Genomic DNA, 144,179 nt, shown 5'->3' with positions numbered 1-144,179 from the left:
GTCCTTCAGCTACAGATATAATTGTCCCCTGACAGGTAACCGATTGCTGCATATGCAGACTCTGCATGCAGAAATGAAGACCTCCGCTCTCTGGCTGACCCTCTTCCTTACTGTTCTGCCAAGCCACTACATCCTGACACTTTGGCATTGAGCAGCACTTTGGAGAACAGTGCTCACACCCTCCTGCTGCGTGGCCCAGGCTCCAACATTACGCTTGGTTAAAAGACAGATGCACGATCAGCAGCACATGTTCATCTTTCAGCATGTTTGCATGCTTCTCTAGTCTAATTCCTACAAGAATCGAGCTGCCCCTTGCTCAAGCAGTGGTTTGGCAAGCCCAATCCCACCTCTGAGCCTTCTCTCCTGGGCTACAGCCCTGGGCGGCATGCTGCCTGCAGCTCCTGGGCTGCTGGGACAAGTGGCCAGGATCACTGAACTCTCAGAGTGACAGGTGATCGATATGCCTAACAATTAGTATCAAATATACAGTAAATGATGCATAATATCATTGGTGAAAAATGTTCTATTTAGGCAGAATGTAGATTGATGTCAGAAAATGCTCTTTAGTGTGTGAAATAATCAAGTCAACTACTTGATGGATGTACTCTATAGTCTATTTACATAGCTCAGATTCAATACACTTACACGATATTTGCATCAGAAACATATCTATAGTCAACCAATGGGGAAGAATACATGATTTTACCAACATGCTTATACATTAATAATATTACTTGGCAATCTGATGTTTCAAGACCCAGGGTGAATTACTTATTAAAAACCCATATACAGCTATCTGTCTTTATCTTTCTTTCTGTGTGAGCCATAATGGCCCTGATTGTTTTCAAAATTACATTTGGTCAGGATATGACTGTTACATGAAACCTCTTAAACCAATATCATTTCCCTCACTGATAAAATACATTATACTGCTGGATGCATTGAGCCAAACCATTAACGAAAGAAGCTTAACCTAACCTTTGTGCTTTGTGACCAGCCGTTATGGCAAACTAACATTTCAGAAATTGTTTCAAAAGTGAAGTTGACATGATTATGAATATGTATATTAAGTTCACTTATAACTTGGAGCTTCTCCTATCATCCTCATTTTTAATGGTTTGAGTTTTGCAGGAGACTTAGTTACTCAGGAAGATAGAAGGAAATGTACTCCATTTAGCACTGTTTAGGAATGCAGGCCCATGATAAATTAGCTAGATAAGGTCAAATTAAGCAAGGTCGGCTTTAAAGCTTGAATTCAGGATGCATGGGAAAAATAAATACATGTCTTCAGTTAAAATTTAAAAAGAGATGTGGTGGAAGTCATAGAGCAATCTCAAGTCAAAGTGTTCATAACAGTTGCAGTATTTCAACAAAGCATCTCAAGCTCTGCTGTCTCTTAGAGAAAGGCAAGACTTTCAGACCTCCTGGCCGAGACAACAGTGTCTGACAGAAAGCAGGTGATGCAACATCAGTGAGAAATAGCGCTTTGACAAGGAAATAATGAAGGCAATTTTCTGAAGCTAACAATGAACTAGATGTTCTAAAATGATTCTGTGATTCTAGATCTTCATCTTGACTTCTCACAACAGAAAGAGGAGACTTCATCATTTTCATGCTCAACAAGATGATCCACAGAGCAAAATTAAAGCGCAAGACCCACCTGTAAGCAACAACAAGGCTTAGCTTTTTTTATGGTACCTTTTCTCTTTGAGTGTCTCATGACTTTACAGAGTATGGCAGGACCTGTAAGATTCTGGGGGCTGGCTCATGGTATGTCCCCATGGCCTGGACACAAAGACTGGCTCAGGATCACCAAAAGGAGAAGGCAAACCCAGGGATTCCAGAAGAAAAGCTGCATAATTCATTGTATTTGCAAGTTAAAGGTACCACAGAGTGTTGCTGTCTTGCACAGCAGTCTCAGCCCACCATTCTGAACAGTTTCCAGAGGAAAACCATTGCAGAGGCTTGCTTCTCTTTATTTTTGTCTTTTGCTTCTGCTATTCATGTAGTCTTTTGTCATTTATGAAAACATTAGAAGCACTGAGTACATTCCCGATGTAGGCAGACGAAACAAAGGGATGCACTGCTAATTGTAGGATACAAAAGGTACATAACAGCTTCTGTACTTGGCAGGACAGAACGGTGTGTAATTTTAGTCTACATGCAGTTTTATCGGTACAGATAACCAGTTTACAGCAAGTAAAGCATGGGGTTGACTTGTTTGTTTTATCAGCCCTCTGAAACTGTGCTCTTACAGCCTAGTTTGAACAGGTTAAAACATGTTACTGAATGTTCTGGAGGTGTGAGGGACACACTACATTTACAAGCATTTCAGTGGCTTGATGTCTGATAACATGAAGAGTTTTCTGGTGAAATTCAGTTCATCTCTAGGAAGGGCACTGAGGACTGGCAATCCACAGGAGATTATGGAGCTTTAGGCCATGTTGTGCTTTCCTGACCCTAACTCCTGGGAACATGCTCAGACTCCAAGCACCTGAGTATAACAAAGGTGGAGAGGAGTGCAACATTACAACATTACTCACTTGGAGGATGACCATGAGCCAGTATGAAAAACTAAATGTTGTTTCATCTGAGATGTTTCTGGTTTGAATGGAAGGTGGTAGCAGTAGAAGATGCTGGTAAGATTTGGTTTGAAACATCTAGTGACTGAGTACGAGAGCTTTAAGCAAATGATGTGCAGAAGCATAGTGCTGTTCCTGGGATTTATCAGGTCACTTCCTGGGATTTATCAGGTCACTTGTGATTTAGTGCAGGAGCTGAAGCCAAAGAGATGGACTTGATGAACCCAACACTGGGGAGGGACAGGGAGCAGGATGGCTCTGTATCAGGATGAGGAGAGGCAGAGAAATGAGCTAAAGGACAGCACTGTTGTAAAAACATGGATTTGACACAGTCATGGATGCTCAGTAAAAACTGTAGCAAAGGACACCTGACATCCTCTCCACTCATGTTCACCGTCTTCAAAGCAGCACCCACTTCCCTTTCTAACTTCTTCTCCCATCTGCAAATGATGCTCTGAACCCCAGTCTAGTGAGCTGCTGAAGCTGAAACGGAGGGATGCTCTTAGTGCTCTAGTTAGTGCTGTCAAGCAGTCTGAAATGGAAGCTAGCAGTTGTCTTTCCAAATGGCTATAGCTACATGTAGCTTAGAAGTGGTAAACTAAAAAATCTTTTTGTATTTGAACTCCTTCCAATTTCATTCAGCAGGATACTGGCAGACAACTTTCTGTGTTAATTATTTCTGTCCCTATTGCCTGACCATACAGAGCACTGGATCGACAATATCACACTTCACCATTTGTTAATACTTCCAGCTGAATACAGAAAGAAATTGAAATAAAGGAATTACACCCAGAGACAAACCTCTGAAAGATGGAGAAGGGGAGAGAAGATGCCACTGGAGTCAGAAGAAACACATATCTCACCGATCTGCAACAATCTCTCCCAGTTTTAGAAATCCTTAAGAGCAGAAGAATGACACATTGTATTAGTCACTGGAAAGCACTTAATGGGTCTGATCCTGGAATGAATTACGCTGGCTTAAATCTGGAGTGACTCCAACAAAGTCAGAGATTAATCAAGAACTTTTAATGCCTGATTAGGAAAGACTGCCTCTGTGTTGCTGGCAGGTATAAATGAGAAGACCCGGGCATAAAATTACCTCATTGCTCCCACAAATCAGTGAGCTAAATGGCTACATCTTGACATTCGCACCATCAGTAAATTATAGTGAGGCACAAAAATCTGGAAACAATTCAATGCGAGTGCAAAACAGAAGCTAAAAGCCAAAGTATATGAAGCCCACTAACACAAATATTACCTGCTAAAGCTCTGCATAGCACCAAGTCTCTGGGAGGGCACGAGGAAACACAAGAGACAATGTTATCCAAAAAACATGTCCTGGAAGTCCTTTTACAAGACCTTGCACCAGGACTTTCCCATGCTTTGTGGAGAGTCTGTTGTTGCACAGCACTGACATGCCCCGCTACTGGATGTACCAGCAGGCCACGGCAAATCTGGCAACCCACACATGCTGCATGCACTGTACTTCTAGCTGTTGAGACAGATGTCACCTGAGACCAGCAGATTTCTCACAGAAACGCACAAAATTAACTGAAATCGTTTCAACTCTGTAGCACATCCTGTAAAACAACAAGTACTGGTAAGAGAAAACTAAGCTCCCCTCGCACACACCAAATCTACATAATAATTAAATTACTTCAATTTTGGAAGCTAATCAGCAGCATTTGGAATTAAAACAACAACAACAACAGCAACAAACACACACACAAAAATAACACAAAAAAAGATGGGTTGTTTTCCGACAGGCAAAATCAGTGATTTTCTCAATAAATTTTAAAACTGCACTTGAAAGGTTCTGGTTAGAAAGATTGTTGTCCCTTCCAAAGAACAAGCTCCTTGTTTTGACAAGGTGTGGAACAAAGGGATGCAAAGAACTTGATGATATTTTAAAGCAACCTCATAGCCCTCACCGTTATTGCTCTGGAGTTCTGTGGGACATTTTCAAAAAACAGTTCAGAGGGCTGAAGGAGTCTTGTTCACACACAAGAAGAACACATCTTGGCCGAAGCCAATTTCTTTTGGAAATCCCAGTGAAAGCTTATCGCTGTGCTGTTGTGTCAGGGGGGCTGGCTTTCTCCACACAGCTACTGAACTGATGCTGCTACTGATACTCTGGTGAAAGTACTCTAGAAGTTATTTGGGAAAGATAAAAAAAAGTAAATAAATACTGGCATGGCAAAGCATCAGGAGCACCACAGTGCTGTGTTTTCTCACCCATAATGCCTGCATCACCCAGCCAGTATTGCTTTCCATCTTGAATCCTTCCTCAGGACTTTTCTCCTACTGCAGTAATTCAGCCAGGAAAGTTTATAGTAGTAATTACTTCTACTAATTTGTGACTTGATAAGCAGGTGCCACTAAGGAGTCAGGAACCGATTGCTGCCCTGCAAAGCCCCTTTTCTCAGCCCCAGCTCCCACTTTCTGCTGACTGCATCCATCCTAGTGCAGACCTCTGTGGTCCACACACGATGTCTGAATACAGGGTTGTGCTTAGTGAATAACAGAAAGAAGAGTAAAGCAGGCTTGGCAGCCCTAGAATTTACTGCCCCAGCACAGGTTTCCTTGCACCCAGCCTTGGACATCACAGGCACACCAATGTGTCACAACGACGTGTCATACTGATGCGCCACCCCACTACTTTCCAGAAGGCAACACCTCCCTGTGGCACACTGTGACAAACTGTGTGTGTAGGCATGTGAGGTGGAGATAAACTCGTTAATGACTGTGAGTTGCCCATTCACTGTACTGTAGGAATTTTGTGGATACTGAGGTTAGAATTTCATCTCTTCTGCTTTCATGGATTTAACTAAATCTCACCCAGGATTTTGAAACATGCCAGGATTAGAGAACAAACTCTTTAAACATAAGCCTATTTCTTACACTAAAATTCCTCCAGCTGGGATCAGCAATAAAAGGAACATTTTTGAGGTCTCCATCCTCACTGTGGCAGCCTGTAACAGGCACAGATTGGGCCTCGGCAGTCAGGGCTTTTACTGACCTTAAACTCTGGGCACTGGGTTCTCACTATGGGGAAAGCCAGCTCTTACCTCAGCTGAACCCTCTACCCCCACATACAAACTATTTGAAGATAAATACAATCAGCTGACTAGACTGTAAGCTCCCTTCCTCAGGAAATCATTTTGTCTCAGTGCTCATGAATTTGGATGGAGCACAGGTCAGCTGCAATCACCTAGCAAGCAGGATATGTGAGCAAAGAGTAGGTCCTTGTGGAAAACCCGTGGAGCCAAAATCATCCTTGAAAAATGCATCCAGAGTTGTAGACTGCCTACTCAATTTATGGTAGGAAACACAACTCAACTTTCAGCTGCAATGAAAACCAAGTGTGAAACCTTGCTCACAGACAAGAAGGCTGCTCCATAGGTTGGAAGAGGCAGCTTATACAGGTCACTTTGTGAACCTGTTCTTTTGTCCCTGTGGCATCCAGCTGCATAGAAGCCCAGTCCCACCAGACCTCCTTGCCAATACTGGTTCATTTTCACAAGACAGTTAAGCCCTATGTCTTAGTGTGCCCAGTAGCCCCAGCTGCACCCAGAGAAGTGCCCAGATATTCAAGGGAAAGAGTGCTCAGTAGGCAGGGTTTCTTCTCTCAGAAGTGATGCCTCAACTACCTTGGACATACACACAGCCACGCACCTATAAAGGAAGGAGCCACAAGACTTATGGCACAGTCCTTGTGGTGCTGCCAAGGCTTTCCCTACTGCCAGCTCATTGTAGAGCTGGGTGGGGGTTGCTATGAGCTCTCACCTCATGGCAGATGTCAAGCTCAGTCTCTCAGCATAAAGTCTTCTCTGCCCACTGTCCCGTACCCTCATTCTGCCTTCCCTGGGGCTCGGGGAGAAAGCACCACAGCCTGACAGCTCTGTGTGGGAGGTCTGCGCTGCAGCCCTGGAGAACAGGAGTGGGGAGTGCAGTGTGCGCAGAGGCACTGAAGTCTGGTTCAAACATACTTCAAAGCTCGTGGAAGCCAACAGGGGTCTTACACGCCGCTACTGATATTCACATCAATCCAGAGCACTTTGTCCAAGTCCACACAGTGGGATCTCTACAGAGTTATAAATAGACCCCAACTCTCACGACTCCCCCTGCCATGCTCAGTCCTGTTCTTATCGCTCCCTGGCTACACATGGCACTTGTGGATATTGTGTCTCATTTTTCCATTGACTACAATTCATTTCTCATCTTTCTAACAAAAAAAGGTAAGACCCACAGCTTTGCTGGGACACTTGTTCATCTTTCCATCATGCTGATCTTTATTGCAAAAAAACTAATTGGGTAGACAGACGGTGAAAGAGAGAATCTCACCAGAACATGATGAAATCTCAGTATCTCTGAAATCTCAGTAAAAAATGTTCATAGAATTTTACCAGCTGACTTTGCTAAATACTGATACGCTTGTGTCCAGCATTTCTGGTTACTACAGGTAGATTTTGTGTCAGATTCATGCTGTCTGAAGACCAACTCCATACATGGCCAAACCAGGTGTCTGCTGGATAGTCCGAGTACACCTGGGGCTGGATACCTCTGGTATGCAGCTACATTACTCTTGTTTTCAGTGAGACAAGGACAAAGCACTGTGTGTTCATTGTACTTAAAGCTAAGCATAACGTCTAGCAACAGAAACAGAGAAAATATACAGTGCAGTCATTTTTATCCAAATTGTTGCAAGCTTTTATAGAACTATAAAGATCTGCAAAATGGTCTTTGTGTAAAACACTGCAACTCCAAACATAATAAAACTAAAATCAATGAACATTCTTTAAAATGAGTGAATACACCCACATAGTTCTAATTTCATTGTGTTTAGACATGCAGTAGATGTTCTGATACATCAGCTCTGATTTTGTGTTCCCCTCCTCTCAGATATTCTTTTTATCAGGTTTCCTGTATGAAATACATTGAACCTGGGGGGCTGGGGGAAAGGAGTATTTGGTCTTAAGCATTCATTAAACATCTGTAGGAGTTAATACAAAGGAAGAATCTTTGAATAAATCTGAAAAATTAGGAAATTGTACTTCTGATCTTGACTTCATCCTCACGCATCAACTAACACATTTCAGTTTTGTTCATCTTTATTGTGTTTAAACCAAACACTGAAAACAACAACCCTCATCCAACTGTTATATATAATTTCTAATGACAGGGTAGCTTTTGTTCTAAATGCACATGTAAAAGACTTTCACTTTAATATTCTAATTCTCAGCTCTTTAACTTAAAATAGTGCTTTACAAGTGATCTCTACTGATAATGACATACATTTACATTAGAATTCCAACTCGATTTTCTACCTTTCATAATCTACATATATCTTTTATTTTGTTTCAGATTCTTTTTCCTGCAGGTTATGTAGATTTGACTGCAGTAGATTTTCCCCCCAAAGAATATCCAAAAATACATGTCTGCATATTACAGAGTTGGAAGAACTGTTTGTCACAGTCTGCTTGACAAAACAGGTCCTTTTTCTGTGTGCAAATTATTCAGAAGGCATCCAAGTAGTACAAATGCATTCATTATTAGAAATTATTCCATGAATTTCATAATTTGACGCCAAAAAGGGACTATTAGTTCATCTACAGTTTGACCTCTTGGACCAGATGGGCCACTACTTTCCTCCCACACACTAAACTCAAATACTTCATTAGACTAAAGTATTTCACTGTGCTTCACTGGTTGAGAACAAGACAAAGCTGCCAGCAATATTGAAACCCCCTGCAATAGCAAAGAACTATTGAGACATGTCCAGATCATCCCGGTAGGTGAGACATAATTTTAATGAGCAGTAGGACATAGATATCTGAAGAAGATCATAGGCTGCGCTATAGCAGTCATCTACTCTTGCCTCAAGGCAATTAAGGAAGGCTGTGGGTCTCTAAGCATAAATGTCTAGTGCTACTTGACACTTCATTTGAGGTATCCTGGTTTGTCTGAATGCAGGACAGGCAGCACAGCAGCAGCACAAACCTGCACACCGGGGAGGAGGCTGAAGACTAGATGTGCAAGGCAGCAACAAGTGGTGGCAGACCCTCTACTTCACAGCTGCTATGAGTCCCTGCGCTAAGACTCACAAGTCCAGGTTCTCCATATGCGGCGCCATGGAGACTTAGGCAATATATCAGAGTAGCCCAGAAAGCTGTTCAGCCCACCCAGATGTAGGTACCAAAGCTTAGCGCGCAGCCTGACAGACTCTCTTCTCTTCTCATTAGCTCTCTGCCATTCAAATCACCCTGAACTTCTCTAAGGCTTCAGAAGAACATGAGGAAACAGCGTCCAGGCACCTCCAGGCAGAAATGCATGCAAAAACTGCATTCCCAGACCAAGAAGGTGCCTGGACAAAGCCCTGAAGCATGAGGTTTTGTTAGACACAGCGTCTGAACCGAGGAAATGGAAACGTAAAGATAAGGCCAGTGGCAATGCTGCCAATCCCACCAAGCCCATTGCAGGACAAACCAAAACTCACTAGATCAGCTGAGCACACCTAAGCCATGCAAGCAAGTGGCATTCCTGTGACCTGCTGCCTGAACAATGCATGGCTTACTAGTACCCTGCCTACTGTGGATTTCACTTGCAAAGTCTTCCCCTCACTGAGACAAGTGAGAATCTCAAATACTGCCAGTCTTGTGACAATATATCCTTATCCTTTACACCTCAGGCACATTACAACTGGCTTTAACAGTTTGGTCCCTGCCTCTTGTAGGCTTTGATATTTATGTTCCCTCTTTCTCACTACCCTGCTGTTGTGGGTTTGCAGATTAGGCCTGGGAGAAAACAAGAGTGTGCCCATCTCTATGTACAAAATACTGTTTCTCCATGGCAAACAGTCAAATTTCACAGTCTGTGAAATCCAGGAGACGTGAAAATAGTGCAGTTGTGCACAGCTCTCCTCTCAGAAGTGCTAAGCAGAAAGCAGCTCTCCATAGACCCCACGGCTACATATTTCCATAAAAGACAAGAATCGAGACCTTACCAAGCATTACAGTTCTTTAAATCATAGGTAAAACTAATCTGTATTCCAATTTGAAGAAAGTCTCTGAAAGGACAAAACATGCATGTTGATGGCAGAGAGAAAAATCATATGTCTGTTCATTGGGAAAAAAAATTCAAGAATATTTAATGTGTGAAAATAGGACTCCAGTTATGCTGTTAAGAATAATGAAATCTAGGGTGCTAAGTACTCTATGTGTTGCTGTACAAGCTAAGCTGCCTGAGGCAGTTTTAATTTCTCTAGCCAATTTTTCTTAAATTCTCTTTAATTTACGCATTGACGTGTCCATCACAGGCAGAGGAGTGGCTGGACAGAGTGCACCCTGAGGCACTTCCTACCCCAGCCAGAGCTGAGCAAAGAGAGATGGAGCCAGGGTACCCCAGGAGTAGCCTCTCTACATATGTATGGGGCTTGATACACGCCCTGGCAATAATAAACCTAATTTCTTTGCAGGTTTGGGCAGGTATGGTGTGACAGAGAAGAGGTGAGAGGGCAGAGCAAAGCAGCAGGAGGAGCAAACACAATCCTTGCCAAGCTGTGGAACCAGCAGCCCCATCCACTGCCTCGTCCTGCTGCTCAGCTTGCTTGGGTAGGGCTGCAGAAGTGCAGCCATTGCACTGAAGACCAAGGAAGGAAATACTTAGACGATTCTCATACTGCTCATTTAGGAATTTTTATTAATATTTTGCCTTTTTTCTGGTCTTTTGGTTTAGCCTCTAGGCACCACCACACAAATTGGCTGCTCCAGGGCCCCCTGCCATTTCTCACCAGCATAGATGTTACGCATCTTTTTTCGGGCAAAAAAGATGCACTTTGATATTAACATTTTCAGTAGTCTTAGAATGCAAGTAGCTTGCCATACAATATCATGCTATTACCTTGTCGGAGCATTTCACTTCTCTTTTTTTTTTTTTATTTAGTTTATTCCTCATAGCTATTTTCCTTGTCAGGAACAGGCTGAAATTAACTTGTCAAAATTATTAAATTTGAGAGGCAAACATAATTCAAAATTGGATAGACACAAACAAGTGACAGCAGCAGGAGTGTGCACTTTGGGGCACACACGAGGCATATTTGCTTCTTACTCGTGAAATATGTATTTATCTCTACAAATCACTGTGGAGCTTGCTGGGGTTTCACTTTACAAGAGTCATTGAGTTTAAGTCACATACCGACTGTTTGCAGCTTTGTGGGTCTGCCCAAATGCCATCAACAACCTCTGCAGCTGGGATTTCTTCTGGCATGCACCTGAAAGAACAAAAATGGTGATTGTGAGATGGTGGAGACCATCCCTTTCTCTCTCCTGTGTGCAGTCAATCTTTAATGAAATAGCCCCTAAATATGTGGTTTGCCCATAGACTGCCAGGAAAACAATACTTCAGATTTGCACGATTTTCACTGTTTGTGCTCTACCAGGCAGAGCTGCTGTGCTTGCAGCAGCACACAGATTAAAGAGGAACAGCTGTGGAAGGACCAGAGTGTGTTCTGGGGGAATCGAAGGGCACACCTGGAGAAGCAAGGGCTCATGGTGACTTCCTTATGGGGTGCTCCATGAGGGAGTCAGAGCCCTCCTGGGCAGCAGAAATGAGGGATAGGTAAGTATGCATGGCTTTGCAAGGAGGCATGCACAGTGCTGGCATGCAGGCATAGCAACCATGCTGCCCTGAGGCTACATGTGCCCACTGTGCACAACACCAGCAGAAGCAGCAATGCTGAGCAGCATGTTAACACACCCCTGGGCCTGAGCAGTTCTCCCACTCACAGCAAGCACGGAGGGAGATGCAGGGATAGAGATGCACAGTATGGTCAGATCAACACAGTTCTTCCCATTAGCAGCCAAATCTGAAAGCACCCAATACCATTTTAGACAGCTCTCCATATTCAGCAACTGAAAATCAACAAACTATTGGCACTGCAACTGCAAAGAAGGACCTACTCAACATTCTTCATTTTCCAGAGATGAAAACCTGAGTGAAATGGGTTATGGATGTTTTTCTCTGTTTCAGTGCAAGATCTCCCTCTTCTTCCCCACTCCTATCAGCAACCAGAAAACGTCCTCAAAACTTGATAGAAAGACAAGACACGTGAGATAGTATGTTATTCTCAATGGAGTTTTTGGAGCAGCTGAAGTTTTGAGCTCATCTACTGCTCTCTCTCTGATTCAGAATCGCATTTCTCCAAAATTTCAACCGTGATGAACTTTCCCAAAACAGAAGCAGCAAGCTGCTTCCCACCATCACATACTTGGCCTGTATCCCGTCTATCCATATGCAGCAGATGTAAATATAATTTACTGGCACAAGCAGCTTTCTGCACATGGCAACATTCTAAGTCTTCTTTAGCATCCATGTGAAGAAATAAACCATTCTACTGGTACACTCGAATGCCCCAATAATGCTCTATAATGACCTGTGAATTGTGATCTTTCTTAATATGCATAGATCAATTACTCACATAATTATGTCTCACATCATTTTGCTGAATTGTTAATAATTCTCACCAAAGCAACAATGGTTTCTTACAGACAACGTAAGTCTGCACTTTGCTGGCTTCCATATATGGTAGGCCTGTGCACAAATAGACTCAGTGCCAACACCAGTTGCATCAGTTCATTTTGGGCATGACCTCTTCCAGCTGTGCCCAATTACTGCAGGTAAAGCTTGAAAATTCTCCCAGCACAATAAGGATGTTCAGAGATGCTTTGGTGAGCAAATTGGAGCAAATGCAGATGATCTATCTTTCTACCCTATAGAAATTAAATGGCCAGAATGATGGTGCCTTAATCAGGGAGAAGAAGACTATAAAGTCAGAATGAAGTGTTCTGGATGGAGACAACCTGTCTGGTGGCGATGGGAAATCCTGCGCATCAGCACATTCCTTCTTGGCTTTGTCCCCACTCACTGGATGTGACTCAAAGGAAATGCTGGGCTTCAGTTTCTTCATCAGCAAAATGGGGATAATATTTCCACTTATGCAAGTCACTTTAAGTGGAAAGCGCTGCATTCATGCAAGATAGCATTATCGTGCCAGTACACCACAGAGTTTTTCACTTTCTGCCTGGAACATTTCATACAAATCCCTCCACATATGGAACAGAATGAGGATTGCAGACTGCAGAAAATGTGATTTTTCGGGAGCTGACAGTGCCACTTACATTTGTGTGTTTTTGCATTTCAAACAGTCAGCCTTGGCAATGACATTCGCATCATCTGGTGGCTGTTCTGAACTGAGCTGACCGCAGTGTGCTCCTGGCAGGGCTGGGCAGCACAGGGCTGGAACATGCCATGCAGCGCCCACATCTTGGAGCAGGGGGATCAATGCTTTGAGTCCTCTTACCTCACGGGCACTGCCATAATGCCTGGCTGTTGCCCCATGTCTTCTGAGCCTGCCTGGCCCCATTGGGGCTACTCATGAAGCTCAGTGAAGCTCTGTGAGCTCAGGACTAGACTGAGGACATGCATCATATGTCATGTGGCCATCAAAGAAAGAGGAATTATATTTTAATTACTGTATTTATCTCAGAGAACACAACGGTTAGTTTTTCTAATGAAAATAAATGCAATAAAGGCTAACAGACTTGTGGTAGTAGAGCCATTAAATGTTCCATCTAAATAGGGTGTAGATATCTGGGGTACAATTAGACTCCCGTGCTGAGTGCTTCTCAGCGTAAGTGTGCGAATGCACTCTAACCTGAATCTAATTCTGCACAGAGGCCAAAGCAGAGGATCTCTATTTGTGTTGTAATAATTTAGTAGAAATGGGCAACATTACATTTCAGCTCCCTTTTGGTCAATGAGCATGTTAGGACTTTCAGTGCACACTACTCAAGACCTAATTGCTTTTAGCAACTCCTGCACACAGAAGATGCATCATCACAGTAAATTCAGTGCCTTGTGTGAAGCAGAGACAGAGAGAAGCAGCAGCCACCAGCAGCACACAGCACACAGTACTGGAGCTAGCTCCAGTCGCAGGTATCCCACCACCGCTTGTAAAAACAGAACTGAGCAAATAATTCAAAATGAATAATCTATTTGATTAATTTTGCCTCTCTTTGATCAGAGAATACACACATACGTATATATATGCATATATATGCATATATATAAAAGTCAATCACACCATCTTGGATTTATTTGTTATTCAAATATATTCGGCAACATTCTTTTTCACTATATATTTTGTTTAACTTTATGTATTAATCATTAAAAATGCACTGTCTTGCTGTGATTGGCCAGATGTGCCACATGACATGTTTTCTTCTGTGAGCAGCTGAGGATGCCAGCACTTCTGGAGTAATCCTTATGGATGCAAAATTAAAAATTCAGTTTTGACAAATATTTGCATGTGCATCTTTAGAATTCATTTGCTGCCAAGAAAACTGTCAGTAAAATTCAGCACTTCTTAAATTTGTAAAATGTGAGAACTAAAACATGCATGTTAACATTTGCATTTAACTTAATTAATTTTTTCCCCTAGTTTTATCTGGAACTTTTAGAAGAATGTATCTCCCCTTAAAGGCTGCAGCACTGCCCACTCTGACAGAGTTACATCTCCAAGCCACTGCTTCTGCTATCGCACAGCTCTCCAGCTATCAGCTTTCCTAAAAGATGGCCTTTTTCTAAATGGGCAAATACTTCATGAATTGTATGGAGGCTTTCAAAAGTCAGGTGATTTGCCCTGATGGATGATACGTGTGTTGTTTCTGCATTAAATATTCCCTCAATTATTGAACGGTTCCTGTTGCATTGTGGATTTGAGAACAACTCACTGAATGCATCCATGATGATTTAAGTATCAGATGTGACTTAAGGGATAAAGCCAATCCACCAGAGAAAGTTCTCCTCTTGACTTCTTGCTTTACTGAAGCAGCTGCAGGAGCAGCACTCACTGCCTTGCTCAGGAGCCCCCTGCACTGGCTCCAGCCCCCATGGCTGTGGGCATCCACCAGCCTGGCCATGTTCCCAAAGGCTCCCAAAGCAGCGATCACACGGCTGTACAATAAGCACAGTGCCTGCATGTGTGCGTTTGCCAAAGAACTGGTACATCTAACTTCTGGATTTGTATGTTAATAGGTTTATCCCTAAAGCAGCCTCCTGATGTGCACGTGCAAGGACATGCATTACAAAAATTAAGGTCTGTCTGCTCTTCAGTTACACCTGACCCACTTCTGGCTCAGGGCAGGGTTGGAGCAGAATGTCCCTAACTGCACCCAGCAGAGCAATAACTCTGTATTTGTTAAGATCCTATGGGATCCATGGCATGTCTTGGCTCAGCCTCTACTGCCCTGGATATGCACAATGAGCACTGCCTGAGGCCCCATGCACTCTGCAGGAAAGAGAAGGGCACTGCCAGCGTGGCGGAGCAGCTGGAACACGGCAGGGCTCTCTGACATAGCAACAGCCAACAGCTGGCCCAGGCGCATGAGGGTGTCCCATCAAAGAATCATTCAGTTTTGAGAAGACCACTAAGATCATCCAGCCCAACCTCAACCCATCCCACCATGTCCACTAACCATGTTCCTCAGTGTCACATCTACACAGTTCTTGAACATCTGCAGGGATGGTGACACCACCACCTCTTTGAGCAGCCTATGCCAGGCACCTCACCACTTCTTCTGAGAAGAAACTTTTCTTGATACCTAACCTCAAGGATCAGCTACAAACCCACGGTGGGGCATTAACTCATTCAGCAAACAAATCTGGTGCTTCAGTTGCCAAGCAGGACGATTTAAGTGCCTTAATTTACACATCACAGCAAGCTTTTCCTACCGCAAATCAATACACTTGCATAGGATCTTAAAATAATCAGCACCATGCTCCTGCATATATTTCTTAAATAGGCACAAATTCCTTAATGAAAGCCAGAATCCCATTGCCAACCTCATTTTCAGCTCACCTGCAAGCTGCGCTTACAGTGAAACACAGCTGCACCAAGGCCCTGGCAACACAGCATCCCGGGCCATGTACAGGTGCAGAGGGTCTCCTCATACCATCTGCAGGAGGGGAAACAGCAGTGGGGCTGTGCCCAGAGCACCCCTGCTGGGGGGCATGCAAAGCAAAGGAAGGATGGACAAAGCACTGTTCCCCCTTGGAAAGAAACCACCCTGATGCTTGCCAAAACCCAAACTGAAGCCTCTACCCATGGTCAGCTCACTTTCAGTGTCTTGTTTGATTTCTTGCTCTTCCACATAGGAACGGTGCAAAGAATCACTGATGTGGGAAAGAGGTCCCTGTGGTGGCCATTTCCTAGCAAGGTACAGTCCTGCTGTCCCTCATCTCTTTGCATTTCTTGTGCTTAATTTGGTTTTCACTGAATCGTTGTTGTTTTTTTTAATATTTATTACTCATGGTTGAAGCATGTCAAACTTGACAAAACTTTAAGCAGAGGGAAATGATAGAAAGTGTGCTGAAAATCCTATTTGCCCCTTAATAATTTAATTCTGCAGAAAGGGAAATCAAAGCATCACAAATTGATTGCTATGAAACAAATTACAATTATTTCCACACATCCAAATAAATCTACTAATTTTAGGCATCTGACTTCAGGCATTAGATGGAATATGCAAATGCACATGTTGAAACGATGGCCATGTCTCTAGAGCTCCTTTCTGATCCCTCTGTTCTTACTGGATGCCTGATCATTCTAGACTGCTATTGAGACATGCAGTAAATTAGCTGCTTTATGCTTTGCCTGTTAAAAATGTTAAAAAGCGTGGCTGCAAAGCTCCACTGACAGCTTTAGGCACCCAGCACTGGCTCCTCTTTTCTGGAATGCAGACGCCAGTGTCCATGGCTGCTCTTCCCAGCCGTGCTTCCAATTAGGCCATTCTGCTGCTGCAGCAATTAGCCAGAGCCCTCTGCCCTGCTTTTAGTAAGAACAGCGTGCAATGAAATGTTCCTGAGAACACAACTTTTCCACATATATTTTAAGAAGTGCACTTGTTCCGCTGTCACACTTCTTCACGTAAGAGAAGTCACCTGATATTGTTAGTGACATACTAGTCTAGTGTGGCATTTAATATTAGGCTTCGTATAACTCACAGGGATGGCAGAGCAATCTCAGGTAATCAAAATAAATGAAGACAGCCTGAATAATGCATTTGTTAAATCTAAATAACACACAGTGGACACCTTTTTCCAGGAAAATGGGACTCAGGTGCTGTATTGATTGAGAAGATAAAGACAGGTGTTTTCAATTCCTGTATTGGGGAAGCAGAGAGGACTTTGATAATGTAACAATCATCTTTTGTTATTTTGCTGCAGCCCAATACAGCTAAAATCAATTTTTCATTGTACTCATTTACAGGAAAAGGGGATAATGGCAGGGACAACACGGCTTTAATAGAAAGAATAAGTCATGATTTAATTCAGATGTTGTACTACAGCTACAAGTTGGAAGATATATTTGGGTATACAGAAACAGTACAAAGGAGGCTGCACGTCTTCAAATAGAAGTCATGGCTCCACATTCCTATTTATTGATAGTTAGGTGGAATGATGCAGCATTATCCTGACAGACACAAGAAGCAAGAACCTTTTAAAGCAAAATATATATATATATATCTGTAGGATTACGAGCAACCTTTATAGGAAAATGAAATAAAAGGCAGCAATAAAGGGCACATTTAGGTCTTCATTAATATTTGTATTTAAGTAAAAATGACAAGCAGAAAAATCTGAAAAGAGGCCCAGTTCCCAATCAATGTGAGACTTCTCTGTGCAATTGATATCTTTCACAAATATCTCAGGCATTTTTTGATAAATTTTGTTCTCACGGAAAGTACTCAGGATGATGATAAAATAATGATTTTTTTTTCTTTTTTTCTGGCAAAATAGATTGCTTCATGACTTCTTGAATGAAACACAAATCTAAGAGCGATAGTGGTTGGGGCTGGATTAGTCCCCTGGGGTTACATCCAGTGTATGAAATTTCATAGCTTTTCCGGGGAGTTCAATAGTGCTCTTTTCTGTGGTGAGATGCTGTCAAACGACCCCTGAAAAACTGCCCCACAGGCTGAGCTTTGGAAATGCTATCACTGGAAACCACCAGGAGTTAGTTTAGCCCAGGTATAGCCCTGAAATCTTCCGCATGGCACATTTCTGGGCAGAGCTCATTAGGCCCATCTAAATCTGAGTTTCATTGCTGACTTTGGAGTAATTCAGGACCCAAAGTCATGCTTTAAAGCTGATTTCTACATCTCATAGATCTGCAACTGAATCTTAGCCGCTGCTTTTAACAAGCAACTTCTGCAGAAAAGCAGACAAAAGGAGTAAAATCCTTGCCTGGCATTTCAGGCTTTCCCTGAAGAGGAGCCTGGTCTAGCACTAGTGCTCTGTAAATCTGAGCTCATGTTTCTCTCTGAGGAGTAAGGGAAAATGAAAAGAGCAAAACATGAAAAATCAGAGAGCAGAATTAACCCCTTCTCCAGCAGCAGCATCTTCCTGCTGGAGGAGCTCCAGCTCTGAAATGGCCAACTCAGCGCTGTGTAGAAGGTGCAGTGTGGGACAGCTCAAGAGAGGTGCAGGTGTCCAACCAGGTGGATCTGCCCCAGCTCAGGGGCACCACGCTGCAAATACCAAAAATCTCAAATATAGCAAGGCAGAATTTAAATTATTTTGATTCTACACAAGCACAGCCTCACTGCCTGCTCCTGGCATAGGATCTCAATTCATATTGCAAGATAGAATAATATGGCATATCCACTTTTTCCTTACTATCTCCGTCCAGAGGTGGGTATCTGTCTCCCCATGGCATATGAGTAAGGACAGGCAGCTAGCCTCTCCCCTATGCCCTTTCCAAGGGCCTGAGGCAATTGAAGGAACAAGCTCTTGATCACTGCCTGTCCAGCAGCTACAATATTACCTGACAAAGACGTATGGCCTTTTACATATGTAATACATGCCTTTTAATAGAAGAAAAAACCCTCCCTTCACCATTAGAAGGGAAATTACAGCATTCTTCACTTCCTCATCCTTGAAGGCAGAGCTGTCTTGTTGGATAAACTTAATCTCTTCTTCACTCCCTTTCTCTCCTCCCCTTTATTTTTTCTATTCTGTCTCCTTTTTTCCTCCTCATTAAAGGTTTGTTGATATCAGTACATAATACTTAGCTTGGAATAACAAAGTCCAGGAGGGAATTCCCCACAAAAACAAGTTCTTGGGGAAGAATTGGCATTCAGAATAGTACCTGATCTCACAAGTCAGGAATTTCTCTTAATCCTTTCTTAACGTGGAAGTCTCTAACCAGCTCTGACCCCCTCCAGCACATGAACATGGTGAAAACTGTGCCCTTCCAAATATTGCTCAGAGCTCCCAAAAGACCCTTCATGCCCTGTGCAACTAAGTAGAGTTAATTTTAACAGGAAATTTCACGCTGCAACCAGAAGATAGGGTAAAATAATTAAAAATAAAATAAACTTTTCATAACTTGGTTCTGTGCCACTATCAGTGCCGTCAGTGATCTGAAGTGTGTTAACAGGCACACTTCTGAGCTAGAAGGAATCAAAGATTGACTTCCTCACACATACAGGTGTTCCAATTTCCAAGCAAGAAAGCAAAACTGATACAAAGCACACAAAGGACCACAATATCAGCAAGAATGTCACTAGCAGTGGAATGCATTAAAGATCATTGCGACAAATCAGGTTCCTAAGCGTGACTTTCCCTTTCATGCAGAGAATGGACTGATTCGTTCCCCAAACAATGGAAAATTTTGTGGAGGCTCTGGAACAGATAGCTCTGTTTGCTCCATTACTCACAGATCAGCTCGCCACACTGAGCAACAAAGGCGGGGGCCAAACTCATCTTATTTGTTGTCCTCAATTTATGAAAAAATAATCTAGCTCATAGGCAATAAGGTGCTTCAAAAACTTGCTGAAATGAAAGCATCTCTCCATCAGTATAGATTCAGCTTCAACATTACTCATATGATCTATGCACTACTATGTTACACTGTCTTGACCTGTCTAAGAGTAATTGAGAAGATTTTACAGGATTTCTTTTCTTTTCTTTTCTTTTTCCTGCTAGAAAAGAATACACTTAAACACTGTTGCCTGACTGTACTTAGACTGGAGTTACAGATCTCAGTAGGACATGGCCATCACATTTTTGGGGTATGGGTACGCCCACTGCACGATACACAGTCCAGTGACATGGTCCTGAGATATGTGGAGAAAGTATCACTTCCACGTGCAAGACATTTCTGTGCACCCACAGCATGCTCATTTGCTATACGTTTTGGCTACCACTGCTCATGATATGAATATGCAAAAGGAAAAATACAGACTTTTCACACCTAATTCATTCAACATTATTGGCTTCACACAGGAAGCCCTCAGCAGCCCACTGCCCGTAGAAGCTCCATGCCTGGGGGTTTCTTTCCATGATCACACACTCCCTATAACTGCCTCTCTTTGTGCCTTGTTTCAACAGCACTGGAGAGACTACTCAAGACCAGCCACAAGGCACAGCCGATTGCCCTTTCTCCAATTGAATTTAGTGAAACCTATTGCCTAGAAAAGACAATACATGAAAGGAGATCATTCTTCAATCTGCTTACAGATGGACATAGAAGAACTGGACGTTCACTTTGATCAAAAAAATAAATCTTTCAGAAACAAGTTCTGAGGCTCTTAAAAATATTGAAAAAGCACAATCCTAGGAAAAAATCCCACAGTTATCCACATTTTTATTCAGAACATTTTCATTGTTAATACATCAGATTTTGCTTTTATCTGGCTTATGCTCAGTTATACAACAGATAGTGTTTGCATACAGAGGAGTAAGAAAGGAGCACTACAGCCAGTGGAAGAAAGATGGAGGATGGCTCGTTGGATGTTCTCACTGGTAAATAGTGAAATTACATGAAATTGTAGAAGCATTCAGGTGCATCTTGTTTTGCTTCCATATAACTAAAAAGGACGCAACTGATTTGCAGCCTGGGATTTGAAATAGCTGATAAAAAGCCAGAAAATTATTGATGATCAAGTACTGCTGAGCAGCTGCAGCATCATGCTACAACCTATTGGGCCAGTGCCAGGCTACCTGCTTAATGTCTGGAGATGCAGAGCTGTTTGGAACCTGCTGAGTGACGGTCTGACAAGGTATGTACACTGCCTGGACCATAGACAGGCCTAGGGATAAGATTCTTCTAAAAAAATTGCAAGTTCTAATTTAATTTAAGACTGATCAGCAGTCTTCTGTGTTGCTCATTTGTTATTTTCAGACCTGAAGGCAATCTGAGTGCCTGTTGATAGCTTTCCTGAAAAGAAATCTGTTCTTTGTCTCCAATGAATTCCGGGCAAAGCCCTGTTTGAGATGCCCAGAGAAATCGGGGACACCCAGATCTACAATAATCCAATGTATCCCAGACACCTGATTCCCCCTTTTTCCTGCTCTACAGCATGCCTTGTGTTCAGTTCTTGTGTAGAACATACAAACATGCTCACTCTCTCCATCACAGTTCAGAGACCAGAAGCCTCCCTGCTCCCAAACCTGCCAGCCCTGCAGGCTCTTGCAGCACCAACCCAGACTGCTGCCCAGACAGATCTGTTCCATGTCACCCTTCCTGCCTCTTGTGTTGGCAGCAGCACTGTTCTGCCTTCTGCACAGGACACAGGTGATGGTAAGACCAATGGTGCTTCCAACAGATGCAGATGGGAGGAAAGGATGATCACAATGCTGTCAGACACTTAGCAGAAATGCTCTTTGGGGAGACTAACATGTAATGAGAAGGCATGTTCCTTACCTGCTTCAAACCGCATCTCTTGACTGACTCTACAAAGAGCCAAGGTAACTAAACTCCTATTTTAGGCTCTCTTCTCAGTAGGATGCTTGGCAAAATTGAGCACGACTGTGCACGGGAAGACAAACCTGCAGCTGCAGTAGTTGTGTTGTCTCAGCTCATAGCACAGGGGTGTTGCAGCCATCAGCTTGAACATCACTTGTGTCCCATACACAATGTGCAGTACCAGTGCCTGTGCTACCGGGCTGCTCCTTGCTCAACTGCAGGGAGGCTTACAGGCACTAGGCTAATCCAGGTGCTGCTGCACTCAATTTATTGTACAGACACAAGCCTGATGTTATTTCACAGGAGCCCTGTGCCTGCCCTGAAGAAAAATGTGTGTGGGAGACATTCTACATCTGCAGCTTCACCTCAGTGTCATTACTAAAACACAAAACAAAAAACAAAAAAACAAAAACCCAACATATCACAATGAAATAAAACAGATAGTTTTGAGATTTTTACATACATACAAGTGTATACTCACACATAGACAGGCTTGGGTGAAAATTTGTTTTGAAATGACTACCTGATATCTCAGCACCACTGGATTTTTCTTCTGGAGAACTCAAGCATTATTTCACTAAAGCAAGTAGTAAAGAAGCTGCTCAACGACTTTGCTGGCATTAACTCATGCTTTGCTTCACCTAACCTTTTTGTTTTCAGTATTTTCAAATAGTAGAGATGCAGAAAAAGATGGAGAATTCTAGCCTAAAAGCCAGTTTCCTCTGTAACAGAAAGATATCACTGAGGTCAAGGATTGCCTGAACCAACACTAATCTCAGTAGCCCCATTTGAACAGTGAGTCAGTTCACATAATCCAACCTCTTGTCAGCTAGAAAAGAATGGTTTTGGAAACACTTTACAGTCATCTGTGTTTCAGAATTTAGTCACAGTAAATTATTGGATATCAGTCCATTGTTGCAACCATATGTCTTTATGCAGTAGCAATTTTTCTTATATTTTTCTCATGCTCAACTGCTTATTGAGTATTTTTATATACCCCTTATTATTTTCAACTACTACTTAAAAATAGGTACTGGATTTTTTCCACCTACAAAAGACAAGTGGCTCAATCCAGCCACAGTTTGTAAGTATGTTCCAGAGGTAGTAAATGCGACAAAGCATTCAGCTGCCCCACTATTTCAGAACTCACAATGACTTAACCTAGCTGAATTCTGACTTCGGAAATGCCTTTGCCTCCCAAGCCAACTGCATGAGCCATTCAGTGCTGGCTGCTACAATACTGTCAGAACAATAAACATTGCTATGTACGCCATACAGCATGGACCATCTGAAGAGTTATTATTATTTTTTTAAACAGGGATTGTCTCAGCAATTTTATGTGAAATCAGAAATCAAACTAATACGTGCTTTTTTTCCTTAATAGTTGATTTTAAGGGAACATGAAACCTGATGGGAAACAATACAGAAGTAACTCCCTGCTGAAATGTGCCAGCAATAGAAGAGATAGTGACATGCTATTTCAGGCAGAAGGCTATCAAAACTGACACTAAATACAATGCAGAATTTGACTAATACAAGGTGAAACTTGACACAAACATCAAGCCAGGGGGATTTCCAAAGTTGTGTGAGCAATGCAAATTATGCTAGGAGTACTCAGTTCTTAGTGTGGATATTTGTAAGACTGTTATACCACAGCTGGGTTCTGGCAGCCATGCTTTCTGGCTCATTTTCAGCTTCTGTAAATCCCAGTGATCATGAGCTACTTGATAAAGCTACCTTCTTACTTCTCAATTGGCTGCTGTGGAAACAGATATTCCAAGTTAAATTTCACATTGCTTAAAAATCATCCTCTTTTTTGCTTGGGTTTAAGGTCAACAGACTTAAAAGAAGGCTTCAGACAACCAGAGTGAAGAAAAGCAAAGCCCCAAGCTGAGCTGTACAGCTTCAATGCCTCCTGCCCAGGCAGGTCCCTTGGCTCCAGTGGTTTATTGATGACACTATTACTGACTTCATAGGGATGGAAAAGGAGGCATGGCTGGACCTTGACAACTTTTCATAGCTCCTTTAGAGGGAGAATGGTTGTAATTTCCAGAACAGATGGAAAATCTCAATGTTGCAGTGAATTTCTGGAAAAATGAAGTGGTTTTTCAATGTATCCATTTAAAATGTACAAAAGCACATTCCTCCCCTCTCCCAGTAATGGGCATCAAAACTGGAGGGGACAGCCAAGGACTGGGGTTTGGCTGGCTGTGTTTGTGGGCTAGGGTTAGGCTCACTGTGTGGTTTGAGACCCTACTATTGCATTCTACTATTTCAGAGACTTTTCTCCCTTGAAAAACAAGACCAAAGTTGTAAATATATTCAGAGTAAAGAACCAGACCATTTCATATTATAATTTTATACTTGCATTTCTATGAGTGTATGTATATTTATACATTTGTTAGTATTTTATCTCGCTATCACTTAGAGAGTCTAAAGAAGAAACTCTCATGACTTTTTCCACAAGTATTTCTGTATGGAGCAGTGTAGTGAGATGTAGGACTTCAGTCAGAGAAAGAATGTTCTGCACTAATCACTGAATGCATACAAATGCATCTGTAAACAGGACGAGCTTCTTAGTTTTTGAATCAGATCTCCAAAGATTATTCCTGCTAAGAGCTCTTAGATGAAACTGCCCCATTGCTGCTTTATGTTTTCTGTCTGCTGCTTTAAATTAACACTTAGAAAAAAATATGCATTGCAGCTCCATCTCATTAATGTTTGAGTAACAGAACACAGTTTTTAAGCTGGCCTATGTACAGAATTTCAAGAACAAAAGAAATCACATGAAGAGTTGAAGAAATCAGCCATATGTGCTGAATTCCAGCTCTTCAGAAGGACAAGTGGTGATAAGAACATTGTCTTCTATTTAAAGCAACAAGACCTGATCCTCCACAACACCCTGGTAATTAAACAGGCTCTAACATCATCAGTAGAAACCTGAACAGAAAGAAGTGCCTGGTTCAAGGTTGCAACAGCAGGGCAAGGAATCGAGCCTCATGACTTTAGATTGCAAGCAAGGTATTTAGAGCGATAATTTCTTCTTTCCTCTCAGCTAAAAACATCCATGCACAATATGAAATCATAGCATCCTAAGTGGCAGGGCCATCTTTCTGCCTTTTACAGTGTGGAAAGCTCCTAACTTCCTTTTTTTGATTCCTAAGTCATGTATAAATATTGCGACCAAATTTTAAAATAGAAATATGAAGTTTTCTTTACAAAAGTAAATCTTTATTTTTCTTTTTAACTAGTTTTTATTCTCTACAAATTTGCCTTGTGAAGAATGGAAAGGGCATTAAAAACGATCATCACTTATTCTAAATCTCACACGATATAGATTATTTAACGAAATCACACTGCTTCTATCAATAACAAGAACTGTTCTGAAGAACGGTACAGTACAGAACAGCTCTCACGTTGTTAGTTGCAGATCACTGTGTCCCACCACTTCCCAGAAGATACCCATTGCTTTACCTCTGCACCACTCTGAGAAAAAGATGACAATCGTATGTTTGCTACTTGGGCATCTCGCACTATCTGCTTCTCCAGCAACACAAAACTGAAGGCAAGCACATTTTACATGTGAGCTTCATGCTCTACAAGGAATGAAAGGTCAAAGGGTAGCAGGCAAAAGCTATTTGCCACTCAGTTCTAATTTCCCTCATAAATTATTAAGCCATCCCTTATGCATTTCCATCTTTGATAGTCTTGTGGTATGAAGTGTAAGTCAATGGATAAGATAATTGCAATAAGCAGAAGTGATATTTAATGCACTGGACACTTTCAATAGCAAAGTAGTTCTAATTAGTGTTTCTAACTGATGTGACAGCAGTTTACAGAGCGCCAAAATAGTTCCTCATTTGTCAAGTGGGTCTGAAGCTTATGGCAGCTTTCTGATCATCTCCCTTGCCGCAGGACCTGAAAGCACCTTCAAAAAGCTCTCTCTCATTGATCTTTAGTCAGATGCTGACTGAAAGGCACACAGCTTTGCCAGAAAGAAGATAGATAGATGCTGCACCAGCATGAAAATGTCACTTGCTTAATGAAAAAGAGTATCTGCTCAGAACCTCTCTGTATGCATGTATATGCACACACATGCACATACACAAGCCCAACAAAGCTATGCAGAGGCAGTTTTATTAAGCAGATGAATATGCGAAGTGCTGAGTAAACCTGTTACATCAGTTCATATATGACAGCACGCACACATCTACATATACACTATGCATGCACAGAGATGACCATACAGCCCATGACTGAAATGCAGAGTTTTGAAAGGCACATTACGTTCTTCCCTCTAGACTTTTCATTGAACATTCGGGACACAGTGCAGGCAAACTTCACCATTAGTTTCAAAATGTCAAAACTTACTTTCCTTGTTTATGATTTTTCTTCTAACATCGATAGTCCAGCTATCCTGCTGTTCCCTAAGGGCTGAGGGAGTAAACGATGGCATGTCAGATAAAGAGCAAGTATTTGCCAAGTAGTGTCAAAAAAGTTCAGAACAGTTTTTCCTTTGTTATACTCATTTTATAGCCATCATTAATTAAATATTGCAATTCATTATGGGAAAAACTATGACAATTTCCTGTGCACTTTGGATAACACTCAATAGGTCCCTACAAGCATTTACAAGAGGGAAGAAAGAGGGACTTCCAAAAATTCTTCATAAATCTTCTGCAAAGTAGGTCTTTCAAGGCCACCCTTCTACTAAAATAGGTGCACCAGATGGTAGGAGCTGGGCTGATGCAGTACAACTAGAGTTGTTTTTGACAGCACAGTGAACAAACTTACTGGAGCTGAGTAGCTCTGATGCAAGCACAGTACAGAAGGAAAAGACTCTCCTGTCTGAAGAGGCCATTGCCTCTCTCAGTAGTGCCTACCCCTGCAAATATTCAGTAGGTTGTAAATACGTGCTTTGACCAGCTGTACTAGCACAACCATTTCAGATCAATTGTCAAGGCAGATGCAGATAATTCTTTCCTCTTGCAGGAGACCATAGCTCATAAAAACATGGAAGGCAACGTCACTTAGTGCAGCACAGGTAATTAGGAGCATGGAAGGGACTGGCTCAGAACACAAGTTAGGAATAATAGAGTGAGCACTAATTGGAGAAGTTTTTTATTAGTACTTGCGCATCAAATTAGTCAGATGGCTCAGGCACTCACAGAGCAGCAGCAAAGAGCCATGTGCATGGCACATCCTGCTGCCCCCTTCTCCTCATTCTTTCTCTGCAAGGTTCCCTTGCAGTTCCTGTCTGTGTCAGCCTAGTCACCTTTCAAAGCAGGTGATGAATCTGCCTAGCTAATGAAGGCCATAAGAGGGTGCTGGGTTTTTTTGTGTGTTTGTTTTTTTTTTTTTTTAAAGTTTTTTTTTTTTTTACTAAGGCACCAGCTGGAATTCAGTATCATGCCAAATCCGAATGTCTGAAGCCTGATAATTTCACAGTCCAGCTGTTCTTCAGTGTAAGGGAGGCAAGGCACATGCAGGGCCACAGGGTGGCATGACCTACCCCCAAGCTCTGCACACACCATGATGATAGGAGATAAAACCAGCAGCACCTGGATGAGGGATACCTGACAAAGTGATTATCTCCACTAATAAGCCACAAACCTGGTCTGAAAGTAGTAGGTGCATAAAGTTTTTAACCTCCATCACAACACAGGCGCTTCAGAGGCAGGAGAGCCTGTGGTTACTAAGCAAGGATTTGCATTTGCCCTGATTTTCTTTAATTTTAGGTGTTTTCATGTTGGCTTTCATGGGAGGCAGTAGGTAATTAGTGGCCTTTCCTTCCTTTGAAATTCTCATATTGATTCTATGAAGGATCCAGAACATCAAGCAGCATTGTTTAGATTAAAAACAAACTGCCAGGAAACTTGCTTTTGTAATACAAGTGTGCTTTCTGCTGCTGCTTCTAATATGTGTCTTTAAAAAGCAGACAGACAGCAAGCAGTGGAGGAGAAGCTGCTTCACAGAATCCTGTTCTTGTTTGTCATTTCCCAAAGAACATTATCACAGGACAGAAGCAGCCAAAGCATCATTGTTTTACCATGGTTTAGGATATTATTTTGGACAGAGACCCAAATGTCATGAAGGGACAAACAAGTTCTGCTGTATACGAAGTTGCATTTTCTATTATTTAAAAAGTTATCTTCCTGTTAATTCTCAGACCTCCGCTATTTCACTGTCATCATCCCAGTGCTTTCTGCCTTGTTTTCCCTATATTTTAGGAATTTGTTTTTTTACCATTTGATCCACTTATTGACTTTTCCTCTGATCCTATTTTATGTTGTCCCAATGAGCCTCCCTGCTCTTTTATCAGCTGAGGTCCTATATCTTCACGCTAATTTCTCACTAAACAATAGCTCTCCAATTTCTTTTGTAACTCTAGAACTGTTGTGAATATTAATAGCTTCTTTCAAGTTCTACATTTATGGGAGAGAGCACTAGTGTTTGATCTCTGGCTTTTCTTGAATACACTTGTACTTCTGCAGTGAGGGCTTGGCTCTCTTTTATGTTTTCCTACCAGATCCCTCGCTTCATTTCTATCTTTCTGTTTTATTGCAGAGATGGAAGCTGTGGTGGACCTTTAAGCATTTTTCCTTATTAAGCAAGCCTCCTCACACCAGCACAGTCTGTGGTGATTTCTGCCCTCATTGCGGACTATTTCTGTACACTCCCTAAAGGCATCAAGCCATTCAGGTGGTAGCATGTAATTTGTTTTGTACTGTGGAATTCCTGCCATGCCTATATGTATTTAGACCACAGGCAAACCAATAAAGTTGTCATAGAAACAAAGCATTTCATGAATAAATCAATTCATAATAAACTTGTAAACTTTGAAGAACCTGCTGTGCTTTAACAACACATCTATTATATACACGCTAATCACGTTTGTAATGAGCAATGTACATACACTACACATGTCCATTTGTTTTGTCCTGTTGAGCATCTTATAAATATTCTTTAACACTTTCCTGCGTTGTGCATGTCTCCACAGTAAAGAAGGATAGAATTGGATGCTTGCATAATAACATAGCAGCAGGAATTTTTCTATTTCTTTTTTGATGTGTGAGGTGGAGGTTCAGTAAACTGAAAGCTTTTTTTTTTTTTTTTTAAAACAAGGCAGTAAGGATTGAAAGTATCAGCACAGTAATTCTTTTTCTTGGCACAGACAACTTAGTAGGACTTCATCCCCTGTTCATGCAATTAGAAAGAAAGCCCAGAGACAACAGGAGCCTGATAAAAAGCAGCCCAGCCATGGAGGAGCTCAAAATCAGGCAGGATAGGGCCCTAGGCAGCCTGCTCTGCTGGGTGGCAACCAGCCCACGGCAGAGGCTTAGGGCTTGATGATCTTTAACGCCCCTTCCAACTCAAGCCATTCTGTGATTCTACGATACCCATTTCAGATCACAACATTACAGAAGTAACACTCACTATTAAAGAAAAATGTTAGCATTCAAGCTGGATAATTTCTAGCTAACAGGCACACATGATTAAGAGATCATCCAACACAAGGACAGCCTTATGTGTTTGGTCAACATGGGGGCCCAGGGGCCACCACATGTCCCTCTCTAGCACCATTCCTCCCATACCTGCACAGCAAGGGGCAAGCTGAAATATCTCATCATAAAGTGTTGTCTGCATCCCCCAAAGGGCAACACCGGTGGAAATACAGGAATAGCGGGCCAGTCCTAAGCATCTGTCCCATAAAATATGTCAAAAAAAATCAACTCATAACAGCTATACATTAAAGTATGGGGATCAACCAGATGTAAGGCAGTTTCAGTCTACTGATCCCAATAATTAAACACTAACTTATAGGTCAACATCCCTTTATAAGCCATTAATGTGGTTGCTCAAAGCTGGTATTTGTAGTCATCAGTATAGATCTGTCTATATACCACGTCAAGGTGCCATTCTGAAACAATAAGGAAACTGCCCATTCACAACAGGAACGCTACAGCAAAAAAGCAGCTCCCAGACCCCAGCTGCATGTTGGATTACTTCTGTAGAAAAGAGCTCCATCAGCACAGCTCAAGAACACGCTGTAGGGAGAAAAACTGGAAAGCAAAAGTCATCTGCCTTTGAATGCACAATGTCTTGTTTTAACTACATATTGTGCAGATATGTTACTTCTGTAGAACAATACATTATCCAGTAATTAGGTTCATTTATGGAATCAAATCAAGGCTGTCTACATTTCTGCTGGGTAATGTTCTTCACAAACAATCCTCTCTCCTGGCTCCTCTGATTATTTTATGATTCCTCTTGCTTCTTGTCAGTACAGATTAAAGGTAACACATACTGCTGGGAACAAACAATTTTCCAGTGGTAGCATTTTGTTTTCCTTAATAATTAACAAGTGCTGCTGACTAACCTTCCAGTATAAAATGTGTACCTTATTGAAAGGGAGCAGACACAGGTTAGGACAGCTCACTTGGGATATCAAAATAAGAAGTGTGATTAAAGCATTAAAGATTTAGAGGCTGACATTAAGGGATGAAAGGTGGAATTACTGTAAATATAAAACTGTTCAGCGTTAAATGGTATGTGTTGCACTTGAAACAGTCTTTCAAAGTGCTAACATTTCAGCATTAATTATTAATAGAAACTGGCAGCTCATTTTTAATTTGAGCCTAATGACAAGGTTCCTTAAAAGATAAATACAACACATGGGCCCAGAGGGTTTGTGAATCTTTTTGAAAGGCTCTAGGTTGTCTAGGCCTTCATCTACAAAATCATTATTTTATAACATGCTTTCCTTAGAAGTTAAAAATCCCACAAAAGCGAAAATCAACCAGCAGCCCATGCTGCAAGTCCAGCAGAGCCTGGAGAAGATCCCCAGGATACACCCCAGCCTCTGCTCTCCCTTCCACGAGTCAGGAACTCTAGAAAGCAGCTTCAGACAGCTTCCTTAATCAGAAGGCAAACACTGTTCATCCACTGCTAATCACCTCATATTTTTTTTTGAGGGCAAACAGCCATTTCCTTTTCCTATTTGTCACCTTTGCAAGTTGTCACCAAAACAATGAGTTATATGACCCAGTTCTGATCCCACCTCAGCTGCATCTTATAGGGGCAAAGTCACTACAACTAGGGACCCCAGAGAAGACATGCACTTCCAGTGCACTGCTTTAGGGTCAGGATGGCTGGAAGCACCTTTGCTAAAAACCACTGTTACTGTATTTCCTTCACTGCTCAAAAGGAATTTTGAAGTGTCAGTGATCAATAAACAAAGCATTTGTTGTTTCTTCTAATGAAACATTTATGCCTAAATTCTTCAACGCAAAAAAAAGACATGTAAGAAACAGAACAAAGTATATTAGATAACATTTGTATTATATAGAGTTATATTCCACTTTTTTTTTTAATAGGAACATTTGTAGTAAGATCTCAGATGCTTCTTGGGGACATTAGAAATCTGCTGAGAGTGTGAAGCTCTAAATAACCAGGCAGAATGAGGGTCAAGCTTATCTCATTAGCTTTGGCAGGTGTAAAGGCTCATGAGTGACAGTGTACTTTTCCTTCCAGTCATGCAAACGATTTGCAGCAGAGACTAAGTGAAGATCTATGGCCATTGCTTTCCTAGTGGGAAAGCAAAATGTAGGAAAGAAATTGGATGGGGCAAGGTAGGGGGAAACAAAATGTAGAAGAGCACCCTCTGTTGCAGGATATCATCAAGGAAAATGTTCAGAAGTAAGAAAACAGAACAAATGCAATGATGGTTTATCTGCTTTTACCAACACATCCAGAATCCCTCAGGGGGGCTGGAAAGAAATAAAGCAGTTTGCAAGCTGGGCTTTCACCATGCTCAGCCCTGTCATACAGCACTATGGGAATTAACCTGTGTCTATGAAAAAACAATACTTAGCACAAAAGGGCACTGAGGCCATGAGGCTGTTAAATTTAAGGGCATTCAGTGGAGAAAAGTACTTGTACACTGATTTAATTCAACCATCAGTATAAATGAAGAGGAAATGAGAATAATACAAGAAAGAAGCAAGAGAAAGTGTTTGAAAAACCACCAAGATTTCACCAGAAGGTCAGTTGATGTTACTCTTTCCGGGCTTGGCTTTTTGGTTTACTTAGTGCTTTTGCCCTGCATTAAAGGCATTTGTGCGGGAAGTGACACTTAAGGAGTGTCACTTAAAGAGTACCAGAGGCATAAGATGGCTTCTGGGAAAAACTTAAGGCTAAAATTAGCTAAAATACTTTAAACTTCACTTCTGGTATGCTTGGTATATGTGTTCACACAGTTCTTACTTGGCATGTGCAGCTCTTCAATAACTGATAGCCTGATGAATCAGATGCTTCTCCCCATTAGTGGAAACCTAATTCTACCTGCTCATGGTAGCACTTAGATACAGTGCGCCTGGAGTAATTTATGATTTGGGAAGTTAACATCAGAGGTTTTTACATGTCTTACATAACATGTTTCTGTAGATGATCTCACCCAACAAAGCACACTTACACTTAGCAAGAGCTAAGAAAATTATAGCAGGTTATATACAAAATAAAATTCCTAAATTCCCTTCAACAAAGTTTAAAGCAACTTATTTTTCCAGGCATTTCTTAGTACTGCTTGCAATTTAGGAGTTGTTAGACAAGTATGAAGTACGCCTGATGAAACATAGCTATACAAAAGTCAAGGGCTTTTTCAAAAAATACCATTGTACAATGAAAGATTAGCTTTTAGAAATATACATAGCAATATTTTTACAAAGTATATCAAGAAGTGAAAAGAAAACATGATAGCATGCTGTTTCATTGTACATTTCCTTGCAGTCTTGAAGAGACTCAGCACATCTTTTCTAGGAAAAAGGATTGTCCTCATTTGATTCAATTCCAGGGGTGACCAGGCAGTTCGCAATTTCAGAATGAACCACATGATTTTTACAAAAGGCAGAAACAACAGCTTCAAAGGGCCAGCTCATAAGCATGAAACACTTTTGAAAGTTTGTCTTTTAAACTCCCAAACAGCTGCTTGAATAAAGTGGTTTCGACACGCACCTCGCTTGCAACAAGATTTACACTGCAGGCTGCATAATTGTCCTGGCAGCATCTCATCTTGGCTTTGAGAACCTTCCAGGTTCCCATCACAGATTACATATAAGCCAAAACTAAAACGCAGCTTTTCAAAATCCTCAGAAGTACCTTCATATTTAATGGGAACATGCGTGTGCCATGTCATGTACTAGGGGCTACTCACACTTCAGCATGCAACTGCGTATTTACTTACTAAGGACAGGATTTACATCTGTTTTTTGGCCCCATAACAGATGCACACCACTATAGGGTCCTAATATACTGCCTACACAGCCTACTCCTGCAGAAAGAACAGACATCCCATTTTTATGACATTTTAAATAAGGGCAGCAAGTGTTGATTTTGCACATCTTACTACATCACAGCCCTGCAACATCCTCTTGAGGGCTTTTAAACTAGCAACTCATACTCTAAGTTATTTGCCTTGCATGCAAACTAGAAAACATCCCACATTTCTCACCCCTCCTGCCTTCACAACAATCTCAATCAAACTTCTATAGAGGAAAAAAGGTGACTTTGAACAAAAGAGAAGTGGCAAGTGACTGTCTCAAACATTAGCTGGAAGAGACTCGAGCTCTTTTCTCATTTATCCACTGTGCCAAACAGAAGTAGACCAGCAAGTCTCGCACAGTAACAGGGTAATGCCTCATGCTAGGATTTAGAAGGGGCCCTAAGTTCATGGACAAAAAACATTTTTGATAATAACATTTTCGATAACATCAATGAAATATGTAAAGTAGTTCTGTAAATACAAAGCATTATTGTGCACAGATTTCATATTGCAGCATTGCTTCCACATCAGCAGTGAGTTTCCATAAGAGGTGAAGTGGCCCCATTATCTACCTCTGCTTAGACTGCAGTCCTCACCGAAGGCCAAATCTTCAGCCTGCACAGACCGAGACTATATCACTTAATGCTACTGGAGATTTTCTGCTGTGCTGTAAACAGATTTAGCTCTTGCAGCTCTGGTGTACATGATAGCTGTTTTCAGTGCATGATGCTTTATGGAGACAACATAACGCAGACAACTCCCTGCTCTTTGAAAGGCAGACATCTCCCACCATCTGACTCTAAAAATTTATGTACCTTAGGGAACCCAACTGAAATGGCAGCAGAAACCTTTTTATTTCATTTTGTTAAGATTAGATTAGAAGGTATGCATTTTGAAGTGGAGCACAAAGGCTGTAGTAGTGGGAGTTTCAGAGGCTCTGCCAAGGAGGGAGAACAAACTGCATTTGAGGCACTCAGCAGTAGGTTATGTAAATCTCTAAGAAGTAGCGAGACATTGAGGGAGATGAAATCAAGCAGAAGACAGCTGTGAACCCTGAGGACAAGCAGAGAGCAGCGCAGGGAAACAACCTGGGAGAAAGACAAGAAACTGAGTACCAGTCCCTAGTGCTGAAGGGCAAGGAGATGTCAAGGCGGAGCTTTCTGGGAGACAGTTGATGCTGAAGATCTAAAGATTTGGTGTGGAATAAAGAACTGATTGACTTGAGAACTGTCAAATAGGGACAGCAGGTTAAATCACATACAAGAATTTAGTAGGGAAATAAATGGTCCTGCAAGCCACAGGAATCAATAAAATAGTTTAAAAAGAAAGATGCTACTTATGGCAATGCTGACAAATAAAGTTGGATGGGACAGTGAAAACCAAGACAGTTCAGCAAATAAATATAAAACCTAGTATATAGACCTAAATACAAGATGTGTATAAAGATCTAGTATGCATTTCCAAGAGACGGAAAGATGCAATCTTATTCAGCATAAATAGGCAGAACTCACTGAAAGAGAAGGATTCCCTTCTAGTCACTGAACCAGACACCTTCAGACATCACAAGGCTTGTGGTGCAGTTCCCAACACTCTGTTGCATGCATCACAAACACAAACATACAAGGCTAACAATGGTTCCCCCCCCAAACCTTAAGTGTCCATAAACAGCATGTGCAGTAGGTGGCAGAATAGGAGGAAAAACATTGGTATTGACCTTCATCCATTACTGATAGATGCTCCCATAAAGAGTAAAATGAGGCTTATTTTGTAATTGTCATCTAACACAATGATTTACTGAGCAATATAGCAAAGCTTACCACGTAACTTCATTTTTGTACTCCCTGATTTACTGTGAATACAGCAGAGCTTATCACGATGTAACTATTCTGTGGGAAAAAGTTGGCACCAGCTTGGGGTAGGGTTTCACAGACCATTAATGACTGACAGGTTCATTTCAAATGAGTTATAAAAGAGTTCACTGCACAAAATTATCATGCCTATGTGATATTCAGATATTTTTACTTTATGGCTGTGTAAACATTCCTTGCTATCAAGAAACTATCAAACAAGCACATATATTACAGGACTGAATTGGTTTACATTTCTCTTGTATTTTGTACATTATTTTTCATAATCAGCCTCCTGTTTTTACAGTCCATATGTGACAGTGGAAATATCTCCCCTTTCCTTCAAATTGGACTGGATACGTATAACACTCCAACCCTATTATGAAATGTTAAATGCTCTCAGCTTAAGTAAATATATTCACAAAAATCACACTTTTGCAATTCCGGAGGTTAAGATGTCTGTAACAGACAAAGTAGATGCCAGTTAAGAGTCCTAAGGCCCAGAAGAAAAGGTAGACACCACTTAACTGTTCACCTATTTTTCCTTTCCTCAGTTGATCTTAGCAGCATTGCACATCATATTTGGACCAGCATGATAAAGCTTTGGTCTCCACTGAACTCCTGTCCCTAAGGGGTCCTGCCAAGAGACTTGAAGCCAGGTACAGACAACTGCGGGTGAGAGGGGAGATCTGATCAGGTGTGAGAGGGTCTCTTTGGTGCTTTTTGTACAAAGCACAAGAAATGGACAGAGCAGAAGATAGTTTAAATTCAGTTGTGTTGAATGTTAAAAATGCAGAACTGAAAAGATTATCCAGCAGCTACTGTGAGTGCACCCCATTCACTGCCAGGCCTTGCCTGAAGAACCAGGAAAGAGGACAGCACTTGAAGTAGTCTGCAGGAGTCAACAGCTATTCAGTGTGCTTGTAAATACCAAATTCACTTTCCCTTCATTATCAGTAACAAAGGGCTTCACACAAGATAAGCTCTTCATCTAATACAGCCACACTACAAATTCTATATTCTGCAGAGGAAAATTTCACGTTGCTTTCACCTTGCTAAAGTGAGAAAACAAAATATCAGAAAGGTACCTGATGACCATTTTACTTTAAAACCTGTGCACAACATTTTACAGCATGATTATTGGGTGTCTATTGTTGTTCAGTTAGATAGATGACAAGATCTCTGTTCATTCTGGAAAGAAGTCAGACTGGTTACAGGCTCTAATATCCTGGGTGCACACGCACTGCTAGGATGCCCAGCTGGGACCCAGGAACCAGGACTGGCTTCCCTAGGGAGCAATGAGCAACCCACTGAACATGAACCAAACACTCTCAAGACAGGCCTGAGCCAACTGCACTCCAACACCCTGCTCAGTGCAGATACAAAAGGTTACTGGCCCTGCCCTGAGTTAATACCTAGTCCTCTTCCCACTACAGTGACACGCAACCTGGTCTGAGCCTGGCAGCAAAAGCTGTAGCTGAAACCAGCAGATTGTGCCCATCGTAGGACGTTAAGAAAAAGTTTATTCTCTGAAAGAGTGGTGGAGCATTGGCTCAGGCTGCCCAGGGAGATGGTGGAGTCACTGTCTCTGGAGGTGTTCAAGAACTGTGTAGATACGGTACACAGGGACATGATTAATGGGCACTGCTGGTAATAGGTGGGTTAGGTGATCTTGGAGATCTTTTCCAACCTTAGCGATTATATGATTTTATTTTATTTTTTTTTTTTTATCTCCAGCAATTTGTGCTTTGTCCTCAATTTAAGGCAGTCTCTTAAGTACCCACAGTGATTGGGCAGTGTGAAGAGAGCCGTGGTAAAAGAAACTGTCTGCGCAGAGGTTTTCACACAACCCCTAGACAATGGAAGCAAGTAGATTTGCTTTAAAAACAAGTTAAATCTGCTACAAAGGTGTTTCCAGACTAGTATGTGCCAGCAACACACATACTTCAGCTCAGGCATGTGACAAACTGCTCTACAAACCAGAAACAAGAGCACATCAATGCATGCTGCAGGTCCTTCCACAGACTATTGCCCTCCAGCTTCCTCATCTGCTGACATGATTCACTATTTTGCCACAGGACTGTCTGACCTATTAAAAATGTATCTGGACACACAGCTGTACCCTGTGATGTAGTTAACTCCAATCCATCAGATTGATTTAGGGAAAAGGAATATGCTTATCTAGGAAGCTAAGAACCACACAGTAGAGAAGAAACAGCTGGCAAGTCTTAAAGACAAAGAGAAGGCTCTCTTCAGACTTTTCTTGTATAATTTATGCTGTAGACATTTTACTCTGCCTAATTGCCCCATTTCAATTTAGGGTCAGTTAATCAATGACTTCTGCATAACAGAGATGAGCCCAGGATGCAGAACAAACGCATAAATTTGGTGTGCCTTTTTGCAGGCTCTACTTACACTGCTTTATCTTCTGCATTTGCTTTCTGGAGTTGAGATTTCTTCTCTTTTGACTCATCCCCAGCAAACACCCACACTCTCCCTCTTTTGAGTCACTGTTTCTGTATTTTTAAATCATGATTACACTTCTGTAAAATGTAGATTTCTGAAGTACCTCGCCATTGCTTTTTACTATGATTGTTTTATTATCCTGCTATTTTTGTTTTGAAAGTCTGCTTCTCAAGCCTACCCGGGTGGTAAGATCCCAGATGTATCATGAAACAAACGTTGACTTTTTGCCTACCTTCCAAAGTCTTGTTTTCATGCTTTTCTTTTCCTCACACAGTACATGCAGCAGAACTTTTAAAGTAAGAATATATTAACCCATGTGCTTGGAAGAACCCACAGATTTTCCAATTTGCTAGACTAATCTGTGTAGAGCAGCTGGAAGCAACAACATTCAAAGATTACGCCAATTAATCCCCACATGTAAAAGGTCTCACTTGGCAGGTACTCCAGGCAACAGCTTTGTAGGATGAGGCCTGTATTATTCCATTTTTACACTAACACTGCATTTGAACAATATCCAAACCCCCTTGTAGATGTCCTGATGGAAGAAGCTGCACTACCCCAGATGGACAGACTCCCCTGCCTCAGCTTTGCCCTATAAGAATCTGGTGAGATAGTTTTCTGTAGTTCAGGAAGTCAGAACTTTAGAGTAACAGTATTTGGAAAGTCTGACTGAAAAATAGTTTAAGTGACTGAACAGGGTCACTGAAATCAATAGGCAGTTTTCCCCCACCTTCCTCTAGAGGCTAGATTAAATTCAGGATTGGAGTTGTCCTAACAGAGACACCACAGAATATAGGAGGAAAGATGACATCATCAACCACATTTCTTCCACACATTGGAAAAGAACTCAATAAGGTTTTTTTTCCTCCCTTTTTTTATATGGTTTACAAATTCCAGTTGCTCCGCTTAGTGCCTGAAAGAGTGCCATAGATTGTGCAAAAGCTGATATTGAGAATAGGTATTTTAGGGACTCTTAGCCAATCCATTCTGCTAAAAATTACTGGAGTGACTCTCCTGAACTTCCTAGGGTTTAGATCAACTTATCACTGTGTACACAGTATTGAAAAGAGCAAACAACTGAAGCATAACAACCAGCTTTTTCTCAGCTCTCAAATAAACTTGCATCCTCATTTCTGATGTAGACTCCAAGGATTTGTCAGAAGTTTCTCATGACCGATTAGAAACCAATGATATATTTGGGCATTGGAGCAGAAGAGAAATGGCAGCTTCAGGGAAGGCACATAGTCAGATGGCATCTCCCATCCCCAAGAGGGGGAAAGGAGCTTAGGCTCACCAAAACTGTCTTTGGCATAGTAGACACCCTGAGATATTAAACTTAGCACCTATAAGCAGTCAGCACAAAATATAAAAATACAGACAGGGCAGGTTCTTTGCAGTTAAGAACATGTTTAACAGAGTAATTTACCTTAGCTAATCCATACCTTATCCCAGCAGGACAGAGAAGCAGGAACTGAGAGTACCACCAGGCAGATCCATCCCATAGTACCAAGCCAGGAGAGAAGTACAGCTCTGGGGATAAAGCCAGCTTCAACCACTAGCCCGTTACTAGAACAACTCACAGGATGGCACAGGTCTGAAGTCAAGATAGGCGGTCAACCCACTATGCAAGATCAGGATAAGAGATAATCCACAGACTGCCAGACATATCCATAGGGACAGGGCAGATCTGCAGCTCAGCCAGGAGACCCGTGAACAAGCCAGGGTCTGTAGGCAACTACAGCTGTAACTAAGCAGAGAACCCATGCTCCTACAGCATTATGAAAGAGAACAGGTGTGCCTGGGCTGAGGTTAAACAGAGCTCCTGGGCCCATTGTTAGGGAGTGGGAGGCTCCAGGTGAGGCTGGTCAGGGTCGTTGAAAGCATCTGCACACCTGACAGCTCATGAAATAATAAACATCTCTGCACATTTACAGCAAAGCAGTGGTTTAGACTGTATTATGCTATGTGCTAAAATAATAATAATACCCTAGATACCCTGTGAAAGTGTTGAAGGAGGTGTCTTAAAAACACCAACAGTGACATGGGGCCTCAGTCAGAATTTGAAGTTTTATTCAATATTTCTCAGCAGAATTCAGAACTGCTCAGGGAGATGCAGCACTGCACGATAAAAACATCTTCTTACTTACCACAACAGACTATCGTACTGCATCAAAATGCTTCTGGTACCAAAAATATTTAATATCAATTTTGCAATTGAAAATCACAGCTCCAAATTTTTGCATGTGTTTTATCAACACATATTATTATTATTCAACACACACTGAACCATTATGTTCCTTGTTCCAAAGTGGGCAAAATTTGCCATAAAAGGTCTGATCAAAATCCAACAAACTCAAGATTGCCCTTTTCTTTGGAGTGAGTAGAATAGGACTACCTGGGGAAATTTGTTTCTATTGCCAAAAGAGAGAATCAGACTGATGATGGTTTGGCTAATCAGGAATATGTATAATGTATTTCATCTTCAGTTTTTGAGAAAACCCTGTGTCAGAAACGTGTGCTGTAGGTGGAATAAATTCAACACTGTTTAAAATTAGAAAGCATTCTGAGATCACATGTAAAACAAACATGGTCAACAATAAGGTTGTTTTAAAAGCTATTGAATTTGCAGTAATATTCCTCTTTTGAATACACTGCAATTAGTATTTTATTGATCCAAAAGTTCTCAGTATTTCAAAGGCTCTGATTACAATTTTTTCAAAATATGAGAAAAGAAATATTGTGCCAATTATGTGAGCAATCTGAAGTCTATAGTGTGCATCTCCTTTACAGGACAAAACAGCAGCAAAAGGAAATAAAAGCCAGTGTCAATCTTTGATGAAATTAACACAATTTAAAGCTGCTCCAGGCAAAACAATGAAATCTGTAATTTATCAGCACTGGATAACATCACCAGGGGAATTATTTAATGATTAACTACAGTGGGCTGGAGCCTGGGGTGAGGCGTGGTGGCTTATGGCTGCACTCAAGTGTGTTGTGCCTCCAGAGCCGACACGGCTATCCATTTCCATGGGAGAACAGCCCTAGCATGTGCTAAACCTTGTACATCCATTCAATGGGCCAGGTGCAGGCTGAGGGCAGCAGGGAGGTGAGCTCTTGGCTTTGCAAGTGTATGAGGATGCTGGGCTTATGCTGAAAGCACGGATGTATTAGGACAGCTTTAAATGCAAAACCAATAAAACCACTCACCGTGCTGAGGGTAAAAGCAGCTCTGCCGTTGATGCAGATTTTATCATCGACTCTTGTAGAGTCGAGATTTTCACACCAAGTATTTTTTGCTATAAAGAATTGAAAAGGTGAAAGATCTACTTGCTACTATTTAATATTGTAAGTGTAAGTACTGGCAAATTACATTTCTGCGCTTCATGGAAGCAATCTGCTTCTGTGACTAACCAGATTTCTGTGGTGGAGCTTAATGACAGGGCTCAGGATGACCGAGAGGAACTGTGGGGAGATGTGTTGAGTGTTCCACCCTCCCGTGAGGTGCAGAGACACAGGCAGGGTTCAGAACTGGAGGCCAAGAACCTTTCTGCAGCCTCCGATATAAGGAAAGCTGGACTGATTATTAATCTACTGGAATTAAAGGCAGGCAGAACTTAATTAACCAAGGAGGAGTAGTGGCTCAGGAATCTTCTCCCAGCTGCAGTTGAGCTCCAAGACATGCTCCTTGTACTGTCATCAGGGTTTGTCCACAGAGCCACCTGTGCTTGTCCAACAGCTTGGGTGGCCCTCAGATGCTGATTTGGTCTTGGCATCTTCCCACCAGAGTGTTAGGGCCTGCATTCTGCGTGTGGGCATGTCGGAGCCTACCATGATGGAGCCACAAATCTTTGGAGCAAGTGCGCCTCTTCTCCCAGGAGCAGTGCTTCATGAAGCTGCACGACTTTCTACAGCAGATGAGCAAAGGAAACACTTAATTCCCTACATTATGTTTCTCAGCCTGAAAACAGTGGAAATGATGTGCCAGAAATATCCTCGATCAATTTATGCATCATGGTAATCAAATAGCACATGGGTTGTTGATTTAATAATACATCTTTGCTATAAAGATATTGCAAGTGTGGGAAATATATCAGTTTTTTAAGTATTATGGTCATTATGATCCATTGGGATGTTAGCTGCATTGTCTTGGCCATTTTGTGTCTGGGTTCTCTTGAAATTTGTCATTTTTATGCACCTCAGAAATGTCTTCAAACTGGCAGATGCTTTGTCATTATAACTATTGTGATGAACACCAAAAAAGTTCTTGTTGCTGCAATTAACAGAAGTAAGGCTGTGTCCCCAAAGTCTGTCTGAAATATTCTTTATAACACAGATTGTACTATTCCCCCTCTAAATCTTGCTGCTGATTAACAGGTTTGTTGGTTCATTCTGTCGTTTTTTGTTATTTTTCCTGAAGAATATGTTGTTTTCTAGTTTGCTACTAGTCTCCACAAGTAACACTGTGGTCTAGCTTTGTGTCTCCAAGCCTATAGTAAGTGAGAAACATTTTGTAGAATTTTCTTTTGCTTTTGAATTTTTCAACATGCACATGGGATGAGAATGTAACAAGGCTCCAATAGAATTGTATAATTGGATCAAAACACACTTCACCCACATATGAGCTGGATTGGTTGTGATAGATGTCAGGAGAAACTCTAAGGCAACACTAAAATTCTTTTATTCCATAACTGCCAAATAAAATAGTACTAGAAGCCTGTGAGCAAAAGCCTCCTGGTTTGTTTGGTGTAAGTAGGAAAAGAGCAATCAGATAGCTGATAGGGCATCAGTGAAATCGCATTATGGGAAGCCAAGTGACAGGACTGCCCCACCTTCCTCCCTTTTTCATTTCTATTTCAATTCTGAACACACTAATCATGGTTAAGTCATTTGCACCCTCAATCTAAACCAGGTATGTAGCAAAACCCCAACAAGGTGTGCATCAAGGGAAAGCTGAGACCTCTGCACCATGCTGCAGGGCAGCAGTTTGCAGAGTCCCCCAGGTTGCAGGTGCCTCAAGCTGGAACCTACAGATAATGTCCATTCCTACATGGCCCCTCCAAGCAGTGCCTCAGAGGAGGATGATGGAGTGTGGCAGTGAGGGGAGGAGGTGCGCAGCCAGGGCCCTGCATCAGCAGCTTTCCTCTGTGAGACGTCCAGGAGAACAAAGTGGGGAGGGCAGAGTACTCGCCAAGTCCTACCAGCACCCCGATGAAGCTTATGATTATTGCATGTGGTGCCTAGATTTTATGTCAGCGATGCCATACAATTAATTAGATTTAGGCTAGATGAGAATACATTAGACACAGTGAGACGCCACCTTCCTGCCTGTCCATCCTTGGAGGAGAGGGGCACTGTTTCTTTCCTTATGCATATTCCCTTAATAATATATTTGTCACAAAGATTCTTCCTACACCCATCTGGTATATAGATATTTTCCCAGATTTGTCATTTTTTATGTTCCAAAACCTATTTTACTTCACATGCTTTCATAATGAAGCAGCAAAAGCCTGCCATAACTTGATATATGGAGCAGAAATCACATCTGTGCCAGGCTTTTCTAATCAGATAAAGCACTGAATACCCGCAGTGCTTATTCTTCTGGCCTTTGACTAGATGTACCTGAGTGACTTCCAGTGCCAGTCTAGTCTTGTATTCACAATTAAACTACAAAATACCATTATATGCTTTAGCTTTTGGCTAATTTCAGTGCTTTTAAAGCAAAAGAAAAAAAAAGGAACCATCAGAAGTGTCTACCAGCAGCCCCCTGCATGACACAGACCACGGAAACCCATTCTGCAGTTCAGGCACCAGCCCAGCTAGCAATTCTTGAACTAGAGCATACCTTTCAGAGCGCATCTTCCCTCACCCTTCCTTGCACAGCGGACATGCACAGCACACCGTGCAGCACTCTGTGAGTCAGGACCTGCAGCGAGAGAGCTCTGCAAGTGGGTAGCAGGGCTGGGGGCTTCAATGACATTGAGCTTACTAATATGAGCCCTGAATAGAAGGATAACCAGTGTGGCAAGGAACTTTGTTTAACCCAGACAGTCACAGGGAGGTGCTGCCTTCCACCGAGCCTTCACCTGCCCTGCTGTGACCTGGCTCCCCGCCACTGCCTGGCTGCTTTGCGTGCACGTTGCTGTCAGCCAAGATGGATTCTGCAGGAGATAATTTCATCTGAAGCCACATTAGCTCCCCAGATGTGCTGTCTGCTCCTCATGGCACATCCCAGGAGAGGCCACTCTGGCATGGCAGAGACAGGAAGGATGATGGTTTGTGGCACTCCCCTACACCAAATCCCCAGAGAGAGTTCCTCCTACTTTGAATTTCCTCTGTTCATATAAAGCAAAAGGACAATCTGAGACATTGCTCTCAGTATAGTTCAAAACACAGTTTGAAGTGTGAATTTTTCAATATTTGAAGCATTGGCTTTTATGATTTATTTATTAATATTCCAGGACAAGCATTGCAGAGTGTAGCTGGTGCCTACTCCAGTTCCGACATCGACTGAATGAATAGCAATATTTTCACAGGCATTTTGTCCATTGCTATGCAGATAGACTGTGCCTCTGAATAATAACACAGGGATATCAGCAGGTAAGATCAAGCATTCTGGAGAATCAATTAAAAAAGGCTCTGAAACACAACAGCTCGTACTGTTTCATTTCTGCCGACAGCAGGTATGAGCAGGACCTGGCATTACCCCGGGTATGACTCAGGCGTGGGAGGTGTGCGGGGTTGGCTGTCTCTTATCCCTGGAGTCCACCTTGTAATATTGCCGGTATCCGTGTGTAACAGATAGTGTTGTGCACTGGGCTGGAAGATAATAAATAGATGTGAGCCGATGATTTACAAGAGGGTGCTTGGAACTCCTTGAACCACTGGGAAAGGCAAACTGCGCTGCTACAAGGTTGTGCTGTCAACCTCGCAATAGTTTTTCCTCTCTCCTGAGGGCAATTTCTCCAAGATGTAACTTGCTTCCTGCCTCATCATCTGGAAATTCACAAATCAGAGGAATTGTGGTTAATTACTAAAATGGCTGATCCATAGATCCTTAGCTGTCAGAGCCTGTCGGAGAGGAGGGGTTTAATTGTTGTTTTTCTCTGAAAAGGATTTCTCCTAAAGTGATGAAATAACTCACATTAATGAAGATTGCAAATAGAAGACATTTGTGATTATTTCTAGTTGTTGAAAGAATTGCTTATTTAAAATGCATTGCTTTCTTCCATGAAGAAACTTATATTTCTTCAAACTGCCAGAATAAATTTAGCCCAAAAACATTCATAACGAAGGATGAATGTGTATTCAGGCTAACACTGTATGTGATCTCTGATCATATAGTAGTTAAGTTATACAATCACAGTGATTTATGGTACTAAACTGTGGAGCCTCATATCTGCAGGGGTGTGGGTAAAGGGGTGGAACTCTCATCAATCAAAAGACTACACTTGTTTGGCACTGGGATAATTAAAGCAGACAGTAAAAAAGCAGGAAATAATATTTAAAAAATGAAATCTGAATTTCTATCTGCATAGTGTTATTAAGCAATACAGTACTGAGCCACCTCTTTAAACAGCCTGCCTAGAAATCCACTTATTACCTTGTAGCTCTTGATATATGTATTCTCCATATTCATGCTGAAGGTATGCGTAGAGCAGTTATATAATGCGCACACTGTCCTGGGCTTAAAAACCTGTGATTACAAATAATGGCCATCTTTCCAGTTTATGCCTAGACAGAGTCAAAATGAGAAAGAAAAGAAAATATATATAACCAATATTGAAGTGCAAATTTCCAAACTGTCCCTCATCTCACTATGTTTCTTCTGGTTCACCAATATCAGGTAGAAAGAGCTGGGCACAGCAAAGGGATAGCACAGAGGAACTGTATTAATCAACCAATGTTTTTAAAAAGTTTAATTAACTGCATATTTTGTAAAAGCCACATTTCATTACTGTTTGTTAGGAAGATGGAAGCATGCACTGGAAACACTAATTCTAATTATTACTTCAAGTGGGAGTTTTTGGCACAAGGTCAAGGAATAATAGAAGAATGTGTGAATCTGCGCTACAGCGTAGCAGCAAGACTAATCATTTGAATAAAGCCAGTTGCTTTTTCTTGGACTGTCTGTGTGCTGTTCAATGTTCTGGATGAATCTAACACAATCAGCCTGTTCTCTGGTGTATATCCACTTCCTGCTGACTCAGGGCAGCTTGCCTCTTCTGCCATTTATTAAAATGAAACATTCCCATTAAAACACCATTTTTCAGAGAGATGACCAAACAGATATTAGTAATGACATTATTAAAACTATTTTGTTTAAAATGAACTGTCACACTTGTGTGTTGCAAAGCAACACAAACAAATCTATTAAATTTAGTGAGAGATTGCTTTGAAGAGCTGGCTTGCTTGCTTTCTATTAGAAGGTATTGCAGAGGGGATGTGATGTGTGCTCCAGGAAAACGCCAGCTTTTATAGCCATTAAAAAAGAAGGAGTACTGTTCCTAGTACTCTCTATAGCAAATAATGTATAATTCATGGATTTCATTAATATGCAAATATGATCCATGGTCTCCTATGTTTATATCTCCTAATAATCTATTAATGGTTTTAAAAGTAAAGGGTAATAGAAACATTTTCTATGAGCAACATTTACTCAGGCTCTCTGCGCTTTTCTCTAGTTGTATCTCACAATCTCGTATAGAATTAGAACAGAAACAATGGAAATTAATTCACCTATGATTATTAAATAAATATTAATTGAACATAAGGCCACAGGCCGAGTATTCTGTGATTCTGTAATGAAAGACCTTATTATCATTAGATGTCAACGAGTCTTACAAAAACCCTGTGCTAGGGAGATGGAAAGGTACTTAAAATGACCCCTAGATCTGGAAATATAATTTGGATTTTGATTTCAACTCCCGCATCAAACACAGGCAGACATAAAAACGAAAATCAGATTTGTTCTGAAGACTCGGAGTTTTCCATTTTTTTCTTAGTAGGAGTGAGTTTCCAGTCTCATGCAATCTTGTCCAGCATGTTAGGATCAGCTACTCCTCACTTCCATACTCCAGTCAAAATGTTAGGGGTATCAATCTGAAAAAACACCAATACCCACTTTGTTATTATCAGTGTTGTTTCTAAAGCATTGGTGGGCAGACAGTTCCAGATGATGTCTGTTTCTGCCCTGGGCTCGTGCTGCTCGCCGGTTCACTCACTCTTCCTCCCTCCTTGCAGTGCCGTCTCCGTGCCATCACACAGCCCCAGCACTTCTCCCTGTGCTGCCACTGCACAGCCCCACCAGCGCTTTCCTTTCCTTCTGAGACATCGCTGAGAGATCTGCCAGGCAGTGACTTCACTCCTGCACTTATCAAAACAAAGAGAAACAGTGCAGGACATGGGCACATCTGCTCTTTGTAAAAAAAAAAAAAACCAAAAACACAACAAAACAACAAAAAAAAACACATATAAAGCAATCATGCTGTAGGCAATAATAAACCACTTTAATTAACTAATGGAAAGAAACATCCTGCCAAGGACAGCTTTGATGATTTTCATATTACATCCCATAAGCACTGGGCAATATTTTAGACCAGGGTCAAAGACCTTTTGTCCGAGCATAAGGAGAAAAGGCAGCTCAGAAAACATCTATGTGCTATGCATATTGACCTAGATGTATCCATAAAAACCTGATATGTTTAGTAGTGGCTACCTGTCAGTACAAACAAACACAATTGCATTCACAGGGAAAATACACCCATTTTACACAACAAGAAAGCCTGTTGGTACATACACTTCACAGTTCGTTACAGACTTTCCTAATTAAATGAATATAACAAGTTGATTAGACTTTAGAAGCTCCGAGAAAAGTCAGATCCACTTATACTGAAAAGTAGGACTCAGAAATAAATTATTCACAGTTGATTAGACTAAGACAAGCATTTCTCAAACATTTCTCAATACTTCAGAAAAAGCGACATATTGAACTCTATTTTACTGTGAGGCTCAAAATGGCAATTAACAGTCCTAAGCTGCATATAAAACCCACTATGAACCACATTTACAAGAACACTGTGCGTGAATCAAATTACGTTATCTTTGGTTTGAAGAACTTAGAAATAATTGCCAATAAGTATTCATGTATAGGACCAATTTTTTGAAACAAGTTATTTTAATTACTACTAGTGTCAGGAGTACATGTAGGCGATTTTATTAGATTTAATGTGTTTAGTGAAGCTCCCTGAACTGTAGCTGGTTTATTTCTCGAGAAGATCATATATTTAATATATCTTTATTATTCTTACTTTCTAATATTGTATTTATTTGTAAATGAAATCTCAATATCTTATGCTTACAATAATTTCATAGAAAATACCAGTGTGAAGCACGGTAATGTATCATCACCAAAGAAATCAGAATACCATGTAGATCTGGGTTTCTATACACCACACTGATAATATAAATATCCTTCAAACTGCATGTCTTTACAGCCATCTGCAATTGTGCCCACACTTGGATTCAGTGATGTACAGGAGCCTTTCCATGAAAGATATAACTGGAAAAAAGGGAGAGAAAGAAGGAGAAGGTCCATAAGAGGGGAATGTCTTGGTCTTGAAAAGCAACTGAAATCATTGCTGATTTTAGACCATCCAGATAGCAGCTTTATCACTTCTATTGTCCTCACTCTCAAAAATGGAATTCCTTGAACCCACCACTTTCACTTTATTTAAAAAAATATCGAATGATATCGGTATTGACTTTGTCAATAAACGATCCAAAAAGGAATGCCATTGCCAGATATTCATGCACACAAAAAGAGCAGTCTTAACAAATACCATGCAACCCTTCAAGTCATACTACTCATGGATATGATTTCCTTTTCTTGTCTTTCCTAATTGCTGAGAGCATACATCCAAACAATTTCAAACTGCAGTGACAGTCAAAAGGCATAGAGCAAACCACACAGACCAATCCATGCAAAAACGTTGTGCTGTGCAGCTGGAAGCTGGGCTAGGACACATCCTGCCTGGCATGCCAATATGCAGCACAAGACCACAGGCACAGTACTGCTACCTCCTTCCCCAGAGAGAGCAGACATTGCTGGCCCTAACAGAGCACAGCTCGAGGAACAGGGCAATAAAGATAAAGCAATGAAGCTCTTTGTGATAATCAATATTTTACATTCATCCAATTTCAAAGCTATGCCTATTTCTTAATATGCAATATCTTGAACACGTCAATCCCATGCGAAGGTTCTACAGACATCTGCACATATTCATACTTCAAGGACACAATACTTAAGCACTTTCCTGAAGTGGTATAAATAAATACAGACAGAAAGAATTGCTGGTATATACAACATTGAAGAGCCCGAAATAGACGTAGTGAACTGTGGTTATAAAAATAAATTTCTAAAAAGAAGAGAGAAGAGAAAAGGAGACGAATGTTCTAATCTTACCTTCATCATAATCTTATTAGCATTTCTCAGTGAGTAGTTCAAGTATCAGTCTATACTCTTATGAATCTGTCTCATAAATATGTCAAGTGCAAAGTATAGTTATTTTAATAGTCTGTGTTGGTGGGCCATCATGGATTTAATTAAGAGACAACTAGTGTATGAAATATGACACAAAAGCACCAGACTAAATGGAGAAATGTTTTACTGCAGACTTAAATCAGGTCCACAGAAGTAATGATGATCTGGCCTTAGAAATCCTACTTAAATTTAATTAATGCGGACCAGTACAGACCTGTTCATATAGGAACAAAAAACAGCAGCATTAAAAATAATGATTTAAGCTATACTGTGTTATTTATAAAGACATTTGCATTATCCCCAACTGCATTATGTTATTTATAAATGTGTGTTGGTCTGTGGCTCTTCAATTAATTTTAAGAGGCTGAAAAGGCAAGTCCAGAAAAAACTATTAAAATACTGTCAGCTGCTTTTTGTATTCTCTCCAAAATAAAACCTTCATTAAGGTCTTAAGTCTTATTTTGGAGGTTCTCTGGACACTCAAATCATGATGCTACAAAACTGTAGATACCCTTCTAAGTCTGCAATGAAAACTGTATTATTTTCCATCCAAATCTTCTCATCTCCTCTTTCTCCATCTTTCTTGTCCTGTCTTCTCAAAAAGCAGAAGCACAGTCAGCACTATAAGCAGGCAGGATGAGATCTTCCAGCACTGCACAATCCTTCCTGCTACCATTTTGGTGCAGTGTTTTGACTTCCTAGGAAATCTGGCAAGGTACAATGGTTTTCAGAACTAATGCAAGTGCAAATTCCCTACTACTTCTTTGAGTTTAATATGATTTTAGAAAGAATCCCCTAATTTCATTAAACTATTCCAGTAGCTCAATCCTAGCTTGCAAAATCATTGACAGACAACAACTTCGGTTGCACTGAAGTTGAAAGGAAGGCTTATTATTGATTTACATAGGCACAGAAGTAGATTCTAAACAGATGCAGTTATGCATATACCTGTCTGGCAGTAAGAATTGATACCTTGGTCAACTATCAGGATTATGTTATGTACAGTTTCATATCTAAGAATTCTCATTTTCTTAATCTGATCCAGAAGGTACCAGTCATTGCATGTTAATTTTTTTGAGTGGCTACCAGTCATTTAGATCTAAATAACCTTTAATTGGTTGGTTGCTTGAGCAGGCCATTAAAGTATTCATAGATTTTATTAACCTTTTATTACTATAGGAGGAGAAAAAAGGCAGTGCCAGAAAGCATCATTAAGTGAACCTCATCCCTATTTTCAGAAAACTCTGAGCTGGGGACTCTAGCTGCTCTCCAAACACCATAATTTGGACTGCCAGGAATGTAATAAAAACTGTAAATTGACACAAAAATGAAAGTGCTTGGGAGAAATAAATTCATAACTACTTTTATTTTTTGGTGAAGAAAACATCAAAGGTTTGCAACTCAGCCTGGAAGGCAAAAATGGATAAAAGGAGAGTGCCTATAGTTTCAAAATATTTTTCTCTTTAATGAACAGTTGAAAATATCCATAAATCTCTTCCAGTATCACTGTATTTAAAAAGCAGTCAAGTCTTTTGTGCCTGACATGTTTATAGTAAATCTATTCTCATCTGTCGTGTTTGCATAAATTGTCCAAAAGTTCATCCTGTCTTGGCTGTCTTTCTGTATTCATTAGTCATTTTTTGAGTAAATGAAGGGAAAAAATGCCCAGAAACTCAGGTAATGCATAAGAACCAGACTTCTGATGACTAACAAGGCAAATACAACTTTATTCAGTTAAATTTACAGAAATTTGTTTCTTATTGCCAGGGATGAACTAAACAGTATGAATTATGTGTACAAGTGTGTAGTAAATAAATATAGGCAATCAGAAAGAAATTCTGAATAATATATGATAAGGTAATAATGTAGTCCCAAACAAGCACTTACAGTGAACACCCACCTAATCAAAGAGCTCCTGACAGAGGTCTGGTGTGAGCCATCAGACGGATTTAGGATACCTTTGCACCTTACTCTAATAGTAAAATTTACAGTGCAGCAGCACGATGTCAAAGCCAATCTTCATCTTCTTTCTCAGTAAGTGAGACATACGTTACAAAAACAAAGAAGTACTGCCATCCGGTACAGCCTGAAACACAGGGCTGATTGATGCCCCCGGGAAAAGATGAAGGAAGGGTGACTTGTTTTTTCCATGGGATGGAAGATTGAGGTGCCAGGGGTGTAAGGGCCTGCCCCTCACCTCTTGCCCCCTCTCTGCCAGCCATCCTCCCATCTGGCAGTTTGCCCAGCTCCCATGGCCTGCCTTTTGCTGCCCAGCGGCAGTGGCTGGGGGTGACCCCATGGCCTAGAAGCAGCACAAAATATTCACTTGATGAGAAGGGATGAAGATCAAGGACATAATGTGGTCAGTTGCTCAAGTAATCAGGTGTACAGGTAAGAAACAACCACACAACTGCACCACAGCCAAAGAAACAAAGCAAAAGAAACTTTCCAGTCTAGACTACCATGGAATCAAACCTGAAGATGTGCAGACAGAAATTTGCTGTGGCCTACTCAGCACACAACACGCTCATTAGATTTACGAGTAGTAGGGCACTGTATCTCTTTGCCCCAGGGAACGTTTTCTGTGATTGCCATTAAAAGTCTTGTTGACGGTGGATTTTTTTGCTGAAGTGCAAATATACAATGGTTTTGTAAGGAGTTTTATATAGAAGGTTACATTCACAGAAAGCTACCCACACCTCTGTATCAGAAACAATTTGCAGAATTAAATATTTAACAAACGAGTTTGAGATCTGCAGTGATTAAATTATTGAGGTAATTAGCACAATATTTAAGGTTAATGTTCACAGGTAGGTTAATTATATCCTTTCCCAAATTCCTGTTTTCATTTCACTTGATACAAGTTTCAATAACAGTGAAAGTGAGACCACAGTTACAGAGATGGTAGATGAAGCAGCACGTATCACCAAAGGTATCAAACAATAAACGTACGCTTCTGAGAGAAGTTTCCTTCAGCACCAGGTCTTAGAGCTTTATATAAATCATGTACCAACAGTTCTCTTGTCTTCTGGAGTGAACTTGAATAATACTTCAGATCTGCATAAAAAAAACAACAAAAATTTTCTACAGGACTTGCGGGATTTCTTAGCTTGCAGTCTTCATACAGCTCTTGCATTAATTACAAAAGAGATAGTGTTTAATGCTTTATATTGAATTCAGTCCACATGCACAACTCCTATTTGCAATATTGCAGACCATAAACAACATACAGCGCTGAAATTCTCTCTGATTGGACTTCAGTGAGGTTACGCCACATCTACTCTAATGAAATTACAGTAAAAATTTGCTTCGATTATCAGCAGAATGCCTGTAAAGAATAAAGAAGGGATTCAAGTACTACAATGAAGTTTTAGGAAACTGCTCAATGCTTACTCATGCTGAGACAATAGGACTGTGCACCCTCATTTACTTACATAAAGCAAATATCTTCTGCTTTTCCTCAGATTGACTCCCAGACCAGCATCTCTTCACACAGGCTCCTCAGAAGAGTGATCGCTGCACAGCCAGGCCCGGTCTGTTCATCTTCTTGTTTCCCTTTAACATGCTGTAATAAAGCTGTTATTGAAAAAGGGAAACAGACTCATTGCTCTCCGGGGGAAGAAGGAAGCCATGACTGTAAGAGACAGAAGAATAAAATGTTTTGTGCAGAATTTACCATTTTGCTGAGCAGAAGGATGAATCTGGAAGTCTACAAAGGATGTGCTTTTTTCCACTGTTATGACTATAAAAATCAATCTTCTGTGTAGAGGAACAAATCTTTTAACTGTAGCTAGGAAGAACATCTCATTTTCACATTTCATGATGTAAGAAATTCATAACAGCCTAAATTGCAAATTTGATTTTTTTTAATGCAGAATTGTATTCATCGCTTATTTTATTATTTAATTAATATCTTATTTTTTTATTTTATTGCAGTATGGTGCTGTTATTTTCTAAATAATTTGATTATTTTGCCACAGCATTGCAAAATGTGAACATGTTGATGCCTGCTGGACCCTGCTGATAAGCAGGCTTGCAAGAAAGGAGCCGGTGAAAATCAGTCTCTGTCCTTTTGAAAAATTAGTTGTAGTAGTTTCACACTTTTACTTTCCCAAATAGACACTGCAACAATTTTTCTTCCTTTCTTATTTATTGTTCACACCACTGCAACAAAAACATATGCTTCTCTATCCCACATACACACAGCTACAGATAGAGCCCTCTTCTGTATCATGTCAGTGGCAAGCACAAAGGTAGGGATGCTCTGGGCTGCACTGTATTTGCACAAGTGGCTGCAGTGAGTATACACGCAAGCAGAGAAACTGATTTATGAAAAGCAGTTTTAGATACCCAACCAGCAATTGTGTGCACAATTACTGTGATTACACATGTAATCATGGTCACTGTGCTTCCAAATGATGCATATGTTATTCTAAACATTCGCTCCTGTGTTACTAAAATTAATGGGAGCTTTTCTGTCAGTTTGTATTGATGGAGGATCAAGCACTGCATATTGTTAACAGTAGCCGTGATATATCCAAAACCACTTGCAATTTTTGCATCCAAAATGCTCACTTTTCATTGCTCCTCCAATTAATAAAAGAGAGAAGGACAAAGTTTTTTAGAATGTGTAAGTGTATATTTATTATGCATTCACAAACAAATTATCATTTTTGAATAGGCTTCTGGGTTTGACTCTAACTCCATTGATATTAAAAGAAACAGGAGTCTGTATCAAGTTCCTCCTTTAATGTTTCTGCTTAGTTTAGGTCACAGAGCTGTGTGTACATCTGTTGATGGCAAAATCTTTCACTTTTGACTGTCTTGGCTTTCAAGAGTTAACTGGCATTTTGTAGAGAAGATGCTGTGAGATACAGTAGGCATGGTGATAGGTAGTATTTCACATCTAGTCTTTGTCCATGTTCTAACAATGTGCATCAAATGTCTTACTATTGTCTCTTTTTCAGATTAGTTTACAGCCCTGTAGTTCCAGCTGTTTTATTCTGAAACTCTAAAACCCTATCACTAGGGAGTTCTGTGTAATTGACCATAATATGCACCACATTATCCATTTCAGGAACTGTGCTGAAAGACAGCAGCAATAAGGGGTTTTCTAAAGGCAGTCTGGTTTACACTAATGGATCTAACAGGAAGGAAATGCAATTTGAAAGAAGCTGATGCATATGTTCTATTGTTGAATATAATGTTTGATTTAATTATTAACTGTCTGTGATGGAAAGTCAGATCCTGCTCAGTTCTGCTTACAGTTTGGTACTCTGCTACCGGTGAAAACAGACAAGATTCAGTCTGAGGATTTAAGAGTCCTTTGTAAAATGTTGACGTTTAATTGTGCTTTTCTAAACTGTCAGCTGAGGAGCCTCATTCACATGCTTCTTCCATAAAGGCTCGCTTACTTTTATCAATCCAAAAATGCAATATGGAACCTGACTCTTCCTTTTTTCATTTGCGTAAATCAGGAGATTATTCAAGTTAATGAACTGCTGTCATTATTTAAATAAATACCATCTGAATTGAGTTTATATTCACTGCTGTTCCTGAAATTTTTTTTTCTTTAAATGCATTTTGTGTTGCATACATAGCACTGCAATCAATCTCCTCCCTTCTCATTTAGAAAATGCACAGTGGACCCACAGTAAGTTTTAGGAAGGAGTTAAAAAGTGCTGGCATAACTTTACCTATCCTTCTTTTATCAGAGACAGAGGATTTGGCAGCCAATTTCAATCCAATTCTATTATTGGTGTTTTGTAATTTCTAGTAAATTGTTGCATTGTGTTGCAGAGGTCCTTAATTCCATGTGTGGGCGTTAACATGGTGTAAGGAGTGAATTCATTATGAAGATGTCTTACCTGAAAATCCATTATTCCTTTCCTCACCATGGTGACTCCTATCAAACTCACACATAGCGTAGTCTGGAAAGAAATAGGCATTCATGCTAAACTGCTGCATTTTCAGAGGAGTTTAAAGGTAAAAATCACAGCTCTCTTGCATGATTCAGACAAAAACAGTCATTTAACACCACCAGAAAAAACAAAGTAATTGGGCAAGGTAATTTCAGTTTTGCAGTTTATATCGGTCTGGTGAGATTATTATCTCTGACACTATCTTATGCAGATGCAGGACTGGAGCTGATATTAAACAATAGTAATGATATTTGGAGTTCATCCAGTATGATCTTCATTGTTTGTGAGAGTGGCTTCCACATAGTTATTTGATCCATAATTTCTCATCTTTCATTAAACATACATTCCTACATACACTGCACGCAGCTCTGTGGGATGCATTTTCCTTCGCAAAGTCAAAAGGGATTGGTTACATTTCTCATTAGGATGAGAAATTAAGTTCCCAGAAAATACACTACCACATCTCAAACGCTTAATTGATTTAGACAGATTAAGAGAAAATAGAGACCCCCCTTCACAGTGTATTCCCATTCTTGGTGTCAATCAGCAGGCTTCAGTCAAAGAGCTGCCACTGCAGCAAAATCCATCTCAGATTAATCCGAAGAATTCTGCTTGTAATCTGTTCTCAGCTGTACGGATCTGAGAAGATTTCAGAGCTTCTTAAAAACCTCACATATTTTGAATATTTTGATTTAAAGAAGTATTTGACATCTGAGATCAAAACACACCCAAGCTGCTTTATTTCCTGACTCTCACCAACGAGGATTTCTGCTGGGTCTTTTCTGAGTCAAAAATACCACAAAACCAACATTTCTTGCCCTTCTTCAGGACACCTGCTTGCCACAAACCAACAAATGCCAAGATACGCGATTTCTTTTCAAAAGTGAATCAAGCTCAACACAGGTGTGAGCCAAGGTCAGCTCTAGCTTTGGCTACAGCTTTCTCTTAGTTTCACCGTTACTCCCATTCCTAATTAAAAGTTTATTGAAGCACTTTGCATACTTTACCGTATTAAAGAAGCAATTATCAGAGTGAAAACAAAAACTGTCAATTCTGAAAATAGCTTGGACTGTTCATGTGTCATTCTCAGTATATGCTGAAATATCCAGAAAAACGTGGCTCACACTGTGGATTGCACCAGATACCCACACACACACAAGTAACCCTCCCTCCGCCTTCTCCACCCGAGGCTCATTTTTTGCAAAACACACACATAGAATTGAGCTGTGCTTTCTGCCAGTGGAGTGAACTACGATGGAGCAGAGCACAAAGGAGTCTATTTTTTCTGTGGCATACATAGGATTTTCCCGCAGAGCACAGTGTGAGAATTAGGATCAGATGCTCCTTGTCACCCGCACATTGCAGGCTCAGGGGGAAGCAGGCTGGTTCTTATTCATGGATCTCATGACCACACCTCAGGTAAGGCCCCATGTAAATTGAACATTTGCAAATCAGGAGTACCAAATTTTTACCCAGCTCCTGCCAGCTCATCCTCCTGTCTCAGCCGTGCCAGAACTCGTCCTGCCTGAGCCGCCAGTGCTCCTATGCCATTAGAGTTGGTGCTACCAGTTCACATTCCCTTCTCCTTCTCAATGTGCAGCTCCTCACACTGTCTGTGCTTTGTCTCCATCTTGAAGTACTACCCTGTACAGCTCACACATATCCAAGAGGGAGACTGAAAAGGATGTTAGTGGCTACACACAAGGGCAATTGAAAAAGCATGCTATGGAAATCATATTCATAGGGAAAAAAAAATGAACTCACACAGGTGTTTCACTACTTCTGCTGTGACTCCTCTAGGCATCAAAACAGGTGAGTTTGCTGCATGCTAATCAGGAAAAAAGAACATCTGAAATATGCATCTGCACATGAGCATCTGTGCAGAATTTCTCCAAAGCAGTTCTCTAGTGCATTTCTTTTCCTATGTGGGCCTCTTTTGTACTTTTTTGTGCCAAGAGGCTTATTTTGTATAGGTGAAGAGACCCACATCCACCAGCCATCAGGGAGTGCTATTAATATGCAACATCTTGAATGCATGAGCTGAATGACAAGCTGGCAGAGTTTGAGACTGTGTGGTCCAAGTTTATGTCTCTCCCTGAAGAGGTGAAAAGCCCCTTCCCCATATCTCTGCCAAATTGTGCCAGAGCTAAAAGAAAGAAGAATAGGCAACCTATTATTTATTTATTTATTTATTGCTTCTCTCTTCCTAATACCTTATTTTTCCTAGCCGCAGTCAATGTGAATTGGCCTGTATCACACAGGTTGCTACTGTTTAATTTCAAAACAGATCACAATAGCAGAGCTTGTGGTTTTGCAAACTGTGGAACAAATCAGAAATATCTGTTAAGACCTCTCATGCATGTGCTGTTTTTTTGGATGTGTGAACACTCTCCATGTTGTGTCCCTAAAATACTGAGTTAAATTATGGTCTTAACTATGTAAACAGGCATGTTTACAGTTTTCTTTTAGTTGCCCAGTGTCACCATGCAAGGCTTAACTTGCCTACATTTTCAGCCTATATTATTACATGCCTGCATAGGTAAAAAGGGCAATCATGGTATTCTGAGTAACTTTGTCCTATCACCAACTGCTCAACTTTGAGGCATTAAGAAAGAATTAGAGAAACAAATAGACATAAATTAAAACAATTGCTTCAGAATTCTGCGATAGAAGAGAGAGAACTCAGATGGGCTGGCATATGTCCACCTAGCCTAATGGCAACATCTAATATGTGAGTAGGACTGAAACAAGCCCATCCTGGACAGCTTCCCTTGGTGGGGTATTCCCACTGAGTCCAAGCGGAATGGCTTTCCACCTGTGAATGGCAGTGTGGAAGCATGCTCCAGCTTTGCTTTGGGATCTCACAAGCCAGGAATTCCAGACCAGCAACCCGTCAGAAACATCCTTCTTGCTGGAACATGGTCTGATCAGCACAGTCTACCCCAGCCTCCATGCAGAGGTACCAACAGAAACAGCAAACTGGCCTTTTTCAGATACCAGCTGTTAACCTGGCATCCCTGCTTCCCTCTGTGCACGCCTTTGTCATTCACTGAATCTCCGCCTGCTGAACAGCTCTTGGAATGAGTTAAAATGACTTTTGGGATGTTTTCTCTTGCCTTAAAGGACTCATCTGCTTTGCTTTTTTTCCCCCAGTCACAGCAAAACATAGAAAATGATCTACCCAGAAAATATGAAAAATGGTTTCTATGTAAATTGAAGGCAATGTCAGACAAATTAATTTGTTAACTTGATGTCTAAAAAATCATTTCATATTCCACACTTACAACTCATACTCTTTCTTATTTTCTACATAGTTGATCCTCTTTTTAACTGCTGCAACCATTTTTCACCATTCCACAAAGCAGGCTCAACTTTAAAGTGATCAATCACAAGGGAAATATCATCCTTTATTCCTTTGTATGAGACTTAAGTACTATCCCTTTCCTGAGAAAATTTCCTAGTATCTTACACAAGCAAAATTCCTTTTGATTCAGCAGTGAGGGGTCATTGGGAAGGTCAGTGCTAACAGAGAAACAAAATTACTAGTCAAAGAAACCATTTTGTGGAGCAATGTGAGAAAAACAGAAACTTAGATTTGAGTTTGGTAATGTTAAAACATATTTATGAATACATATTTTTGTAATGTTATTGAAAATATGTCTTTTTTCAAAAATCACTCATACAAATGTATTAAAATTTAAATAAGATCAAGAACCTCACAAAATAGACAATCTATTGATAGGCTTCAGCATGGGCATACAGGAGAGGCCAGCAAAAAGCCCTCACTTGTACTTGAAATTTAGGAAGTATTGATTTTGAGCAGCTTGCCCGCACAAACAGTGAAGATATTTTCCAGCAGAAGAGTCACCGGGGTAATTTAAACTTGGGCTGATACATCTTTGTTGTTGTGTGCATGTAACCTCCTGTGAGATCACAGACTGATGCTAGGCGCAGGCCTTCCAAAGAAGCAAAAATCAAAGCTTTGAATCATGCATTCATGGGCTTCTTGCTGAGAGAGAACTGAAATAATTTTAAATAAAATTCCTAGGTATTGAATAAACACTGTGGCAGCATGGTTAGCAGCAGCAGAAGCCAGCGGTCCCAGGCTGCTGCCCTGCATCATGCGGGCCCAGGGCAAGCAGCCTCTGCAGCATCAGCACCTGCAAGGCTTGTGGCTACCAGAGGGACCTGCTCTGCATGAACCCACATACCCTGCTCAGGCTGTCCTCTCGTGCCATTGCAGCAGGGAACACCTCTCCTCTGCACTTGCTGTTGGCAAGACAGCTGTGGATTTCCTTAAAATAAGAGGCCTGGAAATAGAAGGATATTGATTTAGGTCATCTTGTCAATCACAAGAAAGAACATCCCAGTAGGTATTACTTAAAGAGTATGTGTAACAGGATGCCTTTGTTTCTAGAGACCAGTGGATATAGCTATTTTTAATGCTGGTCAGATGAGCTACAATCTTCCAAAAATTTCATCTGAGACAAAATATTTTGCAGGATTTAAGCAAGACCAAGCAAAACAAGTTTTTGGCTGGGCCAAAATAAATTGGTTTCACCAACAGCTTCACTGGCACCTTGCGTGGCAGCAGCAGCTGGAGGGGATGCTGAGCAAGGCACTGCCCAGCTGGGCTGAGCTTGCAGAGCACCTGGGCTCACAGCCCTCCCACACTGCTGTTGGCACCTGTATTGCCCAGGTTCCCGACTATAACATGGCAAGATAGCTGCTTTTTCTGAAATGCTACTCAAAGAATCACAGAATCATTAAAGTTGGAGAGACACTAAGATCACCTAGTCCAGCCATCAGCTCATCACCACTTCACCGCTAACCATGGCTCTCTGTGCCTCATCTTTGCTTTAAAAACCTCCAGGGAAGGTGATTCTGCCACCTCCCTGGGCAGCCTGTTCCCACAGTCCACCACTATTTCTGAGAAGAAATTTTTCCTACCATCCAATGTGAACTTCCCCTGGTGCAACTTAAAGCCATTACCTCTTGTTACTGACACAGGTCAGCAGCCTACCACCATGTGGATCATGCTACATTACTCCCTATGCATAGCAGAAAAGACACTGCCCACCCAAGGCCTGCAGCACCACAGTCCCTAGCATGTATGGCCAACACTGGCACTTGCTGCCAGCACGGACTGGGCAGCACAGGGACACACAGCACAGGGCTGCACAGCCAGGGCCACCAGACCCATGGCACAAAGGACTGCCAAGCAGCTATACCGAATATAGCTTCAAAGCAGAAAAACTACCAAGGACCTCCAAAAAATAGAAACAAAAAGGTCCTTTTAATAGTCCTACACAGCTCTTACCATGAGCTCTAAATGCTTAGTGAAGAAGTGACCTTTACAAAATTATTGTTTATGATACCTAGATGTGTGCCAGCATAGGCACAGAGAGTATTCCAATTTATTTAAAAGGTTACATATCAAAACTGAATATGCAGTACAACCATGTTATCACATTGTATAGCTTTTACACAAGAAATCCTATCCTTTGCATGCATGCCTTCTAGGCACTTGGGCTAAATTCCTTCAGTATCAAAACTAGAGATGAAGTAAAATGTAACAAAATAATTTATTCATTCTTATTTTCTTGTTTATGAATTGTCTACAAACCTCTTAGAAACCTCCCCAGATAATTCCTAGTTTCAAATTACTCACAAATTTCTTGCAATAAATAATTTTCTAGCTTGCAGACTATTCAAACATGGGATTCAAGGTGCTCAGCACCTTTGCAAGCGAAGCATGCTGAATAATTCAGTTGTCTGAGTTTCAGAAACCTGATCTGATTTCTTTCAAGCTGCATGACCCTCTTAGGGTACCTTATGCATCATAAACAACCTTCCCCCACCCGCTGTGCATTGGAGGCTCTGGCTTTGCCGGCTGAGGGGATGACCCAGCCCACCCAACACCTGCCCTCAAGCTGGCTCTAGAACTGAGTGGGAGCAGTGCTCTCCCTACACAGTACTTCAGTTCTTCAGTCCCCAAGTAAGAAAGTACCCAAACCAGCCACAGAGAATGTGCTTTTCATTTGACAGGATAAAAGATGAAATCAGGACATGTTCCAGCAAAATAAATGGCTAGGCTCTTAGAATCTCATAATCATTAAGTAAATTTGGAAAACACCACTCGACCATCTAGCCCAACCATCATCCGATCCCACCATCCCTGCTAAACCATGTCTCTCAGTGCCACATTTTCACATTTCTTGAAAATCTCCAGTGACGGTGACTCCACCATCCTGGGCATCCTGTTCCTTAATACTCCGAGAAATTTTTTTTCATAATATCAAACTTCTTACGCACTACACTGGTGAAACTCAGAAAAATAAAAACTAAACAAAAATTTAAAAAGCAAACAAACAAAACCAAACCAAAAACAAAATTATAGATTGCAGTTATTAACAAACACCCTTCCTTGCCCTGGCAAGATCAGCAGCACAGTGGGCTGCTGCAAATTTTGCCCAGGCTATTCACCCCCAGCAGTGCTCCTTCCTTCCTTGGGGTGTTTCAGCTCACCTCCTCTGAGCCAGCTCAGGGTCCCACAGCAACTCCGCAGGCTCCTGGAATCTTTACATGTCACAGTTCAGGTCTTAACCTGTTCTACCCAGCCCACAGAAGGGTCAGGTATACTCTCTTAGTGTCTGGGATACAAACATCAATGTGCCACACAGGACACGTCCTGTCCTTGTACTCACACACTGACAGGTTTCTCCCCCTTGTCACAGAAGAATTCCTCAACTGTCCCTTCTATTGTACTCCTTAATATGAATATTTTTTGCAGGTCATCCTGCAAGCCACAACACACTCAAGATCACGAGATCACGCTTAAACTTGATATACCACAAGAACTATTTTATATAAACATCTTATTGGATTTAGAGCTTCTTACAAGTTAAAAGAAACTTATAGAAACCACAGATCTCATTTTGGAGTCAAATGACAGTAATCGATCACATGCATAGTGCTTTTTCTAAGCTACTTCAAATTATCAGCCTCTCCACTCTATCATGACTCCTGTGTCTTAAGCAGTTAAAAACACCCAACTACTTTCTTAAAATGATTTTGACTGGACATAGTCATGGAAAATACTGGTGACAATTTCCTGACAGCACAAACGAGGAGAAGCCAGATTCTAAGATTCACTTCATGCTCAACTACAGTGTTCAATACATTAAAAAAAGAAAATCCTGAAATAGAAATCCACACTGTTTCTTATCTTCTTACATTTGTTCTTCTCATTTGTTTCTTCTCCTTGATGATTCCCACAGTTAACAAAGCAAGGGTTCATCAATGGTCTCCACACAGACAAAACCTACCTTGTGTCCTTCAGATATGCAACATGGTGTGAAATTCAAGTCTCACAATTCTAAGAATTTGTTGCTAAGCATTTATTTTCTGTATCTGAAAAGTCTAATTGAAAATTTGTCTTTGCAAATATTCATGAAAGTTAATTTCAAGTGCTTATATGCTCACAGACAGCAAATTCACCAGAAGTCATAGACATGATCAATTTGGAGTTCATTCCTGAATTGTAATGAATATTCATAGACATTTTCAACTATTCCTTTAACTTCAGTAGAGACTCATCAGCACTCATTTGCACCTTGTTTTTATTAGTGCAAATCGGGACTAGAAACACTGAAATCAATAGTTAAAATTATCTGGAAAATGCTTAAAGAGCAGAATTGAGCCATAATTTCTTATCTTCAAATTGAATAAATCTCATTTCTTTTTTATTAAAAGCTGAGAATAATCTGTGATCTTCTGAAGTTATTGTTCTGCTGTCAGCTAGAACTATTTATATGCTCTGATACCAAACACTTCTTTACTTCTTCCCAATCCCTAAAAAATTATTCATCTGCAATATTTTTCCCCATTTCCTTGGATTCAGTTTAAATAAAATTTATAAATCTCTAATAACATGATCTGAGTTGGTTTCAAATACTGCAAAGTTGAATATTAAGAATTCTTTCATCCATGAAAACTTTGACAAAATCAAGAAAATGGTGGAAAGTATTTTAGACAACAAATGTAAAAGGTTGCCAGTCACTTCATTGTTGAAACACTTTCCTAAGGAGCAATAATAGTAATACCTATCAGATTACTTACAAGTTTCAAGTTGCTCGTGTGACTTGCTCTATGACAATCGTATGACAAAATTTTAAAATCACACTGTTTTGAAAAGCTTTAGACCTGGAACTTTCCCTTCTTCACATCTTATGATTTATTATTTCTCAGTTTGAATGAACTCGGCCATTCCTCATTTTTCTTGACTTTAAATTTACCTTGAAATTTTGGGATGACTCCTCAAGCTGTTTAGAAAGCTGGGACTGTATTAAAGGTTGCATTTTCAAAGATATTCTAGATGATTTAGAAGTATAAAGGTCTATTGACTTGTAGGCTTCAAAATACCTTAGTCATTTTTTATAAGGGGACCATATGTCTGGGGTTACTTGGCAATTTCAGCTTTCTTCGCAACATTATTTCATCAAAGTGATGCACAATGACATACATTGAGTTACATCACAAAAGCTAACAAAGGTAATTATGTTAGAGCTAATCAGGCTTGTGCTCTACCACATCAGACAAAACCCCTTCTGAAACGCCAGTGATGAACACGATGCCAGTCATTCTTGAAGACTAACTATGCCCTTCTTCATCCTTTCTCACAGAAAACAATGTGAAAAAATGTCTTTTAAAAGTGTATTCTCCAGTATTGCTGTACAGTGTAGAAGTCATAGATGCAATATTCGTAGTTATTGTTTGCATTTATATGGAGCTAGTTCTTTCCCTACAAAAGAGTTCTCTTGAAACTCTGGGCACAAAACCAAAGCTAAGAAATCCAAAATGAAGTAGAGATGGGCTTTTTTCTTTTTTTCTTTCTTCTTTTTTTTTTTTTTTTTTTTTTCTTTTCTTTTTTTAGGTGGAACCATTTTTGTTAGATTATCCTAACATCTAAAATCAATATTTTTCTCCCTACTTACTCTTTTTCAGTGCCCAGCTTCTGGGCATGTTTTATACAAAGCAAAGTGAAAGGTTTGGCTTTGAAGTCGCAGAAAACTCACTGGCCAAGTGCATCAGCAATTCACAGAAATACACATGAAGGCATAGAGCAGATATTTGGTACAGATCAGAGAAACTACAGAAGCCACTCTTTCAGTTCAGACTCATTTATTAGAAAGAATTGACATGATACTCTTTGTTAGAGCCCCTGCTATATTACTTACAGAACAACAGGTCAAACTTTATGAGTAATTTCTATTCCTGCCTTTTGCAGATGCAAAGGTCTTTACCACAATTGGATCATTTACCTCCCCAGTGATAAGGCATTGTAATTCCATCCAGCCTGATTGCTCTTCACCTTTATTTCTCAGATCACATTCTCCTGTTTTGCAATAATCACTAATTACCTACAATTCTGAAAATACAATCAAAACATGACATTTATTTCCTTGAATTTCCTTCTGTGTTGGAACACTGTGACATGCATATACTTCTGATGCTGACTGATTAGATAAGATACACCTTAGTTGAGGAACCTGCTTTAAAACAGGCTTTAATTCTGACTGCAAAATTATGCAATATTCTTCAGTACAAATAGCTTCCACCCTTGTCCACTTTCCTTCCTTATTCTCCCCGTAGCCATTTACTCAACCCTGAGGCTCTGAAGATTGTAGTAGCTGTTAGTCTACATGAAGAAACTGTTACACTCACACCAAATATGATATGCAAATACTCCATTGTAATTCATCTGTTTCTTTAGGCTAATTTATATTTTAATGAATTTGGTCATTGGGAATTCAAGTACTTTAGCTTCAAAAATAGAGCTTGTTGAAAACCTTTTGCTGAAAGATAATTTTCAAGCAGGTTTTTAGCCAGCTCAAATCATTGCTGCCTTATTTAGCGGAACAACACTTCAATAAATAAGACAGAAATGTGACTTAATATAATAGCCCTTAATCTTGCATGTGAGATACAGAGATAGCAGAAAAACCATTGCACAAATAGGATAATAGTCAAAACTTCTGAGGTACTGTGTAGTTACAAACCACCTTCTGAAAATTATTCTAAGATGACTTTGTCATTATTTTGTTGCGAGAGTAGCTTTTTTTCCCAGAAAATCATTGAAATTAATTTCAAAAATGCCATCAAGATTTAATAGACAAGCTCTGCTCAAGCAGCCGCAGGAATGGAATGACAGGAACAGCCATAAGGCGAAAGCAGTGGTGCCCTGCCTGGAGTCACCACGGCTGATGGGCGTTTGGTGGGGATATTCAGAACTCACCTGGTAAAGCAAATTCTGACATTAAAATTTCCTTGGGCAGGGATTTAAGCCTTGCCCGCACTGGGTGTGGCACTGTCTAGCTGATCCTTCTGAGTTCACACAAAAGCTTAAAGGCAATTTTCCTATAGAAAAGCACCAAATTTGCATTTCACCTAGGCTGAATTTAGTCTGACGTCTGTACAAACCAGATTTTCCATGGGCAACACTCAGCTAAAGGAAATCTGAGCTTCTAAAGAAACCCCTCACACAACGGACATTTTGGAGCTCATTCATTCGCGGGGGATTGCTGACGGGTGCTGCCTGGAAGCCTGTGGCCAGGCTCTAGTCCTGCAGGGTGGCAGTTGTTGGCTCTTTAAATAGATTACTTCAGTCTTGATGGAAAGAACATGCAGATTCAAGATCATACTCGGGAGGAGGGGGAAAGACAGAATGAGATTTAAGAGAGAGATCACTAACAAACCTCACATGCGGAAAACAATGGCAGTAAAATCCCAATGACAGAACAATCATTTATGTCATACCAGTTTGAGAGAGCATCGATTTAAATGGTGCAATCAGATCCATTTATTGCAAGAACTAAAAATACATGGAAACTGTGAAAGTAGATACAAATACATCCTTTGCTATATTTTAAACCAGTAGCATAGCTTTACTCAATTAGAATGAAATTCATCTTTTAAGAAATATCTAATTGGGTATGGTAAACTTATTTTATTTTAAAAGAAAGACATTGATGACTCCTAATTATACACATACGTGTTCCCTAAGTAAATTAGTTATTGTTAAAGCCATTAATGCTGAGCACGGCGTTATACAACAGTGTCATCTAGTGGTCAGCGGTCAGACTCCCCGCTTCAGCTGGAAGATGGGGACGGTCAATAAATAGGTAACAATGCTGTGCTCGTCTGTTTGTTTAAAAGATTGCATTGTTTCATATAGCTAAGTAAATCACCACTTATTCCATCCAATATGGTGGCAGGTATCTCAGCACGCTGACAGGAGGCACAGAAGGACCAATACTTGGGCACTGGGAAAAGGCAGGGCACGCCTATGCTACCCATCACTGAATGCAAGGGCTGTGCCAGGTGCTTCTGCCATGACAGCAACAAGGCAGGCTTGGTTTGTTCCTCTGCCTCCAGATTTGCTTTCTGAACTCCTTTTGCTCTAGATTTACTGCTCAGGTTGGGGAAGTTTGGGGCCAGCTGGGGGTGTACAGCAGAGAGCGGCCCTGGCATGCCCCAGCTACCCCTCATCACAGGGTTCAGCTCACCTCCTGGCTCAGGTTTGCAGTCCCTCACATTGAGTTCTTCTGCTTGACACCATGTGCCCCTGTTGTATCCAAGAAAGCTTGCTAATACTGTGTTTTTTAGCACCCAGCCAGCCTGCACTGGGGGAGGATGCTGTTAGCATGTGCTGCTTCCAATTGCCACATTTGAGACAAAACACACAGCGGAATAAATAATTGTATTTCACAAACCTGCATCCTGGAAGTGTTTTGTAACTGATGGGAAACAGAAAAAAGTAATGTGATAACAACACGCCTGAAAACCTATGCACCACCACGTCCCTGAACAATCTGCCATCAACATAGTTCCATATCTACTGGTAGATCACACTGCATCAAAAAGAAGAAATGTATATTCTAGAACTTGCTAAAATTTCTGGATAATGAAATGACATTGTGAGTGTAGTTTTGAGAGGGACACCTCCTACAGGATTTGGTAAAAGCTGTGTTCTGTTAGTTATAGACCTTTAAAATGCAATACTGATAACATACAGACACATAGAAAAAGTATTTCTCAGCTTATTTCTGTAACAGGTTATTCTTCCTCCCAGAAAAGCCTTGGGGCCTGATACTAGTGATCTTGACAAATCAGGACAATCTGACATCACAAAGTTGTCAGACTGGCAAGCTGTGATCTTTAAGATAACCAAACAAAATTCAGATTTCACCTCAGTTTGCAGTTTGCACTGTTTTTTTCCAGACGAGTCTACTAACTAACTTAACATTTTGCTGAAAGAATTGAACCCTTATTTCTTGACACAAAAATATTATTGAGATCATAAAAAGTCTGGATTAAATTTGGAATGTGTTGTTATGTTCCACAAAAAAAATTCAGAATATATTATACACAGATCTTCAGCATTAATCAATTGCAACCAGTGCTGTATTTAGTACTCTCCCTGATCAATGATATTATGAAAAGAAAGAAAGAAAGAAAGAAAGACATGGTAGAAATCAGCTTCTTTGTCAAGGTTTTTTGGAGGTAAGAAATAAATCAACGGCCAGGTTTAATGTATCAAACCTGATCTCAACCCAGTGTGGGCTTTTCCCTCTTCTCCACTGATGGGTCCACTTACCAGGATTTTTCTCTCAATCCAACACACCAATAAGGGCTTCACTAAGTCAGCATTCTTCGACTGGATTGTTCCAGTGATCAATAGAGAAAGGACAATGATTTATTTATAAAGCAGCAATGCAGCACTGCAAGAATTAATTCTCTTCTGGAAATGTTTCCATTTTATGCATTCCCCACATAAAGGAATGCATAGTAAACTTCAGTGCAGATCTGCAGTGCAAACCAAATCCTATCTGTATCCTTTCATTTGTTTCTCTTTTGAAGCATTCCTGTGCTTTGGGTTTTGTGTGCGTGTTGTTTTGCTTGTTTTTATTTTTTATTTTTAATGTAAAGCTTGTTTTATATCGATTTAGCAAGGAATAGGTAATAGCCATATCAATTTTCTCATAGTGAGATGTATCGGTAGAAAAACAGTTTTATAACTAGAAACAGAAATGACTAATCTATTGACTGTTACAAGCTATTCTGATTACACTTTATATAGATGATAAATAACATAGGCATGTTTCGTATTCGTTTCAGCTAATGCAGACAGCATTGTTCAGTAACAGAAAAGTCCATGTCTGCAGTATAACGTAATAGAAATTGATATTTTGCATAGGAAATGACATATATGTCTTGGAGTTTCCTATGGTGTAGATTATTACATTTGGAAGGAATAACATTCTGTTTTATGTTTTATGGCAATTTGTGAAAAATAAAAATGTATCTGAATCTTTAAAAAACAGAGCTTATAGCAATCTGAGCACATACTTAGAGTTTCACAAAAAGTAAATGGGATAGAAAGTATGTTTTACGTCTTCAAAAGGAGAATTTTCCCCTTTTGAGTTGCGTGTTTCTTCATAATCATCATTTTGCAATATAATGTCAGAATGAAGCACAAAAGGGATTTTTTTTTCCAACAATTGGAATTGCCATGGCAACACCCCAGATCTCAGTTAAAGTTTGGTCCTGTACAGATAGTCACATTAGCATTTGTTTTTGTGCTGAGTGCAATGCTGCATGTGAAAAGCACTTCGGTCTCTTTAGTTAAGTATATAAGGTGTAATTTGATTATTTCTGAAATCTGAACTGTAAGATTTTGACAGCTCAATAAAAGGCTTCATCTTGAAAATCATGTATTTTCAAAAATGACACAAATCATCAAAAGAACATCAGGTACAGCTATCAATACCAAGAGCAGTTGTTTGCATCTCTAATCTCAATTATGCTGAATTTGAGTAACTATCCACTGTCTTTTTTACAGCAGCTCTTAACTTTCCCAAACATGTTAATCCTGCTGTATTCACAAGCACAAATACACAGAGACAGGTGAAATTAAGTGATGCATTTAAGCTACTAAAGAATCAAAGAAACTATTTTTTCCAGACATCTTTATGAGGATCATTTCCTTCTACTATTGCATAGAATCAGTTGAAGGTAAATGCAGACATTTCTTCTCTGACACTTCAAAACCCTATCCAAGCTTTAAAGAAATTTAAATCCTTTAAATTAAAAATATTTCATTCTGGTAACTCTACATATCTGCAGAGCATGTACATGTAAAGGTATCTAGATGTGTTCATGAGGCTTTAACACCACTCTTCAGTTACGTAGAACAAGCTACCAGAAATAAAATACGGAGGGAGAATAAATGACCACACTAGCTGGAATTTGATTCCTCCCCAAGCAGAAAACAAAACCAGAAAATACTTTCTATCAAAGTAGCACATAGTTCATGTTTCAATTACTGATTTTTCAAATAGTGTGGAGATTGTTGTCTGAAACATGCTGGAAATATATAGAAGATAACTGGAATTGTTCCTAAATAAACTGGCCATTAAATAGGCAAAGTGCCAAAGTACCTAGTACAAATTTTGACAATTCTGATGAAAAAATAAATTATCTAAAATGCAAGATGAGACTGAAATCCTATTACAAAAAAAAAAAAAAAAAAAAAGAGAATTCAGAAGATTTAACCATTGGGCAAATGTTACGAACCACACAAACAACACAGTACAAATCTGTGGTCTTGGTATACTTAAGTAGATATTACATACTCTGGGAAACGTACAGAGAATAATGAAACAGAAATTACTTTCATGCAGAGAGGAAATAACTTAAAAAAAAGACCTGTATCTGCTTTCTCTTTAAGGGACAGCTGGATGAAGAGGACTGGCTGAGAGAGGGTCTCCAAGGTGGACAGTTGGAGTGGATAATCTTAGAGGGCTTTTCCAACCTCGGTGATTCTATGGTTCTAGAACATGGCATTTAATGAGGTGGTCCTGGTTGTTATTGGAAAGAGCCTAAATTCTAACATTTTGTGAATATAGAGTCTGCTTGGAAAATACGCTGGTGTTTGAAGCGTTATATCTTCCTGTTCACATTATAGATACCACTTCCGTTACCTTCACGGACCCAGGATGACAAGCCTAGCTGCTCAGATTAAAAAAAAATAGAAGTGACAAAGTGTGAGATGTATTTAAGGGTAGAATTAGCAAAAGTAAAATAAAAAATGATAAGGAAAAAAGCCCACGGCCAGACAGTGTTAGCTGCTGTGGGACTGTTTCCAAGCACCCATCAGAACTTTAAGACCTATTTAATTGCCCTAAGAGGTGTGCATTTCTCTCCACTCATAATATTGCTGCCTTAATACACTGGTATCCTACTGGACATACAAAGTGCTCAGAGCCAGGCAATGTGTTCCCAGATGCTTTTAAAATCAACAGCCTCAGCTGCTGCAAAGCCCCTGGCAGATGAGCCCTGTGTGTCCCAGCCCTGAGAAGCCAACAACCTGCTGCATCAAAAACAACTTCAGTGTGATCCATTTGCAGCTGGATGTTAGGATAGAGAAGGAAACTCTTTGCTACAGTTCTTCAGTATCATTTCACTTTGTATAGGAAATAACTTGGATCAGCTTGAAGACATTGGTATGCTATGAATTTGCTTTTCCAGACTTCGTACTGCTAGGCACAAATGATTATTCCCCTTAATGAGAGGCAATAGATGAGCTGAGCTGTGAGAACTCCATACTTTGAAGACTGTAAATCAAAACAAAGAAGAGGGAGGGAGCTGGGAAGAAGAGGCAGCCAGCAGTGAGACCACATCACTGCGCATCTGGGCTTTTATGCTTTTCCATGCTGCTGTACAATTTTTCTACTAGCTCCTCTTTGAAGGAAATAATTTGTAGGTAGCTGTGTCACTGGTAGCTCTGTCTGCAACCATGCGATTTTATTATTCAGAGTTGTGTTTTAATAGTCATTTGAAAGCGTTATTGAAATATCTCAGTGCACATTATAGTGACTCTTGTACCAGTAACTAAAGATGCAGCCCCCAGGAAGTGCCATTTATTTCAGCAGAGCACAGCTGCACTAGAGGAAAAAGCCTGGGGCACCCGCAGCAGCAATAAGGAAGCAGAGGGAATCAGCAGCTTCTGTCTGTTCTGAAAGAGGAAATATCTCCTTTAAAGTATTTATGTGCAAACACTCTATACAATTACAGACCTTTCTAGAGTTGCCCCCTATTTGCTTTATTTATGAATTTATTTTTCTTCAGGTGTTTTGATGATTTTGCTAATCTTTTCTTCTGCAAAGAAATCTATTCCTTGTAAAAAGTCTAGCAGCTCTTTTTTTGGTATCCAGCATGCCCACACTTGGAGGTTACACGCTCTGAAAAGCATATGCCCCATCTGACTTGTGCTTGTGCTCTAAGGAAGGAAAAGCAGTTCTTGCAGAGATTTTCTTCCTATGCTTTTTTTTTTTAACACTTAGAAAAATTACTATGATAATTAAAAAGTATTATTTTTTAAAAAACATTTCAATGAGGTTTACAATAGCTGCTGGAAATGGTTATTTACGCAGAGAAGCAGAAATGGGATAAAAACTTGAAAAAATTCAAGTCAATTTTAAACCTTCCACCTATTCCTAAAAATGAGGGTTACATTTCTGATGACTCCAAACTTGATACGTTTGGCTGTGTACCTCCTTCTCATGCTGTCAAAGTTGTGTGTTGTGATCTGCAACAGGTCACCTAATCTATATCAGCTGTTTTTCTTCTTCCTTCCTTGGCTGCCTAATTGATACAGTGAAATAATCAGGATGGACAATAGCACTCCACTGCCGATACAGCATGGAGAAAAATGAGGCATGATATTCTCAAACACAGTGCTCAATTGTAATACTGGTGTTAAAAATTCTTTACCATTTTATGATGCAAATAAAAAATCTGAGTTATGGAGGCTACATTTACACATATCACAGAAGCACAATTAAGAACAAGCAAATACATGACAAAACAGGAATCTGAATAATGATTAAACTTCATGGGGATGAAAACCTGATCACAAAGGACACTTCCTCCCTAGTTCATAAGGGGGGGGGGGGTAATGTGTATTTATTTACTTAGGTAAATTTTCAGTGTGTACAGTTTCAGTAACTAGAAATGTGGATGCTACAGTTACCATAAAGAAAAATAAATAACAAAAGTCACCAAGACACATTTTTTCTCTTGTGCATTTTTAAAAATGACTTAGATTTCTTTTCCTATTTCCTTTATATGATGTCAAGAGACTAAAGTCCAAACCACCTAGCTATATCACTGAGAAAATAAGTCATATGACACGCTCAATTTTTAGAGTCATTAGCTATCAGCAGACATCATCTTAAGCAGTGGAGTTAAAAAACCTAAAGAGAAAAAGACAGAATATATTTGAGAGTAAAAAGCCTCTGTGGGTGTTGATGGAAGTATATGGAAGAAACCAGCAAGAACAGTGGATAATGGAAGATTGCTTGTGCAGGTAGTGGGCTTATCTATATGACAAATTGATGAAGAATGAGGAGGAAAACTATGTTGATTTAATGCTGGCAATTTGAAGCATAGGCTGCACAGCAGTTTCAGACAGAAATACCAAGATAAATTCAGAAGCAACCCTTGCTCTGACAGATTAATAAAATACCAGGAATTATTTGAGCTTCTTAGAGGAAGGGATCACTAAAGAGCCCTTCGAATACCCAAGATATTGCACATATGAATAAAGGAACGGCTCATCCAGCTCTTGCCTGCCTGTTATCAAGAACATGCTTTAAAATGATATCCAACCTTTTCTAGAAGGCATGAAAAATACATATTAGAAGTGAATAAGAAAAGAATAAAGTGAATATCTGCTACTGATACAATTTTGTGAAAAAAAAAAAAAAAAAAAAAAAAATTGCAATGGAAGAGCCTTCAAAAAGGAGACCTAAGAATGGCTTACCTGAAATAAGAAAAATATATTATACTGGGTCTTATGTTTCAACTTATGCTTTCTAAGCTTGTTATTTGCAATAGGGATGTTCATCCAGCTGAATGGAAAACCCAGAATTTTTTTAAGTTAAAAATAGGGCAAAATGACTTACTGTAAATATTTCACTGCTCCTTTAATCACACCTGTGAATGATGAGTTCGTCGGCGTTTGAGCAAATACAAAAGACAACATTTTCCAGAAAAAAGGCGTTGGACAATTTCAGGTCTGGCAGGTATTAAATATGTGGTCTGTATGCCATGGCTAATAATGTCAGTATAACCCTGTCATTAGAAATTATTCTCTAGCACATTTTAACTAAACAGCTACTTGGCTGGATTTCTGAGAGAAAGACTGACCTTACCAGCATTTTTATTTAATTCCAAACAATTCAACATTCTCAGAAAGCTGGTTGGCTCCAGAAACCCTTGGAAAACAATATGGATTAATTTACATACACTAAAAAAAATAAAAATAAAAAGATAAAATAAGTGGTCTTAGTACCCCTCTCCTTTCCCCAGAAAGAAAGGATTACTTCTCTGGAATAGTCAGTGTTTTGCCTTACTGATGAATTATTCACGGAAAGGTAGGACTCACTTTCTTTCCCAGGGGTTACACAATGTCAAGTTAAAACTTGTCGTTCTGCCAAGAAACACCAACGGTGTGGAATGATTCTACTGCAGATGACACAACCACTCCTTCTAATGATAAGCACTTGTGATGAGTGTATCTGAACTCCATATCTGCAAAGGATGCCAAGAGTTACCAGCAATTTGATATTTAATTTTGGGGAAACTGGAAGATTAAAAAGCTTCTATGAACAACTTCTACTCCCAGGTTTTATTTCTAATTTATCAGCATTGCCTAAACTTATTCATTGCACAGTCCTCTGCCAGCTCTATTTTCAACAGTGATAAGCACTGTAAACACTAATTTTAACAGTAAAACAACTCGTGTTCTAAAAATGCCCCACATTTTTCATCTCAATTCCATGAAGAACTGCTCAGCCCTCAGCCCAGTGGACTATCCCAAAAGGCCTGGAAGAGCACTCATCATGAAATGTAAGAGTCACTTGTGTTCTGGTATCTGGCTGAAGTCTTTAACTGTCCATTTTTTCATGCAGTGCCTGTAGATTTAGTACAGAGAATGAGGTATTTAGGATGCTTCCAGTCAAGCTGTTAGTTCTGATAGTCAGGAAAGAATTTCTTTTATTAGGGAACATTTCTGGAGAAGGTCTGCTGTGGTTTTACACCTCATTTACAATAGCATTGCTAAAATAAATTTTTTTTTTCCTCTAAACAATTTGCTGTTTACAACTTAACATATGCTTAGTGCCAGCACAAGGCTTAAAGCACTTACTTTCCAGAACAAAAATGTGCCTAGCGAGCTCAACTCTTACAGGAAAATCTTTGTAGATTCAAATGCTTTCTTGGTAATCTCTCAATCACTCTGCAGAAGAAAGTTCAGATCATTTTGTAGAGCTAGCTGTTTCCATATCAGCTGGAAGAGAATCTCACAGAAACTCCATCATCTGTGTTCCATAATTCAGTTCTGGGTACTCAACGAGAAAGTAAAAAATTTAAATCCATGCTTGTACAAATCTTGATCTGCCTGTTCTGTACCAAACTAAGTTATGGGCATGGAGTTAAGGAGTAGTGCTACACTGATCCACGCACAAACACTTTAAAAAAGATGCCCAGTATTACCTCAAAGTACAATCTTATCAGAAGTGTTTGAGCCCACAGGCGTGGTAAAATAGAAAGAAATTTATCTAAAGAAAAATCTATGCTTTTGGTGGAATAGGAAGAATTCCTTTCAAAATTTGTTTTAAGACCTCAAGATCAGACTAAAGACCTATAACCACCTAGACCACATTTCCTTCTCCTTTAACCACTGTTTATTTGATATACATATCGCATATCAGGTAGGAGAGTTCACAAGCCAGCCCCTTCTTCTTTCTGGCCAGGAAACAGTTGATCACTGCCCTCACTATGCCCAAATTTTCACATTTTGTAGCTCATCTTGCAATGATTTCTTATTTTAAGGTCTGTGGACACATTCCTGTTAGGCAACTTCCATTTTCTACCGAAGTCAATATCATCAGCTCCGGAGGACAGAATAAAGTATTTTCTTACTCTTTAGGTCTCAGCTTCTGAACAGTGCTCCTATGCACTTCCTAATAGTTCGTTTCTGTGAGTGCTTACTTAAGGCTGGTAATTTTATCATGCTCAACATCCAGGATAAGGTCTAGTTCTGCTTGATGCTTGTTGCTTTTTCAATTCATCTTATTCCTATGCTTCTTTACCTATTTCGCATAGATCTATTTGCTGTCAGACTTTTTTTGCAATCTTTATTTTATTCAGTTCATTTATTTTTATTATATAGCCATTTGTCCAGTTAAGAATTTTTTTCTACAATGCTTCCTTTTTTTTTTTTTTTTTTTTTTTTTGCTTTGGGTATTAACTCTATATAGTTTTCAAACTTCTCAGTAAGAAAGTTTCAGATATTTCTGAGCTGTCTAGGTGGATTTAATCTTCCAAATCCATCTGAAATCCTCAGCTACAGACCTACTGGTCTTAATCCTATCATTTAACTTTATCTGAATCACAAAAAATACATTCCTAAATCAGTTCATCTACAGTAGCTTCATTACTTAAGTGAAATATTAAAGTTGGCCTCTAATTAGAAGAGTGCCAAAAAAAAAAAAAACAATAAAAAACAAACCACAACACCCAGAACAGCAAAGTCAGTCAGCTATTTCCAGCAGAAATAAATAGTAATATTTATTTCTAGAAATTATGTCTTATTTCTTATTTAGAAATAAACAAACATTAATAGTATTATTAGTGTTTGTTCTCCCAGCTACCCTGAAGAAGTTAAGTACTCCCACGTGTAAGGCTGCCCAACCATTTGGTCACAACTGCTGGTCGCATTTAATGCTTTAACCACGCATAAAACATTAAAACATGGAGTGCTTTAAAAAGATACCTTTTGGTAACTAAATCCAATCCAAGAATATCCTACAGACTCACAAGATTAGTAGAATTTTACTAGCCATCCTTCTCTGATTTTGAAGTGCTTTTCATTCAAACAGAATAGCTACACTAGTTACTCTTCAACCTACTGTAAAATTAACATGCTATCCTTTGATTGCTACGTCCCATTCATGTGGGGATCTGTTTTCCCTCTCTCTTTTTCCAATCCTTCTAACACCCTGCATTTTGCTGCTCCAGCTCATCATATTTGCATAAAAACATTTAAATTACTCTTTCCTGATCATAAACAAATTTTATCCAGATTACTCAAAATCCTTCTGCTGGTTACAGAACCTAACTACAGCCTGAAGCACAGACCTGGCTTGTGCAAGCACTTGTCTCTCCAAACATCCAACGCTGCCCTCCCAGACATACAATGGCTCCTTCTGCTCAGCTGCAGAGATGCCACATGCACTGGTGGCACTTATCACTCGTGGGTGCACCCATCAGTGCAGGAATGACAGAACAAGGAATCCATCCATGGAAACCGCAGGAGCTGGATTATACTGGCCTCCCCAACCAGTGCTATCCATGCCATTCTCTTCTCTTCTTGCTCTCCAAGCTTCCATGTGCAGTTAGCTCCTTCAGCACTGGAATACATCTGAACTCATCTTTTTGTTTACTAGAGGTAGGTTTGGCAGTTCAAAAAGCTGTCTTAACTCCCATTTCTCAGTTTCAGGCTCATTTTACCAATTATGTCAATCTCAATCTCCAAAGGCAGTTTACCAATGCTATTTCCTTACTTTCAGCTTCCTTACTATGAAGCAGTATATTTCATTATTTACCTTTTGATCAATCCTGAGATTATTTGTATCCATTCCTCTCAAATGTCAGTCACCTAAAAATTGTCTGATTCATTTTTAAATGGGCATAATTTTGTTTTAAAGCTATTCACATTTCAGGCCATACTTTTACTGGTGACTCATTCCTTCAGTTTCTGTACTGAACTGTATATTACCTGCTTTTCCATACTACAAAAATAATGAGAAGGAATGCTTTATTCAATAGATCATACTTTCTTAATAGGACGAGTACCCAAAGGATTATTCAGACTTTTTCAGCTGGATTTAAATTAATGGCTATCATCCTTGTTTTGGCTATCTCCTTTCTCCTCCTTTCCCCTCATCTATAGGCAGATGTCTGCATTCAGGTGTGCAGGTAAATCCAAGGATAAAGGCAAAAGGCATTCACATATCAGTCGCATGTTCCCAAGGGAACCTCAGGCCAATTTCTTCATTGCTTTATGATTAAATTTGCATTGGTTCTACTATAGCATAGGAATCTTGTCAGAGGTTGTTCCTAAACCCTAAGAAGGCGCAGAGATGGCTAAAGAGATTTGTTCCAATCTATCTGATAGCTCTTATCAAGCAGAGAAGATAGCTGAATGCCAGGATGGCCTTCTAGTGCTCCAGCATGATACCCAAACCAGCTTGAGTTGCCTTATCCTTATCCTCAGATAGAAACCATGGGGCTTACTAAGACTTAATACTTACTATTACAGGAGATACTTTGGTGGAGCAGGAACCAAAGGGAAGTCTTCTATATTTCACATAACTCCTTCTGGCAGACACAATGGCTTTCTTAAGCACAGAGGTGCAAATTCAGGTGAAGACACTTCTCAGCTATTATAACCCAATAAAAAGTCGAAGCAATTCCCAGCTGATTCACGAACTGACAAGTTTACCTGTGATTGTTTTCCTATGCTTGGCCACTGAGTGCTGCATCAGCAGAGCTTGCTTATCAGTTCAAGAGAAGCCAGAACATATAAAGTGGAGCTCTCCACTAAGCAAACCCAGAAGTCCCCTTAGAAACGTATAAGGAAAATGAACCCTTTCCACCAATTATTCTCTGCTCATTGCTGTGCTTAATAAATATCTGTTTTCCTCATGTATGTCACACAAGAACAAGAACAGTTACTGGCCTTAAATTCTAGCCTGCCTCATATACAAAATAGAAATGTGAAATTTGGTAGTACAAATCATTAAGTCAATTTAAATAGGAATTCCTACAGAACATCTAATCAACTCCTGTAGCACATTTGGCCACAGGCTGCAGTCTAGTAGATATTCATTTGCTGTCTTATGTGATAGCACACAGAAAAAAAAAACACATATTGTCTGTTTTGGATTTAGAAGTTCAGTGAAGTCAAACAAAAAAGATGCAGCTTTAATTTACAGATAAGGAAAGCACAATGATACACCTACGGAAAGAAGAACTGACCCCTCTAGCTCTACCTCTTTCTTCCTCTTCCCACAGCACCCATCCAGCAAATGCTTCTCAGAAAGGTGAATACAGAAGAGACCTTTCATACGTGTACAAGTTCATCCAACATAGCAGGGATTTAACTCATAGGAGCTGAGAGGTACCCCCACTCTTCCCTGCAATTTCATCTTGCTTAAGAGCTTTTACTTTTTCTATCTGTGGAAAATAAGTGGCAATGCTGCAGAGCTACAGAGCTGGCTGCAGCCCACCAGAACACAGTACTTTGGCACTGCAGTCCATCCACAAATCTCACTGAAAACACAAGTTCTCTTGCAAATCTACTGGGTCAACATCTCAAATGCTCTGCCACCACATCATCCCTAAGTACAAAATCAGTTGAAGAAAATATGCATCTAATTCCATTATTTCCCCTGTAAGAAACAGGCAAATCTGGCCCTTCACATCTATGGGGCCCAGTCAAAAACTGCTGACATCTAGTAAATCAGAGCAAGCTGCAGAAAGCATATGACTGCTTGCACCACTACCATAAATTGCATCTATTGAAACATTTCCTTTCTGATCTGGTCTACAGCTCTTGCAGCTGCAGTCTGACCATGCTGTCCAAAGTCACACTGAATCCTGGATGATGTCTTGGCATAAAACCTTGACATTTAACTTGTTTCCTCGGCTACTCTTTTCTAGCATTTGGCACCGGTGCCTCTCAGTACTTGCCAGAAAGTCTCCCAAATTCTTCACAGTAAAACCACCATGCTGAGAGGAAATAAAATGAAAGAATTTTCTTCATGTGGCTACAAAACTAGTGAAGCCTTCTTTTCTGTTTTCTTGTGTGCTCTGCTACATATCAATATATGGCATTCCCCCCCAGATACATCACGTGCCTCAGCTAATCCTAAGCAACACACACAGTGGTGACAGACTAGGGAGTAGCTGGTCTTTGTACTTCATTTGTTCTGACGCTTCTCTGTCCACAAGGACCAACTGATATTTTTAAAGCATGAAGCTATTTTGGCAAACTTAAATACAAAATAAGAGAATTACGGTAGAACAGTTGCCTACTATGCTACTGGTTTCATGTTTTCCTGGTGAGGGATTGAGCTGGAACGTAAGAAATATTCTTACATGTACAAATCTGTCTTGGCTCTGTTTTGGAGTTAGGTATATCTTTTAATGGCATTAAAACAACGTTGAGCTATTTAACAACATTACTGCAAACCTTGCAAGGAGAGAAATTATATTCTGGTGGACCAACTGCCAAGTTATCATGCAATAGCTTTTCCACATCTTAATATTTGGTGAGAAAACTTCTAAAATGTTGCAAACACAACTGTTTCCATTCTAGGGTCTACGCTGGGCAAGGTCAGCATTATAAAGTCCTCTAATATTACCCCATTACATGTTTTATTTATTCCCACGCCTGCTTCTCCAACATTCTCTAACTGTATCGACTCAGACATACTTGTTTTGGTCACTTCTGTAACTTTCTGGTAGTCAGATTTTCAAAATAACTTCAACTATTAACTGGCTTGTATCATTTCTTTACAAGGAATAAGTAACAAACTGACACTGCTTTTACCTTGCAGGCTGCAAAAAGATGTAAATAAAAGAAACCCCACTCTTCATAAATGGCAAAAAAGGTAAATAAACTAAATAAACCAGAATTTACACCTGAAGACACTTCAGTTTCCCTGGCAGGCTGTAATTGTTTACTTAATCTGGATATCGATTGTAGTTAGACTGCTGGCTCACTTCTTTCCGCTGCAATTTTCATTTTGGCAGTCTCACATATATGCTTTAAAATTCCTCTCTGTGGCTGCATTGCTTGCATTCTTTCCTCTCGGCCACAATCCACCATCCAGAACTATACTTTCTCCTCTGCATTAATAGTTTTTTACATTTTCCGATCTCCGTAGAACAAAAAGGGACATACTTTACCAAGAATGACCCTGAGACACTGCCCTTTACAATAACACAGCACCCAGGATTTAGCTGCCCAAGCACAAGCAAACTGTGCCCATAGAAGGCTGAGAAGCTTCCCCGGCTGCAGCAGCAGGGTGCATTGCCATGGGTGCCTGTGCACCTCGGGGCCCCTGGCAACAGCTGGTGGCTGCACTGCTACCCAGCCCTTGGCTGACTGTGCCAGACGGTGAGGCCAGTACAGGCAGTGAATTCTCCACCTATTTCTAGCCAAAAAGACTTCTGTAGCAGATTGCCAGCATTCCGTCAGGCCTACTGGCCCCGTGACACAACACCCAGATCAATTTGCTCAGCCCATTTCCACGCCAAGAGATTCTCGCCACAGATCACACAGGCTTGCAGAGCACTTGCAGAGCACTTGCAGAGCATGTGGACTGCACTGCAACAGCTCAGATATTTCATTCTTCAACTTCAGTTACAAGCAGACATCTGTAAATGCGTAACATTCCTATCAGTTGCTGTCATTTATTTCCAGTTATTTAGCAGACAGGACCACACCTGGTCATAAACAGGCAATACAGAGGCCCAGTGTTAATCTCCTTCCTTCTACCAAAAGTTCAGAGCTCCCAAACTCGACATCAGGAAAAGTAAGATAAGAACTTCAATACATTTATCAAATTAATCTGATAAACCTTCAGAGGTATGTTAAGTATTAATATATTTCTTGGATACTTTCAGACTCAGAGGCACTCCAATATTTCACGCCATAAAATATAGATTGCTAAACACACTATTCATCAAAAATGAGAAGAACAGCAATTATTTGGAAAAATGAAACTATTCCTTCAACAGAAGAGATAATGCTACATCAGAACAGACTGACTCTGACAGCAGTTCAAAGTATTACCAAAAAAATCAATGCTTTCACATCCAATGAAGCTCAGCAACTGTTTTTAGATGTGGTAAAAAAAATTACAAAACCCAATAATGCTTTACCTGGAATATTTTTATGTCTAAAATTTGGCAGAGTCACATAACTTAAAAGTATAGCAAGTCTCTAGGTATCGATCAGGGCTTTGTGCATCTACAATGTCATAAAACTGATCTGCAACTATAAAAAAAGATAACATGATTATGAGAACACTACACTGTAATTTCCTTTGGGTAGTCAGAAAACAAAGACCGTTTGATGGTCTCTGAAATAAACAAGCCTGGCATTCACCCACCAACAGAAGCATTTTACAATACATCGATAAAAGTACCTCCTATTCTTAGCATAGTAGCAACAACAAGAAGGCAATAGAAGAGCAAGAGTTACCTTTCAGCCTCAGCACAGCACGCAGTTGGAAAGCAAAGCCACGCACATCTTACCCAAGAGCTTTAACACTCTGACTCTGCCACCAGTTCAGGCGTGGCACACAAAGAGTTAACCTGATTTTGAGCCATTATATGGAGCTTACAGTAAAGCCTGCTCTAATAAAGAGTATGATAGGAAGGTCAGCCCTTAATTCACCATCAAACTATCTTCTGGGTGTAAACGTAATGACTTCTGCTTATACATTAGATAACCCTGACAAGAATTCTACTTGACAATGCATTTTAGATCTGGAAAACTGTTCTCATTTGTGCCAAGGTGTTGGATGTCAGCAGATTCACTAATATGCTTATTATTTGCACTTCAGTGGTGGAACAGTGTAAAACACTGTGAGCCCTCTGCACCCCCCCACTGCCTGGCTAGGGAGGACAGGAAATCAAACAGGATTTAATCCCATCCATATCACTGTGCATTTGGTGAAACTCGACAAGTCAACATTAAGTATTCAAAGTGGTATTGTGCCCTAAAGGGATCACATGCAGCCTGCACATGAGAGCAAAGGAACAGCTCGGTTCTGCTTCGGTGTTTGTAAATTTAATTTGTTCAGGAAAAAGCAACTCTGGAAGGGATTACTAGCGAGGATCAACACTCTTAGCAAGGAAAAAGGGGAAATGCAAGCAATGCAACACTGACAATTTTGTAATACAAAACAGCTTTTCAGGCTTAACTGTATAAATAAAAGTTGGAGGCAACTGCAGCACAGCCCCTGCACATGCGAGTGCTGCACCCAGTGTTCCCCAGTAGGAGGGCCTGGAACACTTCACAGAAGTTCACAGCAACTGAACAGTTACTTAGAAAACACCACATTTTACAACGTATAACATTTCCTTGCCAAAATATTTCTAAGTATGGTCTCAGTGCAATAGCTAGTGTGGCAGTAACATTCATGGCATGAAGACTTCTGACGTATTGATCTTTATTACCAAGACCTAACTCAGGGAAGAATATTTGTAGTTACACATGCACATCCCCGGCACACATGTGCACACAGAAACCCAAGACCTACAGCAATGGACTTTTGAAATAGCGCAAGAGAAACCTGTGAATAGCTTCTGCTAGGTGTAACTCTGTGTTTGTGCTCCCACAGTGTCTCAAATATTCAGCTGTTTACAGTTGTCTCTGCTCCTATGCCAGAAAATTGGTGACGAATTCCTGAGTCTGTAAAGAGCTCTGTTTGCTAAATCCTGCAGGGCAGAGAAATGCTGGTAGCTGGGCCTTGTTGGGGAAGAGAGGATGTCCCGAAGCCACAGCTGGGTTCCCTGTGCCCTCCCATCAGTTAGGCACAGCTGGGGTAGGCATGGGACAGGCAGGTGCCAGTGAGGATAGGAAAGTTTCCTGCTGTGTTCCAGCACAGCTTCTGGTGATGACTGAAATTCCAAGGGACTCTTATATGCCAATTTTTCCCAGAGCAAAGGACAATGAATACCTTTTTTGCACAGACTGGTAACTCAAATATAAAGCACAGAAAGCAAAGTACCACCGCTGAGCAATCTAAAAAGCGTTAAGCTTGATTAATGAGATAATAAAAAACTATAAAAAGAAAAAAAAAAATCCAATTAAAGTATATTCTCCAACAGAAATAAAGAACCCGAGAGAATGGTAAAACTTTGAAAAATTAGTATGAGAGAGATGACAGCCTTAGTATTCAAGACTGCAGTAGATCAGTTTTACACTTTTTTTTGACTGCTGTCCCTTATTTATCATCCCTAACGCATGCTGTCTGCATTTCTGGTCCTTGCTAAGTTTCCTTTTATTCCATTACTGCCTCACGAGTATAACACCTGAATTTAAATACAAACACATAAAAAACATGGCATTTTACAGGCTGCGGGTGCTTCATTCAGAAACACGGCATGTCTCTGGCACTTAAAAACAGAGGAATAAAAACAAACCCAGAGAGGGCACAATGCTCATCCATCACCTCTGCGGATCAGCAGCCAGAAGACTGCCCCCCCTCTTACTGCCGACATACGAAGAACCGATTAGAAAGGGAAGTAACCTCGCGATACCGGTTTCCAATCAGCAGCTGGTACACGAGGACAGCCGGAGGCCGGGAAGGAGCAGCACGGACTGCAGGAGACAGGCGGGCAGGCGGTGGGAGCGCGGCCGCACGGCGCGGAGCCGGGCGGAGCACAGCTGTAGCTCCCCCTGGTGGCGGCCGCCTGCGAGCGCGCAGCTCTCCGCGGGGCTCTACCGGCAGCACGCTGAGCTCCGGCTGATGTTTGTTCTCTTTTCTTTTTTCCCCTTCAAACATCAAAGTGTCTTGCTATACATTAAATACATATGCATACCCTCTTTCTCCTTAACACGGTTCAGTGAATATTCAGTGTTCATTTTCCCTCTATTTAAATCTGTAGCTCAACACTCCATTGAGAAGCCCGACATGAATGTCGTCACCAACTGCTCCGGGTGTTACGCAAATGAGTGGCTTTGGAAAGACCTTCATTTCATTATGGGTTTTGCCCTTTCTAATTTGACAGATTGAGAACCAAGGGGCAGTACACTGTACAGCCTGCCTGCTGGAGGACCTGCAAAGGAATTCACAGCAGAGTTCCCCCTCACTTTAGGCTGAGCCCACACTCCTTTTCATGTGACATGGTGCTAACGTGTCTAAGTAAAAGCCAAAGTCACCTCCAATTCTGTCATCAGGTTGAGGACCGGACCCCAGACCGGCCACCAGCAGAAAGGCCATCCAGAGCACGTGAGGGTCCAGGAATAAGTTTTGCTTTCCAGCTGGGCTTGCAACAGCGAAACGGGCCCGGAGCAGGGGAATAAAACCCGGGCACACAGTCCGTACTGAGACACTCCCTAAGACTTCCCAGGAAACAAACCGGTGGCTGCTTCTCCTAAGCTCAACACAGGACTCACCATTTTGCAGACCACCGCTTTCACCCAGCACCCCCGGTGAGCAGATACCAGCGGGTGGCCGAGACCACAGTGATCTCGGAGAGACCCGGTCATACGCAGCCGTCACCCCCACACCTCCACGAAATCACGTACGGGCGTTTTGAGCGGCCCCCACCTTCCAACCAACTCTACAGGGACGCCCCGTCCCCGCCCGCCCGCGGCACGCGCTCCGCCCCGGTCCCGCCGCATCCCGCCCCGTCCCGGCTGTCGGGCCCTCCCGCCACCGCCTCTTCCACTCCTGCGCACTGGGCGCGCCCCGGGGCTGCCCTGGGCCGGGGTCGGCGGAGCGCCGGGCGGCCAATTGCGGCGCCCCGGGGAGCGGCTCCGGTGGGGCCGCCGCCCGCACTCGTGGGAAGGATGGAAGCGGAGGGCCGGACGCCGGAGCCGACGCTGCCCCCCGCCGGCGGGGGAGGGCTCGAGCCCCTCGCGGGTGCCCCCGGTGCGGCCCAGACGCCGCTGCTCACCGCCTCCGCCGAGGTGTTGGCGTTCGACGACGATGAGGACGACCTGGAGGTGTTCAGCAAGGTACGGCCGCGCCCAGCCGCGCTCTCCCCGCAGCCGAGGCGGGTGCGCGTGGCAGCCGGGACCGAGTGGGGACTGGGGTGGCTGAGGAGCCCCCGCTGCCGACGGGACGGGGTGGGACGGGACGGGCGGGGCGGGCTCGCGCTCGGCCTCGCTTGCATGGAACCGCTCTGCAGCCCTCGGCCGGGAATGCCTGAAGCGTGGCGGCCCGGGCATGGCGCGGGGCAGCGGCTGCTCTACGCGTGCAGACGATGCAGCGGCTCGGCGGGACGCTGCCGGGCGCTCCGCCGCGCTTCGGGGCTGCGCCGTCCCCGCGCCCCTTAGCGCACTGACCGCACGGCGGGAGGCCGGGAGGCGCTGAGCAGCCGCCGGAGCGGGCAGCTTCTGCTTGGGCGTCTTCTGCGAGTTCCGAACTGCTGCGTTCCAGGATGTGCGACGGGGAGAGAAACTGCGAGTGTCTTTCCTGTTTGAAAATGGGATATCCCGCTTCTTCATTGGGATCAATTGTTACTGGAATTAAAGATATATCTCCTATATTTCTATGGAAAAGAAGCAATTTTTTGTAAATGTAAATAAAAACCATTGGAATAAGAGTTGATTATTGGGACCTATTTAAACTGACTGCAGTAAAAATCCTGAAATTGATGGATTTTAAAGCCAAGGGCACTGTTAGGTGATTTAATGGTCTATAATGGGCAAAAGGTCAGGCTAAATCTTACCAAGTTACCTGTGCTTTTCTGAAGCCTAACTAGAGTTAACTAAATCACATTCACTGAACTTGAGCACAAAACCAGTGCTCAGTACTGTTAGCTGTTTCTCACCTGGAGTCCTTTTTCCTTTTCCAGGCAGGTGCAAGCCTGGGCAGCTCTGCATGCAGTTTCAATGCCTGTCAATACAGCATACCGACATGCTTGTCAAGCGTGATGTTCCTTGAGAACAGAAAACAAAACTAGTATTTCATATAACTACTCCTGCTCTCAGACAAAAATCTGTATTCTTAAGTATCTTCCATGCAGATTCATGCAAAATATTTCCTGCTTATAGTAAATCTTAACAATTCTTACTGCATGCAGAATGATGACCTTTTTCTGCAGACAAGAATATTCTATGTGCAAGTCTTGGGCTCCTGCTTTTGGTGGTTGTGTATCAGCCAGAAATTGACAGTTTGCTTTCAGCTTCAATTTGAGGGCTGATCTTTCAAGATGATGAAAATCTGTGGAGGTGATTTGGGATTATAGCTTGTTTGCATGCATCCGTTATATGAAAGGGACGGTGACAGGTTAAATGTAGTTTCAGACTGATTTTTGTAAAACTTATTTGTCTGTAACACACTGTCCTGAGACCTCCTCATGTTTAATTTACACTGCTGTCCTTAAGGCAGTGGTGTAATGTGGGCAGGCTGAACGGGATGCAGAGGAAGCGCAGTGCTCAGTGCCTGGTGCTGCATCAACTTCATTTTTCTAAGTTTAGTCAGTGGAACGGACCAACTATCTCAATGATGAAAAATGAGGTTCTTAAAAAGTTGTCAGCCTCAATACCCTCAGTTATTACTCAAGATGTAGTCGCCAAGTCTTTATTGTATGAAAATTCATAGACATTTGACCTGGCAGTGTCATAACCATTAAGCCAGCATCCCGTGACATATCTCAAATATTACAGACTGGCTTCTTAACTCAGCAGCTCTGATAAACCGTTTTCTGATGTAACCTGCATTTCATTTTATCCAAGTTTCCGTCACCATGGTGAAAGTTCTGAGGTCATTTTAGCAGAAGCAACTTCTCAAGGTTGAATTATGAGTCACACCACAACCTGCTTTCTTTCATGAGTTGTGTTGCAATACTCACCCTGGTAGTCCTCTTGTTCCTTGTTCCTGGTGCCCTCGCATGGCATTGACAGAGCTGGTTTGGTTAATGCTTAAAATGTTTTAGAGTTGGTTCTCTTCCATAATCACAGAAAACTTTCTTCATGGTGCTTGTAGGAAAGATGTATGTGCCACTGCAGAATTGCACAATTTTTTTTCTGGAACAAGTGGATCAAGGATTTGAGCCTGATTTAAAAGTTGAGTGTTCAGCCAAGGAATCTCTCTCCTTCTTTGAAAAATGCTCCAACAACTGAGCTGTTCTCCTACAAGACACTCTGCCATCATGTCCCTTGATTCCAGACCTGCTTTGGATCCCTGGTCTCAGATGCATGCTCTATGTTCTGCCTCATGGGGATAGTCTTGAGCCAAGTGTCCATGCTCTGAGTAGGAGCAGTGTTTTGGCAAACTCCAGGGCTTAATGGTTTCCCCAGAGAGCTGCAGGCTGTGTGCTCAGCCCACACTGAGGCTGCTCCCACTGCATAAGTGTTTCTATCCCATATTAATTTTGGAGTCTTAGTGGCCAATTTCAGTCAAATGAAAAATTTTTTAAACCAAGAATGGGAACATTTGCTTGTTTTCTTTTCTGCCACAAAATTCCTTCCACCCACAACAGATACAGAAAAACATAGTTCCAACTTCAATGTCATAGCTGTATAGAAGAACAGAAAGCTAGCTTTAATTTTTTTTTACCGTGTTCTTTCAAGAACTGCTGGAAGTAAACCTGAAGTAAAGAAGAGATGTGCTTACTTAAAACTCACATGCACTCATTCATATGCAGATGACACAATGGGTGTAGAGCAGCGAAACAGAAGACTTGTTTGTTCCATGGATTTTTCTTGTTGCGGTTTTATTTCTCAGATCGCACACTTGTGAGCCCTTGCATATAAAAACATGCTTTCCAGAACCTGCTTGTACAACTTTTAGTAGCAACTGAGGAGGAAGGAAACATGAAGATACTGGTGACCTGTAGGAAATGAGACAGTATGAAACACATTTACCTTGATTAAGCTTTGCATTGTCATTATTCATCAATGGCCATTCAAATCCCATGCATGCTCACATGCATTTTTCTTTCCCTGGAAATTTCCTGTTTTCTCAGTACTTCGCTTCACCCAAGCACATTTGGGAAACTGTGCTCATTCTCCACATAGAGCATGGGCAGCTGGTGCTGTAGAGCAGAGAAAGCACAGCTTTTGTATTCATCCTTCGCTGCTTTGGTCAGGGCTGACCACATACAGCACAGAAACTGTGGGCTGGAACAGCCTGAGTAAAAGAAGTCAAGTAACTGACAGACATACAATGAAGCACCTATATAATATTAAAACCATCACCTTTAATCACAGAGTTATAGAATAGAAGGTCTGGTATATTAATAGTTTCAGTGCATAATTCCCAATATGATTTTCTACTCCATATGTGTGAGAGTACATTGATAGATTCAAAAGGAGAGAGTTTGCAGTAGAAAATGAGGGTCAGAGCAGGAAAAGGGGGAAGAACATGTCCCTGAGATAGTTTTGGCCCCGTTGAAGCCAACGGAAAAAATTCTTGCCAGCCTCAGTGACACCAGTCTTGTACTCTTCAGTCCCACATGACAGTACACAGCTCTGGTTTGTGTGGACTCATACATTCCTACTTCTGACATCTTACAGTTTTCTCATCAGCAACATCTGTTTTCTGCATGCTCCATAGTCAGCAAGGCACTACAAAGGGCAATTTTTGCCACTGGGGTTATCTTGCTTACAGGAGAGCAGCCAGCCTTGTGAACGGGTTGCTCAGAGCAGCTGCAGGTGCCCCATCCTTGGAGGTGCTCAAGGCCAGGCAAATGGGGCTTTGGGTAACCTGCTCTAGTGGAAGGGTTGGAACTGGGTCATCTTTAAGGCCCCTTCCAACCCAAACCATTCTATATTGCTTATTCATTGGCTTAGACAAGCAAATGATTTTACTGCATTGTAAAGCAAGTGGAAAGGTAGCTCAAGCGAGCCTGAAACAAGCTGCTGATGTTACAGGGAATTAAGGATGCTTCTGCCTTGAGAAGCCCCCCAAAAAGAAAGCATCTTCCATTGCAGGTGGCCAGTGAGGTGTTGTGTGGGATGAGCTCCTCAGCACCCTGCCAGCTGCCAGCAGGGGCCTGGGGCTGGTCAGCCTCTGGTGGGCCGATCCAACAGGCGGCTGCTCATCCACGTGCTGACCTCCTTCAGAAACCTTCAGCTTTTATTCAATTTTGCATATCAGCTTCTTAAACTTTTCAAAAGAGAATGCAATTTTCATGCTCTGTCAGCTTTAAGAAGTGATTTCCCACTAGCTGGGCCCATTGCACTATGACCTCTTTGCTTTAAAAGAAGTGCGTGCATTAAGCATGCTTCCTCAAGCAGTTTTACAGTTTATTTTTGCTACACGCACTTCTATTTTTTATTTATGTCTTGCAGATTTTTAGGAAACTTTCTGAAAACACGGATGAATATTAAAGTTTGTTGTTCATTGAAATATTTCACTGCATTTGATATATTAGAAAAGCTACATTAAATGTTTGATGTTTCAAATATCGTGATGATTTTAATTGTCATTATTTTAAAACATATATGCTGTTTTCTGTAGTTAGTGGATTTAATTTAATTAAGAAATTAAACACCAGTTTTATACTACATGCATACCTATTTAAAGAGTAAATTCATGTCTCTGTAAAAGTTTTCTATTTCAAATTCTATTCTAAAATATGTGCAAACTGAAATATCTGATTCCAATAAAAACTCAAAATTGGATTTTGTCTTGGTCTTTTAAAGTCATAATTTCTTATAGTACAGCTTACTAGAAATAACTGAAACTTCCTTAGTCCTGAAGTAATGCTGCAAACAATGTTAACAAAGCTGGTAATCAAACTGCACAAGTACTGGCTGCTTGTATTCGTAACTCATTTTAGCATCCACAGGCAAGTTCTGTTCTATAGCTGTGCATAAATTTCTTGTCAGAAGGTACCGTTTTGCTTTGATCAGTGCTAGAATAAATCTTATTCCTTGTATCCTCACTGAAGCAAATACTGAAGAGAATAATAGACTTGTCACAGATCATATAATTCTTTTGTCTGTTCTAAGTTTTATTTTAAAACTTACCATTTTAGCATCCAAGATGTGTTTGGTTGTGTATAAATATGTTTCAATGTGGATGTTCTCATGTCCTGTCTGCAGGATACATCACTGGCTGAGGTGAACTCATTCAGTCCTTCAATGCCAATATCCCCCTCATCTATGATAAACCAGTATAAATTTGAAGATGAACCAGAATTAAAAGATCTCTTCATTACTGTTGATGACCCTGAAAGCCACATTACAGCCATTGAAACATTTATTACATACAGAGTAGTCACAAAGGTAAGCATCTATTAGATGAGGATCAGGGTAAACCTCAGTGCCTCACGGAAGTAGCAGTGATAGCATTTTCAGCCTTCTTGTGAACCATTCTCTGGGTTACTACCCAACTGAAACTGTGCTCTGACTCTGCTATGAGTTATAGACCACTGTAATCATATGTAACTGTGCAGTTGATTCTGAAAACAAAAAAATCAGTGTAAGTATATACACACATGTATATTTTTTATATTGAGAAAAGAGCTGCCTTGCCTGAAGCACACCTGCTGCAAAGTCTTTCAGCTCCATTCTTCAATAACTGTAGTGCCCACTGTCACCTGGAAGTTTGTTTCCAACCTGCAGTTGCATATCATTTCCCAAAATTCTCGAGTGAAAAAGTAATACTAGCAAACAACATAGTGCATTTTCAGCTGTCCTGAATGCAAATTGTTTACTGGAAATAAGGAAGAAAGACAGCACTGTGAGACCAGCCAGCTCTTTTGGAGTTACCAGCAAATATTCTGCAGGCTGTGATTTGAGAATTACTGTGTTCATTTATTTGACTTTGAGTTCTTTTTAAAAGATACATTTAAAACCAAATTTTCAAATGGGAATTATTCATCTTTAAATAGAGAACTTATCAATTCCTCATAAAATATTTAAAGGGTAGGAAGAGAGCTACGTTCATTAGGTTGTGAGCAATAATTTTCACTTCATGCATCTTTTTGTAGATGAATGAACATCTTTTCTGCAGGCAAATATGGAAGGGCTTTAAGGTGGATTGCTTTTGCTTCTTTATCCCTTTCATCCTTCTTTATCGTATTTAATTAGAATGCTGGTTGTTGATAAAGTAAAAGCATTCCTCCCACACACCTAGAAAGTTTATTCAGTCCTTAAAAATGTTTAGGTTACAAGAGTGTGAGTGAGTTCTTTTGCCATGTGCTTGCGTCACACTGTAAATCTCTGTGCAACAACTAATACTAAACAGTGCATCACTTTGCTGAACACCTGGGCTCTTTGTAGCTTGACTCCAGAAGATGGGGCAATGATAAAATCTCATGGTTTGGCAATTTTGCAGTGCTGTAATAAGCATTTTTTCTAAGTATTAAAGATTTGTTGGCAAGCTCTGACAAAGGGCTACAAAACTGGGGTTGATGGATTGAAGAATCCGTTAAACAACATGGGCAATGTGCTACGATATGCTGAAGTTCTCATGCGTTGAAAGCAGGGATTGTTGGATGGTGTCAGCAGGCCTCAGGGACATACGTCAGCTCTTTCTGGTTTTTCCAAAATGCTAAAAAATGGGCTTTCCTCACTCTGTGATTTTTAACTCCTTCAGAAGTGCCCTAAGTGCAATGAACATAACTGTGATTGTTAAAAGGGAAACATCACACTACAGTAATGATCAAAATCTTTTGGAAACACTGTCGGACTGATTATTTGAAGTCAATCTGTTGTGTTGTCTTTTTTTTTTTTTAAGTAGAACTTTGATTTCTTGAAAAAATTATGTTTTATCTCCTAAAACAATTAATCATTGTGCTTTAAAAACTGCAAGCAAATAGCATGGACAAACTAGAATTGTGTATGTAGTTTTATTCAAGATGTAAAACGATACCGTGCTTTTTAGTCACTATTCTAACTTCATGGACCTGTGTTTTCTGTTCACTGTTTTCAGACATCTCGTGGTGAATTTGACTCCTGTGAATATGAGGTCCGACGACGATATCAGGATTTTCTTTGGTTGAAGAGCAAACTTGAAGAAGCACATCCAACACTAATTATTCCTGTTCGTTTGCTAAAACGTATATTATTTTTATTAATTTGTGTTCTGGCCCCAGCTTTATACAAAGGTGTTTGAGGTCTTTGTGGGGTTTCTGAAATCTGACAAACATTAAACTAACTTCATTAGTAGCTTTATATGCATGTGTATGTGATAATTAAAAATTCTGCAAGGGTACTTCTTACGTTTGTCTTTGAAACAGTTTGGTTTTTACTTGGTGTTTTTTATAAGGTCATAGCTATGTTTTCAGCAAGTAGAAAAGCTATTATAATATCTTTGATATTATGCAAGTTATACTGTATGTTTTTTTCTTTCTTTCCTTAGCCATTGCCAGAAAAATTTGTGATGAAAGGAATGGTGGAACGATTTAGTGATGAATTCATTGAGACTCGAAGAAAAGCTCTACATAAATTTTTGAACCGTATTGCTGATCACCCAACCTTAACTTTTAATGAAGACTTCAAAATTTTTCTTACTGCACAGGCCTGGGTAAAATGGCTTTATTGTTATGTACAGTTACATGGAACCACACGGTGTGTCAGTAGTGGTGTATGAGGAGCCTCCCTAGATCAGTACTCGACAGCATCCTCTGATGGCTTGTTACAGAAGGGTCAGAAGAAGATGTGGAATTTCTGGAATTTTCTTTCCCCAAGAAAGCCTTTTCTTCTGTGCATTTAGTTATCTTCTGTGCAGCCATAAGTATTACTGTATCTTCCACAGCACTTTTTGTTGCTGTGTTTGGATTTCTGTGGCAAAATCACAGTACTATATGATGTATGTGAAGATCCAAGTTTTGTATTCAGAGCCATTCTCTGAACTTTAGGTTATTCTATCAAGATGTAAAAACTGTTCAAAAAAAATAGCTGGATTGCTTCTTCCTGTAGGAACATTGTTTGCTTTTCCCAATGCAATCTTTACCTCTGTTTTCCTGTTCCAGAGGCTAGATTGCAAAGTAGTCAACTCACTGTACGGAACAAAAGGGTAAAGGTTTTCTACCCCCTTTGGTCATTCTTTGTAAGAGCACAATGCACAATATCTTTATGTCTGTTCAGAAAATCTTAGAGTAAGATTTTGCCTCTAAAAAGACATCTGATTTGTCTTTTTTTCCATTGAGGTGTATGCAGTTTTTGTTTAAAAACAGACAAAAAGCTTTAAATCACATATTATTATTTCTAAACAATTTAAATATGTATGTGCAAATAAACACAGTACATTCTGGTTTTAGGAACTCTCCTCGCACAAGAAGCAGGGTCCAAGTTTGCTGAGCAGAATGGGACAGACCGTAAGAGCTGTAGCATCCTCAGTAAGAGGAGGAGTTAAAAATCGTCCTGAAATGTTTACAGAAATGAATGATTATATGGAAACATTTAGTCACAAAATAAACGTACTGGACAAAATAGCTCATAGAATTTACAAGGAAGAAAGGGGTAAGTAGAAAAGAAATATATTTTTAATGGGTTTAAGAAACTGATACATTGGCAAATGACTTGCTGTAAACAGTAAATTTGTTTTCATTGTGCCAAGCAAAATAGTTATTTCCAGCAAACAGAGGAAAAGGGAGATTTGTATTTGTACCATGTTTTCCAAAATAGTCATTGTTCTGGCAGATCTTCAAGTTAACTAGAGCAGCTTGGTAATAGGGAGGGTTTTAACACATCATTGACCTGCCAAAAGGGAACTTAAAAACAAGAAACATAACAAGTATGGCTACCTTTTTATGGTGCTTATTGGAGAGCTGTGTGACATTTTGTATTTTGAATGGAATGTAAAGAGTCAGTTTTCTGTGCTGTCTCATACTGTTATTATGCTGTGTAGATTTTGGAACTCCGTATGTGTCTTTTTTAGTTTCATTCTGCATTGTTTTGTTTTTTTCCACATGTTAGCCAAGTAGATTATTTTTTAATTTCAAGAGCTTTACTGTTGGCAGTAGTTTCTGTCATGGGAAACTGTCTGTGAAGAGTTTTAGAGAGAAGGATTACTTAAGCTCATACTTTTCCTTAAATAACAGCAGCCTGCACACCAACTTGCAACTCTAAATTATTAATTTTCCAAGCTTAACACTGGTCTCAGTCTAGGTCTGTTAATTACTGTTGATTCTACTGGTCAGCACTTAAGGGACATTACTGTGTAGAAGTTGAAGTGCTACACTGTGTTCTCTAATAACTGAGACTCAGTGCTTTAGTGTGCAGAGCCAGATCTCAGCACATCCTTGTTGAGTTAGAGGGGTCTTAATAAGTGAAAATACATGTTGCTGAAAAGCGTTCTTTTTGATATGGCTCATTCCAGTGGAACTAGCTGGCCGAGGTCTTTAGATTCAAGTGATCAGCACCAAAATATTTCTTGGAAAACCTTATGAATTTTGACATGGTCCCAAAAGCTTAATAAATCTTCTTTCTAGATTTTCCAAATAGCAAAAGGCAGAGCACCAGTGTGCAGGGTGCACTGATGAGGACATGAAAATGTTACTGCTACATGATACTACTGCTTGTAGTATCTTAACATGTGATTTTCAGTTCCATCTTGCATGGATGCTTTTTTGTTGAAATGCGTTCATAGTAGATATTGGATTCTTCACAGCACACAGCTGTGTGTGTGTCCATCTTTTTGGGGATATTTCTTCATTATAAATTCAATTGTGTTAAAATTATGCTTTCAATACATCCTGCTTTCAGGTCATATTCAGGCTTGCCCAAGCTAAGTTCTACCAAACATCACAGTGACTTTGGGGCCTTCCACAAATTATCTCTTGATATAGATGCACAAGAGAAGCAATTCTTGTGGCATCCATCTATTTAGATTAATAAAAACTTCTAAAGAAGATATCAAATACAGAACTGGAATGAACTTCCTCGTGTTGTCTGCACCTTTTGGGACTTTAAAACAAAGCTGCTGTTCCCTGCTGTGTTCACAGTAAATAGGAGATTGTGGTTAGTACCACTTAGACATCTGTTAGCGAACAAAAGACTAATCTGTGTCTATGTCCCTGTTAAGAGTATTTTAATGAGATGAAGGAGTATGGCCCCATCCACACACTCTGGTCAGCATCAGAAGAAGATATAGCAGACTCCCTAAAAGGCGTCGCCAGCTGCATTGACAAATGTTGCAAAGCTACAGAGAAACGAATGGCTGGGCTCTCTGAAAATCTGCTACCAATCATACATGAGTACGTTCTCTACAGTGAAATTCTGATGGTAAGGTTTCATTAAGGATTGCTTTTGGCAGTATGTGAAGTTTGTCTTAGGCCATTGACAGATTCTGGAAGCAAGGCCGTAACTGATGAAAAATATTTTGTGGCCACCGTTCTGCTGTTAGTAAATGTGCACGGCAGGGGGATGGCTGTCTGTTAGCAGAGAATCTGGTTTGTCCCGTTTTCCTGATTAACAATCAGGCAAGAGGCACCCATTTCAGACAAGAACTGCTTAGTAGTTTGTGTGGCGGGGAGCCTGTGGTAGCAGTACAAAAGTCTGGTTTTAGAGCTGTGTGTGGTAGGGCTGGAGCACAGAAAGGTTCAAGGAAAAGCAGCTTAGAAAGACCTCTTCTGACACTGCTGAAATATGCAGTAACAGATTGTGCGGGGGAGAAGGAGTGGAGAAGTTTCTCCTTTTCTAGGAGATGTTCCTAAATTACTTCTTCTTTTTCTAGAACAGCAGGGAGCTTCCAGTCCCCATGTCACAAGCCTGTTTTAGTCTCCGCCATAAGCTGATGCTCTCAGTTCCCTCTATGGATGTATTTTTCTTACACTTGGAGAGAATATAAAAAATCTGTCCTGATTGATAATCAACATAATTCCAAAACTAATTTTAGCATGTCATAATTCCCACTCTTCTTCCTTCAGAAAGCAAAAAATGTCTACAAACACATCTTTGTGGGATTTGCCATCCCAAGGCAAGCTGCAGTATCTGTTTTTGTCTCTGCTAGGAACCCAGCTCACAGGGCAGCAGAAGTGTGCTACAGGCCATGCGTACAGCAAGGCCCAAGATAACTCAGCCAGCAAAGGCTTTTACTGGCACTGGGCAGAACACTGTCCATTTTTCAATAGGTTTAGCTTCTGAAAGTTAGAAACTAGTGCTGCAGTGATTAGTTTCATTGAAAGAGAAACCATACAAAATATCCCGTATCTCACAGGCTGTATTATTTAAATGTACATGCAGGTAGCTTGAGGTAGGTATTAATGTACTTAAAAGCATGAAGAGATGAATGTCTTAGCAAATTGCAGTATTTCCTCCTTCAATTCTTATTTTTCAGAACTTCTAAGTCTGCCTGTGAGCCTTTCCATCCCTCATGTTATTAAAGACATACTGTGTACAGGTTGGCTCACCTTTGTACAGGTCCTCCCTTTTGTGCCTAGCAGGGAGATTTCTCTGTACAAATCACAGAATGACACCCTGGCTCTTACTGCACAAAGTGACAAGTTTCTGTTGCTCATTGCTTATTTTGTTTTCTTTGTTTTCATTTTATTTCTGGTTGCAGCGTCCAAGTGCTTGCAACACAGTGTTAAGTTGCCAGAGGATTAATGAGGAAAGTCTTGCTCCTCTAGCTCATTCCTGTTCAACCACTGCTCTTTTCCTTTCATTCACCATGGATTTCTTCTTCCTATAACTTACTTGCCTCTCACAGTTTGGAGAGGGGGCTGCTCATATTAAAAATACAACAGGGGAAGTCACACACTAATAAAACCTGATTTCTGGGGTGTCTTTAACCCCTCACTGCAGGCACTTTTATGTGCTGCTTCACTAACATAATTGGCATATGTACAGAAGGTACAATGGATTAGACTTTGTATTTTCCAGTGCTGTGAGTTTAGCTGAAAACTGAGGGCAGAGATGAATTTGTAGCTAAATATTTACATCGAGACAGGCTCCTTTCTAGCTGACTCACAGCAGAGGCAGAGCAAATCTGGAGAGTGTAACTCTGTTCCGCTGAGCTTCAGCATATAGATTGCAGCAGTAAGTTAGCTATGGGTCCACACGCAATTATTTGAGGATTTTTGTGTCAGAATAGCATTAATTATACAAAATATTATAAAAATATAATGATATGTTTATAAAACACAGTCCCTCTATTTGCATTTGGAAGTCAGAACTTGCCTATGGTTGTAACATACCAATATTAAAATCATTGGGTTTTATCTTATAATAAGGAGTATTTGTGATAAAATTTAGCATATAATCAAAACAATAGTTTTTTAAAAGGGCAAAAGAAATACAAAAACAGAAAAAAAGAAAAATAAAGCATTTGTAACATGATGGACAGCTCTTCCAGACCTATTTATTTTGTTTCTGTGCTTACAGCTAAACATTTTCTATATTTATCTAAATAAAAGATTTTTTGAGCTACTGAAAGGTAGATTTATGTGAGTATATACTGCCAGTGTATTACTCAGAGCTGTCCAAAGTCAGGTTTACCAGGCTTTTCTAGTGAATATCTGTTCTAGAAGAAACATTGAACAATTATTTAAGAATTCAGCTCCTATTTTTTTATTCCATTTTTTATGTCGTTTGTGTTGAACTGAGAAGATATCAGAAAGAACACAGTCAAACAAGACAGCTAGAGAAGGTAGAGCTGCTTGGGTCCTCTGCTGGTTCAACATGCCCTATGCTAGAGGTAGATACTGAAAATCTGTTGGTTATATGAAGAAGTAAAATCAGTTGCAGCAAAGTAGTGTAAGAGGAGGTATTTTAGGTTTGTAATTATATTTGTCCTTTGTTTGATTATTTTTTTAAAAGAACTAATGCCTTCTGTGAGTTAATCACACCTGAGTGTACTTCTGCAGATGCGGAAACTCAGGTAAAGAGAAATGTTCAAGATTTGCTCAAGGTCACAGAGCAAATGAACATCAGAAATAAAAATTTAATCTGTAATACCATTCCTGTTTAGTAGTCTAACAACAAGTAACATTTCCTTCCCTATCTATTTTGACACTATGCTAAAAATTCAGTACTTGTAAGGCAGTTTTACAGGAGGAAATAATTTCATACACTGGAAATAAGCACATATATCAAAGTTACTAAAACTACCATTTTCATGATAATTTTATCTGATTTTACTCAAGTAGAGTTCAGTACTCAAATAACTCAAACAACATACTTTGGATACTGGGTTGCACAAACTCATGTTGCTTTTTCAAAATGAATACATGGTAGGTTGTGTTGATATGAAGTTAATTGCTACTGCTGGTTTCTTCATCCAGTTAGCAGTGATACCTATATGGCAGATTCCTGGACTTTTGATTCACTAAGGCTCTTAAAAAAACATGCAAGATAAAAAATAGATATTGAAAAATGAGTATTCACTACATGATTTTGAATTGCTTTTTAGGAAAGTATTTGTATCGTGCCAAAGTTCTTGAATTGTGTCTTGTTTAATTTATGTTGTGTGGTTTTCTGAATATATTCAGTTTGTTTTTCTTCTTTTTGTATTTATTTATTTATTTATTTTTTTATATTAAGGGTGTTTTGAAAAGGAGAGACCAAATTCAAAGTGAGCTTGATTCCAAAGTTGATGCTTTAGCCAATAAAAAGGCAGACAAGGATCTGGTGAGTATGTCTTTGTACAGAATGCTGAAATATTCCAGGCCTTACTCTAATTGCAGAAAGTGAATCCCCTGAACAATGCATGTCCTGTGAAGCCATGCACTGTAACTGTATGGTGTCTCTGTGTCCTGTACTTCCTCTGGGAAACCATGGGACTTTGTAGCTACACATGCCAGGCAAAGGCAACCTTGAGAAAAAAGCAAAACTTCAGTGGATAGGCAGCTAGAGCAAAGGACACACTCCCAGTGGAGCGTGTGTTGTCAATGCAGGTGGCACAGCAGCTTATTTTCAGCATTCTTCCACACTGAGAGTTAAAGTAAGACTTGCTGCAGTGCTATTGTGGCTGCTGCTCTGTTGACATAAGAGAGGAATAGGAGGTAGAAAAAGCAAAGCCATTCATGAGACATATTTAAAATGAAAATTTCTTGATCCTTTCTTCCACGATTGGTTATTTTTTAGGATATTTTTTACTAGCTGACACCTTCATTCTAATGCAGTCATACCTATAGCACATGGACTTGAGCATCCTCAAAGCCATCACCAAAGCTCAGCAGGTTGAGTTTGCACAGCCTCAGTAGCTCGCCTTCCTGCCACTGCCACCAGTGCTTGCTTCTGGTCTTGGTCAGCTCGTGTGCAATGCAGCACAAAGCAGTGCTGGTCTTGGGATGGTTTCCCACACTGCTCTGCTGCCACCTGTGCACACTGCAGATCCGATGAAGGACAGAACTGGCATTTTGAAAACTTTATTTTTTAGCTCTAACACCTAAATAATGTCCTCCAGCTGTTAGCACCAAGTATCATACAGTATAAATAATATATAAAAATGACTAATAACTAGTGATTATTTACTGCAGCTTTTTAGTACATTGAAGAAGGTCCTTGACATTTCAGATATTTTTTATTAGTTGCTGCAATTAGCTTTCATGTAAAGATGTGCCGTTTAGATACCTTTTGGCAGTTGAGGTGTGTATTTTCATTTGATTTCTTGTCAATTAAAAGAACAAGTAGGAATATATTATTGCTATCTGCTATCTGATATCTGTGATGTCTGTACTGTATTTCATAATAATTTGCCTCTGTATAATGCAACAGCCAGCAAAAACTTACATTTTTTTCCTGAAGCAGAAATTATTTGCTTACACTGTCCTTTCATTTTACTGCCTTTCTACTCTCTTATCTGTTTTGTTTCTCTTCTTCTCCTGCTGCTTCTCCTGTCCTTAGTCTGGGACACAGCTTGCAGCAGGCTGGGAGCTGGGCAGCAAAGATGGGTCTTGGTCCTCTGCTCTCTGTGGTTGCCAGCAAAGCCAGCAGATTGCCATGCTGCCCTTAGATGGCACAGGCTGACCCGCTGCCCACTGCCCGCTCCCCACCTGGCCACCATGTTCTCAGCTCCCTGGCATGGTGTCCCCACCAGCTGGCAGCTGTGACCCCAGGCTGGCAGCTCCCAGCCGTCCTGCCTGCAGAACACCAGCACGAAAGGCTCAGTGGGTGCAGGCAAAACCTGTGAATCTGAAAGGCAGGGATGGTGGCAGCCTCTGAGCAACACAGAGAGTGGAGGATGAAGGAGAGCAGGGGCTCGTATGGTTTCCTTGGCCAGGGGTTATGGGGATGTGCAGGGGTATCAACACATCTGGGAACCAGCCTGTAGGACTCAGAGAGGTCACTGGCTGCCAGGAGAACCATTTCTGCTTTTTGCTTCTAAAAGTTTATAGGGAAACTACAAACTATTCTTCGTAATAAATTAACAAGTTTCGTAACACTAACTTCACATTTGTAGGAAACAGCAAAGACCATCTTCAAGCAAACTTTTACTTCATTATTTCTATTCTCAGTCTATCTACAAAATATATGTATCTATGTCCTGGCCAATTAACTGGTGAGGTCTCAAGCTGGCTGTATCACGGATCAGCTCTCTTAGTTGCACTGCATGTGATGATAGAGTACATATTAAGATCTTCATCTGACCAGAAGACATGTTATAGGTCATTGCTCAAGTTATTTGTATGCAGTTAGTTAAATCAATTTTGCATCAATATTGCATCCCTTTTATCAGTACTTCCCATTTGTATAGTTTGTTGCTAAAAACAGTTGCATTTGCACAGAGTGACTCAGTGCTGAAATGCAGTTCACAAAGCTTGGTTAGCAGCTGGCCTTACTGCTATCTACCAGTGTCCAAGGGACACTGCCTGGCAGGACATGGCCTTCTAAGAAAGCATTTCTAGTATAATCTGATGGAGTCCTCAGACAAGATGCTGGCACTAGGTTTTCTTCAGCTGTTATAGACAAAAAGGAATAATTTTCCCTTTTGCATTGCATTGATTGTACCACTGATTCAATACTGACAACTTTGTGCTCCATAATGAGATGTTTGTCCTTGCTTCCACTGAACCTGGTCATTTTAACTGTTCCTGCATTTCCTTGGTACCGCTGTGGTAAAACCCTGTGGGTTGTGTGGTTACCCAGATGTACAGATCTTTGCTTTATCTTTCCAGCCTATTTCTTACTCATTTCAAAAAATGCTGAGATCTTGACTCTTCTTACAGTCTCATCAGAGCAGCAAAGCAGATGTCTGTTAGTCTGATCATAAAATCCTGTCTTCTCTAATTGAGTGGCGGCTGCATCCTGCTGACTTTTTTCTTCATTGGAAGTGGAAGATTTTCTCCATTAATGTTAGGTTGGCCACAGAGACTTTTGCACTGCTATTTTTTAACTGTTCAAGTAACTTCTCACTGTTTTCTGAATCTGTTTTTTGCTGTTTTTTAATTTTTATTACATGTTGACTTATTTTCCTGACACTTCTATCCAGACTGCTTTCAGAATGAGAGGTTGGAAAAAAAGCCTGAAAACAGAGGTGCTGTTATTGGAATTGGTGTCAAATGCTGACTTTGGCTTTATTTGCACATTTCTGTTTTTAGACATACCCTATGTAGCTTCTAATAATCTCACAGACATCAGACTGGACTTGTCAGTGCTATCTGGTAGCCAGAAATTCTGCTGACAGTGACTTGCAAGAACTCTAATCTTATTTGAAGTATACTTCCACCGTAGATACGGAATCTCAGCATGTCCTTAGAGCTGATAAAGGCAGTGAGATCTTTAGCAATGGTCACAGCAAACATTAAGTGATTTAGCAAGCAGGCATTTATACAGCAAGAGAGTGCAAAACATTCCCAAGGTCAGTGCAGCTGACAGACTGTAATCTCAGATTAAACCTTGTAAGACATCAGGTTTATTGGCTAGGAATAAACATTTTCTTGAGACATGCTTCTCCTACTGGGCTTTTAGGACAGGTACCTGTGATGCTTCTAAAAACCCCCAAATTATCCTCCCACATCAAAATGTAGGTGTTGAAGGTGGCCATTATTCAAAGTACGGAAGGTCTGAAGATTGTGATTTTGGATGCAGCCTCCTGACAGAGATTTTTGAGAGGGGTGTTTGAATGCCCTCCCGCTCATCTAGGCCTTTCTTTCCTCCAGAGCTCTGGCTGTAAAGAGGCTACCATTTTGGCTTCACTGCTCCTATGCTCTGTTCTAAAGGAGTAACCAGTGCCTCCTTCAGTGTCTTGGGTACAGATTTGATACTGCTGCAAGTACTAATGCTAATTCTGACAAAAGGTTGGTATAATCTGTTCCGACGGAACCTGACAGGTTTAAATGCCGACTTATGGATTCTGCTATTCAAGCTTGAAGTGAAGAAAAGAAATGCTAAATGCTGATGCTATCACATTCTGAATGTATATTATGTTTTACTCCAGGCTGAGCAGGGTTAGTATGTCCAAGTGAAGGATTAATTCATGTAGTAGATACAAGGTCATGCTGTTTGGCATATTGAGATACTATATAATTTTATGTCACCTAGCAGGTAATTTTGCTATTGCTGCAAGTCCCTTTGGCTACAGGTCACCCTATTCATGTCTGGTAGCCTTCTGCCCTGGCAGGCCTGTCTTACTGCTTCTGTCCAGTGGTACAACATCTGGTGAGCACCATGCTGTCCTCCTGCAGGAACCACTGATGTAAGAATTAATTTGTTGTTCTAGATGCCTCAATGAGGTCAGTGTAAGAAAATGGATTTAGGATCATATTTAATTTGTAGGATAAATTGTAACAATGTAAACCTTATAAAACAAGTACACACTACATGGATGTACTTGTTCAGAAACCAAGCCACTTGTTGATTTCTGCTTTCAGCTGAAGAAGATAGTATGTATGTCTCTTTTCAGCTGTGAAAAAGTAGACCTTAAACCTTTCTAGTTGAGATGAAGAAGTGTGGCAAAACTCTGTCTTTAGACCCTAACTTCAGCCCCCACCTTGATACACACTGGGGGGCTTTAGAGGGTGATGCTTAAACCACATATCCAGGCAGGGATGTAGAACTGCCTGCCTGCCACATCACACTGTAGTTACACCATGGAAGAAAACTGTAGTTCCTAGAAAAGGCAAGACAAAAACAAACTGTAAAATAAATGCCTTAAAGATACAAAGGTCAAAATAAAGGGAAGATGATGATACTAGGACTTTGAAACCGAATTTCTTTAACCATGCAGTCTAGGTCATTTTTATGTAAGAATTGTTTTTTCTTGCAAAAGCAGGAAAATGGATTCAACTGCCTTTCTTACTCTAAATCATCTACAAATAGTCACTATTTTCAGTATTCTGTGTGCATTCATTTTTAGTGTTAGAAGGAAAGGCAGTTAACTTGGGGCATGCCCAAGATACCTAATCCAGTTGCCTGCAATATCTTTAAAGGTAACTTCCCCATATTTAATCTTTGGATTAACCTTTTCATATTGAATACACTGTTGGTAGTTGATGAAATTACTCTTGCCCATAGTTTGATTACTGATTTAGCTGGATAATTGAACTTTGGCTTTTCGGTAAAGTAGAAATAATATTTTTTTCATTTTCTTCTTAAATAGTGCCCAATATTTTATGAATCTGGAAATGTGGCAAGGAAAGTCAGTGTAGAAATAAAGTCTAACTAAAAATGTTTATTCCTCTCTGTATCATGGAGTGTTGGAAAAAACATTTGGTTGAAATTTCTTTCATTTTTCCTAGCTACTCTGTTTTTGCCTAACTTGAGTATAAGGATTTTATTTTGTCAGACTCTGAGTTGGTTTTATGCTGATTATATGGACTGTGAACAGGACTTCTGAGCACTGAATAGTGAAAATGTACACACACAAGAGTTACTTGGTTAAAACATATGTCTCTTCTTCACAACAGTCACACAAGCAATGTGTATGAGCTGTCATCTTCCCCTGATACCTCCAATTTTAACGATTGGGCTCAGGTTCCATCCCTGTTCCAGACAGAGTTGCTTAGTTTGTTTCTGCTATTTGCAGCACCTCCAGCTATGGCACCCTCTCTGTATGGTTGGAGCTGAAGGCTGTGGACCACAGCTTTCCATGTCCTTTTCTGAAGCCTGGTTTTCTTGCAATGTGTGAATAGCCTAAGCATCCCTTGAAAGTCTTATAGAAGACTTGGAAGTTCCTATCAATGAAAGCACCAGCTCTGTGGCACTTAACAGGAGAGCTATCCAACTTCACAGGGAAGTTGTATGATGAAAGAGCACTCTGCCTTATAGAAAAGTAAAAAGAATAAGAGGAAGATGTACAGTACCTGAGTTGCAATGGAAACGATATAAGGAGATCAGCTTTTTCTGCTTTATGATCCTTATAGATGGTGTTTGTGCCTGACCTCCCTAGGTTTGCTTCAGACAGATGCTGTGCAGTCCTAAGGCATTCATTCACACTGTAGCTGCAGAAGATTTGTCTCATTCTGCAACTGGGTGCCAGCCAGCACTGACACAGCTGATTAGCAAATGACAATAGGTACAAAATCAGTGACAGGACTAGAAGACTCGCTAGAGAGAGGCCCTTTATCTATTTCTAATTCCCATTAGCTTGGAGTCACTTTGTGCATCTCCAGCAATTAGAGGAAAATAATGGCTGCATAGCAGCTGCCTTCAAGTTTTTGACTCTGGATCTCTCAAAAAGTCCCTGCTTTGCTGAAATCCTGCATTTTAAGTTCTTTCTCTACTTTGGTATTTCTCGCTCCATTGTATGGTCATGCCAGGGTTAGTTCCACACCAAAGGACTGCAAGGTGATGGGCAAGAAATCTGAGTATAATTTCTGCTGTTTTCCCCCCCATTCTGATTTCTCCTGAAGTCACCAAAAGTTCTATCAGAATTTCCTCAGTCTTCTGGCCAAATCTCATTTGTAAAGTTGATTTTGCTCCAGTAAAGCCCTTAGTGTTTTCCTTTTTAGACGCATTACTGTTGGGTGCCAGCAAAGAGGTGCCAGAGTCTGTAACTTCCCAGTCAACAAAAAATATTTTCAGCAACATTTTAGTTTTTGTCTCAAATTTCTGCTATTAATATTTCAGAAATTGTACTGAGCTATTCATTAGGAATTAAATTTTAAATTATTTATCACCAGGAAATGATGTGCTAATTTTAATACCAACCTTGCTTCTGCAGTTCTGTCCACTTTACTGCACTACAGTCACTTGGTTCCAATCAATTTTAAAATGCTAACTCTACTGATTTTTATATTTTTATTTTTTATGTTTACAATTTGTATTTAGTTCTCAGAGGAGATTGGGAAACTTGAAGATAAAGTGGAATGTGCCAATAATGCACTGAAAGCAGACTGGGACAGATGGAAGCAAAACATGCAGTATGATATGAGATCAGCGTTCACTAATGTGGCTGACAATAATCTCCGTTACTATGAAGAGGTAAAACCCTTTCTCATAGCAGTAGTTATTACTGACTGATTATTTCAGCAGAGAAATCATTGCATTGTATCTAAAGAATAAATGTTGCATTTTAGTCCAAACTTGTGTTAATTTCAGAATCAGTTTTTGTGGGAAGAAAGAGACCGTTTCCTTAACTTGAGTTGTTTCAAGCAAAACATATTTGATTTGTACCCAAGTGGTTGATCCTGAGTTCATCAACAACAGAGGGCAGTCTTGTTTTACTAACCACAAGAATTTGGGAGGTATTTTTGGGTTGAATGTCAGCTGTTATATTTCAGCTTGGAAGCCTTTTGCAGTGACTTTTGCAGTTTGTGTGAAGAAGCCCTCTGGAAGGCTTCACATTTATAAATTACTTTACATGAGAGAAACATTTAAATGTGGTTCCTTTTAAAACAGCACACTCAGACAGTTCTCATTGTTATTTCTCTGGGGAATGTGAACCAATAGGACTTTACTATGATAACATCAGTACAAGTTTGAGAAGTCAATATGAAAAGCTTATGGCACATTTTTCAAAATGCACAAATGGATACAGTTACTAAATCAAATCTTTTTATAATTGAAACTGACTGCTTTGGAAAGAAAGTAAAATGGTTGAGATACAATTTTAATTTCAATTCAAATGGCATAGCTATCACTCTTGGTAAAAATTCCAAGTAAGGTTTTCTAACCAGCAGAACTTGAATACATGTAACAAAATCTCTTAAGCATTCTGTGAAGTTTCTTCAGAGGCAACATGTTGCTTATGTTGTGCTTCTTTTGAAAGTATCCCAGTATCTTGATTTTTTTCAGACTCTTCTGTAGTAAAGCAGTTGCCCATCTACTAATTAAAAACCAGTATTTTTCACAGATATATGTTGATATCTGTGTCTTCCAGTCCCACGTTCCAATGTTTTTATGAGCTGTCCATGAGCCTCAATGTAAAATCAGTGCCCTGGTTTTACAAATCATTTTGTTAGAACATAATTGAAAAGACAGAGCTCTTGATCATCAAGTCTAGTTAATTAGGATGCAGCCTGTGAGATGTGCGGACATTGACAATCTGTTGTTACATATGAAGATCAAAATATTTTCTGAAATCAGGCAGCAAACTTTTGGCATCCTCTCACATTTTTTACAGCTACTGATGATCTCTGGTTTCTTTATCATGAATACGTCTGTTAAATCAGTGCTAAATATATTGGAATATTTTATTCATGAATGATTAGCTAAATCAAACCACAAAAATAATTCTTTTTGTCTCTTTCCTGTCTAAAAGCGCTTTTCACTGAATTAGAATTTCATTTCAGGATGTCAAAGCTCATAGCATACATGAAATTATTATCACTAAGTTAAATATGTGAAAAATGGTTCAACTGTTTCCACAGGTACCAATGGCTCTTTTTCAATAGTCTCTGAAATACTGGACAAGTCAGTTTACACTGAGACATTGTTCTTTGTTGGTGCTTTTCTTGAAAACTTTAAATGGTTTTCCTATTATGTCCTGAGAGTTCCAGATTTTAGAAAAAAATAATTGCTGTAATAACAAACATTAGGCTACCCTGGCTGAAACATGAGGGCTTATCAAGTTTTGTTTCAGTTTTGTTTTTGTTTTTAGCAGAAAATCATTATCTCAATTCTGGCATTCAAGAGAATTTGGTAAAATTAATTTGGAGAGTTTGGGAAGTTTTTATCTAAAATGTGTTTTTTTTGTTTTGTTTTGTTTTTTGAGACCTGTTGTTATTGCTAATGGTTAATTACTGGAGAAGACCTTATATTATAAATGATAGGTCCTACAGTCCTGAATACAATAGGAAACAAACAAACAAACAAAACATTAGCATCTTCCTGTGCTTGCTACCTAGAGGTAAAACTTTAGGAAGGGACTCTCAGAAATCTGAGCATCAGAATGTGATTCTTATGCTTTCCATTAAAAGTGAAGTCCTGCCTTTAAGATAAGCATTTGAGTAAGAAGTGTTCCTTTGTTTCTACAGCTGTGGAATCTCACTCTCTTTGACTCTCTCAGTGTAACAGACACTAATTAAAGCCCAATGTTTCAAGTTTATGGGGTGTTTCTGTGCAGACCTATGAGAACAAAGTCTTTCCTGTGATACTGTACAATCTGCACAATACATCTGCATATGATGCCATTTAACAGCCCAGTATTACCATGACTGAGCAGTCACTTGCAGTTCCTGTAGTTGGTCTCAGGAGTTCATGAAGTTTTCTTCTTTCTCTTTCAAAAAAGAGTTGGAATACATGCTAAGTCTCTCCATATGCAAGATTTAGAACTTACTGTATTTAAAATGAGTGTAATTGCTTTGCTTAAGTAAGAAGGATTTTATGAAAAAAGAAAAGAGAAGGTTTTAATTTGAAATCAGGACCTCTCATTCTGAAGAAGAAAACATCAGTTTGTTTGCCTTACAGAAGAATCCTTGACTGAAGTGTGTCTCAGTGCCATACCCTTTCATTTACTGCTTTTTCCCGTGCCCTAGGTACAACACAACGGCCTGAATTAGCACACCTCTTAGCTCATGGGACATACAATCTTCCCAGTGTTTGAAATCACAAACTAACCACAGGGCAGAACATACAGCTGAGAGAGCAGATTGTCACCAGGTCTTTCCATTAAGCTAGGTATAGATATTCTCCAGTGCCCTTAGGACAGAGCATTACTCAAACCAAAACAAGATACAAAGTTCTTGTTACTTAACTAGTGTATCTGAAGTCATCCTGGTTCATATTAGCCAACAATCCAGGCACCCAGGAGTGTACTTTGGCTTCTAAGAACAACAGCAGTTAAACATTTACCAATTGTTTTTTCCTCATGTTTGCCATAATCTGTAGGATATTTGCATCAAGGAAAAAGAAGTATTTAATTTTCTCAGCAAAAAACTTTGTTAACATATTCAGAGAAAATAAAACAAGACCGGAGTAAGCAGGAGCACTGTCCAAATACTGTTCAGACACTGTAAATCCAGCAAATACACCAGTTTGGTTTTCCATTGCTTATAAGGCAATCTCTCTCAAAAACAGAAGACTTCATTTGCAGATTCTACTCTAGGAAATGTCATCACGAAGGATATTTTTAAGGTATTAACCATGGAAAACAGGGAACTGGAACACATGGCATATGACACATTGCTTCTGTTATCATCCCTACTACATGTTCTATTTTTAAATCTCCTTTTTAGTTAGATGTGCAATTGTATATGAAAACCTCTTGCTGCTATTTCTAAAAATGGTGTTGCAGAACAGATGTGCAGAACAGTAGTAAACAGAATACTTTAGGTAAAATAGCCTATTTAAGTTCTTTCATTTTGTATATTTAGATTTTCTAATGTATTCTGCTGGGCTTTTACAAATAATTGGATTATGAATTTCAACACTATGCATGCACATTTAATTTCCAGGGTTTGGTTTTTCTTTTTGTCTCCTTTCTGTCTCTTTCGTGAAAGTGGGCATATCCTGTGTTTAGATCTCCATTTTCACCCTCCCAGGAGAACTCTGTAAAAGCATTCTGTAATAAGGCTGAAGTGTACATCAGTAACAAAATGTCGTTTACGCAGTTCATGCTTCACGATATAAAAAGCTTGAGCCTAAGGCACAGAGACCTACTTTTGTTTTGGTACAGTTAATTATAAAACTTGTCAGCTGTAGCAGCACTGTGATGTCTGACAGTGAAATGAGCCACCATTGCTCTTACATTTTTGAAAATGTGTTCTGGTTATATAAATGGGGATAAATTAAAATCCAAATAACTTGTGTAACTGAAAAAAATGCTCTGCATCCTTGTGTGGAAAGACTGTGGTAAGTTGTATCTATCTGGAGAAGCAACATAGTGTGACTGGATTTTAACATGTGTTTTGGCTCCGTGTTGCAAAGATAATAGGGATCCATTTTTATATTCAAGACAGTAAAGATGATGTATGTACTTTACCACACATTACTGAAATTACAAAATAACAAAATATGAAGTTGCATAGTATAAATTAAACTGTGGCTCAGAAAAAAAAAAAAACAACCTACATTCATTCATTGCCAACAAAACACTGTTCAAGAAACTGATTATTTCTTGTCTCACACCTAGGAAAAGCTTAGGAAAAACAGATGTGCCTTGCAGCTTTCTAGGATGGCAATCCAGTCTGGGCTCTAGCAAATAGAAATCTGAGGATGAGCACCACAGTGAAAACACATTTCTAACAGCTGGCTTATTGACATATTTAAACGAAGAAGCCACCTTCCAGCTCAGACACCTCAGATACATGCAGCTGCCACAGTGTCATATGAAGAAAGGGAGACTCTACTGAATAAACCTTAACGGCTTTCAACAAAAGGTCAAAAAGACCTTTTAAGTCAGAAGTTGTTTTGCAACATTTGCAGATCACTGTTCATGCTAGCTAGCGTTACTTTCACTGCTCCTCCCTGATTTACCATTGCAAAATAACATTTCTCCAAAAGGCCAGTGAAGAAATGCAGATTTCCTTGTGAGTCTTATCCAGTTATTCCTCTCTTTTCACAGTAATTCAAACCTTCAGTGTGCTCTCAGCATCACAGTGTTGTGCAGTGCAAGAAGCAAAGGAGATTAGATCTGTCAAGATCACAGAAATAAGCTTGGGGGAGTAGGTTTATGGTTTATGTGGTGTGGAGGACAACATGCAAATAACATGACATATCTGATAATGACTTTCTAACATGTCTGATAATGACAAAGGGCCCATGTGAAAGCAAGTTCCTACGTACTTTTTCTTTGTGATCTCAGTCAAGTAGATGTTTTAATCTCTTGCATTATCATGCAGCCCCTTTTTGGTTTTGTGTCTTCAGAGGCACAGCTGCTGCCATCTTTTGTTAGATTTTCTATTGACGTCCCTGATCCTGCCTCCTCATACCATCACAGATTCCAACAACTACATTCTACCTCCATTCATGTACCTCCTTCATTTTGCTCTTAAATTTCATAAATTATCATTATTTGTGACTGTCAGATCAGCCCAATTGTCTTCTTGCAGGTAGATGCGCAGTAGTGCATTAATGTAGCTTGAATGGCTTATGGCAAGAGTTTACACTTAGGAAATTACGATGTTTTCAGGGAGTTAATTCAAAGTTTGAATTAACTGAGTATGCTGTTCAGGTTTTAATATAAGAGAATTTGTTGAGATTTTCAGAAGAGTTACTTATTATGAATATTTCAGATTCTTCATGAAAAAACTGTACAGTAAGAAGCAAATGAGCTGCATTATCAATAGCAATAAGTATGAGTGTGTAAGTCAAAGTTTTATTAGAATGTTTCCATTTCAAAACAGAATTATTGCATGAGTTTGGCTCCACTGTTTTAATGACAGATGTGAAATGGCAGAAACCTGGTATGCTGGGTAACAAGCATCAGCACATCATGGGTTACCCAGCAATAGGCTTGCCATGATCCTCAATACTAACTTCTGATTTATAAAGGTTTGACAAGCTGCCAACACTCATTTAAGCCAAATTGAACTACAATTCATTTGGGGATTTTTATTATCATTATTTTTTCACTTATACTGCTTCTAATAATATATATATATAAAATATATTTTATATATATATATATAGTTTGTACAGTTATTAATATGTTTTTCATTAGGAGAGAAATACATTTGCTGTAAATATGGCAATCTCCCCTCAGCCCCCTGCCTTTCTGGTCCCATTTCTTTCTCATTACTCAGGGGAAAAACAAATTATCTGTGTATTTAGAAAAAAAAATGTTTTAATTTAACTTGGAAAGAATTTTGGGTATGCTACAGGAATCCACAGAGATTACCAAGGAACTGTGTGTGACTGTGCTTTCTATTTGGAGAAGATCTTTGCCTGTAACTAAAGGGAGAGATTAAAGAAGAGCATAATTAATGTTAGCATCTCCCATGCTAACACATACAATTACGATGCTCACACTGTGTGCTTGTCATTATGTAAAAGTGACCTTTACAGCTCACCCAGCGTGCTGGCTAACATTTTGCATATCACTGAGCTGCCTAGGAAACCATATTTTGCTATTACCATGGTCCCACAAAAACAGCTTATGACAATGCATATGTACTCCTTTTCTGCTGCTTTTTCTCCTTGGCTACCAGTTTTACAGAAGTCAGTCTGCTATATTAATATGTATCTGTGGATTTTTTTAAGTGCCTTGCTACATGGGAGTCCTTCCTAGCATCTCAAACAGTGGATCATCATGGGGAAGAAGATTCTGAGGACAGGCCTTGAGTAATATCTCTGCTTGATCTCTACCTTTTCCGTGAAGTTTTTCTCAACCAAAGAAGTGCTTTATATGAGATCAGATACGTTCTTGAATACAACTGTTAAAATCAGTGAAACACAGGAAACCAGCTTATTGAAAACTCAGGTATTCTACTCCTGAAATACATTTTGGAACATGCTATATATTGCTTTATATTGCTTAGTCATGATTTTACGTATTTTTATGCAAGTGTTCACATTCAATTTTTTTCATACATATTGCATAACTTGGATATAAAGTATTTTAAATATGTAAAATAAAGCTCAATTTTAATAAAAAGTTTAATAAGGAAAGTCTGTCTTCATTCTGCATTCTACTCTGTCAGAATTATTTTGGGATTGTAGCTTCCATATTCTCTATATTCTCTATACTGAGTAATTGCTTGTATTTGTAAAATTTTGTATCATGGATGTGAAGGAGCAGTTCAGGATTATTTTAATAGATCTAGTCACCTGATGGCAAAGTGGTATGGGAAGATGCTGTTCTGTGAGATTAATACTGCTTTGAAGTGCTGTTAATGCAGCTTACAGTTTTATTTACAAGTCAACTAAGCATCTTTCATTTGCTCATTTTTAAAAGATAAAAGATTGACAGTTCATGCAGACTGTATATGCAGAGACATCATGTTAGTCAAAGCACTCATCCTGCCAATGCAAGAGCTGGCAGCATTGAGGCCAGTGAATAGCCTTTTACTCCCACAGCTGACCTTCCCACTGTGCTTAACTTCCCTTTTCAGAGAGCTGGTATGGAAGTGAAAGGGAAAAGAAAGGAAAAGAGTTTTTTGCTAAAACGATTTGCTGCTGCAGCAATGCACTGAAAGATTCTGAATGATTCCACCAAAGGTCTGGCACACTGCACTTAGAACTGCTGCAGTTGTTGTTTTTCCTTGGCAGTCACAATGGGAGCAAACCTAAGTCTGAACCTGGGGAGAATGAAGCACAGAAATCGGACCCCGCCTCACTATGGCTCTGGCTTTGGGAACCAGCGTCAGCCCTCACCATCTTCTGGTGAGAGTCTGTGATCCTGCTTGGGTCATTCAGCAAACGTCTACAGCTCCTCAGCTCTCAGCTGCACTTGGCTGGCTGTGACCGTGCCCAGGCTGAATGTTGTAAGAAACAAATGATGAGCGTGACCTAGGCAGAGCAGGAAGATTGCTCTCATGCCGCCCCTGAAGCTTTAATGAAAGTTTGACTCAATTTTCTGAGCTATACAGTAGCAGTTAAGATGCTTGTGAAATACTACAGGAAGCATGGTTTCTCCTAGCCTGGAAACATAAGGAGCTCATCATGCAAACCAGGACCAGGTGCTCAGGTCAGTGCTCACAGGGCAGAGATGGTCAATGCAGTGATGTGTGCTCTTTTCCCACAATATCCATGCTGCTCTTTTTCTTTTACGTCACAGCTTCTATCAATGTGCTTAAAACCCATAATCCTTTTTTATTTTTACTGCATCTAAACTTCTACAATTTACCACGCTGGATATCAATGGATTCACATTTCAATTTGCAGGAAAAATCAAGTTACTGTGTGATTTCTCAAACCAGCTACAGTAATTTCAAATCATGCCCTCTGCATCTTGAACTGAGAGAAGAGCTGACAGTTGTTTCCTGTTTGACTTCCCCATGCCACCGACCTCTAGCATGACTTCCAAGTACTGCCTCTTTCCCAGAGGAACTGCCTTAGCCTGATACCGTCTCATACAAAAGCCATTCCACATCCATGCTCATAGATGCTGGTTTTCTCTGTAGTTTCTAGTTCTGCTGCAACCAGTCATCAAAATGCAGGCACACCAGACATGAACACATTGCTACAATTATACTTCACATTCTTTCCTGTTTCCGATTCATTTTTTAAAGTACCACTGAATGCTGAGCTGCCATTTCATAACACTAAGAGCTACTCTGAAGGTTACTAAATAATTTAATTTCCATCAGTGTGTATATATAGGAGAATTGGCTTTTCCCCAGTGTGCATTAATTTGCATTTATTAATTCTGAATTTTGCTTGCTTTTTTTAGCTCCTAATCTCTCAGTAGTGTACAGTCCTATAAACAGGAATCCAGCAGGACAGGCAGCAGTTAACACTCTGAGTGCCAGAGAGAAGAACATTCAGGAAGGAGCCTCAACAGGCTTACCTGGAAGGACTCAATTATTTAAGCACAACCAAAAATTAAGTAGTATGCATGTAATTTAAGCTCCTCTGAGAAAGGGCAATGCCTGGTTGGTTGGGATATGAATACCAAAATGTGCTTTGCATTGATTTTTACCAGCATGTTCTGCCCAAGCAGCTGCTCTCTGAGGCACTTGGAGATCAAAGCAGCAGCAGATATTTCACATCCTTCCTGAAAACAGTGGGCTACAGTTCATTATGTCGAGGATTTATTTTTCATTTACTTTCTTCTTTAGCTAGTTAGACTACTAAACCTTAGTAGTCATGTAGAGGTTTGAGTCGAGTTGTTACTCTTCTGATTTTCTAGTAGCAGTATCAAGGAAAAATGAGGCCTGTTATTAAGTACAATCAAACATTGTTCTTTCTGAGTTGTGCCAATACTTCCAGTACTTACCATTTTAGAAAATATATTGTGTCTTTAGCCCTATTTCCAAAGATTTTTCTGTTATGGAGTTTCAGCTTCCTTAGGCTAATGCTTGGAAAGTGTTTAAACTATTCTATTACTCAAAGTCAATCTGCTTATAGTTTGGATATTCTTTCTGCTGTTTTCAGGTAGCTGTGTGCAGACTGTTAGAGCCCAACTATTTAAGATGATTTCTGAAGTGCCAAAAGTGACTAAGAATTCAACTTTCAGCTGCTTACAGCCAAGAGCTTCGTTTTGGACACCTCTATTTCCTTCTGCAGATTTTCCCTCTGAAATTAATTAAACAGTGAAGAAGTGATTCTAAGTGTCTAAAAAAAGCAGTGCATAAACAATGCAATGTCAGTGTCTCTGTCTGTAGAGAGCCCCAAACAACAGCTCTGAGTGCTAGAAAGTTCCCCATCCAGCTCAGTGTGGCTTATTCTCAAACTCACATGAGATCTCTTTTTAAAAACAATGTCACTGTTTTATCATAAAAAAGAAAATTCAAAGTGTATCTGCAGTTTCCTAGCTAGGTAATCACCATCTAGAGAATATATAACCACCATAGCTTACAGGCTTCCTCTGGCAACTGTAGGGAACGGTTCCTAAGGACCTTCCACCCTGTTTCAAGACCTGTTAGAAGTGTTTGCCATGAGCAGTGAGCTCTGGCACACAGAGGGACTGACAGGGGGGTGACTGCCAGCTGTGCAGCCCAGAGCCTCTCGCTGGGCCCAGCAGTTCCAGCTTTTGCAGTGATGCCACGTCTGCCCAGTGCCAGGGACAGAGCATTGCCTACCATTTCACTGCCATAAGATACTGGTCAGGTGCTTCTGAAGCACTTGTGACAGCACTCTCAACTTATGTACTTGGAAAGCACAGATCAAAATATTATTTAAAAGACTTTTTTTTAAGCTGCCTTTTTCTCAGAACTTGGTGTGCAGACCTTAGCTACTGGTAAGCCACAGCCTGGGTAACCAGCTTCCTCAGGCAGCACTGTGATTGCATGGCCATCAGGGCTGCCACATTTAGCATCTGTGGTCTGTGGCTTGACCATAAAGAGGGAAAAATTCCAAGAGACAAGAAAAGGTCACTGCCTCTTTCTGTGTTAGTGCTTCATAGCTACAGCCTGTAAACAATGCACTTGTCTTTTCTGCTGGACTGAAAACACATGCAAAGACATGACCAAAACTCTTCTCAGCAACGGAGCAGATGAGCTGTAACCAGCACACACTGCCACTAAGAGGTACAGCAGAGTCTGCTGTGAGGCGTCAGTGACTGCGAGCACCGAGAGGCTGCCTGGTGCAGACACTGTCCTTGCTAGGGATGACAAGCCTGAAGTGATCTGTGGTGAGTTGCCCGCCCAGAGGAAGAGGAAATGAATGTGGGCTCAACAACTGAGCTGCTGACCCCTGCTGCTCTCAGGCTGCAGTAGAAGTAGGAACTTTTCAAAATATTCAGGCTTTATATGTGGAAATTCTTTCACATGCCTGATTGCTATGGGCAGGATTTCACTGACAGACACTAAAATAAGATAATGCTGGCACAAATCACTCATGAAACCATCCTTCCAGCAGCTTTGCAGGCTAGGAGGAATATGAAGATTTCTTTCAAATGCCCAACTCGCACTATAATATTATTTATCAGCACTGCCTCCTGCATTGCACAGCAATCCCCTGTAGCTTAATGAAGAATAGATGAGGGCAGAAGTGTATATAAGAGGACCCTCTGTCATGTTATTAAGATTACTCAAAGAAAAAGAAAATGGCCAAGTAAACCCGTTCTGACAAATGGAAGAGCACCTACCTGGTAACTGGTAGGACTGACTGGTGACAAAAGGATCAAATTTTACAGTCTCAGTGGAAAGCGCCTGGACAGCAAAGCATACTTAAAGCACTGCCCAGCTTTCAGGCTCCCACTGAGACCATCACAACTCACTGAGGGGCGTTCTGGTGCCTGTCTCCAGCCCTGCCAGCACTGAGATGCGAGGAAGGGCCCTGTCCCACAGCAGCATCTGCTGAACACGGAGTGCTTCATTAAAATGCTGCCCAACAGATCCTGAGACTCTCAGGAAATCAGGGATGACCACTCACCTGCACCTCAAGGGGACAGCCACAGACTTCTGGGGCACTTGAGAGTTTTTGGAGACCTGGGAAGTGAAGCTGCATCCTGGTTTAGGTAAAGATGCATGGCTAAGGAAATGCAGAACTCCAAAAGAATGTCTTTGTTTAAAATGTAACAGGTGTAATAATGAAAAGAATAATGTCAATTTTCCTACAGGCGACAATGCATACTATGACTTCTGACATTTTTGATTTAGACTGTGACACAACAGTGGTTTTTAGCAGGACTATTTCCTCCGATAATTGTATTATTTACAGGGTTAGTTAAGAATTGAGCATTATTATGTCTGTATTAATAATCAAGAGTTGCAAGTAAGCCATTAGCTGTCAGATCCAAACCAAGATGAATTGCTTCCTTCCTTTTAATCATGGCAACATTGATACCACGTGGTGGGGAGGATTCACTGGTTCTCAAGTAATAAATCAACTTAAAGGGCAACTGAACTGCCTTTTGAGTTGACAAGAAGAATAAATGCTTGCAAAATTTTATAGCAGGATATTATTTCATCCTTAAAATTAATGTAAAGTAAATCATCTCATAAGGCTCTTTTGCAACTGAAAAGAAATAAGACTTATTATTATACATTGTCTGGAATTGCGTTCATTTAAATCAAGTGATTTCACTAGGTGTTGAAAACCTTGTCTCTAAAACGAGAGCGGAATGAGAAGCTCTGTATGTGTACAACTATCACAAAGTTTCTTGCTTTCATGCACAGAGCTGTTCATATACTCAGCGCGCTGTGTTTGGCTGTTCAGTTATAAGCCAGAAGCAGACATCCTGATCACTTGTGTCTCCTGCCCAGGAACCCAGAAGATTTGCTGGGACTCCACAAAGCTTGTACTTAGCACAGAACACTGCATACTGCCTAGATGAGCAGTTTGAGGTTTCAAGATAATAATGCTTTTTTATCTCTTTTTTTACCACTTGATAGTTCAGTTCATTCAGTTGTCTTCAGCAGTATCTCACACAAGAGTGCAAAGTTTCTAATACAACCAAAGAGAGACTCTTTGAACCTAAAACTCAGCCTGCAATTCCATAAAATAAAGCAAAAATGGAGAGTAATTCTTTAAGAACCATTAAGGGAATCTAGCGCCTTGTCTGCTTTGGTCCACTAGCAATATCTTTTGCAATAAATAAAAAAACCTGGCTGACAAAAAGGAATCTAAAGCAAGGGTAGAAAAAGATTTAATCCATTTTAAATTGGGTTCAAGAGAAAATAGCTGAGGCTGTTTGGAGACTCTGTGCTAATTCACTAACAGGACAGTACCGATTTTATGTGCAAATTAATTGTGACAGCTTAACGTAGAGAAGTAAGTTGTTCAATATTTACAGGTGCCTTTGAGCACATCATTTCATTCCTATGGTTGCACATATTTTGTTACCGTCTCATTGTGCGGAAGAAAAATAATGAAGAATTACAATAGGGAAGATGCAAGAACAGGAAAAGCAGCCAGTTTACATTCTGTGATGATGATCATGCCCTTGTTGGAGGCACACATTTTTAGACAGCACACAACTGTTAGAAGAATGTAGAATTATTATTATGCCTTGTTCAGTCACATATTGGTACAGCTGATGAAGAAATAGATTTCTGCTGAAGACTGAGCCTAACTTTTTTTTATACCTGCCTTTTCTCTATTCCCAAGTTACTATCAAAGCAGACTCTCGATACAGAAAAGCATCAGCCCTATGCAGAATATCTAATATTCTGGGTCAAACCAGCAAGTCTTATCTAACTCTTGTTAACAAAAAGGACCATGCCCTAACTGGCTAAAATGCAGAGGCACCAATATGAGAAAATCCCTGATTTCATTTTTCCTCTCCTTTTAACAAGCCTTTAGGGAGCAAAGCCACTTTCTACAGGTCACACACTGCCTCCTGCTCAGGCCTAGCACCTCTCCCAGGTTCAATCAGGGCTTTGGCAGCTGTGCTAGGAGAGGGGATAGGGCCCATTATGAGAGGAGCTGGCAGTGGCATGGAGAGCAGGGTGTGCTAGGTCAGGGCACCCTACCTAGCAGCACCTCTACCATGAGCTAGAGGGAGCTGGAGGGCAAAAGAGCTCTTGGTGGCATTGCTCCATGGATACCACAGTAGAGGCACAAAGATAACTGTCATCTGTCACTTGCATTGCAGTCTATGTATAAATTTCAGAATACAGAAGAGAAAAAATAGTATGAAAGGAGAAATATACCTCCTATATAATTAATAGGTATTTGCTTTAATGATTTCCATTACATTTAGGTTGTGTTTTAACCCCTAACTCAAAATGTTCTTGTTCCTCATTTATACAGGTTGCTACGTATACCGAATGCATGTTACACCTGAAGTTTTAAGGGCTGCTATGGGAATTTTGGCTTTCCTGCTAAGAAAGTCATCTGCAGTTTGACAAAGCTGATGAACATTATTGCTATTTATAGAATTAGAATCATTTGTTTTACAGCTGACCTTTATGGAAAACAATATTATATCTGCTTTTTACTTTATCAAGAGTATTTATTACAACAGTATTGCAAGGTTCTGGAGATTTTCCTTGGGAATACCCTAATAACACAGATCCAGATGTTATATTGTTTTAATTCATTGCTTGTGGGTCAGCTAGTTTATAGCATGCATGTGGGATCACAAGTAACATTTCATAAAATGGCCAGCTGAGCATCATATGGGACCACCACGTTCCCGTAAAGCCAGCAGGTGATGTTTAGCTCCCTCATCTGTGTGGAGAACTGAGCATGAAGGAAATATTTTTTATTTTTAGTTTCCAAAAATCTGAAACCAGCTTAGAGCAGAACTGAGTTCCCTAAGGTAGAATTTGTTTTGTTCATTCATTCTGGCATACATGAATATTCCTGATGAGATTATTGAGCATTCCGTCACTATGCTGTGATCCAGAATCCACTGAAATGAAGGGGAACATCAAAGATTCTATTTAGCTGTTCTAATATGATCTCCCTATTAAGCAATATCCAAATTATTAATAGTATTTGGGGGAAAACTGCTCATTAAAAATAAACTGAAGCAAAAATATGTAACGCATATCTTGCCTTCATTCTTCTATCTGGTAGTGACTGCAGTGTTATGCCATTTCTCAGAAAAAGAGTAGGGGTATATTTAGGGAGGGGAATATTTTCCATTGTCTCATCTTAAGCATCTCAGCTGTTTTCCAGCAGTAGCAACATGCGTTTAGAAGGGAAGCAATAAGGCGTTAATTATAGGGCAGCGCAGCAGCTACAAATGCCTATTCTACTGCTACATGTTCTCCAGAAGGATGTAATCAATTCATACTGTTTTTGAATGATGTTACATATTGTGATCTTGTAAACAGATCTTAAAATAGCCAGCTTATAAAGAAAGCTAAATCTCTATAATCAGGAGAGCTTTTCAGTTTTCCAAATTAACCCTAAAAGTAAAGTATGAAGATGGAGGTACCACAGTTTGATTCTGTACCCCGTACTGAACTAAAAGAATGGTAATAATTTGAAAGGGCTTTATTTTTTCCTTTTTTTTTTTTTTTTTAAAGTGCACAGTCATTAAACAACTCATGCAACAACTAAACGTGCTGTTAGAGATTAAATTAAAATGGTGTTTCTGTAATGCCAAATGGCCACACATTATTTAGGGTTGTAAACAGTGCGACAATGTTTTGGATTTCAGTGAGAAAACAAGAAAACAGCAGTCACTGAACCAACTTTTAGTGGGCAGCACATTGCTTGCTTTAGTTTAGTCACTAGTTTACTTTGCCACATGCTAGCAAGACTGAGCAGAGCTGTCAAAAAGCTGACCAACACACTCAGAGCTTCTGCATTTGCTACAGGAGGTAATCATTTAAATTAGCAAGAGATTCTCATCTGGATCTCCTCTTTCACAAAACTTGAGGATCCCAACTATCTTTTTCATTGCTTTACAAAGTTCATAACTATGCTAATGAACAGGGCAAGAAGGTACATCTATATGGGAAATATTTCCATCTTTTTTCAGTTATAAGCTCCTTAACAAAATGACCAGAACTAACAGAATTAACTACAAAGTGTGTTCATCTAATCTCTTGAAGTTGCCTATGACACAATGACATCCTCGCCCTGTGGCAGAGGGCAAAAAAGGCTTCATGCTTTTCTTAGTCTTCAACAAAATGCACATAGGAAGGAGAAAGTCTGTCAGGCCTCTCAGCCTTTCCTGTATTTTAAGTTTTATCATGTACTTCTGTAGCATATGGGCATAACTAATTACATTTTCGGAGCAGATGTGCAAAACATGGATTGATATGCCAAGGCTGGGAAATGTCCAATGAGGAGACTGGTGCACCCATGACATATTTTGTAAATGAGACATTTGCAGAAATGACGAATGTAAAGCATTTATGTCCTTTTAGTGTGTTATTCTTGAGGTCATGAGAACTATTTATAGACATCATTAAGTGGAACTTATTTTATTAAATCGAATTGAGGGATGGCATTTATCAGAGAGTGCCCCAATGGAGAAAAATATGTAATGCATCTCCCTTTCCATTCCACTTTTAGAATTTATTTTTTTTAAACTCTGGAATATGTGTTTTGTTCCTTTATTTAAAACTTGTTTCCTCTCTTCTCTCTTCCACTTTCTATGCACCATTAAAAAGGATGGTAACAAGGAAGGGATTTGGAAAGGAAAAAAGCTAACTGCCTCTCTCCCATAAAAACAAGATTAAAAATAAATATTTAATTTTGTAAATGTTAAAATGAACAGTCAGCTGATAGAACTAGTTAGAATCTGTTCACACTGCACCTGAGTGAAACAGCAACGAGAAATTAATGCCATTTTTGCTTGAAGCATTATGTCAGAGCAGATTTGCCTGACCACTCAGACATGCTTGATGGCACTGCTGCTAATGCTGCAGAATGAACCTACTCAGAGCACACCATGAATCTTATGGAGTCTGTCTTCAAAAAACAAACTACCCTATCATGCTAGTTCAGTATTAAGCTGAAATTCACTTTGCAAACTAAAAGTAAAGCATAACTTGATATTCAAAATGTTCCCCTTCCCGCCGCCTCTCCCCCCCCTCCCCCCCCCCCTAAATGTTACAGCCATTTTGTATATCAGTTCTGCTGCTCTCATAATTCCCTTTATTCAGATTGAGGTGTGTTCTCACCCAGCTATCTTCAGGGGTCTTCTTTCATTTTTAAATAGAACCAAAGAAAGTTTGGGAAGTCCGTATATTCTCTGTTGAGAAAGAATTGAAGAGAATGAGTATTTTGCCTCTCAAAGTGATTTGTACTTGTCATATTTTTTTGCCTGGAAATCGCTTCATTATTATTCAGCTCTCTCGAATCTGGATATTCACCTTCACCAATTTTCAGGTGCTTTCTCTTCATAGTTAATTTCTTTCTTTATATCAAAATCTTTCATTTCCCTCCAGTACCATGTAATATTTATTATTTTAACGGTAAAGCTGTATGAAAAATTCATCAACTATTTTGCCTCTTTTCTTAATCAAGTGTGGCTCCTAATAATTTATTTGAAATATTCATTATTTGAAATATGTTACTGAACAATTTTTGCAAAAAGTTCTTGGCCTGTGTATCATTCAGAGGTGCTTGCAAAAACCCAAGTGGTAATGATTCAACACTTTCATCCACCAGTGAATAGAACACATTCCCCAGTGGAAACTCTTCTTGTGATCCAGTGCTGAAACTGCTCTTAAATATTTACTTACAAGGTCAGAAATAGAAAAAAATATACACACCCAGTAAGTGCATATTTTTAGACTGCTTGGAAAGGAAAGACATGGGAGCTAGTGGCTAAAAGAAACCCATTTAGCAGTGACAACATTACTAAGGAGCCTGCTGCCTGTCCTGTGACCCAATGAGCTGCCTCTGCTGCCTTCGTTCACGTGCTCCCTCCACTCCCCAGCACCACAGCACATGTTGCCTAAGTGACAAGCTCCTTGAAGTGAAATGCTGTACGCACGATTACGTAGCCAGCTGTGAGGAAGCCTGAATGAGGTAATGCTGCTGCTAAAAGCACCAACGCTGCCGGTTGTTCCCCTTGTGGGCACTGATGCTGGCACCAGCAGGAAGTCAGCATCAATGCTGGACTGGGGAGATTCAAATGAGAATCTCCAGCAATATTCAGGCACATATTCTTCAGATATAACTTGCAGCCAGAGTCTGGCGTTTACAGGGATGAGGAATACAGAGGGCTGAGCTTTCAGGAGGCTGAAATCCAGCAGGATCAGCAGGTTCTGTGCAATGCTCCTTGGCTGAAAGCAGCCCCGTCTGCTGTCACCCTCTCTCTCACCAGAGGAACAGCCACGAACAAACAAGTGTCCCTGACTATAAATCTCTCTGTTACTGAGACACTCAAGGGAATGTGGCCCCTCCCCTGGGAAATGCCTTTGTCCCCAGACTTGGGATTGTTTCTGCACCTTTTTAACAGGTGACAGTGCTTCCTTCATTGATTTGACTTCTTCAGTGAGAAAACTGTTTCCACAGGAAAAAGATGACTAAAAATTTTAGTAATATCATAGTTATTTCTTCAGGCATTCATGTGAGTACCAATGATGTAACTAGTGCACTTATTCAGATGGCCAGCATTCAGGGCCGGCGGGGGTGCTTGAGTTTGCTGCTACCATGGAATTAGTATTTACCTCTGCATACGTATTTTTGGTATGGCTCTGGGATGTAAACTATTCATGCTTGGAGGAGGAGCATGCAGTCACAGCAAATACAGGTCTAGGCCCCAGAAAATTGTCACCTATAAAATTCAGTAACTCTGTTTGCAAATATTGCCAAATACAAAGTTAGTTCCCAATGACATCTCCCTTGCAATGAAGAGGTTGCTTTTAATCTAATTGCTAATTAAAAGATCAATCATATACTGCTTAATATTCCCAATTTAGTACTAAATGAATATTAAGTGATACAATTGCTGTCAAAATCCCCAACCAAACTGGAAAAGGAGGCATGAGGGGCCATCTTTCCCAGTGTCCCGGCTCGCTCTGTGTAGATGCCAATTTTCTACCTCCTCCTTTGGTTTGCAGTGCTGTGCAGCAAGTGCTGGATCTCTGGGATAAAAACTGGGAAATTAAACCCCGGCAGTTCTGCCACGGCCCAGGGGGGGCTCCTGGCCTCTGGGAGTGTGGTCAGGGCATCAGCAAGCAAAGAACAGTGAGGGAGAGGCTCTGCTACCACAGCGATTGGACTTTGGGGAAGACAGAAAGCAAGGTGCTCAGTTACACACCAAACAAGTGGGAGCTACTGGGAAGACAGCGTGGAAAACGTGAACTTCTAATCATATCTTGAATACAGATATTTAGATAAGGAAGACTATGAAGTACGTAATTAATACTGAGCAGTAGTCTGTAAATGACTGACTACAGAAACTGTGACTTTTTCAAATCATGTCATTTTTTTCTGTTAGGCTGAGCTGTCACCCACTGTGGCCAGATTCCACGCATGAATGTGCATCCTGCAATTAATTATTCTTTTTTTTTTTTGTCTGACCGCAGGAGTTAGTTTTTATAAACTGCAAATTGTCAGAATCTGATTCGCATTCAGTGCTCCTGACAGTGGTGATAATCAGAAGAATTCACTTAACAAACATGGATGATAAAATAAAATGTCACATTTTATTACATACTTTTGTTCCATCTGTCTAAGCAATTTTGAATGCCAGATTTAAAGACGTGCCAGCAGGCCATGTCTTTCAGGATGCTTGCACATGGCTGCACTGGCTTTTAGCATTTACTTTCCACTGAGGGAATCATTTGATAGCTCCGTGCTCTCTCTCATGGGGGGACATGCATGCTGGCAGTGGGACACTGACCTAGGCTGCCTCCCACAGCTGACACTGCACAGTGCTGTCCCAGCAGGGCTCTGCCTCACTTTCTCAGGTCACATTCAAAGGTCAATTTGAGAGCGCCCCTGTGTCTGTGGGCTACATCCCCTGTGATGTTTAGGACCAAAGGACAGCAAGACAGCTCGTTGCAAAGTTTCAGCCCATGGATCTTCAGCATTTGCTGAAAATAACATCATCTTTTATTTCAAATGACCAGCTGCTTGGAAATATAGGCCATAATTTTTTTTTTTTTTTTGTGGCTTCATGCAAATTCCAATTGCATCTCAAAGTTGAAATTTGCACTTATTTTCAAATATTCACAATATTATCTTTTTTTTTTTTTTTTTTTTTTTAAATTTCCGTTATTTCAGTTCATTTAGATATCTATGTGGAGATAGCTTCCACAGTGCCCTCACACTTTTGCCTCTCCTCTTCCTTGGGACTTAATTTTGTACATTAGAGTTTCTATATTAGAATTAGAGCTGAGCTTCCCAATAGCAGGAAGTTAAACATTCATATCTGTTTCAGTGAACTAGAAAAGAAGATGGCAAATCACTTTGGCTGGCTTTGAGACACCTAGTGTATTTTTCAGCCTTTCATTTAAAAACTGGCTGTACAATAGTAATACTCAGAGGAGGAAGTACTGGGTATTTACCAAGTTAAAGCTCATTTTAAAGAAAAATAGACCAGGAAATACAAATACAGGAGCCAAATCCGTCTCACATTTTAACAACCTCTGAGCAGAGAACTGCTGAAAGATGCTGAACTGAACACTTCATCCAACCACACCAAATCTTTGAGAAGACATGGATTTTTTTCCACATCTAACCTACTATCCTTATGCTTGATCTCTGCAAACAGTGCTAGAATCAGGACTCTTGCTCTAGAAGTAATGTAGGCTATAAAGGGAAGAAACCATACAGAGTACTGGGATTCAAACATAAAAACTTTGCTAACTGCAGGCTGCCATTCATTTTGCACCCTGCCAGTGAGCAAAGCAAGGATTAGCCTCACAGAAATCCCCCTGACTGCACTCCCGCCTCGAGGTGGGTTTCGATCAGACTGATCGTTCCATTAAGCTCCCAATCCGGTGAGAAGTCACACCAGTAATTTGCATGCTCATAAAAGAGTAAGCAGAGCTGTTGCTTTGAAGTTCAATTATCCATGTGCTTGTTTAAACTAGAATATTGAAAATGCATTGTGCTGTTTGCACAGCTGCAGAGCTAAATACACAGGATGTTTGCAGGTTTGCTCTGGGAATTTCCACACATCCAGGGAAACACAGAACTACTGTGGAGTCTGCTGGTCTAAATCACGGGCAGGCACTGAAGCAGAAGCAAAGCTCTAAAGAAAGTTTATAGCTTCATTTGTGGACGCTGAGGATCAATACAACAGGCCACTTAAGTGTTCATATTATGAGGTGCCAGCTGCAACTCTACAGTTAAGGCTGACTTTAAGGCTAACTTGAGCACTGAATTTAAATCAGAGTTTCGACTACATTATTTATGTGGATCACGCAGTTTCTTTTTTCCTCCCCTCCAAATTTACAGTACTTTCTCATTAAGTACATGATGGACTTCCCAGCAACTAGCAAGTAGGTCAAGTAGCTAAGGGTTAAAATCTGAAATAAGATTTTGTTCAGAACACTACTGATTTTTTTCCACATCGTTATCACTGTTAAAACTGTTATATGATAGAAAAAATAGCTGACAAACTGATTGCCAGGTAAGCTACAGCTACTGTTGTCTATGCAAGTTACTTTATATGTATTTATTATTTTATTTACCTAGGTAATTGACATAGTACTTCATGGACCTCTATTTACTGCTTTTGGCCACTTCACTACATTTTGGCTGTTGCACTGTTGTTGGAGTTCCAGCCCAGCATCTGGGGATCAGCAGCTCTAATTTGCTGGCTGCCTGACTATTAATCAGAACAGCATCTTAACATCAAGGACTGCAGCCTATGGCACTTTTTAGGAGTGTGCTTCACTGAAACCTGAGAGAAACAGACAGATCAGATCACAGGGAAACAAAAATATTACAGTTCTGATCTTATCAAAATTAAATGACTGCCTTTGAACACACTACTCTTCCTTTAGCAAAGACAATTACAAAGAGAAATACAAGTAAGGAAGGCTTTTTAAAATGCAGTAAGGAATTAATGAAGTCTCATGTATGAAAATCCAGGGTGCTTTGTACAATTTTACACATTGACAAATCTTTGCCAAAAAAAACCAAAACAAACCAGTATTCCTTACGTTTACAACTGTGCACATAATTAACCACATCAAAATTAAAATCCACGCAAAGCTAGATTTGGGGTTGATCAGATATTCAGCAGTTTATTACTTTTGTTTATGAGTTATTGGAAAAGCATCAGGTCCAGGTGCCATCACAGCCCCTGGTTAGACTGCACACCAATACAGAAACTGATCCAGTCTGTCTCCCCATACCAAACTTCTCACTCTGGCTTAAAGTGGAAACATTGTACATCTTATCCTGACTAGTGCAAAGCACATTAATGTTAGATCTGATTTCTAGCAATTGCTAAGCATCTCAGAGATAAAAGATGAGCCTTGCAACCTATGCAGAAGACTAGTAGGCCAAACTGATATTGAATGTGATAATATAGGAAGATCAAACAGTGCTCACCTCCAACTTCTTTATAGTCTCTTTCCTGACTTGTCAATATAAATTAAATGCAGAGCAATTGTATTATACATTATAAATTAAATGCAGAAAACATGAGATACCATGGGAGTGACTCCAATGTCCACTCCTTACATGATGCCCTGCTATGACTTATGTTATATTCTTTAACTGTTTATGTACAATACACTAATACTAGCTACATAAATCACTTTTATCCAACTTGCAATACTGCCCTGTTATAGTGACCATTCAGCCTGTACTTATATTACTAACCAAAACCACTTCTACAAAACAATCCAAACAAAAAATCTATCAGTAAGAAGTGTATGCATGTTTAGTGAGGCAGAAAGATGAAATGATGCCATGCTATTGATTTGCTCACTTCCAATCTGAGCAGACCAAACTGTGAACATTTCTGTTAAGTCATAGCCAAATTCTGATGCAGGATTTAGAATGCAGACTAAAACCAACCCATGCAATCCAGTTTGTTATCTCTGGTAGGTATCAGTGCTGGATTTTCATAAAAGCTTGGGTAAGAGAAAATATAAAATCCGATAGAAGCCCTTTCTTCAGTGCTATGGTTAGTTCCTCAGCCTAATAGTTTAATTATATTGCAAAAAGCTTGAAATTCCATCTACAATAATCATGAACAATTTCATCATCTATACAACTGATTGGTTTTCTTAAATCACACTAAGCTCTTAGCAGCAGAAAAATCTTATGGTAATGGATGCCTGGAGTTAATTTAAAAAGTCATCAGTTTTAAGCTTGTCTCACAGAAGAAATCCTTTGTACATATGACTGCAACTCCCTCAGAGTTATGGCTTCTCCTCTTCTCCCTTGCTTATCTTCACCATGGCCTCTCTCATTTGTTGCCACTCTAAACTGAATGCAGGCTTACTTGGGAAAAATTTGGTTTGCAAAATTCTTACTTGAGAAATGGATACATTTGGGAGAATTCCAAATATAAAAACAAAAGCTAATCTCATTATATGAGTTATTCACTTCAATTTATACAGACTTTTCTGTGAAATTACTCTATACTACGTTCTGAAGAGGACAAATTGATATAGTCTTATTTCATTATCTCAACTTGAAGTGTTAATTTACAGCATTAGCAAACAGGATTTCTGTGGGGATTTTGCACCAAGCATGGAGACTTACCATGTGCTATTTGTATCTCTCAATAATTTTCCTTTTTTTTTTTTTTATAGAAATCCAGTTTTCTAGACAAATTGTTTGCCATGGCACACAGTGGAGTGGCTGTTGAACCACAGGAGGGGAGGGGAGGCAGGGGAAAATCACCAGAGCAGAAGAACAAGTAATCAGAAGCCCCACAAGAACTTTGTAGAAGAGAGAAAGACTGTTGTGACACCCATGGGTACAGAGAACTGTAAGTGGTTATGAACGCACACTGTGCTCACTACCGTCAGCAATAACCATTAAAATAAATACTCGGTAATTTGTTGGAAATAGCTTCAAAAAGGGAACAAGGTGGATGATTCAGTAAGGATAGTTTCCCCTTTTCATTTCTTGCCCATAAGGCTCCTTCTACTCCCAGCTCCCTTAAAAAGTGATTTTACTTTCTACCCTAGAGGGGAAAAGGAAAAATATATCATTCAGTTGGCAGCAAATTTAGTGCCACAGAAAATGTATTGATGCTGTGTCAATAAAAACAAAATCTCCACATGCTCTGTTTGATTCCTCACCCACCAGGCTGTTTCAGGGAGGTGGTGTGTGGAGGGAAACAGAATAGTTTAATTGGACACTGTTACCTTTAAACTGCTAGGTAGGCCCCAAGGTGTTATGAAACCACCTGTAAAACAAAAAGCATCTGCAGTAAAGAGCATGGAGAACATCATTCTTTGCTTATTTACTGCTTAGAAGTATTGTAAATCTTGTTTTTATTTCCAAGTGATCTCAGGCTGTAAATGCACAATGTGCCATTGTAACAGCTGCAGCTGACATGAAGAGAACAGAATTGCAAGTACACTGTGGAGCACTGCAGTGAATCATCTATGAGCACTGGAGTACTGCTCCTGCATTATTTTAAATGTGTACAGGCTATCAAATAAAACAAAAATATTGTTGCTTTCTGGTATTGAATTACAGCACCATGGGCAGGTTGGACAGAAACAAGAAAAGGATAACCAGGGTAATTCTGTAGTCACAATACTTTAACAAAGATTGTGGGGTTATGTTACCTGAAAAAAAAAAGACAAACTAATCTCAAAAGGAATTTCATTATATTAATTACACTATAGAAGATGCTCTGCTTTTGTGTGATTTGGTTGTTTCAAAGCGTATTTGCTACAGGGTTCTATAAATTAAATGCTCAATTGTTTGGACAAAGAAGCATAAATGATCACAAATGTTTTAAAAACTTTTTAATAAAATCTTGCTAGTTTCTGTGAATGACTGGTGGTGAGGACTGTAAAGCTGCCACTTAAATGAACACTTGAACATCAGAGAAACATTCTCATGCTTGCATATAAGCACAGATTTTTTTTCTAACATAGAATATTGTTCTGTAATGAAATAATGGTGGAAATGCCATAGTATGTCATAATCACTATTATCATTTTTTCTATTAGAAGAATGCTTGCAGACACAAAGATAAGTTATTACAGCAGAACTATTGGTGCTTTCACAGTTAGTGCCTGATAGCATTTTCATATTAAATTGTTGTGTTTTTGTCCCCCAAGACGAGCATTTTCTGTAACTTGACAAATTTCCCTTGTGCTGAAACATGGCTCTAACCAACTAACAGTGGGGACCTCATTTAACAATTACTTCTAGGTACGTATTTCTAAAATGTGAGGAAAACTTGTTTTGTATGACTGAATCATGACAGTACATAACAACCATTAAAGAAGCATAGCAAACTGATAGGATAGTCAAAATCCAGTTTGTACTCCAAAGCAGGTTAAATATTACCTTTTCTGCAGCATCATGAAAGCTACAAATATAGCTCTAGAAACCAGCTTTTGCTTTATGTCACCACTAAGAAAAAATGGTGGCACTGGAAAATATGAATGATCATGTTGCAATTTTTTTGTTAGCAAGTAAAGCACAAAGACTCTCTGTCCCCCAAAAGGCCGTCCATCCTACAGTAACTCCTCTTTGATGTGGGATGAGTCACAGGCTTTCACTTCCCACTGGCTCGCACAGGTTTCCATAGATAATACACATTTATATATATATCTATCTCCAGCCTTCAGCCTACATGCCAAACAGGCATTCAGCTCTTTCAACTTCTCTATCCTCCTTCCAAAAGATACTGGTCTACCTAAACTGAAAGTTTCAAAACAACATCAAAGGAAAATTTAGCCCTGTTGCTGTATTCTTTCTAGTTTCTTCAAAGACAATCAGGAGCAGAAATATTGCTAAGTAGCTCAAACTAAGTACACTGCAGCACAAAGGGATTTCCTTCTCTTACAGTGCAGCAGGAAAAGGCTAGACAGTAAACATAGTGCCATACATAGTAGAGGCAAAATGAAGATTTACTTCATTTACTTCACAGGCACTATTTCAATATAGGGCTTAATAGATTTTAAAAAAAATCTAGAAACTGCCATGTCAAAAGGATTCTACAGAATCCATGATGCTTCCACTTAAAATTCTCAAAAGAATAGAACAAACTGCACTTTTCAAAGGCACCTAAAAGTTAATCCGCCTAACTCCCACTGCAAGCTAAAGAGTTTTGACATTTCTAGATACTCTAGCAAATCCTCCAGCTATGGTATATAAGCACCTTTTATTGGCCCAAAGAATCTGCCTCCTGAAGAACTGCCCATTTTTGCACTGCACTGCTGGAATGACGTATAATCTCTGCTTTTACACTCTTCATTCCTGGGAACATTTCCAGGATCATTTGTTCTGCATGGATTGTTTGGGCTGCCTCTGCCCCCACTATGTCAGTGATGAGGCCCTCACTGCCTTCAGCCCATGCTGGCTGTGTCCAATGAGCTCATCAAGGGTTTGGGATATATCCAAAATCTCAAGTTGAGCTCTTCAGAATGCATGGAAGTCCTTTGCTGTACCTGCCCTAAATAATTTATTTCCATAGCTCAGCATCCTATTTCTCTGTGTAGAGCCAAAAAAAGAAGTAAAATCATCTTTCAAGCTGATGTTGGTAAAGTCATTCCACAAGTGCCAGCACATAAAGCCCAAATCCAAGTGTTTAGCTTAATATTAACTGCTCCATCCAGATATAGTTTCATTCATTTAGATATGGACAATTAATACCTTTGAAAAAATTACTAACCTTCAGGTGTTAAAATGCCTTTGAGAACTTTGGCCTAAAAATGCAGAAAGAAGGTAAAATTGCTACAAAGAGTTTAGAAAAGCCCAAGACAGCAGTGCTGGCACTGTGAATATAATTCTACTAACATCTGTTCAGGCAAAATACAAGACCAGAGTAATCAGAAAGAGACCCATTGGTATAAAAGTAACTAATAAGTAAAATCATACACATTCAGAAGTAACATCTTCTAATAAGTGCTGAGAGAATTTCCACGTTTGCAAAATAATAAAGCCCAGATCCATACAAGATAGGAATTAGAATGTGATTTTTCTATAAGGAAAGGCATTTAAAGCACAAGCTATTAGTTTTCATATTCAGAACATTGCAGACCAAACATCCTGCATAAAATACTCTTTCAATATTCTCAATTCTATACTCTCTCCCCGCTCCTCCCCTTTATGTTTTCAGAATAATAAGTGTTTCATTTTATGTCTTTATTTCACTATCCCTCAGTTAATTCTATTTTCCCAAGACTGAACCCAAGGTGGAAGAAATATTAGCCACTAATCTCTGCCAGATTTCAACCAAACCTGGAAATATGCTGCTAAGTAGGCTGCAGAGTATGCAAATAGGAAACAGAGGAAGCTATAAGCTACCTTTTAAAATGAATGTACAGTTCTCTTTTCCCACAGATGGAGCTTTATTGTTAATATTTCTCCATGCAGTTCTCCTTCATGGTTCATGAAAGTGTTTCAAAACAGGGAAAACATGAGACAAATTTTATGCTCAAAGAAGTCTGGACACAGATTCTGCATCTAGCACTCTTGTGCAAGTAATCTAAGGACGTTGGTAACAACATCCCCTGAGCTAGCGAGCCCTGATCCAGTACAGCATCACTGGATACTGAGCGCATGATAGCACTTCAGCCATCACCATTTTTGCCCAGTGACTGTCAGATTAGCTCCTTTACTGGTGCATAGCAACATGATACCAGAGGGGAGAAAAGGGAGTGAAAACTATGTCATTCTGTTGGCAGCACAGAGTAAATTAAGCCAGGCAGAATATACTTGGAGTCTAGCCAGAAAACAAAGTGTACTACAGATCTTCTCATCAAAATGGCTAGGATCTTGGTCTGAAACTCAGACTAAACTCCATTTAGAAAAGCAAAAAAACATTACTAGAAACTTACATCTGCACCAAAGGTGACCCTTACAATCCCATTTTTTAAGAATAGGGGAAGAAAAGAATGGGGTCAGTTCTCATTTGTGCTGAAATGCTTTGCTTTTTTGATAGTAGTTGAGACATGAAAAACCAGAACAGAGAAATGAAGACAAGAATAGCATCCAATTCCAAGAGCTGCTTCTTTGCTACTGAAAAGAAAAAGTTTCCTAGGGTTTGATTCCTAGGTGTTGACCAGTATTTCACTGGAATCAGGAAAGACCAGCAAAGGGACAAGGCCCTTGTCTATCAACATGAATACATAAGAGCCAAAGTAGTTGTTTTGGTTGAAAAAGTAGTCATACTCCAGTATGTTCCTATTATTTGGGCAACCATGTTAGTCAACATCCAGCAAGTCAAAATCACCCGCTGTTTACATACCACAGTCACCACTTGTGTTAACAGATCACCAAAGTGGATGCTCTGATAGCAATTTCTCACACTTACAAAGGCTCATAAGGTGGAGTACCTACCTTGTTATTTGAAATGCTCAGTTAGCTCTTGTGCAGCTGTAGAAATACCTTCCTCAAGTCCTTTCAGCCACTGCCTGGCAAATCCATCTTCTAGATCTCTTCAGAAACAAATGAGCAGTGAGAAACATTAAGACTGCTATACTTAGAGTCAAACTCCACCTGAATTGCCTGTTCATTTATCTAGAAGCTTCACAACTGTATAAACTATAATGTTATTACCAACAGAGGCAGTTTCTCTTGCTAAGATAGGAAATACAGTTCTTTGGCTTTAATCTCTCTTTGCTGGAGCAATTCTATGTGATAAGAGTCAGTGAATGAAGGATTATTTACTCATCACCTCCAACCCTGAAGCTACGTTATATCTAGCAAATATCAGAAGTTCCAGCAGCATCACACCCATATCCAACAAAACCCTTCTTGATTGCACACAGTGAGCACGATGGACTCCATTCAGGCAACAGATCAGAAAACAAATCTCTAATACATAAATACTGTAAATACAGTCAATTTATACTCTTGTACACTGATGACAGACTGCACTTTTCTGCACAGGATGGCAAAGCAAAATGCTTAGTCTAAAAAGAAATGGCAGAAATCTCTTTCCATTTCTTTGCATTTACATGGTTTCTTCAAGAAAATGTCTGAAAAGCTGCATTTTGGTGATTTCTCTTAAGCTTCTGTTTGTTTTTCTTAATTTCAGTGCACAGTTAGAATCTTATTGTAATATCAGAATAGCTGTTAATATTCTTAGCTAAATTTCTTTCTCTCACCTTTTACTGTTTTTGCACACAATCCATTTCACAGCATCACCATTTTGCAGCATGACAAGATACTCATGCATCCTGACCTGTTCTCTCATGTGCACATTTTGGCTTGCAGCATCTCAGTGCCATGTCCACAGCTCCATGTCTGCAGACACTATGCACAGCAGTGGGACAGACAAATGTGTCTACCAAAGACTTTGATTGATATTTAAAGGTTCCATTTGTGATGAAATCTCAATTCAATGAGGTGGCTTGCAGGTACAGACAATTAATTTTGCAAAGAATCTACAGTCTAACAGATACAAATCACATCAAACTTGTAGCCAAGTAAGTAGCAAGAAGGCAAACTCAGTCATAACCAGTACTACCGCTGATGTATATTGGTCTTTGTTAAAATGCAACTGAAGTCACAGTGGCTAACAGTAACAGGGGAGTCACCACAGGATGGGAGTAAAACAAGAGAAGAGAGTCAATATTGTTCTCCCTCCTTGGTACAAACATGGACATTAGTATCTGAGAAATGGATGTGAAAACAGATAAGACAATACTTGCACTGATAAAGCATCATGATGCATGTTCCAAAGAAGAGGTAGACAAGAGAAAATTAAAAAGCATTAGGCAGCCTCCGTGTTTCCAATATTACTTCTGATAAAGAAATAGAAGTGTTCAGAACGTCTCAGTACAGTTATCACTGTGGCCATCATTTTGTACAGGAGCAAAGAGCTCCCAAAGGACTACTCTTGCCTATAACTGAGCTTCCTCCGTCTGTGTGACTGCACAGAGAGCCACAAGGACACTGAGAAAACACAAAAAGAGACAGCAGAGCAAACTGCTGCCAGGACAGGGAGGGCTCTCCCTGCTTTTGGCAAGTCTCACATTCCTCCTTGTCTGTACCTCTACATGGAAAACAGAATTCATATCCAATCTCATGCAAAATAGCAGAACTTCCAAGTTCTGCCACTGCCACAGGGAGATGAGAGCCTAGATGTTACATGTGGACAGCAAATACTGATCTGCAAACAAACACCAACTGCTGCTGAAGCATAAAAACCAGAAAAAAACGCTGAAGGAAAATGGAAAAATTTTAAAGCTAGATTAATGTACGACACAAAGCTCTTTATGCCATCTGGTAATAAAAGCAATAAAAGTCCAATGTGGAAGAGTGAGTAAGTTCAAAAAGTAATCAAGAATAAGAAACAGGCACATATATATATATATATATATATATATATATATATATATATATATATATATAAGACAGCATCTGTTACAGAGAATTAATGGAAATCACATCTATCTCTTACTCAGGAATAAGAAAGAACAGACTAAAAGTCTACTCTGACAACATACTGTCCTGGAAGCAGACTATGCTAGGACATCTTAAAGCTTCGGGGAGAAACAGCTGATAAATTCACATGATAAATCCAGTCTCCATCTGGCAGGTGAAAGAGCGTTTCCCTGTTCTGGGGCTGGCCACTGATTGCACGACTTTGCAGCCTGCTGTCACAGCTAGGTCTGTCAGGAAGAGTAATACCAATGTAAGAGTACAAATGTGCAAATACCCATCAGCAACTAAGACTTGGTCTCCCCCAGTCTGCTGTCTTGCTGCATACATTAGGTATCTCTTTTACCCTAGTTGGGGGGAGGATGGCTGCATATCTTTGCTCCATCTGTCCAACAGCAGTGATGAGGAAGCTGTAGCTGTCCTGTGTCCTCTTCACAGCTAATGCAAAAGCTGTGTTTGGAGCCTTGCTAACAGCCTGTGAGTGCAGCTGGAGTGAAGTCTTGGGGAGAGGAGAGCTGTGCAGGAGAGGAGGTGCTGGATTCACATCCAGTGGCTTGCATTGGAGCTCTAATTGAAAGCCTGACCAGGGTAGGGTGTGGGTTTCAAGCAGGGACCTCTCAAATTAGAAGGATAAAAGTAGGCTGAAAGGGAGGAATGATGTTTCAGGTTTGTCTGTTGTCTCTTGCACATCTTTGGTGGTCTGATGACTTCCTCTGAGTAGCTCCACATAAGAAGCTTTCTTTGGAAAGCATCATATCTAGAGTTCTGCTTCCAAATATCACATACCTTTGCAAGAATGAAGAAACATATGGTCTTAATTGTAACAAATACAAAGTTGTAAAACACCCCTTACTACATCTCCTATTTAAAACTGGAACAAGGCCTCTGACTACCACCAGGAGCTGCACAAATGAGAACAGACTGAGCATTATCTAGGTCTTTCTTGACCACTTTTGTTTTTCTGCTCGATTGCAGCACGCGTAATACACATGGCCCTGTACAACTTTGCCATTCCTTTAGTTTGTTGCTTTTGTGACACATTCAGGTCATTTTTTATGCCTGCAACACAACTGTTAGACCACTATCTGTAGGGTCTGCACTTGCTGGTCATTACACAGTGTGACACAGTGCTATGCAGCATCTAATGAGAAAGACAGACGCCAGAAGCAGAATGAAAAAGTGAAGACAGAGCATAGAGCTGTATAACAGAAGGAGCAGATATACAGAAAGCCAATGAGGATGAAAACACGTTTAAATATTATTTCCTTTTGTGTTGGCATGTATATTTCTCAGAATTTTTCCTTCCAAATGAAACAATCGGACTGAAGTGCTATGTCTGTAAATCAAACCACTTGAGATTAAGCATGCCACAAAGAACCTTGTAGGTGAATGAAACCTTGTGATGCTCAAGGAAGGCTGGCTCTTCCTTTCAGCATCCAGATTCCTGAAGAAAAATTCCACTCAAAAAGCAGATTGCAGCCCTTTTATCTTAAATATGTTGTGAAAGCACATCATCAGACAGAAAATAAAAAGCAGCCTAGTGTCCAGTGCCATGGGCACCAGCTTCTCTTAATCTGACAAAGAACTGAAGATCAAACATCTTGTATTTGTTCTCATTAAAAAAATGTTAGTTAACAGAAATGTATACATTATAAGTAGAAAATATTCCCATAGGATACACAGGGCAACAGAACTGTCACATTATCAGCTGATACTAAGTCCCTGTTCACTTGGTTTACTTCCAAAAAAGACTCAGAGTGGAACAACTCTCACCCTCCATTGATAATACATAGTTTGTTTAGCATTTCTATTCCTCTTCTTCTGCACAGTCTCACTGTCTTTGAGTGTGACTCTGTGGAACAAATATAATGCAAATAAGGACATTCTTTATTTGTCTCTGGAAAACTGTATGTTCCAAGACTACATCTTAATACTGTTTTCTCAAAAAAAACCAGGGTATTAAACTCAAAAATATCTATCACCATATCTTGGCAACTTTGCAAGTTCTGTCAAAAGGCAAGGGTCTTGCTGCACTCCTGCTAAGACTCGCTTCAAACCCTCTGCCTCAAGTGAGAGTCAAAAGGGCTTTTGTTTTGTTTTCCTAAATGATTGTTTCATTCTTATTGCATCAGACCTATTTTTAGAATATTTGAATAGATATGTTTAAGTTGTCAGTTGCTACTGCATAGATAGAGGTTGCTAGGAAGGAGTAGTAACTGCTGCTTTAAGAAACAGTAGCAAAAGAGAATGAAGCAGCAGACAATTTAATAGCAGAAGGAGTACACTAAGAATAGCACTTCTCTACTGCAGTATTTCAAAAATGTAGAAATGCCAAAATTTAATTTTTAATTAGAAAAATGCAGCAAATCTACCTGACATTTGTTAATGAGTATAAGAAGGCATTTTCCATGCTCCTGAAATTTATCCCTTTCTCATTTTATAGCTCTTTAAGTTCTTACTTAACACTTGTAGACATGATTACTCTCTTTCTTAAGGATACCTGCCTACTTCAGATCAATCCTGAATGTCCAAGAATCTCATTCAAAACCACATCAAAGATAGCAATACCATGAGATCCCTATAGGTACAGAGAATTTGTATTTATGCTAACACTTATTTAGTGAGAGATTTGACAGAAGAAGGGTTTGGTTTCTTATTTTTATTTATATAAATCTGCATGTTGCCAAATGAGAACACATGCACAGAATTTGGTTTATGGGACTGTAGTCCTTACTGGGGGCTCTTCTGAAGCCCTGTCTCAGAGGACAGGTTCAGTGGCCTCACAGGTGATCCCAGAATGCTATATCCAGTTCCATCCCAAGCACCAGGCAGTGCTTTAAACCCCACCTACTAAAAAAGCCTCCAGAAACTGTTTAACATTGTGATGATTATTCTGCTGATGAGATCACTTCAGGAAGCTGGTTACCGCACACCATGGCTTCAGTTACTGGGGAAGATATTAGAACAGCAGAGCTTCTCTGGCAAAATAAGAGGCTTAGAACTCATCCACGTAGGGGGACAATACAGGACAAATCTATCTGCCAAGTTTCCTTTACTATTTTCCCTTGTGGAAGTCTCTGAAAGGTAAAAGGACTAGAGAAAGGCCTGAGGAGATGAAGTCATGACAGATTCCCACCCTTTTGTCCTGCCAGTCCAAGAGAAAATGGCAGCCATCGGCTCCAGCTGCAGCCACACTCATATAGCATCTCAGGTTAGGGCTGCTATCTTGCCTGATCTGTCCAGCTCCTCCCTTCAGTACCAGAGGTACCTGAGGGGAGATGACAGGTGCTGGGGTGTGATAGGAAAACCTGGCACTCAGGTCAAATTAAAGCCAGATCTGATTTTGACCTCAAAGGCAGATCTCTCGGTGCACTTGAGAGAGGATTCAGGGACCTAAAAGGGCTGAGGAGGCCTGCTCCCCCATCCCAGCCCTCAGCCCTCCTGCCTATAAACACTCCTGAGCATCCCTGAGGCCAAAGCAATGCAGATGGCAAGGGATGCATTTGCTCAAAACAGACTCAGGTTGGCTGTTTCTAAAATGTACTGCACTTCTCTTTCAATGTGGCAAGGCTCAGAAATACCAAAATTAGACTTCAGAAGAATATAAAAAGCTCCCTGCTAACATAACATGCAAATGGACTGCCACACTCGTGATTTTGGACAGCAACAAAATTAGACAGCAATAGCAAACAGCAGAGAAAATTGCAGCTGAAAAATAGCAACATTATCCTCTTTTAATACATATTGTTAAAATGAACATTTCTAAAAGCTGAAAAGATGTGAGCCCAGATGCTATTGCCGTATGTCTTACGCAGCTCATGATTACGAACAAACAACAGAATACGTACAAGGGAATCTAAAATGGTATGGATATGAGCCCAGCTGGTGTCCCCATATGCCTTATGAATTCCCCTTTTAGGAACACAGCAGCATATAGAATTAAAGATGCTTATCTTATTTACAAATAGAGTGGAACTGTTTAACTGAAGCACATATAGAAAGATTCATAGGGATCATAAAAACAAAAGGTCCACAATGATCATAGAAACAGATGCACTCAAACCCACTGAAATAATTCAAATACCAAATTTTTACTGGAAACAACTTTGAGCTAGAATCTAATTACAGCAAGGGATGATGGTTGTTTTCTTCACTGGGATTTTTCTAAAAAGCAACCATAAAAAAGCCATGTTAGTTAAAAAATACCAACTTACTTTTATTTCGATACACTGTTCCTATTGAAAGTCCAGAAAGGAAGAGTGAACACCCAAGCTCAAGGGCAGCGGAGCCACTGCAAAAGCAGGAGAGGTAAACTCTTACTCTTCTACAAATCACTCAAGGCAGGATCTGGAGCTTGACCTGTCCACATCCTGGAGGGAGTCCTTCACCAACAGGCAGAAGACACTTCTTTCACTCCTGCTTTTCAGTGTCATAGAACAACCTTTAAGGGAAAGCAACTGAGAACTCCTTGTTAATTATGAAAATACATCACCAAATGCAGCTGTCCTTTAAAATCATCATTTCATTGTATGTATGCTATGAACATATATCTACAGCAGATATCTAAAATAAATACACTGCATATGATTGAAAAATTATTTTATTTAAAAATACATTATACAGCAGAGTGTCTCTCTTTGTTTTCTCACTGCTGGTTCACAGAGATAATGATAAATTTAACCCAAATATTTGACTGGGAAAGATCCTGAGAGAGAAAGAGACCAGTTACAAGTTAATGATATACAGTACAGTGGAAAAGAGTCATCTCTTTTAACATAAAAGAATCTCTTGGTAATCTTATAAATCAGATATTAAAAAAAAAATGTAAATTTGCTACCATGCAAAAATGAGTGAGAATTTCTTTCAAATCTACACACAGAGATCATTAGTACCTTGGACCCTAGAAAGCTATACTAATAAGAGAAGGGTATGTGTGCCTAACATGGTGATACAAACTTTGGACCTACTACAATTTTGTAAACACAACTGGTAGCCTAATAAAGGTGGATTTTCAATCACCTAAGTAACATCATTGTAGCTAAGGGCTCTATTCTACGACTTTTTTCCCTGCTGATACATTTCTTTATTCTCTAATTCTCAGCTTAGTATGATGACTTCACGGGATACACTGCTCTACTGCACTCAAAGAAGACTTGGTTTTGCCCTGCTTTCCAAGCAATATTTAGGTAGCTGCATTTAGTGAAAAGAGAAGTTAAAATGAAAATGCACGGATAACTATGCGGGAACGCAATAAAATTCAACATAGAAAAATATACATCCAATTCTACAGTTACGTTTGAAATATCTTCTCCCAATGACTAATGCAGAGGAAATGCAGTGAATTATGGAAAACTTAAGGCCTAGAATTCTGTACTCCTTTCAAGGACCACACTGAACTTCTCTATCTTAAATTTGTCTATAGTGCTAGTGTTACAACTGTGGTTGCCAGAGGAAAACATTCTGGCAGTTAAGAGTATCTTCAGCATCTACAATACTTCACTATGAATAGTCAAGTGAGGCTGTCTTTTAAAGGGGAGGTTCAATTTGATTTTTCACAGTGATAACAGCAATATAAGAACACCATTCGAATTTGAAGGAAAAAATCCTGTTAGCAACGCAGAGTCTGACAGAGGATTTGTTGCAAGAACATGGCCCTGAAAAGGAAACAGGGATAGAGAGGATTCCTAGAGATAAATTCTGCCTGTCTCAGTCACTCCAGTTGAAGTAAATTAATGCAGCCATTGCTTATTTTTCATAAATGCTCCAACAGGAGGACAGAAACATGCACTTTTCCTCACTATATCAGTGACCTTCTTCCTGTCTTAGCACTCCATTCTCCCAGCATAACATCTGGGTGTATAACAAATATGAGATGATGCAGGGCTCCTCCAGTAACTTGTTTAAGTGATCTGTGATAGCAGGGCTTCCCATCAGATATGCTGAGCTAAGAATGGAGCCCTTAACCTCTCATGGGATAGCGTTAGTAATAAAGAATATATCAATAATCAAAATTTCTATATAATTTTCATTTCTTTAACCTAGATACATATATATCATTCAAGACATTCAAGAGCTACAAATCAAACAATTCAACTACAATTATGTCAGGAAAATATCCAAATAAATAAACTTTTAATTATGATACAATACTTATTACAGTAAAAATTGGCATTTTTTTTCTCTTCAAAAGCAGAAGCACCAGTTTTACATATAACATTGTTTGAATGATATCTTACATGGAATACAGCGTAATACAATGTGCAAACAGCATTTTCATACAGAAGGTAATATTTTTTCTAGTTTTTATACACTAAAACTGCTCAAATGGAAACAAATTCATGCTGAATTAAAAATGCAGATTTTAAAAATCAATTTCAAATCGAAGTATGGAGTACTACTGGAATAGGTACACGAACCATTAAAAAACAACAAGAAGCCAAAATAGAGGGTAGTGTCAGATAAAGGTAATTAGTGCTTAGTTCGTCCCATTCCATCAAAAAGTAAACAGTTAATATTTTTGCTAGAAAGTAAAGTGATGTTCTAATATTTAAGAAATCTTCAAAATGTAGGTATCATTTTAACGATGTAAAAATCAAGTCAGAAAGAGGACTTTAAAAATTTCTTGATTTTGTTACACTGCAATTATCGTGAGTGGGCTGTGAAAAGAGATGAAGTCCAATGGAGTGAATATACCTCAGCGTCAACATCATGTGACTTCTGCAAAGGCCGTGATGTGGTTCTACAAGTTAAAGGAAAAACAAAGAAATAAAAACCCAGAAACCACACATGTAGACATCAGTCACCACTGTGAAAACTGTCGCATCTTCTGTGCTAGTGACAGCCTCAAACCTGCCATGTATTGCAGACAAATGTAAATAAAGCTGGGTTTCGCTGTAGTGCTCTCACTCAATTCCATGGCAAATTCTTGTCAAATGCTGGATGACTGTATATGTAACTGTACTGAAGAAACCACTAAGATGTAAGGGTTCAACAATATTTTAGTTTTATATGTATTTTTTAAATAATGTGAAAAATTGAACTTGCTGTAATTTTATTCCTCTCTTACTCGCAAGTTCAAAGCAAAATGCCTAGAAATTGACAGTTTCTAGCAGACTATAATATTCTATTTTGGTGTTAAAACAATTTTAATGCTGTATGATTTTTAAAAAGATGAATTGCTCCCTGTGAGTTTGATGGCATAGAAGCAAGTAGTGACATGGAACAATTAAATGGCATTCAGCAGTTGAGAACTTGAGTTCCAAATTTGTTCTTCTGAATCACTAGTGTCCTCTTCACCTGCAATGCTAGCCTCCTGTTTCCTTCACCAGAACAATCCTTATGAACACAAACATGTCTCAGGATACTACACAGAACTCTATGCAGTAAAACTGCAGAATCCCAGAGAATTCTGCTACTTTTTCTTGCTCTAACTTAAGCAAATGCCTCTGTTGACATTTCAGAGGAAGAGACTCGAATGTAATGGAGAAGGTCTGTGCCAGCTGAAGAGAAGGCAGGGACTAGGTAACTCCTAGAGAGTGGGATGCATCTCCATTTTCTTGCTTAAGGGAAGTTGCTCTAAGTCCTTCAGCAACTCCCTTACCACACACCATAGAAAGTGCTGGAGGGAAACAGTGGCCACCACAGAAGTTTGTTTCTTAGTTCTTCTTTAAACTGCCTGGATATTTGTCTGTCTTCAAAGAGCCGGAGGAAAGAAAATGAGCATCTTCAATTTTCACACTACAGAAAGGAATCTCTCCTCCACATGCCTTCCCATGGCCGTATAGGTTACAGGATGAGCATTTTTTTTTCTTTTTCTTCCTTTGTATACTAAGGATTTTAGCTCTAGCAATGTCCTTGCTGCATTTTGTGACAGCCTCAATAGGTGAGGAACACCAAACCATATGTATCTATGTACTTTTTTTCCAAAACATAACTTTTCTTTTTTAAAATAAGCAGCAATAATTAAACCATAGCTAGCAGACATTTTTTAAAGTGTGAGGAAAGAAAACAATCAGCATGCAACTTCCTGTGAAAATGTTTTCAGTAAACAATATTAGCCATTAGTCATTGTTTACAGATTTGGATTCTGAAGCATAAAAGCAAATTTAGATTTCCTAATTGGAAAATAAAATACAAGCATTTCAAAGCATTTCAGTTGTTGGTCTGTTTTCAGCAGAGCAAGGAGGATGTACTGGGCAACCTCAATGAGCCTGGAGTTACAGTGAGGCTATTATTAAGTTTGGCATTTTTCATTGTTTAGATCTGAAAATTATCCTGACAACTTAAGTCAGGATCAGACTAAAATTACTCTTCTTTTTTTTAATAAGCAAAATAGTTGAAAAATGTGGAATTGAAGAAAAAATGTGTTTTGGTCATTATTTATTCTAATCAATTATTTCACTTCCTAATACACAATACTCCTTTCTCTAAGTGGCACACGTTTTCCAGTGATGCAGAGAACCAAGTAGTATTTCAAGTGCTACTAACCCAGGGTTTGGTAGCTATTACTTGATAAAGGTGAATGTGGCACTCCTGCCAGCTATACCTCCAAAATGAGCTGGTCACCATCCTTGGAAGCATATGTAGAACACAGAATCACACAGGAAAAAAAATCCCCATTCCTCAGTAAATCCTCAGGGAGAAATGCTAAGCTCCCAGTTGGAGAGCAATTGATTTGGACTCTAGTGAAGACTCGTGGATTCATTTCCAAGGGATTAAGCAAGATGAAGCATAACTAGGTCAAAAGTAATGACTTTCTAATGGTGAGAATCACTGATACTGATTCATGAAACTGTCTGGGTATTTGTGCCTTTTCATATGCTTACACAAAACCATAAACAAGCTTTTCTGAGACAATTCACACACACACACAAAAAAAAAAACCAACAACAAAATAAAACACCAACAAAATATCCTTCTTTGAAAAATTTCAGTGTGAGATACTAACCATCACCAGCTGAAGATTCACACAGGTGCAAGAAACAAGCCAAAAAGCAGGCACAAGACATTGGGTTCTCAACTCTGTGGTAACCTACAGCACTCAGAAGAAGAGCCTGCTGAGGGTCTGCTTAGCAAACACAGTTTCACAGACAGACATGTCAGATTTCGTATCGTTTGTTCTAAACCGACAGCATGAGCTTGGTGTCAGCACTGCAAACAAAGCATGCTTCATAACCATGCTCCCACATCACTAGTAGAAAAATGAAAGTCTAAAATGCTAAGCCTTAAGTGCAGGTTTCTGGGGGAAGATTATCCATATCCGTATATCTTCTGTTAAGATTTTAATTAATTTCTATTTACAAGCTATTCTAAAATGTTAAAGAATTGAAAAAAAACCCCATAGTGAGTTTCTTACTGGTTTGCAACTTTCATAGTACATATTTAATATTTTTAATCTGTTTTTTTTTTTTTCCTGTTGTGCACTCATTAATACAATTATAAATATTTGTAACAGTCATCATCTTTAAGATTTTTCCAATTTCAAAAACAGGATTTTGAAAAATTGCCTATAGTCTTTCATACAATGGTGTTTATTAACTCAAAAAATTGTACAGTAGTACTTCTGGCAAAAAGTAACTATTGATTAGTTACTGCAAAGATCTTCCTGCTCAGTAAAGCATATTTTATGCTTTTGCTGAACAAGTCACACTTTTAGAGAAAACAGTGAATTCAAAGTGAAGGTCCTCTTTTAAAAGATTGCAGACCTGCACAGAACGCTGCCAGCACACTGCATCTGCCTCTGGTTTAAGTCCAGACACAAACACTTCAGTGCGCTCCTTCGCACACACGTTTATTGCCTTATGTGCAGGTGGTCTAAACAGTCCATTCCTGACATCCAGGAGAAGAATCTAATGAGGTGTGCTTTGAAGGAGCTTTGTTGCAAGGGATCTTCTTGGTTGTTACTAACACTTTGATTCTTTAACACCTACAACATGCATATTGGAGGGGTCACTCTGAATATATTGTTCCTTTTTCTATGTTTAAATACAATTCTATTTGAAAGTTAGATATTGTGATCACAGTTTGCATTCAAAAACAAATGCAAAAAAAACCAAAATGCAAACAAAAACAAAAATTTCTTTTATAATCCCCTAATATAAATAGATTGAATCAGAAGAATAGGACATGAATGCCA

At 39.9% G+C, this 144,179-nt stretch overlaps 2 protein-coding genes and 1 long non-coding RNA gene across 12 annotated transcripts in view; 1 reads left to right on the top strand and 2 right to left on the bottom strand.

Annotated features, from left to right (window-relative positions):
* Positions 1 to 43,265: 43,265 nt before the first annotated feature.
* LOC122181091 lies at positions 43,266 to 84,412 on the bottom strand. Of its 7 annotated transcripts, none has more exons than XR_006179338.1 (8): positions 84,316 to 84,412; positions 54,430 to 54,492; positions 51,997 to 52,196; positions 51,460 to 51,619; positions 47,448 to 47,581; positions 46,145 to 46,387; positions 44,624 to 44,754; positions 43,266 to 44,016 (listed from the first exon to the last, which is right to left on the bottom strand). It is a non-coding gene; the product is annotated as an uncharacterized LOC122181091 (long non-coding RNA). The 7 variants fall into 7 exon arrangements; XR_006179336.1 differs by lacking the exon at positions 84,316 to 84,412 and adding an exon at positions 83,813 to 83,934 and having other exon boundaries at positions 46,145 to 46,392; XR_006179334.1 differs by lacking the exon at positions 84,316 to 84,412 and adding an exon at positions 83,813 to 83,934.
* SNX7 (sorting nexin 7) lies at positions 84,186 to 111,157 on the top strand. Of its 3 annotated transcripts, XM_042873317.1 has the most exons (9): positions 84,186 to 84,376; positions 89,417 to 89,599; positions 91,251 to 91,361; positions 91,680 to 91,844; positions 92,581 to 92,782; positions 94,347 to 94,546; positions 97,805 to 97,891; positions 104,474 to 104,626; positions 110,786 to 111,155. In XM_042873317.1, the coding sequence occupies exons 1-9, from the start codon at positions 84,209 to 84,211 to the stop codon at positions 110,864 to 110,866; spliced, it is 1,350 nt and encodes a 449-aa protein (XP_042729251.1). In that variant the 5' UTR covers positions 84,186 to 84,208; the 3' UTR covers positions 110,867 to 111,155. The 3 variants fall into 3 exon arrangements, with proteins under 3 accessions (XP_042729251.1, XP_042729252.1, XP_042729253.1); XM_042873318.1 differs by lacking the exon at positions 104,474 to 104,626 and having other exon boundaries at positions 110,786 to 111,157; XM_042873319.1 differs by lacking the exons at positions 104,474 to 104,626; positions 110,786 to 111,155 and adding an exon at positions 101,365 to 101,500.
* A 29,209-nt stretch (positions 111,158 to 140,366) lies between these two features.
* Positions 140,367 to 144,179, bottom strand: part of PLPPR5 (phospholipid phosphatase related 5) — a 158,994-nt gene continuing 155,181 nt past the window's right edge. For both annotated transcript variants that reach the window (XM_042873784.1, XM_042873785.1), the window contains exon 9: positions 140,367 to 140,783. In XM_042873784.1, coding sequence (XP_042729718.1) covers positions 140,751 to 140,783 — 33 coding nt within the window. In that variant the 3' untranslated portion in view covers positions 140,367 to 140,750. The remainder of the gene's footprint in view (positions 140,784 to 144,179) is intronic.

This window comes from Lagopus leucura, unplaced genomic scaffold (genome assembly GCF_019238085.1).
Source record: "Lagopus leucura isolate 7727_CA_CO unplaced genomic scaffold, USGS_WTPT01 Super-Scaffold_100009, whole genome shotgun sequence".
Classification (NCBI taxonomy): domain Eukaryota; kingdom Metazoa; phylum Chordata; class Aves; order Galliformes; family Phasianidae; genus Lagopus; species Lagopus leucura.
The sequence above is the reverse complement of the archived record's forward strand: the minus strand, read 5'-3'. Positions and strand labels throughout refer to the sequence as shown.

Excerpts from the sequence above, each read along its gene's own strand:
- SNX7 (XM_042873317.1), top strand. The coding sequence starts at position 84,209 with ATGGAAGCGGAGGGCCGGACGCCGGAGCCGACGCTGCCCCCCGCCGGC. Across the intron at positions 89,600-91,250 it reads CATACAGAGTAGTCACAAAG|ACATCTCGTGGTGAATTTGA; the intron begins GTAAGCATCTAT and ends CACTGTTTTCAG. Across the intron at positions 92,783-94,346 it reads AATTTACAAGGAAGAAAGGG|AGTATTTTAATGAGATGAAG; the intron begins GTAAGTAGAAAA and ends GTCCCTGTTAAG.